At 41.0% G+C, this 144,179-nt stretch overlaps 5 protein-coding genes across 6 annotated transcripts in view; 1 reads left to right on the forward strand and 4 right to left on the reverse strand.

Annotated features, from left to right (window-relative positions):
• The window catches only part of g3bp1 (GTPase activating protein (SH3 domain) binding protein 1), a 10,101-nt gene extending 2,854 nt beyond the window's left edge, over positions 1–7,247 (reverse strand). The window contains exons 1-7 of the mRNA XM_028590050.1: positions 7,094–7,247; positions 3,483–3,599; positions 3,233–3,314; positions 2,037–2,210; positions 1,813–1,903; positions 984–1,077; positions 292–538 (exon numbers count right to left, since the gene is read on the reverse strand). Coding sequence (XP_028445851.1) covers positions 292–538; positions 984–1,077; positions 1,813–1,903; positions 2,037–2,210; positions 3,233–3,314; positions 3,483–3,577 — 783 coding nt within the window. The 5' untranslated portion in view covers positions 3,578–3,599; positions 7,094–7,247. The remainder of the gene's footprint in view (positions 1–291; positions 539–983; positions 1,078–1,812; positions 1,904–2,036; positions 2,211–3,232; positions 3,315–3,482; positions 3,600–7,093) is intronic.
• Positions 7,248–13,930: 6,683 nt separating this feature from the next.
• On the reverse strand, positions 13,931–41,757 carry sparc (secreted protein, acidic, cysteine-rich (osteonectin)). Its single transcript, XM_028588860.1, has 10 exons — positions 41,662–41,757; positions 30,175–30,240; positions 29,731–29,784; positions 27,186–27,291; positions 22,569–22,690; positions 21,871–21,991; positions 18,634–18,767; positions 16,609–16,757; positions 15,655–15,803; positions 13,931–14,371 (listed from the first exon to the last, which is right to left on the reverse strand). Exons 2-10 carry the CDS (start codon positions 30,229–30,231, stop codon positions 14,343–14,345), a joined length of 921 nt encoding a protein of 306 aa, XP_028444661.1. The 5' UTR covers positions 30,232–30,240; positions 41,662–41,757; the 3' UTR covers positions 13,931–14,342.
• Positions 41,758–64,349: 22,592 nt separating this feature from the next.
• atox1 (antioxidant 1 copper chaperone) lies at positions 64,350–71,187 on the reverse strand. The gene is made up of 3 exons (XM_028589432.1): positions 71,058–71,187; positions 68,905–68,980; positions 64,350–66,150 (listed from the first exon to the last, which is right to left on the reverse strand). Exons 1-3 carry the CDS (start codon positions 71,061–71,063, stop codon positions 66,026–66,028), a joined length of 207 nt encoding a protein of 68 aa, XP_028445233.1. The 5' UTR covers positions 71,064–71,187; the 3' UTR covers positions 64,350–66,025.
• Positions 71,188–72,403: 1,216 nt separating this feature from the next.
• Positions 72,404–118,933, forward strand: slc36a1 (solute carrier family 36 member 1). Of its 2 annotated transcripts, none has more exons than XM_028589905.1 (12): positions 72,404–72,571; positions 76,841–76,971; positions 81,127–81,241; positions 82,489–82,579; positions 83,566–83,654; positions 86,622–86,711; positions 87,305–87,389; positions 89,914–90,141; positions 92,059–92,157; positions 93,858–94,024; positions 96,348–96,517; positions 118,262–118,933. In XM_028589905.1, the coding sequence occupies exons 2-12, from the start codon at positions 76,935–76,937 to the stop codon at positions 118,534–118,536; spliced, it is 1,446 nt and encodes a 481-aa protein (XP_028445706.1). In that variant the 5' UTR covers positions 72,404–72,571; positions 76,841–76,934; the 3' UTR covers positions 118,537–118,933. The 2 variants fall into 2 exon arrangements, with proteins under 2 accessions (XP_028445706.1, XP_028445707.1); XM_028589906.1 differs by having other exon boundaries at positions 81,187–81,241.
• Positions 118,934–142,098: 23,165 nt separating this feature from the next.
• The window catches only part of mtnr1al (melatonin receptor type 1A like), a 19,178-nt gene continuing 17,097 nt past the window's right edge, over positions 142,099–144,179 (reverse strand). Inside the window, exon 3 of the mRNA XM_028589344.1 lies at positions 142,099–142,868. Within this exon, the coding sequence (XP_028445145.1) occupies positions 142,099–142,868 (770 nt within the window). The remainder of the gene's footprint in view (positions 142,869–144,179) is intronic.

Below are 144,179 nucleotides of genomic sequence, written 5' to 3' on the forward strand. Positions count from 1 at the left end.
GTAAAGATATTACTTGTGAATAAACAGCGTACTCCGTTGTGCGTATTGAACAAATTCAACTTTGTATTGATTATAAAAAGGCAGCACAAAAATAATTTAAAAATAAAAGAGTCACAGTTAGATTTTAAAGTTCAACTATTTTCTTTCGGCCAACTCCAAAACTCTCTAAGAGTCTCTCTCGATATGTCGCAGCGCGTTTATTGTGCCAGTTGATGTATTGTGCAGTCCTAATTCTTCCCACCTTCTCGCTTTGCTACATTTCTCACTAAAAGGCATCACGCTCAGGCCTACCCGGTTTTCTTCTGGAGCGGCGGGGGTGGGTTCGGCGGGCACGGCGGCAGGCTCTGCGGTGGGCGGGGCCGCGGCGGGGCCTTTGTCCGTCTGGTCGTCGGTTGTGTTTGCGTCGGTCTGCGTCTCCAGCATCGTCTCCTGCTTCAGCTCCACGCACGTGGCCTCGGCCTCCTTCTCCACCTCCGGCTCGGGCTCTGGACTCTCGGCCGCCGCTTCCTCCTCGTCGCCAGGAACCGTCGGCTCCGAACTACAGGGGACGAGCACGGGACGGTTAGGCACAAAACGGCTGCTGGTGCTGTGGAACACTGGACACGTGTTGTGAACGCACTTTGAACAGTCTACATTTTGAAGAGCTTGATGTATCAAGAGTGCATTTTTTTTGCCAGTTCAACAATGGAAATAAATAAAACCATATAAAAGGCAGTTAAAGTGCTCATTATGCTCATTTTCAGGTTCATCATTGTATTTAGGTTATATCAGAATAGGTTTACATGGTTTAATTTTCAAAACAAAAAAATATATATTTTTTGTTGCACTGCACATTGCTGCAGCTCTTTGGACTTTTTCACTTTGTGAACTTATAACATGCGCAAAAAAAGATTTATAAAACACAATAAAGGTAAGGGGAAAAGGCCAAAAAGCATAATATGAGCCCTTTAAAGCATCGGGAAGGTAAGCCTGTGAGTCGTTACCAGGGCGTCGGGTCGTAGAAGGGAGCAGACTCCTCCTGAGCGATGTCAGGGGAGGGAACCCTCTCCTCGATCTCCTCCACCTCATCCTCAGACTCTGAAAACACACAAACAAAAAGCGTGTTCAGGACAACACGTGTCACGTCTGCATCCTGCTGCTCTTAATGGAATGAAAATAGTCCATGTTGTGGATTTTTTTTTTGGGTGCAGATTTTTTTTGAATCAAGGAATTTTCAGGGTATTCAGGATATACTTTCTGCAGAAAATAACTGCCGACCCTTCAGCATTACTTTCGTTTATACATCGGGAGAGTGGCCTTCCATTAGACATCACATCTCAGCCACCAAACATTAAAACCTATTCCTAAAAAAAAAAAAAAAACAATGGGATATTTGTCCCGTGTAGCTACAGACTTAATCTTTGAACACAATCTTTCCTCAGGTTAGATCTTCTCGCTTTGTGTACATTTAACCTAATATTGCCAGACATCACACATTTTGAGGTTCTTCAACTCGTTCGGCAGCTTCAACCGTCATAAATAAAGACAGCAGTTCAAAGAAATATGATTAAAGTACCTAAATTATGATGCTACAGCACTGATACACGTGTAATCTAAAGAATGAATGAGATACTCGTCTCTTTGCCAAATAAAAGCAGGATCAGAAGGATCATATCTAAAGAGAAGATGAGAAGGCAGCTAGAAGAAAAACTGAAATGTGAAACCAGCTAAAGCATTAACACTTTAAAATCACAATAATAATAAAAATAATAATAATAATAATAATAATAATAATAATAATAATAATAAAAAAGAGGTTGGCTGTTATCTAACCTTCTGGGGGCTCAGAATCAGAGTCGCCAAACACCTCGTCTTGGTAACGAAACACGTCGTTGTGAACGTAGAATTTGTTTGCAACGGTACCCTGGAGGAAAAAAAAAGGGAGAAAAAGAAAAAAACAAACACGTTACACACTGTAGAACACAAACGTTATTGATTAAGCTTCACAAAGGCATGCAAAATCTGATTCGACGGTTCGACAGAAGTGAAGGACAAACCTCAGGCGCCAGCACAAAGGTCTGCATGAACTTCCTCATGGGCTGCATGTTGTTGGACAGCTCGCCCATCACCTGCACCACCACGCCCTCGTTCAGGGTGGCGTGGGCGTCCACGTGCCTGATCTTGGTGTGACAGTCGCGGAAACTCAGAGCCATCACCCTCTTATGGATCTCCTGCAGAAAGAATACACACACACACACACATTCTCAACCAGGACACAAGACCCAAAGCTTTCATTCTCACTGGAATAGTTATTCAAAAATCAGTAGACAAAGTTTATTCCCTCTCCTTTTCTTAAATGCTTTTATTGTAAAATGTGTGTTTTTAAAAGTGCTGCATAAATGTTTGACTTATTCAGAGAAATCCAAATAATGCCTGACTGTTAACAAAACTCACTGCTCTGGCTTTTTTTCCACAAGAAGACATTTTGATATTGCTTAAAAACTGAGCAGCAGTCCAGACTTCACTGTATTCTGCACAGCTTTCAAACCAGACTGTATATTAGAGCTGGGTAATATTACCTTAAAAGAATGACATTGCAGGTATTTGTGCACTATGAAATGACTTATTTTAAGCTACTGTGATGAGATTTACCCAACCAGCTTCCCCTATGTGGTTTTTCATCCCACATCCTCCCAACTTATAAGACTTTAGAGGGTGTCTGGGTTCCTCCCCCCCCCCCCGACATTTTGACGAGCTGCTCTGACTAATTTCCAAGTAAATGTACTACTTTGGTCCACTGAGGCTGGGTTTTATAATGTTTTCAATGATAGGACACATCCTTTCTGCATAGATACATGAATGCAGCTGTCGCCTGCTGCAGTTAGAGTTCACATTCCTACTCCGTGAAGCACTTCTTCTTTAAGGTGGAAAATACTTTTATGTTCAGGTGTTGCACCAGAGCAAGACAGACTGAACGAGAAGGACTAAACTCTGCGTTTGAAAGAAACCGCAACAGAAATTAAAAGGAATATTGTGTCCAAGAAATGTATTATCAATTTCTTAAAACTCCCTAATAGCAGAGAGAGAGAACAAAAGACAGAAAAAAACCTAACTGTCCTTTCCCAGGAAACCTTTCAGCTCTGTAGCTCTGTCCCCCCCACCCTCAGTGTTAAAACGTGGGAGTTGAGTGCAGTGCTGCTCTATGGAAATAACATTTTTAAGAGCCGTTTTCTGCTGGATGAAGCCTACTTACAGATTGTCCATAAACAGCCTCTACTGGTTTGCCGTTGCTGTCCAGGCCGCCGTGCACGTAGGAGGAGTTCTTCCCATAAAACCTGAGCACAAAGACAAAAGATTAATAATTAACTGAGGGGGCGCTCATACATGCACAAAATGTCAGACTTCCATTCAGAATACTGCAACCAAATGTTCGCCTTCACTTGGCAGAAATACAACAAGCTGACCGATGATCGCGTGGAAGAAGAACAGGTCGACGCTCTTACCTGTGCAGGTAGTCGGGGGCCTGGTTCAGCAGTGTGTAATACTGTCGGACAAACTCTCGCCCGACCAGCTGGGCACTTGGCTTCTCCATCACCATTTCTTTGGTCAACTGGAAGTCTCTGCAAGAAGGAGGGTTATATAAACTGATGTCCCAGAATGTGAATAATAATAACTGCATTCATACAACTAGTGCTAAATACGATAAATGGCTTAAGGAAGAATACATCGTTTCCATCAACTCAAAAGTGAGGATTTTGATTGTTTTCCGTTTCATATGGCATTTTCACAATTTTCGGACATTTTAAAAGACCGACAAGTGAAAAAAAGTTCTGTGCCTCCCTAATTCTATCCCAAAATACGGAACTAATTGATGTAACCAAATTCACACAGTGAGTACGGTAACTTTGACTTGTTCCAGCAGTACTTTGAAGTGCAAAACTAGCAGTGGATGACAGGATGCTACGACAGGATGCTATGACAGAAGTGTGGTGGTAACCAACGAGCTAAATACAAGTCAGACTTTTGTGTCTTTGTTGCTGTGCACAATAGTTTAAAAAGACACTTTGCCCTCCCTTATATCACACATGCATCAGTTTGCATTTTACAGCAGTCGTAACAAGTCTGAGAATCTACATTTGTGTGATGGTGAATCATCCAGCCGTCCTGATTGGAGAGCGGCCAGATCCCATCCCACGAACGGTGGGTGTAAATCAGGTTAGGTAAACGGGACCTCTTGTGTCACAAAAGCGTACAATATCCGACTATCATCGCGTTACGGGCTCATTTTTTAATTCGCTTTTCTGGACCATGTTGAAATGCCCGTGGCATGAAGTGCATTTGATCTGCAAACTGACTGACTCCGACAAGCATTTACTGCCCCATCTGGGTGCACTGACATGAAAACAGCCCGCCCAGGGCATGGAAAACAAAGCCAGACATTAGACGTTTGTTTTCATAGCGAGTGGATACAAATCGGAAAGTGCACAGTCACTGCACTCAAAGCCACCTTAACAGCGCTGATTCCCCTGCTGCCTTTATCTTCTTCACAAATTAACCTAATGCACAGTTGGAAAACACACACACACAGACACACTATTTGGCTTTCAAATATCTACTGAAATATGCGGGATATGATTTTATTTTGGTGCAGTTTACAGCCATTTTAGGCTCTTGCTCTGTTGGATTTCCATTTGAGGTATATACTATTAATGAAATGGATACACAAAATGTCTGAAGTAGAGCTGCAAAGATTAATCAATTAGTTGTCAACTAGGCTATTTATCACCAAATATTTTGATAATTGATTCATCGGTTTGAGTCTTTTTTTTATGAAAAAAGGTCCAATTCCTCTGATGTCAGCTTCTTAAATATGAATATTTTCTAGTTTCTTCTCTCCTCTGCGACAGTAAACTGAATATCTTTGAGTTGTGGACAAAACAGACATTTGAGGACGTCATCTCGGCCTTTTGGGAAACACAACTAATCCATTAAATGGAGAAAATAAAAATCGACAGATTAATAAACAATGATAATAATCGTTAGTTGCCAGCCTAGTCTTCAGCGGCACATGAATGACAGGATGTACGACCCACGGTAAAAACTAGGACACACTTTCTGACCTGAGCGTGTCTTATAAGTCACTTATCTTAAGGACACTTTGTTGCCTTCACTGATTCGTCCGTTTGGCCTGTGTGTACAATTTTATCAGTTCAATCAGTTTTCAAATTGCCTTGATGACATATCAGGAAGGGTGGTTTATTGTGATTTTCACTTTGATGATGACGATGGTGATAGACATGTTGTTTTTGAAGGCTGAAGCATGCTTCAACAGGCCCACATTCTTCTCCGTTCCCTGTACATTTTTATTTGGGGAATTTGACCCTGTGCTTATGTTGACAGCAATTGAAACTGATGCTTGTCTTAAAAAAAGGTAAGAAAAGTAGAGCAGGGATAAGCCAATGAAAGAACTAAACCGGCAGTATAGTCTTTTGCACACAGCCACGAGCCCACCGGGTCTTACTGAGAATGCAAATCTTTGAACACCACGACACAAATAAGTTTCATTTCCAAAAAGGCTCAGTAATTTCCTGCAACAGTTGGTCACTGTAGTTTGTAGCAAACTCAAGTCAAACAGGAGTACATTTTTTGCATTTCTGGCAGTATGGCATATGTAGGATTGACACAAAATGTACTACAGTGGTTCTGCTCAGTTCAGCTCAATTATGCGTTTCATCGTTTTAAAAACAGAGGTCTATACAGTATAGAATATCACCAGCCTCAACAAACAGTAGTGCCAAGTGCACACGATGAGTGGTATGGAAACTAAAACATTTCAAAACACACTGGTATTGTCTTTCTGCAAACAGAGGAACGAATGCTTTTTAGTGGACTGTCTGCCACACCTGTCCATACAACCTAGGGCCATCGGTTGTTCTGGCACACACTTAGCAACCACCACAGCAGCATTCATTAATGGCTCCATCAAGCCAATCACTCTTATGAGCTGAAGGTGGGCTGGGATCTCAGATCTAATGTTACCTGCTAACATTAGATTATTTGAAGAATGAGTACATATATGGACATGCACTGCAGCAGCCATTTTTTCTTTACACTCTTTATTTTACTCATTGGCTTAACCCTATTTTGGTTCCTTTTTTTAAATTTAGTCTTCTCTCTAACGTTACCTATGTTTTGACTCTTTTGCCTTAGTTTTATTTACCTTAATTATGTCCACTGTTTAGCTCTGTATATCCTACTTTTGACTGCCATTGTCTGTCATAGCACTTTGTAAACTCCGTTTTTTTTTTTTAAATATATAAAAAAGGTGCTATATAAATAAAGTTATTATTAGAAAAAAGCGTTTATAGAAGTGCAAAGCATGACATGCAGACAAAGGCCACGCCGTGGCCGCAGCGGCGGCGCCATTCACGGTATCGACCGGCCTACACACGCTCATCAGCAGTCATGGAGGCTCCGAACGTCGGTGGGACTTTTGGGGCGGATTCCAGATATAACCCGGGCTTAAAAATTGCACACTGCCTGGTCCACAACGGAGCTAAACCGGGCGAGCACACGGCCCCTAAACTAGGACACACACGAGCTTATATAGCTCGGCTTCAGGAGCAGCCCCAACACGTGTCCCGGCCGGTCCCCAGCCACACGTCTCAAGCCTACCGAGCTACGTTAGCCGGGTAGCTAGATCACAACGAGGATAAACCCGTAAAGCAGACATGTGGAGGAAAACTGGATAGCAAGGTGGTTAAAGAACAGAAACGGACTGAATAAGCTTTACACATGGGCGGTGGGTATCTCCTGGAAACCCAAGGTAAAACCAAGCCGTAATGGTGACGGCAATATCCCGACAATTTCAACATAGTAACAGCTGCTTCATGTCCTGCTGGTTATTTCAAATACATTAACACCACAATGGTTGCTTAATTACGCATTATCGCCGTGCTAATGCCACTGAATGCAAACCATGCAACCATGCCCTCACCGGGATGTAGACGGAGCCGCGAAAAGCGACCCGGTTAATCTACCGAATACGATACAGAACACAATTTGCGACTTTTTCACAAAAAATTATTACAGTTTATGGAAAGCAACAACTCACCAGTGGGTCAACTATCAAAAAAAATCGTCGATTCAGAAACAAGTGATTTCTTGGAATCACCTCAGCGGCTTCACAACGTGCTGGAGTGCTAGGTTACCGGTTTCAGCTCCGCAACCGAACATGACATCCCGCCCCTTACGAGACATTTAGCCAATCAAATTAAAGCTTTGTGAATCAACCGCCAATAGTTAGACGGTAACTGCGAGGGCTTCTAAATCACAACCAATCCTGAAGGGCTGTGTCTCTACCTGGGTATCTCAAGTGGGCCAATCATCTTACAGCAATGTTTGAAGGTGCGATGGTTTCACCGGCTGGCGTCTACCGGACATAGATATAAATACGTATCTACCGGTTCTTTTTAAGCTCGCAGCAAGCGGTGCATTTGAGCCTTTCCCCCGCGTTGGGGCGACAAAACGTTATTTGATTATTTTTTTTTTAACAGTCAACAGTGTACACACAAACTGTCCATAGCAGAGATACTTTGAACTGATTTAATTAGAGGGGATGACTCATCATTTTCCTTCAGTTTAACTGGGTTAAAAGTTAAAAGTGGAGAAACCAATATGTAGCCTACCCTAAGAAAACTCTCTTTTTTTGTCACAACTTAAGCCAGATCCTAAACAATGCATCTGTTTTATTCCACATCATTCTGACTCGCATAAACAAAAATCATAAATCAGTTTCTTAAAACATAGATTCAGGGTTTTAATAGCTAGTCTTGTTTTTTAGAATATAGCATTGATGTAATGATGAGGTTTGATTTCATTTCCAAAAATGTAAAAGGATGGTTTATGATTAGAAATTTCAGATTCATGAATATGAGGTTTTGCAAGCCTATTACGATCAAATTGATGAGTAAGTACTGAGTTGCTTTTGTAGCAGAGTAAGAAAAAAAAAAAGTCAAAATATATTTCCATAGGAAAGGGGAAACTCAGAGTCAATATATTGTAAAATAAAGAAACAGATATCTTGCCAAAAAATACCAGACTGGGGACATTTATACAGTGTTTGAACCGATTTAATAAGAGCACATGACTCAAATGATGCATATTTCCCTTCAGGTTAAAGTGTGAAACGATGAAAAATCCATGTCTCCTACGAAAACTCTTTTTGTCACAACTTGAGACTGATCCTAAACACACATTCAGCTGTTTCATGCCACATACTACTGCCTCTCCCTGTCATTGCAGGTCCAGCCGCTGCCCTGCAGTAACCCCTGTCCCACCATTCCCATCACCTGACCATCCCACCTGCTCCCCATTCCCCTGATTAGTCCAGCAGTATATATATTCTGGCCCATTTCTACTTTCTGCTTTGTCAAAATGCTCTAGCTTTCCAACCTTTTTTTCTGCCTTAAAGCTTGTATCATTCCAGTTGACCCCATGATTTAATTTAGTATATTCCAAAACACAGAATAAAATTACCTTAACCTTCTAAAACTTGTACAGACAAAGAAACACCTGGACATATGATAGTTTTATATTTTTGCCAATTCAGAGTTTATTCTTCCAGTCAGGATCAAGTGATATACATCATATGATTAGGGAACCTACTCTTTCTTTCTGGTGCAGTGTAAAGTCCCCATCATGCATTAGCTCTGTGTAAGCATTCCATATTTTACATTAAATCTCCAGTGACAAAAGCTTGACTTTTGTTGAATACGTCCTTAGTCAACCAGCGCATTTTTTTTTCAATGTGAAAAGTTGTGTTTAGGTATTATGGGCTCCATGTCATAGTTTGGCGCAAATAACTTTTTCCTGAGTGAGACAGCCTTATTGGATATTGTCTTGGGCATTTTTTGTTGTAGACAAAGTGAAAATAATACGTGCTGTTGTTGTCTTTATACTTTAGAATCAACCTCTGAGAGTAAATATCAAAATGCTTTATATCATTGGAAAATAGTGGGAAAATGTGGAAGACTGCAGTTGTTTAATTTTTCAAAAAAGGTTTTTTAATTCACACTGCGCACGCACACACACACACACACACACACACACACACACACACACACACACACACAGTTTTAGGGTAACACAGTACACTGTATCATGACTGATATCAATGGGCCTGTTTCACTTGATGCAAAGGTTCGTTTTTTGGGATTAAAATACATTTAAAATATTACCCTAACATCCGTCTTCCTGTGTGCGGAAATTTGTTTATGTAGCTGTGACAACGAAACACGTGCATATTAGTCTACATGTACATGTGTCATTAGTATGAGAAAAAAATTAGATTTTAACTGTGTCGGGCTCGGGCCTGGCTCGGACAGAAAAATGCGGCCCCATCAGCACTCCACACAGCATTCTGGGGTGGGAGAAAAACATGCTCTGGTTTATTGGCATTTCTTTTAACCAATCACAATCGTCTTGGGCGGTGCTAAGCACCAGACGGAGCAACGGCGCCTCTGCAAAATAGTCTCGGGAAGGAACTTGTTTTGGTGGAACGTGTGTACGTTCAAAAGTTGTTTTAGTCGTGCAACAGAAAACTCAGATAGGACAGATAGTCTAGCTAGCTGTCTGGATTTACCCTGCAGAGATCTGAGGAGCAGTTAACCATAGTCCTCACAAATCCACCGGAGGTTAGAACACTAACACAAAGAAAGAGGAAGTTGACGGACATCCGGCGGCACCGGAGCAGTCCCTAAAGTGGAACCTCGTGGATATAGACTATGTCAAACTATCTGAAATATGACTTTAAAGCTGAGATCTTTCCACCATGTTGTCCCCCTCTGCGGCAGTCTGACACGACAACAAGGCGGCTGCTTATTTTAATCAGAAATATGCAAAACTTAGTGGGTTCATGCATAAAATATATAATCGTTGTTATTATTGTTCGCTGTTTAATTTAATTTTTAAATGAACTTCGCGTCACCGTCATCCAGAGCAGGTGTAAGAAGCATGAGCAACATTTCTGTATCAGAGTACAGAGAGTTGAGGATGATTTTTAAACAGTTTGCAGTGACGTCTCCCAGCAGAAAGATACGTTCAAAAGCAAAGGCCTTCTATTTAAAAAAAGCGGTATTAAGTTACAGCATCGAACTTGCCCTCTCTCCCCTCTCTCAGCCAAAGTAACAGAATGAAGCAGCGGTGGAATGTAACTAAGTACATTAACTCAAGTACTCTACTAAAGTACAAATGTTGAGGTACTTGTACTTTACTTGAGTCTTTTCTTTTCATGCCACGTTCTACTTCTACTCCACTACATCTCAGAGAGAAATATTGTACATTTTACTCCACTACATTCTTCTGACAGCTTTAGGACAGCTAAATAAAGATTTTTGCACACAAAACACATGTAGTTTATAAAATCTGATGTTTTATTATAAAGTAAACTACCCAACAATATAACAGCCTACAAGTCCAGCTGAAATGATTAGACCATTAAACACACAAGTGTTTGGATCCTTTCCTGATTCTGAAATGGGAGGATTTTACTGCATTGAGTAAACTTTTACTTTTAATACTTTAAGTACATTTTCCTGATGATACTTACATACTTTTGCATTTTCAATGCAGGACTTTTACTTGTAACAGAGTATTTTGAATAAAGGCTGTGGATACTTCTTCCAGCGCTGGTAAGAAGACAGAGAGTGAAGCGTTGCCCTGCTGTGGCTGAGAGGAGGGACTTGGGGCTTTGTGGACGAGGCTCGGCTGTTGTTCCACATTCTTGACACTGGAGTCTGGATGAACGGGCGGGGATGGTAAACAGGGTGCTCCGTCTCTCCCTCTCAAGTCTCCCAGGGGACCACGAGCGGCTTCGCGCACAGCCAGAAGATTAAACATTACAAGCGTTAACACGGTAACTGAAACCCACACACAGAGGACTTCATTCAACACGTTGAACAGCAAAAGGCAAATACGTGTCAGCCATGTTAGTTATATTGTAAATTCTACTATGTACAGCTTTGTTTTTGAACAAAATGTTCTTGTGGTTTGCTTTCTATTGTTTTATGTATGGCATCTTTTTTAAGGCCATAGTTCATCATGGCTATATATTAATGAAATAAAAAAAACCATACATGACTGTCTAAACATGTGTTTCATGTGGAAGTGTTCTTTTCAGTTTTTCAAGCCATAAAGTAAAATTTCCAAATTTGACTTACACAATCTAAGTACATTTGTGGACAATAAGCTCCATTTAGTTTCAGCATATTTGAGGGCACATTGTGAAGGGGGAAATGCCTCTTTTAACCTTTTACTTTTTCTGTTTTGATGTCCTTGTTTTATTAGGTTATAGCCTTGTTAGGAAGGCCCTACATCATGACAGCACATCCACACAGATGCTTTCACTTACTGCCTGATTAAACTCTTTATTGTGGGGGAAAACACACCAAACGCAAGGCGAGGCCGCCGGCCGCGCCTACTAATTATTTTCAATGAGAGGCGACAAATCTCTGATGAGGAACATGGAAAGATCACAGGCGGCGACAGCTGGCAGGCAGCATGGAGGAAGAAGTTCAAACACTTCAAACACTGAAAGAATATGTAATGGGAGAGGGGTGTTAACCAATCACACCTCCCGTGTGATTGGTTAACACCCCTGATTCTATAGGCCAGGCGAACCGTAGTCTCGATCAACAGAAGTACATTTCCAGGAAAAAGCTTGACATCCGGCGCATGGATCTCCACAGTGCTGTGGAGTCATGTCTGGCTAGAACACAGATGCATTCTGGGATAGGAGAAAGGAAAAACCCTCTGGGTTGTTTGCATTTCTTTAAATCAATCACAATGGTCTTGGGCGGTGCTAAGCTCTAGACGCAGCGACCGTGGCTCTGCTAAATAGTCCCGGGAAGGAACTTGTTTCGGTGGAACATTTGCACCCTGCAATGAAAACATCACATACAATATTAAATTAAGTTAACTATTCACACAATACAGTAGCCTGAGCTATTTAAATTAGCTGGATACATGGTTAAACCTCATTAGCTCTCACCAGTGTATCTCCACGTGGACATCGTCCACAGCAATCCCACCAATCGGCCCCAAAACGTCCCAGTTAGAGAGGAAATGCCCTAAACATATTCTTTGTAAATCTTTACAATCATTCTCTGAAAGAACCAAGCAGGCCTGCCTTGTTGCATGATATAAATTTTCTTCAAAACTTGCCATTTTCAGCGTGTAGCTTTCTAGCTCGAAGGTTGTTGTTTCCCATAGCGAAGGGATTTTGAGAAAAGCAACACACAGAGAGAGCGGAAGGTGAGAGGCAGAGCCTGACATCACGCGCAGGATGTCAGGCTTCTGCTGCGTTCCAGACACAATTTTTAGCTCTTAAGTTTGGCTTCAAGTCACGACTCACGACTTGGTAGCGTTCCGGGGTTCACGTTAGGCTACCTAACGTTTAACGTTAGCTAGCGGCTACCTAACACTGACGTTAGCTAGCACTAGCTGATACTAGCGATTTCTAGTCGGTGACATATTTTAGGCTTCATTTAATAAACATAACCTGTAGTAGTACACAATCATATGTGTATTGTTATGATAACAATGTGCGGAATTACTTTACGTTGCCTATTTATGTCTATTTATTTCTGTTTCTCACCGTTAATCACTGGCGTCTGTACAGCATCAACAGGGGTCGCCATTGTTGTTTATGTGTGTGTGGCTTCAAAAACTGTAACTGGGAGTACAGTGCCGTTCCAGGCCACTTTCACGGGTAGAAGGTTGTAAAAACACGGGTTAAGGGTTGCCTGGAATTGATCCAGACTACCTTATAAGTAACGAGATTTTGTTGGAATTCTGACAAATAAACCCCCAAATGTACCTTCATAAACTGGGAATACCTTTACTTGTTGTAAAAGCAGAATACACTTAAAACATTGATTGTCAACATTATGGAAATACCCAAATCACATTGACTGTGGACTGATGGTTGAGAGAAAAGCATGAGGAAAGAAAACAGTACAAAAGGCATAAGACTTTCTAGAAGTTTGTAAAATGTCTGTTTTTGGATCTCAAATTAGATTTAAAAGCATTTCTGCTGCACAAAGGCAGCGTTCAGAGACACATAATAGAAAAAAAGTGACCACTGAGGAGGAGACGAGAGGGTACGCTTCTTATAAAGAGATTTCGGTAACACTTAACTTGAAAGTATCTACATAAGAGTGACATGACATTGTCATGAACACATGACACTGTCATGACAAGTGAACACTAACCCTAACCCTAACCATGACTTTTCATGACAAAAACCGATTGACACTTAATGACATAAGCGTTACTGTCATGAACGTGTCATAAACATTATAAACAAGTCATAAATGTTTATGACATGTCATGTCACTCTTATGTATATACCTTCAAGTAAAGTGTAACTGAGATTTTGTATATTTCCAACACCCAAAGATAATAAAATGGGACGCTAAGTTCATTTCCGAATATAAAAACATGGTCAAGCCTCGTAAACAACCCGGCCTTCCGTGTGACTCGTGGAGCCGTGCTGATTCTTGTCAGATCATCTCAACAAAAAATTCCTTCAGAGCAGAGGAAGAAAGATATGAAAGCATGCCGAGATTTTTTCCAGATCTTTTTCAGAGTCTTTTATTCATGGTAAAAGAGTTTGCTCGTGCTCTCAGTGTCAGTAGAAACATGTTAATTATGAGAAAAACTCTCAGCCTGCGAGATTTTCCCCCCTCATTAAAAAGGTCTAAACAATATATCCTCTTTATTGTTTCAAATATCAGTACAAGCGTGTCCTCGTCTGGTATGGACGTAAAATAAAAATTAACAACTCTTAAAGCAGTAGTCAAAAGTAAAAAGTAAAATACACAAATTGAGTCCAACACCAAAAGAGTGCAAAAACTAAACCGTTGTTGTGTAGAAAGCAAGCAGAGGGAGCATTTATTTAGAAACTTTATTTTTCCACTTTACAGTTTTGTCTCCTCACAGTAATTGAATTCAAATTGATCTCCGATTTAAAAACCTTGAACAAATCATAAACATATATATAATATTGTCAACAACGTACATTTACACCAGAGGTCTTTAGTTTTCTTTTACTGGGTGTTTTGTTTCGACAAACAAGAGAATTCAAAGTCGCGTGAACGCGTGATGGTTAGTACAGACTGTGCACATTTCTCTTTTATGATCTTTTTTTTTTTTTTTTTTTTTAGTGGTATAGGTAGGAAAAGGTCAGTATTAACAAAACAAAGAATTTGCAAGTAGCACCGTTATTGTGATTTCTTTTTTTTTTAACTTAGGGATCAGCACCTGGACCCGTTCAGGAGCGACTGGGAGCTGCTCAGAGGAGCTTAGATGATGAGGTCGTTGTCCACATCCTCTGCAAACACACAGACACAAAAACATCCATCAGCATATATTCTCATGGAAGAGGATGAGGGTCACATATGAAAAACGTATTTGACTTCTGAGTTTAAAGGACAATTTGGGCACAAAATGAACCTAGGGGTTAATAACACGTGTGTACCGAGTCGACCGTTCTCTGGGATATGTTTTCATGCTAATCGAATGTGTCTCTAGCTTGAAACGAGCTACGATAAACCTCTGATTAGCTTATAACGCTAGTCTTTGGGGCACTGGTAGAGTAAAAATACCGAAGCATTGACAACTTTGTAAGTGGTCATGACTGTTTTCCCAAGATGGCGCCAGCCTGTATACTGAACGGTACTGTCTTTCTAAATTATCTTTTAAATAAACTGTCTGTACACTTACAAAGTTCTCAATGCTTCGGTTTACATGTAGGGACCCTCATTATGCTACAGTGGAAATGTGGTGCTACATTGAGCCTTGTTAGTGGTATAGAAATAGCGATTTATTTTTACTTTACCAGTGCCCCAAAGACTAGCGTTATAAGCTAATCAGCGATTTGTGCTAGCTTGTTTCATGAAGCATGTAGCATGAAAACACATCCCAGAGAACGTTCAACTCGGAACACATGTGTTATTAACCCCTAGGTTCATTTTGCGCAGGAATTGTCCCTTAAAGTCAGAATTCTGAGAAAAAAGTCAGAATTCTGACTTTCTTCATTTTCTTTTCAAGTAAAAATAAATGAAAAGGATTCTCAGAATTCTGACTTAATTCTCAGAACTCAATTCCTCTTCCATATTTCTGACCAATGTGGCAACAAGGATTTAACAAAACATAATAGTGGTCGACAATATTTATGCCTGAATTAAGAAGCACAAAAACAAAAAAATTGCACAAAAAGAAATTGTGTCAGTGTTTGAACATCATATGGCTACATCACATAATATATAATATAGATGACAGGTTTTCTAATTTATATTCCAAATTTCAATTAACAATACATATTTTAACCCTTGTGTTGTTTTCGTGTGAAATTTGACCCATTTTAAAAGTTTTTTTTATATCAGAAATATGGGTTTCTTTCAAACAAATTGTCAAAAAATAACATGGATGCATGGGTGTATGTTCCATCTTGCAGGTAAAATCAATAATTACATTCATTTAATTTTGGATGTTTTTTTTAAGCCTTTAATCTTAACTATTAGTCAAACAACCCATGGTTTGTTAAAATTATGAATATTCAAGGGATTATTTTGTGTATTTGAGTATTTAAGTACGGTGCTGTCTGATACTCACGCTCCTTGATGCCGAAGCACTTGGCCCACTCGTCCAGGGCGATGTATTTGTCGTTGTCGCCATCACACTGCTCAAAGAAGCGGGTGGTGCAATGCTCCATGGGAATGAGAGGGGCGCGCAGGGGGGAGAGCTCTGTGTGGGTCAGGTACCTGGTGGCATACGGACAAGACAAACAAGGAAATGATGATCATAATGGAAAACACTTTCACAATAACAACTATGGTGGATCCGTGTTTCTGTATTTGAGCACAAACTAGCCTAATTCTCCCATGATCATGACAAACCTGCTTTGAGAGTTTGTTGAAAAAATGTTGTCTCATTATCACAGAAGACACTGGTGATCACGTCAAAATAAAATGCAGAATATCACCCTCTTCTATATCCTGTCTTCTTTTACATAAAAACTAATTTTAGATGTCATTGTCCAACCTTTGTCTACGTAAAGGTCCCATATTGAGTGAGATTTCCATGTCTGTTTTTAATTATAAAGCAGGTCGAGGTGATATATAAAAACTGTGAAAGCTTCAAAACGCTCAATCCACAAAGAAATGCACACAGCCTGTATTTAGAAACGTCAGGACATCCTTACGGTTGTGATTTCACTGCTATACATAGGTAGGTAGAAAGAGCCTGTCCAATCTGAGTTTTCTGTCGCACAACTAAAACAACTTTTGAACGTACACATGTTCCACCAAAACAAGTTCCTTCCAGAGGCTATTTTGCAGAGGCACCGTAATTGCGACAGGCACTTATTGCCGCCCAAGACGATTGTGATTGGTTTAAAGAAATGGCAATAAACCAGAGCATGTTTTTATCCTATCCTGTGAGTGCTGTGTTAGACTAGCCAGAACTTCCTCCGCAGTGCTGTGGAGGAAGGTCTGGCAATGCGAGACTAGTCTTGCTATACTAAAGTGATTTTATTTTTTCAACTCGTTCTTGTTCGCCCCTACGTACCCGTCGACGGGGTGCTGGTCGAGCTGTCCGAACTGCCAGTGGACGGGGAAGATGTACATGTTGTAGTTCTTCTCAAAGTCGTGAGCCAGCAGGTCCAGAGAGTGCTCGCCGGCCTGCAGCCTCTTCTCATTCTCGTAGATCTTCTTCACCTGAAACATTGGACGGACACCATCCACATCAGCAAAACATAAACTCTCATAGACCCCTAACGTTGCATGCTTTAGATGTCGATTGTGAGCTTTTTGGAGTCTTTAAGTACAAAATTGGGTTTAATTTTGTGCTGCAAGTTTAATAATCATTGATTAGTTAAATCCAGAAGGATAGTTTTGCAGGACAGCACACACGCGAAACTACTGCTGTTGTCAAATTGTTGTCAAAAGATGCATTTAATCTGCCCGCAAGCTGTTTCTCTTTTGTTTATGAAAGTTGTTTTTTCAACTATTCTTAATGCTCCACAAAAGCTAAATCAACTCTGATGAGTGTAGCGAGAAATGTGGAGTTTAAAAGCTACATTGGTTCCATAACTTCTGTGGTATTTAGGTGTATTTCAGTCACATAAACATTTCCTCAGTCTGAATGAATTACGCTCTTAAACTGTTTGGATTTGGCATTGATCTTTACTATTTCAGGCATAAAACTGTGTGTTTTAAACAAGTGCCATGAAGTAATAGTTATATGTCTCAATATTTGTGACATTAATGTAGGCTATTATTTCTCTTGTAAAGGACTTTTATTTAAATTCTTCTGTGCGCGAAGCGTCTCTGATCCCTATACCTACATAAGGCAGCTTGTGAAAACCTGTAGACTATTGTCCCGCTTTCACAACTTTTTTTAAAGTCTGAGGTCTGAAAGAGCACATGAAATGCTTACTTTTAAAGTTTGTGCTTGTTAACATTGAAATTTAACAGCAGAACATAAGATGAGATAAGATAAGATACGACTTTGTCTGTTCACACAGAAAATGTTCTTGCATCGTCTGCTCCAACAATCAACAGATAACATTAAAAACACAAACATACAAAAACATCTGTATGGTTACCCAACAAACATCTTACACACCTTTCCGTCGTGCACACGCACACACACACACACACACACACACACACACACACACACACACACACACACACACACACACACACACACGTAATGTATATGATTGTATCATCCTAAACGTATGACCACCCTGATTATGTTCCAAAGTACCTACAGCTAAAAAATACATTCACAAAGCAGGTACGGTAAATTTAAATGGCCGTGTCATGAGGACCTAAAACACTTGACAATACCACATTTTCTGCGTTGTGTAGTTCATTCATTTTCTTTGTATCATTAGGGTATATTCTGCTTTTTTAAACCCTTATTTAAAGATAAAATCAAAATTGTTTAATGTTGCTCTACTTCCAGAAGGATTTATACAAGAGATGGTCCGATACCATTTTTCGCTTCCGGATACCAATTCTGATACCTGAACTTCGGCCGATACCGAGTACCGATCCGATACCAGTGTGTCATATGTTTTATTATGTTTTAACAACTGTGTACTACTATCCCTGTACGGATGTGATATGATTTCTATCGTTGTTGTCGGCCTGGCTCAGGTTCAACTTTTTGTGAAACATGAACAAATGCAAACAAGGAACGCCACAGAACTTTATTTTATTATCCAGTTGGACAGTCAGTCATAACGGTAAAAATAACATAAACAAAGTACTTTAAAGTATATTTTCTTCTGGGCTTAATTACGTGGTATCTGATCGGTGCATAAACTCCAGTACTTCCCGATACCGATACCAGCGTTTTAGGCAGCATCGGAGAGTTTCTGTTACTGGAATCGGTATCGGAACATCTCTAATTTCTATAGAAAAAACAGTAGTCCTTTGCATTATTGAAAACAATCAGCGCTATCTTTGACTTGGCTTTGTATTGACTTTTGTGGGAAGCAATGAGACTATCCTAAATCAGTTCCTCCACGTTCTACAGCGGGACCGCCGAAACATGCTGGCAGAGAATCTGCCGACTCACCCTGAGCTTCTGCTTCTCGGTCAGCAGGTTGTTGTCCTCGTCGCGCTCGTACAGAGTCACCAGGACGTTCTTCAGCCAGTCCCTCATACGCAGGGGGAACTCGTTCAGCTCGCTGTCCAGGCAGGGCTCAATGTCTGCGGGGACCAAACTGTCAGCATCAAGGATCAACTATTCATGGTGATAACTCACACATATCAGGTGAGCCATTTACTGATACTTAGAAGACCATTGATCTTTACTGTAGCACTTTATGTTTATATTTTAGTTAGAATCAATAAAGGTATATTAAACTGAAACCTGCTGATATTTGACGTTTATTTAGAAATTAAAAAGATGAAACTGACCTCTTGTCCATTGGGATATAATAAAACATAACTGTTTAGTAAGTATTGTTGTTTTAATTGGTCAGCATATCATCACTGCCGCAGCATTATTCAAGTAAATATCGTCATCCTTAAAATATCACAAATTAACAACCGGCATCCTGTTTTATTCTGGTGTACTGAACACCACCTTGATCTCCACTTGAACCTTTCAGCCCTCAGTCCCCTCAGAGTGTGTGTGTGTGTGTGTGTGTGTGTGTGTGTGTGTGTGTGTGTGTGTGTGTGTGTGTGTGTGTGTGTGTGTGTGTGTGTGTGTGCGTCAAGTGGAAGAAATGTGGCCCGCGTGTCCGGACAGATGCTCCTACTGCTGAGCCCGCCCATCAGTCTCAGTAACGCAAAGAGTCAAGTTAACTTTAGTTGCTTAGCATAAAGATAAGTGAGAACTCAAGATACATCTGATCCCTCAATAGCGATCAAACAGATTAATGCACAGGCGTTATTTACAGGGGCCTCTGCACCCCCCAAAATAAATAAATAAATAAATAAATAAAAACCTATTATAATTTCCTTTACATGAATAAAGACATTTACATCATCAATTGATACAGAAAAACCACAAATTGTTGCAGAATATTTCACCAGACGCTCTTTATTTGCATATTGTTAAGTTGCATTGCTAAGATTTATACATTTAAGAAATACCACAAATCATGTGTGTCCAGTGACTTGGGGTGGCGGTCTGTCTTTTTATTTATTAAGTATTTATTTATTTTTTTTATTACTGAGGTGTTTGCACTTTTGTTGACTCATAGCTGTTTTATTTTTTACTACTCCTTGTTTATATCCTGACTGTTAAAAATACAAACTTCAAATAAAAAGCAGTGGCCTTTCAAATTATGAGATGCATATGTTTCTATATCATTTGATTAATGAGGTATTTTTCCCCACAGCCAACGTTAACATCTGGCCGCTGTGAGACGGGTGTGTCCAGGCAGCAAACTCTCCAAAGAGTCATTTACTCAATGACTCAGCACAGTTTTAATCATTCCTTAAGTACAGTTTAACCTTTTTGAGCTGTTCATCACTTCTAATCACTTTCCAAATCTCAGATGAATCAAATCATTTTAAAGATCACGGTTTAACAGAACTGGATTATAACCCTGTTTAGGAATTTTGGGATACCATCTAAAATAAGTGTCGAGTACGGGCCAGTGGAAACAGAAATTACCGCAGTAACCGCTTCAGGAGTCATTCCAGGAATGATGAACAAAACAGGAAGTAAAGCCTGCTTCACACGGGACGATTTTAAAATTGTCGGCCGATTTTCCAATCCTGAGAGACCCCACACACGGTGATAAAAAATCACGGGTCTAACAGTTTCGGTGGTACAGTGTGTGGTGAGCAGCACACGGCAAAATCAACACATCACACACGAACCGATTTGACTCCCGAAAATTCCCAGGTCAGACGGGAAATCTCGCAAAATCCCTCGAGATCAAACGTGACTTCAGAGTAAACAATCATTGCGGACGAAGAGGATGCAGTGGCGATAGTTTGTTTTTAACCGAAAAAAACGTTATCAAAAGAAAAGGCGATGGTCAAAGAACGCGAGCATGGACTATACTTGCTACATCATGATATGGAGGTGATTAGTTTTTTCTCATAGAAATGTCGTTACATATTACACAGATTAATTACCATTGAAATAAATTCATATATTCGTTTCCATGTACTCTGGTGGACTGCAGTTGTGGATTTATTTATGCCCATCGACTTTATTTATTTTACACAGGCTGCGTGCTCGTTTGTCCCCGGGGGACCCCAACACACGAGGCGAAATCAGGCCAAAAATATCACGGCAGGAATACCTGATCAGATTATTTTACGATAATCGGAGCATCCTTAGGATTGTCGGGAGGGGTGAATCGGGGCTAAAATCGGCCCAATTATCCTGCCGTCTGAACCAGGCTTAAGGTGACGAAGTGTAAAAGCGCCACTTTCCACATAACAAAGGCAGGTAGATGTGTCAAACAAACACAGGACTTTCACTCAGGAGACCGAGGTCTGAGTCCCGCTTAAAAATAAAAGTAAACAGCCAGTTTTTTTGTTTGTTTTTACTTTATGGAACAAATGGAACAATGTCACGTTCCGCGCTACTTGCTTCACCGAATGTTAAAGCTTTAGTGTGTAACTTTTTTTATATTAATGAACTTGCGTTACATTCAAGCCATTTCCAAATGAGTTGATACAAAGCTAATTAATAGTCACAGCTCCACACAACTCTCTCTGTGTTTCTCAATATGACTATGTTCAGAAGATTGTGGCGTCCGGTGACTTTCACGCGCAGAAGCTCGAGTGAAGATAATGACCTCTTCTGAAGAGTCCATTGTGTTATTTTAACGTGTCCTCCTCGGCTACTAGCGACTGTTTGGAGGAGGGGTGGGGGCATGTGCGCGATCACGGAAGACTTGTATCATGTGGATGCGCTGACAGTTTTGTTGTCGTTACTTAGAATTTCTCATGGGGGGGAGACAGAAACTATATGCACTATAGCTTTAAGTAACGTAACGTCTGACTTGAGCCCAAACCACAATGTTTTTCTAAACTTAACTAAGTAGTTTTGGTGCCTTAACTTAACCTAACCAAACTGCAAACGTTTCACAACGTTAACCGTTAAAAAGCTGACCATTACGTTCTCTGGTTTAGATATGAGGACAGAAAACACTTATTTATTATTTCCTGCCACTGCTAGGGGCGGTAATTTATAAAACACTTCTGTGAGTCGTATAAGAGGGTAGGAATAAATGACCTCTATATCATTGTATGGTTTGGAAGACATTAGATTAAACTCTTTGGGAAACTCTTCTATACTAAGAGTTTGGAATGTAACAAGCAGAATAGTGTGGGAGCTCACATTTGCAGGGTCCGATGTAGTCGATGTGCAGCTTGTGGCCCTTCTTGGTTCCCTCCAGGGCGCATTTGGTGGCAAAGAACTGGCAAGAGGAGTCGAAGGTCTTGTTGTCGGTGCCGCAAACCTGAGATGGAAAAACAGATGAGCTGAGCTTCTGTGCAATGAGATTTCACCTGCACGGAAAAATACCAATTCACAGTTTCAAACAGAAATGGTCCGATACCATTTTTTGCTTCCCGATAGCGATTCTGATACCTGAACATGATACCGAGTACCGATCCGATACCAGTGTGTTAAAAAATACAGTACATATACTGTTTTTTATTATGTTTTAACAGCTGTATACCACTATACATGTATGGATGTGAAATGATTGCTATCGTTGTGGTCGGCCTTGCTCAGGTTAAACTTTTTGTGAAACATAAACTAACAATGTATGTCATCGAACTTCCTTTTACAATCCAGTTTGACAGTGAGTCATAACGGAAAAAGATCGTATATAAACTACTTTAAAGTAGACTCTTCAGGGCTAAATTAAGTGGTATCAGATCGATGCATAGACTGCTATACTTTCTGATACCGATACCATCATTTTAAGCGGTATCTGAGACTTTTCCAACACTGGTATTGGTATCGGATCATCTCTAGTTTAAACCTAAGTTTAATAAAGAAACGTTTGGGCTGATTGTTAGCAAACTCACATGCTCGAACTCTCCCTCAGCAGCGGGGCAGGTGGAGGGGTCCTGGCACACACACATGGGGGTGTTGCTTTCATCGACCTCACACACTTTGCCCTTCTTGCAGTGGTGGTTCAGGCAGGCGTCTGTGAAAAGAGTATACAGAGTTACATTCTATTTCACAGAAAACAGCTTCTGGGTCATGATCCAGAAGCTGGATGTTTAGTTTCCTGTTTTATTTTGTAAGGTAGCTTCCCATGTGTCATGTCTTGTTGACTTCCTAGCTTTTTTTACTCTCAGCACTTTATCCACATTAGAATATTTATTATCCACTTAGTGTGAGAGTGGGCAAGTTGTGTTTTTTATGTTATGGTTAGGATGTGCATACAGGAGAGTGTTTGATGGGTGAAATGTATTCTGTGTGTGTGTGTGTGTGTGTGTGTGTGTGTGTGTGTGTGTGTTTGCAATGAATGTGTTGTGAGATGAGTTTTATATATACATGTATGTGTGACAATGATGATGCACCTTACTGGAGTGGCTCTACAATTACATTGTTCTTAAAGGGATACGCCACTGTTTGTTGAAATAGGGCTTATCACGGTCTCCCCTAGCTGTAGATAGGTGGGCCAACGCATTTTTTGTGCATGCATCGTTTTAGTCCGGTGCAACACCGGCAGCGCCGCCGCTAGTTAGCTTAGCGTAGTGAATGGAATCCTATGTTGCCGGTTAGCATGTTGTGAGTAAAAGTGAGCCAACAAAAGACAAAAAAACAACCTTATTACTTGCACTGAGACAAAAAATGCGTTGGCCCACCTAGCCAGAGTAGACCGTGATAAACCCTATTTCAACAAACAGTGGCGTATTCCTTTAAATGCAATGACAATAACGGCAATCAATTCAATACAATTATGTGTTTTTCCGCCTTTGTGGTTGTCGGTCCCGACCCTGATGTGTTTTCACCTGTTCATCAGCCCTCATGCCACCTGTTTCTCATTACAAACCTCACTGCTTTGTGCATTTAGTTCTGTGTGCTCCCTTTGTTTAGTGCCAGTTTGTCATCTCTCCAGCGTCAAAAGTACCAAGCTTCTCCGTAGCGCGTGTTCCTGCTTTTTCTCCTGTTGTTTTAGATTTTCTACTTGTTTTGTTTGTTTCCTGTCTGGTTTTTGGACTCTGTAAGCCTTTTGTTAATGAGTTATTTTACTGCATCATTCCTACGTCTGTGTTGTTCTCCTGCTGCCTGCTCTGCAAACGCGACAACCTGAGAGAAACACTGATTCAAACAGACACAGTGACCCAGTCCATACACAAATAGTTTGAGTCCTTTTACTGCAGGATTTTTTTTCCAAAAGCAAACTCAAATGAAACCATTCATATGTGAGAGGATTAACACCTATAATGACGGAATAACCAACTGAATAAACAAATGACCTTCATCAAGACTTTGTGCCTGACTCCAGCCGCTGTTAGGATAAAAAGAAAATCACAGTCCTGAAAAGGCTGAGTTGTGAAAGACAGAAGTAATGGAAAAATTAAACTGTTAGACAGGAGCGGAGCCGAGCAGAAGTGTAGTTCAGTTTCTGTACTTAAAGGGACACTTTTAGTAAAGAGACTGTGCTTTATATTCTACTAAAATGTGCACAGATGTTTCTGACTGCTAAATCCAAACTGTATTATGCTTTTCTTTATCTTAAGATATAGCTGATACATTTCAGCTATAAAACCACACCTTGCTGTTGAATATGTTTAATGTGATTTTTAATGCTGTTGGCATCTGTCACCTACATTGTGTTGACGTGGAGGGAGCGATCTGAAGAGACAGTTATGTGAAAATATCAACACATTCAACGAAAAATCGGGTAGATTTTGTTTTTGTAATTTGGGTGAACCGATGCTTTAATCTTAAACGCAGGACCTTTGGATTTACTTAAGTAGTTAGTTAGTTAGTTATATTTTATTTCTGTGTCATGCCAAACATCTTGGCCCGTCCCACATGGGATTACAAGACACTACAAATTCACTTATTCAACAAACATCTTCCTGTTGCATATACAAATCCTTCGAACAAATACATGAATACAAATATAGACATACACATACATACATGTATATACACGTACACACATACCACACACAAACAACTAGTTCTCATCTACACTCGATAAAGAACTTTTTTCCTCTTCTCCCAGGCTTTATCTAAATAATTAGCCAATTTATGTATGTTTCATATGTGAACAGCCATCTCAATCTTTGAGCATCATCCATATTTACCAAATCAATCTCTGCTTTTATCCTACAAAACAAAAAATCGATAAAAAGGACAATAGAAAACAAAATGGAACTCATTTTCTACATCATTCAAACAGCACATAGGACAAATATGTTTTTCCTCTTCTACGTTAACATATCGTCCTGTTTCAATAGTCAAAGACAAAACACCAGATCTCACTTGAGCGCATAAGGATCTTTGCCTTTTTGACAAATTATATACAACATAATTCTCAGTGCCATATTCTGGTTTTATCATTACAAAAATACGCAATTTTGGCTTAGCCCATATATCAGTATAAGTAAATGTTTTTATGGTGGTATTTGCTACTTTTAAGACTTTTAAGGAGTTCATCTTTCAACACTAGTTTAGGGTTAGGGTTAACACTGCTCAGCAGAACTAAATATCTGTACACTTTGTCCTGTTGCTGCCTGTGGCTCGGTTTCTGGGCTGAGCTGCTTCTTAAAGCAGACTGGAACATGTAATTACAGCCGTCTCCTCACAGAATGAGGCAGTCTGTTATTATGGGTGTTTGATTCGCCAGTCTGAGGCTTCAGTAAACGTTGGGACCCAGATAAGTAAGATATAGCTGGAGGACAGAGGAGGGAAACATGCTACATCAAACGCTGTCACAATGTGTTTTCAGAGGAGGTCGACAAACAAAACAAACACATGTATACCTGCTGGAGTCACCGAAATGTCTCAGTCTGCAGGATTTATGGAAGTTTGACTTATGATTTACGTTAATGCTGCGTGTGTACTGCACACCCATTTGTCAGAGATTTCTATTTAAGTTTTTTGACAACTTTCACTTCTACAATACTTCACAATACATTGGAAATAAAATTAGATTTTTTTGATGTTTACATCTTTCCTACCGTTAGACAACTTTTGTTACTCGCTTAAAAAATGTACAGATACAAACTTTTAGACACTTTGAATCAAATATTTAATTATTTTTTCATTAAACACAACTGAATTTACATGTGGATGCTTGAGCAGACTTGATGCTCGCTACTTTTACATTTCACTTGTAAATTTTGATTATAGCTGCCTATTTCTTTTTTTAAACACTGCATGTGTGTGTTATTTTGCATAAAGAAGGAATGTAAAATTAAAACTATTGGGAAGAGTTGCATAAAAATGCATTGGTGTGTGTACTTACAGTATTACTGTAATATTGTCCACCAGAGTGAAAAGCTGTCTTTAAAACTTTAGTTCACCAAAACATAAAAGCATCTCAAGAATGTTTTACATAGAGAACAAAAGATAAAATGTATAAATCACAGTACACTAGTTTAAAATACCAGTATAATACCTAAAATGAAGCATAAAACATCAAAACACAAACTTTAATACAATGGAACTAAATGTATGGCTTCGTTTTTTATAAATATCTTCACACAGTCACATTTGGGGGACTTACCACCAAAAAGGGACAAAGTTCTGGTCCCTACAAGGTAAACCATACGATGCTCATGCTATGCTCATTTTCAGGTTCATAATTGTATTTAGAGGTTATACCAGAAAAGGTTTACATGGTTTAATTTTCAAAAAACACCATATTTTTGTTGTACTGCACATTGCTGCAGCTCCTCTTTTCAACCTGTGTGTTGAGCTTTCTGTTTTAGCTACAGAGTGAGACATCGCACTTCTGTTCAATCTTTCTTGGGAGTCGCACATGCTCAGTAGCTAGGTAAGGACTACTAGCCAGTCAGAAGCAGAGTATGAGGGCGTGACCTGACAGTACCTAGGTAAGGACTACTAGCCAGTCAGAAGCAGATTATGATGGCGTGCCATGCTAGCAGCTAGGCGAGCATTATAACGTGTGTTACAAAGTGACTACAATAGAGCTGTTTGGAGCAGTTTGTGAACAGTGTTTTCTGTTGGAGATGGTAAGTCCCTTTGGGGGGGGACTTTGGGCTTTTTCACTTTGTAAACCTATAATGTGCACAAAAATATATAGAACACAATAAAGGAAAGGGAAAAAGCCAAAAAGCATAATATGAGCACTTGAAGACTTTCTTTTTTTGATTAAGTCTAGGGCTAGGGATGGGATGGGATGGTTTTGGTTAATTTAGGTTAAGACTACTGGGAAATGATGTAAGTAAATGCAGTATTATCATAGATATTTATCCCACATCACTCCAGACTTCGCCCTATTCTCCTTACCCACCGCTCCACGCCTACCCACAGCGCTTTTAGTTTTTTAGTATTTGTAAGTATTTATTTATTCTCAGGTATGATTTTTGACAATGTATTGTTGTATGTTGTGTCTGAATGTGAAATGAAGTTCCCTCACAGGACAAATTAAGCACTTTGAATTTTGATTTGATTTGAAAAACAAGTTTATGTGCGTGCGTTTGTGAACTTACTCTCAGTGACAACTTCTTCTTCTTCAACAACCTCAATGGCCTCATCAAAGTCTCCAATCTCAATCTGCACAGGGTTGGCGCCCACCTCGGTCTCCTGGGCAACATCCTGGAGGGGTCAGAGGTCAGACTGTAAGCAGCTTACGCTTTATGAGTCACAAGCAGAGGAATTTAATGTCATCTGGGGTACAAAGTGACCACAGTGAAGAAAGAAAACAACTGTAAAAGAACAAATAAAAAAAAAAACTTTCTCCCTTTGAATTTGGTCTCGCAGATGATTTCTTCCTGCATCAGTCTTCAGGTCTATTTCTGCTCGACGTCCACTTAAAGCAAACCGCTTAAATATCCCTGGTTTTCCTCAGAAAAAGTTTAAACGTCACCACTTAAGAAGGTTCCTCCCTGATGGCCAAACAGAGTCTGGGAGCAGCGAGACCATAATATCCAACAATAACAAGCAGCTGGGTCCACATGTGGTGAAGCCATGAAGAACGTAATGGCTTCCTGACCGGCTAAAATTAACAGCTGTGGGATCTCTGGTCCCGCTGGACCTCTGGAGCAGGAAACTTTCACATGAAGGCTCACTCTGGACGGTTTTGTACCGCTATATTTTGGTAGTTTAGTATCGTTTGCAACAGGCTATTGACGGACATTGTGCCCTGTTTAGAAAAGTAACTGTGAGTCTCTTTTTCAAACCATTTTTTTGTCTCGCCTGAAGAGGCAAAATCGTGGAGTGGGCAGGAAGGATTTCAACTTTTTATCCCTCTCTGTTTGTTGGAAAGATTTGTCAAAAGCCTATGAGGTAACAATTTGGGAGTTAGTGAACAGATTGATTAGATTTTGGTGAATATCCAGATCTAGGATTTCACACATTACATCCTGGTGGAACAGAAAGTCTTACTCTTCTTCTTACAGAAGAGTAAGACAACCTTTCAGATTTATTTTATTTGGAGATCGGGTCCTTAATACTTTATACTTTATACTTTATTAGTCCCATCACTGGGAAATTTGTCTTGGACACCGTGCATAGTCTAGTCATGCAAAGCAACATGATCAAAGTACATAAAACACATGATCAAATACATAAAAACACAATAATAGATCATTCACACAATACAGCATCCATTAAAACAAATAAGATAAAAAAAAAATAAAATATGAGTCTGAAGAAAAATTTGAGATAGAAATACTGAAGACTTTCAACACTAATCAACTAAAACAATCTGAGAAGAATAAAGTAACTCTTATGAGGGTTTACAAGTAGATTTTTTATATAAAATACTTTATTTTAAGGATCCACAAGTCAAAAAGGTATGCCTTCAAACATGGTGGCATAATGTCCCTTGAAATGTAGTCTCGCTTTGCCAGACCTTCCTCCACAGCGTTGCGGAGGAGGGTCTGGCTAGTCCACACACAGCATTCAGGGATGCGAGAAAAACGTGCTCTGGTTTATTGGCATTTCTTTAAACCAATCACAATTGTCGTGGCCGGTGCTAAGCGCCGCACGGAGCCGCTGCAAAATAGTCGTGCGAGAGAAAACTCAGATTGGACAGATAGTCTAGCTAGCTGTCTGGATTTACCCTGCAGAGATCTGAGGAGCAGTTAACCATAGTCCTCACAAATCCACCGGAGTTTAGAACGCCAACACAAAGAAAGAGGAAGGAAGCGGAAATCTCGGAGCAATCCCGGAAGTGGAACGTCGTGGATATAGACTACTTGAAATGTAACTAATCTCTACTGGCCTCCAAGAATACATTGATTTTCAAAGTGCAATAAACACAATTTTTGTTCTTGCACAGTTTAATTTCCACTACTTTAGTTTTCAATGATTCTGTGGCTGAAGTATGGAAACTTCCAAAGCTCCATCACAGATGAGATCTTCTCTCTGAGCAGCTGCGTGGCTCAGGAACACATCACGGATGCCAAATCAAACAGCTTTCCCAAAACAATCAGTGTAGCGACAGCATAAACGACTGAGTGTCTCCAGTTTTATTCCGGTTTATTACAAGTTGGCCATTATTTCTATCAACTATGATAACATTGTACACACCAGAGTAACAGCTGAGTTCTGGGAACACAATGACATCCACAGGGTAAGAAACACAAGCAGGTTGTAAACAAGACAGCGCTTTATCCAGATGATCTACTTTATTTGGAGGTTACATTGAAAGTGAGCTCATCTAAAATGTTGTTGCACAGGAAATCTAAGAAAACCACGTAGGTGAATCTATTGTACCAGAACACTGAAATTGTTCAGATTCTGCTCCTAGAGGCCAACCACAAAATGTTGGACGAGTGACAAAAGAATAAAAAGAAACATCTGGTGAATCTGTAATTAGCTCTATCTATCTAGCACTATCTTTTTGTAAAATATGTTTTTCATATGTGTCAGTCCACCATAACCTGCATCAGAGATCTATGCTCTTGCAATACTTTGACTGAGGTTGATTCAGATATTAATTATATAGCTTTAGTTTGCATAAATCAACTTTGAAGGAGAAAAGAAAACAGGACTGGTGTACTCTCAAACAGGACGAACATCTGGACTGACCTCAACAACTGGCTCCTCGGTAACTAGCTCTTCCACGACGGGCTCCTCCTCAGTCTGGGACACACACACACACACACACACACACACACACACACACACACACACACACACACAGACAGATTAAACATTATAAATCGTGCACATGAACACACACTTCCTTGAGAGAAGGAAGTCAGAAGCAGACAATGATCTCACACACAAATGCACACACAAATGCACATACACACACACAAACACAATACTGCACTTGGATAGGAAAACACAAAGGCATACATGGAAACCTATTCTCACACGTGAATTGATAATCACACAGGAAAGGAGAAAGGAGGAGACACACACTCAGGAAGACACACAAAGAGAGGAACATGCTCATAAAGACAAAAGCAGACCACAAACACACACACACACACACACACACACACACACACACACAGTATAACTTACAGGAGCAGCCATGGCGTGGCCAGCCAGGCACAGGAGGAAGATGATCCACACCCTCATCTTCAAAGTCTGCGGAGACAAACAGAGAGACGAGTAAACCCATTTTTATTTTCTTTAACCTTTTTATAGTCACGTTCACACAACAAAACGCTATTATAAAGCATTGCCTCATAAACTTATATCTAGTTTTATGTTTGCTTTGTATCAAAACGGTTTCCAAATTCATAAGCGATTCTTATGAATCGCCAACAAGGATCACAAAACGCCTTGACAGCCCGAACTACTGAAAATACACACATTTTTAAACTTTTTTCTCTCTCTCTCTATATATATATATATATATATATATATATATATGTATCATGTGGACGCGCCAACAGTTTTGTTTTCATGGGGGGGGCGACAGAAAACTATACGCACTATAGCTTTAAATAAAATGGGAATTAGTGGTTTGATAAGAACCAGGATCAATAAAAAGAATCTGAATCTGAATAAAGTATGAACAATAACCAACCCTATGCTCATGAAGCCCTGCAGTCTAAAAACAACAAAAGCATCTGGACACAACATGTAACACAACTCTCTCTAACAGACTAATGGAAGCTCTCCAGTTTCCCAAACAAAACCCTCAGTGTCTGCTTTGTATACCGGCAGGTCGTGTTGAAATTGCCCCTGGCTGTTTGTGGGTATTTTCTCTCATTCTAGAGCATAAATCCAAGCGAACACAGAAGCTGATTGCACTAAATTAGGCTTCAGAAACACGACTGGAACAGGCTGGGTTAACTTCTCTTCCTGCCGTTGGATGGAAACAGGCTCCTGTCTTTATATGCACTTTCACAGCCTGATGCAACATACTTTAACCCCTCATATTTCCACCAGACTCCTATTTGGAAAAAAAAGACTTTCCATACAGCTTTGCTAAACACATATTTACATTTGTAAACCCATGACGGATATGTAAGAATCTAACCCTGATGTGTGAATTTGGGTAGTTGGAGGAAGGTTCAATTCCCACTGCAGTCATCTGTGATTTGGATGAAAGCCTCTACCCACAAGCTTGAAATATCAGATTTGTCCTGTGCTGCAAAATCACAGCAACAGTAAGAAAAAAAAGCATCTATATGTGAGCAACATATTGTCACTTCAATAACAGTGACTCCACCTCAAACATGTTCTCAGAAAGAGCACACATTTTTCATATCATTGGCGACACAAAGCCTTGTTATTACTACCAAGTAGCCCGACCAGCATTGTATTTTGTAAGGCCGATACCAACATCATAATTTGAGAGTTTAAAAAATCTGAAAACAAGGGCGCCCAGATGGCTCAGTTGGTAGAGCGGGCGCCCATATATAGAGGTTTACTCCTAGACACAGCGGGCCTGGGTTGGACTCCGACCTGTGGCCGTTCCCTGCATGCCATTCCCCCCTCTCTCTCCCCTTTTCTTTTCTTCAGCTGTCCTGTCAATAAAGGCCTAAAAATGCCCCCCCAAAAAATCTGAAGACAATTGGCGTTTTTCCATTACATGGTACCTGCTCGACTCGCCTCGACTCTACTCGACTCGCGTCCATTGCAGATTTTAGTATCGCCTCAGCGTGGCTGGTCGTCATAGCGACTGCCGTGGGCGTGGCTTAGTGGCGTCGCATTTCCCCCGACTCATTTCCTGGTTCTCCTTTTCCGTAAACAACATGATATCAAAGAGATAGTTAACGTTTACTGCTCCAGATTTCCCACCGTGGTCACATATATATGACTCTAGAGTCGCTACTCGCTGCGGAGATAATCGCCGTCATTCTCTCACTTCTCCCTCGCTCACTAGCTCCCCACACACACACATACGGCAAATCGACACGCACACATCACACATGCACACACCAGTGCAGCAGTATAACCATCAGGCCACTTATATGCTACGGAGAAAGCTCTGCGTGGAGCTTCCGGCAGCAAAAAAAACACAGCTGGCTAAACTATTTAAAAATGCCGTCTCTCGCTAGCAATGCAGTGATCAGTGACGCTTCTTTCCGACCAATCAGCAGCCTGCAGGGTTTCACGTCACCTTCTCGGCTCGCCTCAGCTCGCTTGGAACCTCGACTGAGCAGGTACTTAAAATTAGTACCTGTTAGCAGGTACCAGGTACTTTTTTTCGTAATGGAAAACCAAAAAAGGCGAGTAGAGTCGAGGCGAGTAGGTACCATGTAATGGAAAAGCGCCAAATCTGTTCGCTCAACAAATTTTTTTTGATAACAGTCCTAAACATATGGTTGTTAAAGTCGTCTGACCAATATATAGTCTAAACATTTTTTTTTTTGGGGGGGAGGGGGTTGTTATTAAGAATAAGAGCGAGATTTTTGCTTTCTTTTACACAAAAAAATTCTTTCTGTGTAAATCTTTCTCAAGTTTACACACTCTCACAGCCCTTTTTCTATCTAATCCCATGGAAAACATGACTTTTTAATATTAATACATAAGAATTTTATAATTTTCCTGTGAGACGAGCCCCCTATCTGTCTATCATCTCTTGCTCTCCATCTGATTGTCGGAGCATCCACTGTCGGGGACACAGAACCCTTTCTCCATGTCTTGTCTGAAGGACTGAATAAGGGCGTCTTTATTCAGTAATGGAGCGTGACATTGCTTGGTCTTCCTTCCTCTTTTTCTATACGTTATCTCCCTCTCCACCTCCATTAAGTCAGCTGTTTCACCCAGACATCCAGAAACAATCTCTGTCCTCCTAAGATTAAAGGATGTACTGTATGGCATGTAGGGGTACGTTAAAGTGTCTCGGGAGGCCGACTTGGAAAGATCAAAGTTCTTGTTTTGTCTTTTAATTCACCCTGTATCCTCTATGTTGTTTGCATTATCTTTGGCTTGATATAAAAAAGAACTGGAGTTTGCCTCACAACAAAAGACCGTATCTGTTGCTTCCGTTAAGTACTAGGAAATTCCTCATGCAGTGAAATAACACTGAGGTGAGCCGACACAGTTTGTACAATATACTGAACGCTGCAGGAGATCAGCGGGGGATAATACGATTTACATAACAGGGCTGAGAATAGGTGGAATTCCTGCCCCTCGGACAAGAGTGCATCGGGTTTAAACCAACAATAAATCAATAAAACTAAGTCATCCAATCTTCTCGTAGAACATTAAACTTTGGAAAGTTGTTCCCTTTGTTCTTTTTAACACGTGCAGCAATTATCAACTCAGACTCAGGGGGAAGTGGAGATGAACGCCACAGGTCTAAAAACACCGCCTTGAGGGAAAGCGAACGTGACATTTTGGGGTTGGAGAAACACTTTGCTTGGCTGGTTGCCGGGCGTCCTTAGAAAAACGTAGGAGCGCCTCCTGACACGAAGCGTCTGAAGAGGGCAACATGTTTGGACAGATGCAGTGAAAAGGTTCAAGTTTGCATACAGTCAACTAGATGTGATGGGTGTCGACAGGTTTGACAAATCCTCAAGGGACCCGAGAATGTTCGGCCATTTGAATTAAACAAAGACTTGTTGATCGTTCGCCTACAGGCGCATTTTCCTTCTGTTGTCACCCTCAAAGCTGTCAAAGTGCACGTTCAGAAATGACTGATGTGTATTCCAGATGCAGTATTCTCTCTCGACAGCAAGCTTGTACACGTTTTTCAGAGCGTCAAAGGAGAGCCACGTCCTCCAATCATACACTTCATAACTGCGACCACATTGGCCCTTTCTGCCTACATGGTGTTACTGACTTACATGATGGCGTTTGAAGATGTCTCCCAATTTACACAAATCATGCATGTGTCTGACATTAATACAAGTTTTTCTTTTAATCCAGACTTTTAAATTGTATCACTGTTTGGAGAAAAAAAACTTCTCGTGGCTGTAACAAGACCGGTTTTATATTTGTTTCACACAGTTTGGTGATAAAACAAGCTAAATTTGGATTATTTAATTTAATCTTGTGGTTACAAAGCAAGTTTGTTTTAATCTTAACATCTTAAGTGTTTTAATAACTTGTTAAAATCATAAAATATGTCTTCATGCCAAAATCACAAATTGACCATTTTGTGTCATAATGAGAACAGAACAAAATAGCCAATTTTATTATTTTGAAGCGTACAGGTGCCGTTGTTACACTTTCTCTTGAACTTTTAATGTTTTCTGGGATTTTTCTGAGTTATGTTAACAATCTAGACGATAACTCACATCACGGATCTGCACAGCTGTTTTGATGTATGTGGGTGTCGCCACATTAGAAGGTAGAGGATAACACGATTGTGACTAAAAAGGAAGAAGGTTTGATTCCCGGACTGGCAGAAAGGTGACGGGAGGAGAACAAGAGATGCTCCTTAACTGCTACTTCTGAGGGCCGTTTAAGCAAGACAGATGAATATGTCTGCAGAAGAAAACTAAAAAGCAACACGATTATTATTGCATTGTTTTGTTCCACCTGTCAGAGGAAAGTACAAAATCGTTCGGTGCTAAATGCAGAGCCAAGGCAGGACTTTTACAATGGTGACCACTGTTCGTGAAGGTCCACAGATGTCTGCAACACGCCCTCAAATGGCTCGGACTCGGAAAAGTACAGAAATCCTGGCAGAGGACGCAGACAGCAACACCTCCAAATTACCTGCACACAAGGAAACGTCTCTGTACTTTTGAAAAAGCTCATCTTAAAATTAGAAGAAAAAAACAAGGTGTTATGCTGACGGGGAGTTTTGTTAAAAAAAAATAACTTCTGACACACACATAAGTAGCGTGTCTGACTGGTAGCGAGAACTTAATGAGATTGCAAAGAGGGGGATGTTTCAATAAAGGGTGTCATCTGCAAAAAAAAGTGCGGGGGTCAGTATTTGATTTGGAGGGACGTATTTCCACTTTAACATATTCCTGTTTGGTCAGAGAGTCATTGGGCCAGACGGACTGACGTAACAGCAAAACAAATTATTTTATTTGGAAAGCTGCTCTCATAATCAAACAGGGCAGAGGCTAAATGGTAAACTTCAGGCTCATAAAGGGGCCCTTTTTCTCCTCAAATGGATTTAATTTGGGAGTTTAGTTAGGTAAGCAAGTGTAAACTCCCTATAGAGGAAAACAACCTGCCCTGCTTCTAATTCATCTCTCTCACTTTCCCACCAATATCTCCCTCTGCTTCAGATGCTCTTAAAAAGGGAGCAGATTTAGAGGAATTCTTTCTTCTTCTCCTCTGTGACATAACAGGCGGGTTCCGAGGCCTGGAAAAACAACCTGTAGCAGTCCGTCTGCCAGCAAACAGTTCAGACAAACAGCACTGGCATGCAAAGGGACTGTGAAGAGGCAAATATTCAGTGGAGGCTCGGAGGACAAACAGTGATTTCCTCTGTCTGTATTGAGCTCTGTAGTTAATGAAATACCATCCAAAGTTATTACTGTATCCGTTATCTTAAGTAATGCACTGGGATGGAGTTGAACTCACAAGGCCATCGCCATCCATCCTGTGCCAGTAGGGTTGCAGCTTCTTTGTGTCTTTCTGAATGATGTTCATGCATATAGCTATGAAAAGTAATGCACTTTTAAATTGTTTTCCATGTATTTATTGCTGTATGCAACCCATTGACTGCTGTATAAGAAGATCAGCATATGGAGAATGTCCCGGGTGGATGGTATGGTCCTAAAACACAGGGCTTTAAAGAGGGGGACCAAAGTTCATGTTCTGAAAACAGTTAATGGGAAATTACAAGAGTTTCACCCAGGAAACGGGTGTTCGTGTCCTGGGAGTACTACTTAAGGGGGGGCGGTGTTTTAACCCAAACCACAATCTTTTTTTCTAATCTTAACTAGTCGTTTTGGTGTCTGAACTTAAATGTTGGTGCTGCATGACACCTTTTGTCGGCTAAACTAAACTTCAACCCTCACGTTGCACTTAACCTAGTCTATATCCACAACCTTCCACTCCCGGGAATGCCCCGTTCCCGCTGGATATTCCGCTGTATGTTCTTTTTTTTCCGACCAGATTTCCGTTACCTAACAGCTCCTTTGTGTTGTAATTCTAAACTACTGGTGGATTTATGAGGACTATGGTTAACTGCTCCTCAGATCTCTGCAGGGTAAATCCAGACAGCTAGCTAGACTATCTGTCCAATCTGAGTTTTCTGTTGCACGACTAAAACTACTTTTGAACGTACACACGTTCCACCAAAACAAGTTCCTTCCAGAGGCTATTTAGCAGAGGCACTGTGGCTCCGTGCAGCGCTTAGCGTTGCCCATGACGATTTGGATTGGTTTAAAGAAATGCCAATAGACCAGAGCAGGCGGTTGCCGTAATTTCGTAGGATATCGTACAAATTGTTGTGCATAAGTTTTCGTACGATAACATACAATTCGAACACGTTAATGAGAATTTGTTGCTTTCTGTCGTCACTTCTCAGCTTCTATTAAACTTGTTTATTCTTTCAAACTTGACTGTGGTTCAGTGTTTAGACAAAACAATGTGTGTGTCAGTTGGAAAATCCTTAGACGAGGAAGAAGACTCTCCTATTATGGCTTCCACCATTTGGTCTTCACGGTGGACTGATTTTTTTTTGGGACCAAACAGGAATGTAAAAGGGCAAGCAGGTGCTCTGGTTCTGGCAGTAAAGCCTTTCTAATCTATTTCTAAGCTCTTCGTAGTCAGTCAAAAAACACACGGTCAGAAATTATAACCTGTTATAAGTTATAGCACCAGTGACAGATTCTCGTCTTTTCCATAAGTACTTTTCAGAAGTAAAGTCCACAATCTTGGTCAATTAAAAGGTCGATCTTAGCAACCTGCAGCAACTATTTTCTAGCTCAAATATCAAGCCCCGTCTGACCGAGCTACCTCCTAAACTGGCAATGAGATACCTGACAAAGTATGGGGGGGTGGGGGTGGGGGGAACCTCTTTACGTTGCCTGGACAAAGAGCAGTTTCAGAGCGACCACAAAGAGCACAATCAAGAAGAGGAGAGTGGACGAGCGTCCATGGGAAAAGGAGAAGAGAAGTCAGGATATATGTAACCTGACCTGTTGGACCCCCTCCCCTCCCCCGTCCCTTCATCAGGACAGACCTTCTTGTTTCTTGCTCTCCACTGAATTTCACTTGTGAAGATATTTGTTGTCGTCTTCTGCTGTGGTTCAAGGCCAGGATTATTTGTCTTGTCTCTCTTCCAAAATAAAAGCCAAATACATCTTCTCCGCAAACTGTATTTTTGACCAGTTTGAATTTAAATTTGAATCTTAAAACTTTAATTTGGCTTCCATTGCACTTTGCCCTCTTGTCTCTTTCTGGCTTTTTTTTTTTACATTGTTGCTATCACTGTTAACCTTGTAGCACAGCATTTGTACACCTTGATGCTGCTCTCATCGTACCTCCTCGTGCCTCTCTGAAAAGATAAAGTCTAAAATCTTTGCTTTGAGATGCTATTAGTCAAAGTCTCATTGGTGCAAATCTGTGGTTGGAATGACTTGATATCTCCAGCGACCTGTCTCAGTCTTTGTGTTGTATGTACACACTGGCAGATGCCAGATTAGGCATCAATGTTATGTGGCTTCAGAGAAAAAGGAATGAATAATAAACCAAAACTCTGTTACATAAATGTAACTTTTGCTGCACTCAAACATCACTAACATCAGTGATTTTATCAGCTCAAGAATGATTTTCCATTAGCTTCCCTTTGCAGTGCCACACGGGAAGTGATGTCTTTATGTAGATTTGAAATAAATAAAAGAACTGTTTGCATGAGTTGTAATGTCCCTCAGACAAAAACCTGAAGCCACTGAGATTTTTTCCATCTCAACAGGACTAGGAGTACAGGAGTAGTTTTCTCAGGCATCTCACAATTTCTATTATTCTCCTGGCTTTTTAATTCTTATGTCATGTTTCCTCTCTTAGTCTTTCACTCCGTGATCTGGTTCTTTCTTTGTCCCTTTCTTTATTTCTTCCTGTCCTTCTTGCTGACAATAAACTCCAGATCCCTCTTCTCCACGTCGCGCTTAGACAGCTGCACAATCCTTACTTCCTGTCGGGGGGATTAGAGTTTTAGAGACATTTGCCAAGCTGGCCCGGTATTTCCCAGCCTCCTTAGCTCCAACGCCACTACCCACAACCCCCCCTCCCCTTCCTCCTCCTCCTCCTCCTCCTCCCACATTGGTCCAGACCTGCCACCTCAACAATTGAGCAGCCAGAGACGCTCCGTCTCTACCTCACTCATACTAATGCAGACACTTTGTCCTCCGGTCTTCCTCGACAGGTGTGACGAACGCGGAAAACAAGAGCTTCATTTAGAATCAGAAGACGCCAAGAGCATTTGTCTTTTAAACGTGTATTTCGGTGTGAGGGGTGAGGAGAGGAGAGTCTAATGTGCTTTCAGAGCATCTGCTTGGACTCAAACAACTTGCAAGAAGAAAGTCGGAGGCATTACAAATTTACTTCAAATTCTAGTTTTCAAATGCTGAAACATATAGAATATTTTTCACTGGATGTCACTGTACATAAACAAGGTGTCTTGGATTTGAATGGGTCAGCAGCAGATTATTTGCTTTATATGTGTAACACAATGGGGAAAATACCAATTCTAGCTGAACTGCTGGTTTCCACATCACGCTTGTGTTGGCTTTATATTGGACCGTGATTGGCTTCCGAGCTAGCTGTGATGTCATAAAAATCATCTTGTACGCACACGTGTTAAAACTCACATTTAAGGTGAGCACGGAGACATTTTCCTCCTTCAGCAGATGGCTGTGAAAACAGACTTGTGGGACTAGTGTCAAACTTTGCGCGTACGTAATTCTGCACAGTGAAGGTTAAATATCCAAGTGAATCCAGGGTTTTTTTTGTAGTAGAGAAGGACTTTAAGCAGTCTTTATATCACTATTTTAATTGAACACTGAATTGTATTTATTCAACCAGATAAATCAGGTAAGAACCAATTCTCGTTTACAAAGACGACCTGGCCGAGACGTAGCGACAGTGATCAGAAACTATTGCTTGTAATGGTTCAATATCTATCTATCTATCTATCTATCTATCTATCTATCTATCTATCTATCTATCTATCTATCTATCTATCTATCTATCTGTCAAAGGAGGTGCAGACTTTAGGAATGACCATACTCATGAATTAGAGGAAGATTTGGGGGGGATCAACAACCAAAAGCAGGTTTTGAAAATCAGTTTCCAAACACTGGCACACCCAAGCTCTTCTACATTTCTGGTTTCAGGCTTTCTACCATTTGTTTGTACCTCGCTGCGGTGATTTTTCTCCCATTCAGCCACTAGAGCATTAGAGTTCCAACACCGATGTGGGATCAGGTCTGACTCATTCCAGTTCATCCCAAAAATGTTGGATGGGGGTTGCGATGGGTCAAGGCTCTGTGCAGATCAGTCAAGTTCTTTCACAGCCAAACAGGGAAAACCATTTATTTACGGAGCTGGCTTTGTGCACGCCACGGGGACATTGTCATGTTGAAACAGGAAAGGGCCAGACACAAAACTGTTGACACATGTCTACTTCAGGATTTAGATTTCTCTCTAAACTACAGACCCAAGTACAAAGTAGAGATGGTTTGATACCATTTTTTTGCTTTCCGATACCGATTCTGATACCTGATTTTGTGTATCGGCCGATACCGAGAACTCATCCAATACTAGTGTGTCGTATATTTTATCATGTTTTAACAGCTGTACACAACTATCCCTGTATGGATGTGATATGATGGCTATCTTTGTTGTACGGCCTGGCTCAGGTCCAACTTCTTGTGAAACATGAGCAAATGCAAATAATGAATGCCATAGAACTTTATTTTGGTTTCCAGAGTCATAATGGAAAAAAGAACATAAATAAACCACTTTAAAGTAGATTTTCTTCGGGGCTTAATTACGTGGTATCGGATCGCTGCGTAGACTCCAGAAACTTTCCGATACTGATACCAGCATTACAGGCAGTATCAGAGACTTTTCCGATACTGATATCGGTAATGGAACTCCTCTAGTACAAACCATGAAAAAAAATAGCCCCAAAACCAAACGTTTGCTCAAAGTGGGCAAGAATTTCAGCCTCTTTCTGCAAGTCCCTCTCCCTGTGTGTGAGCTTAAGAGACGTCCGCAGACACTTGAAGGCATCTGAACCAACAGAGCGCTTTAAACAGCTGGTAATCGATCGCCATGGCAACCTGCATTCCTTTACATGAGAGTAATTAGGGAGGGGGAGTCACACAGGGATGAAGGGAGGGAGACAGGCAGACAGGGAGGGAGGGAAGGAGAGATATTTGTCGGAAAAAAAGGCTCCTATTGCTCTATCAGGCTTTGTTGGAATCCCATCCACCCCCATTTCTCCTCCTCCTCCTATTTTCTCTCCCTTCTTTCTTTCTTTCTCGATTGATTTCTTTCTTTTTTTTAGGTCACTTTATTTTCACAGGGAGAAACTCAGAATGCATTTACAAAACTGGGAATCTTCAAAAACAAAGAGACCACAGCACTTTCTCCATCTGAACTCAAGTCTGCCGGTGAATGAATCGTTTCACAAAGCGTCCATTGTTTGACAGCAGATAAACAACCCCAACAGCATACGACAAAACCAAAAAAAAGAGTGTAAAAATGTAACATTTCATTTACCATATCAGCCTTTTGTCTGCATCTCCCTCCTCCCCAAAGCTTTAACCCCCCCACCCCACCCCCCAGCCCTCCTCATTCTCTTCCTATTGCCGATGTGGCACACAATACCACCACAGAGAATGAGACCTCATAATCACTGTGTGTTTACCTGCAGGGAGCAGTTTTCCATGCAGCTGTTTTGGCAGTAATGACAGAGCAGATTGTTCACTGAGGTTTTGATGCCACAGTAGCTGCCCCGTAAACCAGATGTCGTTTTAAAGTTAAATTGTGGAAAACTGGGTGGACAATTGAGAAATGACCACACAGCAATGCAGGCAGTTGCTGGACAATCTGTTGCAGGCAATCCAGTGTGTGCATTTTCATATGGATTGGATTTTGAGATCAACTGCGTGTGGTCGACTTTGAGATGAAAATATTGTGCTGCTTGATTCACTTTTGTCCGACTGAATATTTGTCTTAATTTATTGCAACTGACAGAGAAATGTGAATACATTTTTAGGGCAACATATTCTGTGTTAAAAAAGTTTTAATCTCAACGTAAAAGTGTAGTTTTATTGGCAGGTTAATGACCAAAAACCAAGACCTAAATTTGCCAGAAAGTTTCAACTTTGACGCCACCACAAATCTCGCAGCCTGTATTTAAGTTCAACTTAAGAAGAAAACTTCGACCTCAACATACAAGTGTAGTTTTGTTGCAGGTTTATGAGAACTTAAGCCTAAATTTGCCAGGAATTTTCTGCCGACTTTGATAGTTCTCTCCCCCCCTACAAATCTTGCAGACTGAAAGAGTTAAATAATAAGTCTTCTACAGAGCAGTGACACTTTGCTAAAGTCGCCGCAGAGCCTGTGTTCCATGAGAAATGATAAACAGAGTCCGGAGATGCCGTGCACAGTGAGAGCTCTTACCTTTAACTTGGCAGAGCAGGGAGAACAGGAGAGAAGTCAGCTGTGTGCGGAGCCCAGGACAATCTAACAGCTCCACTAGTTCACACACAGAAGACATTTCCAGTGGGACGTCCCAGTTTGGACCCGGACCTCCCTCCCTCCCTTCACTCAAACCTCCCATTACACCCTCTCTCTCTCTCCCTTCCTGACCTGGTAGGTGGGGGTTTAGCATGCTTAATGTTGACTCTCTCAAAACCGAACTGGAATCTGCAAAAAAAAAGAAACTTTTTCCAAGTATTATCTTAACTGACTGTTGGATGTGTAGAACTAAAGATAAGCCTGTCATAGCATACACTTATTTAAATAAAAATGTATTTTTTATTTTTTTTATTTTACTTCAGAACAACACCAACAATACACCAACAATGTTTTATACACACGTGCACTGTTTACTGTATGCTGTTTAAAGGCTGCAGCATGACATAAACACATCTGCAAAATATTCAACATATTTCTTTTTTTCCGCTATATCCACTTGTGCCAACTAAAGCATGATTAAGGTATTTATGGTTATCTTTAAGCAGCCAGACAATTTGGTTAATGTTAGGAAAAGATTGCGGTCTTGGTTAAATACTGAATAAATAAACATTAGTTGGAGGCATAAGACAGCCACTTCCCTGTTCCCCACACCTTTACATTTCTGTGCTATACACAACTTTCTAAATTGGAAAAATAAGATTAAACATAAGATTTAAGAGTGTAAATTGAGTGAATATTAGTTTGGCATTGCCAGACCTATCTCCAGGGGGTACATCAGACAAAACGTTTTGGGAACCACTTTCTAGAAACCAATCTCAACCGTCCTGGGCGACGCTAAGCCCCGGATTCCGTAACTGTGCCCCTTGCAAAATAGATAGCAGAGATAGTGGAATGGAAGGAAGGGGAGGGACGCCCGGCGTGTCTCTCGCGCTTTATCCTAACACTGTACATCCGTTTAGCCAGGCTAGATTAAGATATACTTATACCATGGTCGGGGTGAAGGCTCGATTCTGATTGGCTGCAGGGTGTCCATAAAAAAAGTGATGTAGGACACCTACTAAAGGAGTTCTGGGTTTACCGTTCTAAATGAATGCGCTGCAATAAATCAAAAAGGAAATGTGGATTTATTATTTCCAACTCGTCCCCTGGATGGCGCTAAAACACACAGGCTGCAAGAAGTAAGTTATACTGGCCCTCTGGACTGACTTTGTTCACTGTTCAGGTCGCTGCTTCAGGCTGCGTCGCTGCAGCCGACAGTAACGCTACGCATCAAATTCTTCGTAAAAGTCGTTGTATTGTTTTGTGGACAATGACATGGCTGGATAGCTAGCTTGTCTTGTTGTTCAACGTACTGTCAGGTTATTTTTACTGATTGACAACAATGTGATTGACTTTGATTCTTGCTAACATAACGTTAGCTTTCTGGCTCGTAGCTGAGCGGACTATAAGTATCTGACAAGTGACCATGGTATAAGAGGGTTAATGCCCTTTGAGGTGTCCATTGTCAGGTATTAATGGATTAATGGGTATTAATCGTCCATTAATAGCTGACAATGGACACCTCGTCCTTGTAGGACAGAGCAGTGCACGGGTCTAAGTTAACCCTCGTGTTGTCTTCCCGTAGACCGTGCAACTTTTAGTTTTTCTGGTCAAAATTTAAAGTTAAAACCTCCAGACACTTTTGTTACTTTTCCCGAAGTTCTTTATCGAGTTTTTGGGACATTTTTGTTGTTTTGACCAAGTTCTTTGTTACTTTTTCCAATGTCTTTGTAAATTTTTTTCTGCAGGTTTTCTTTTTACTTTTTTTTCCATCCATCCATCCATCCATCTTCGTCCGCTTATCCGGTGTCGGGTCGCGGGGGGAGCAGCTCCAGCAGGGGACCCCAAACTTCCCTTTCCTGAGCAACATTAACCAGCTCCGACTGGGGGATCCCGAGGCGTTCCCAGGCCAGGTTGGAGATATAATCCCTCCACTAGTCCTGGGTCTTCCCCGAGGCCTCCTCCCAGCTGGACGTGCCTGGAACACCTCCCTAGGGAGGCGCCCAGGGGGCATCCTTACCAGATGCCCGAACCACCTCAACTGGCTCCTTTCGACGCAAAGGAGCAGCGGCTCTACTCCGAGCTCCTCACGGATGACTGAGCTTCTCACCCTATTTCTAAGGGAGACGCCAGCCACCCTCCTGAGGAAACCCATTTCGGCCGCTTGTACCCTGGATCTCGTTCTTTCGGTCATGACCCAGCCTTCATGACCATAGGTGAGGGTAGGAATGAAAACTGACCGGTAGATCGAGAGCTTTGCCTTCTGGCTCAGCTCTCTTTTCGTCCACAACGGTGCGATAGATTGAATGTAATACCGCACCCGCTGCGCCCGATTCTCCGACCAATCTCCCGCTCCATTGTCCCCTCACTCGCGAACAAAACCCCAAGGTACTTGAACTCCTTCACTTGGGGTAAGGACTCATTCCCTACCTGGAGAAGGCATTCCATCGGTTTCCTGCTGAGAACCATGGCCTCCGATTTAGAGGTGCTGATCCTCATCCCAACCGCTTCACACTCGGCTGCGAACCGATCCAGTGAGTGCTGAAGGTCACAGGCCGATGATGCCATCAGGACCACATCATCTGCAAAGAGCAGCAATGAGATCCCCAGCCCACCGAACTGCAACCCCTCCCCACCCCGACTACGCCTCGATATCCTGTCCATAAATATTACAAACAGGATTGGTGACAAAGTGCAGCCCTGGCGGAGGCCAACCTTCACCTGAAACGAGTCCGACTTACTGCCGAGAACTCGGACACAGCTCTCGCTTTGGTCGTACAGAGATTGGATGGCCCTGAGTAGAGACCCCCTCACCCCATACTCCCGCAGCACCTCCCACAGTATCTCCCGGGGGACCCTGTCACACGCCTTCTCCAAATCCACAAAACACATGTAGACCGGTTGGGCATACTCCCAGGCTCCCTCCAGGATCCTTGCGAGAGTGAATAGCTGGTTCCACGAGCAGGACGGAATCCGCATTGTTCCTCCTCAACCCGAGGTTTGACTATCGGCCGAATCCTCCTTTCCAGCACCTTGGAGTAGACTTTACCAGGGAGGCTGAGAAGTGTGATACCCCTGTAATTGGCACACACCCTCTGGTCCCCCTTTTTAAAAAGGGGAACCACCACCCCAGTCTGCCACTCCTTTGGCAATGTTCCAGACTTCCACGCAATGTTGAAGAGTCGTGTCAACCAGGACAGCCCCTCCACACCCAGAGCCTTGAGCATTTCTGAACGGATCTCATCAATCCCAGGGGCTTTGCCACTGTGGAGTTGTTTGACTACATCAGTGACTTCCGCCGGGGAAATCGACGACAATCCCCCGTTATCCTCCAGCTCTGCCTCTACCATAGAGGGCGTATTAGTCGGATTCAGGAGTTCCTCAAAGAGCTCCTTCCACCGCCCTATTACCTCCTCAGTTGAGGTCAACAGTGTCCCATCCTTACTGTACACAGCTTGGATGGTTCCCCGCTTCCCCCTCCTGAGGTGGCGAACAGTTTTCCAGAAGCACTTTGGTGCCGACCGAAAGTCCTTCTCCATGTCTTCTCCAAACTTCTCCCACACCCGCTGCTTTGCCTCTTTCACGGCAGAGGCTGCAGCCCTTCGGGCCCTTCGGTACCCTGCAACTGCCTCCGGAGTCCTCTGGGATAACATATCGGACATATCAGTCGGACGGCTTCCCTGACCACCGGTGTCCACCACGGTGTTCTTGGGTTACCGCCCCTTGAGGCACCTAAGACCCTAAGACCACAGCTCCTCGCCGCAGCTTCAGCAATGGAAACTTTGAACATTGTCCACTCGGGTTCAATGCCCCCAGCCTCCACAGGGATGCACGAAAAGCTCCGCCGGAGGTGTGAGTTGAAAGTCTGTCGGACAGGGGCCTCCTCCAGACGTTCCCAATTTACCCGCACTACACGTTTGGGCTTACCAGGTCTGTCCAGAGTCTTCCCCCACCCCCTGACCCAACTCACCACCAGATGGTGATCGGTTGACAGCTCTGCCCCTCTCTTCACCCGAGTGTCTAAAACATACGGCCTCAGATCAGATGAAACGATTATAAAATCAATCATTGACCTTCGGCCTAGGGTGCTCTGGTACCAGGTACACTTATGAGCATCCCTATGTTCGAACATGGTGTTCGTTATAGACAATCCATGACTAGCACAGAAGTCCAACAACAAACAACCACTCTGGTTTAGATCAGGGAGGCCGTTCCTCCCAATCATTCCTCTCCAGGTGTCTCCATCATTGCCCACGTGTGCGTTGAAGTCCCCCAGCAGAACAATGGAGTCCCCCACTGGCGCCCCATGCAGGACTCCACTCAAGGTCTCCAAGAAGGCCGAATACTCCAAACTCCTATTTGGTGCATATGCACAAACAACAGTCAGAGTTTTCCCCCCCACAACCCGCAGGCGTGGGGAGGCGACCCTCTCGTCCACGGGGTAAACTCCAACGTGGCGGCTCAGCCGGGGCTTGTGAGTATCCCCACACCCGCCCGGCGCCTCACACCCTGGGCAACTCCGGAGAAGAAAAGAGTCCAACCCCTATCCAGGAGTACGGTTCCAGAACCGATACTGTGTGTAGAGGTAAGCCCCACCAGATCTAACCGGTAGCGCTCCACCTCCCGCACCAGTTCCGGCTCCTTCCCCCACAGAGAGGTGACGTTCCACGTCCCCAGAGCCAGCGTCTGCCGCCCGGGTCTGGTCCGTCGAGGCCCCTGACCTTCACTGCCACCCATGTGGCAGCGCACCCGACCCCAGCGGTTCCTCCCACAGGTGGTGGGCCCATGGGCTGGAGATGGGAGCCACGTAGCTTGTTCGGGCTGTGCCCGGCCGGGCTCCGTGGCAAACCCGCCACCAGGCGCTCGCCCGACGAGCCCCCGTCTGGGCCTGGCTCCAGGCGGGGCCCCGGGCTTCCTCCGGGCAGGGTCACTCCATCTCTACCTTGTTTTTCCATAGGGTTTTTGAACCATTCTTTGTCTGGCCCCTCACCTGAGACCACTTTGCCTTGGGAGACCCTACCAGGAGCACAAAGCTCCAGACAACACAGCCCTCAGGTTCACAGAGACACACAAACCTCTCCACCACGATAAGGTGATGGTTCACGGAGAAGTTTACGTTTTTTCATTGTTCTTTAATCAGTTTTTTTCTTTTTCAAATGCTATAAAATTAAATAAAACCCAAATTCAATGATAGTAGTGAACTGATCCATTATTTAACTTGTGAAGAGCGTTACTTTTTTTTACAATTTGGTTGAAGGAAACCCAAATTTCTGATATAGAAACTTTTTGAAAATGGGTCAAATTTGACCCCGAGGACAACAGGAGCGTTAAGAAAACTTAAATTGTCTTCGATGTTCACCTTCTTAACCAAAGACTTGAGGCCAAAGGTCAAGCTGAGCTACAGGACAGCATGGGGCTAGTCAGGTATTCAGTGTCTTGGTCAAGAACAGTTCCTGTAGGAGAGTTAACACATTGAAGGTCCACATATTCACTAGCAATACCTTATGTGTAATCCGGCAGAAAATAGGTTTCCCTCGTAACGTAAGTGAGAATGCAGTTTAGTTGTATGGGAATGTCATTTTTAGGTGTTTTTAGGGGATGCTTTAAAGGCTCCAAGTATACACATATTATATTAGTGGTTATTTGTCTTATGATGACTAGAGTGTGTGCTCCCAAATATAAAGCAATTTGCATGTTTCATATATATATATTTCCTGGGCCTGATACACAAAGTTGCATTTCCATTGCATTACTCATTAACATGTTGACTTCCTGTCAGACTGTAACTCAGCGAAAACATTCAGTCCTCTGGAGAGTCCACAGCAGACGTTCAGCCTGTGGAACGTTTGCCTCATCACAGCCCAGATTCACGATTCAACACCTGCCGTCCTCTGACAGACAGACAGACAGACAGACAGACAGACAGAAGAAATCAAGCTCCGAATCCATTCCTCACGCTCTTTTACGCAGACACTGTCTGTTTTTCTGGCTGGTGGATTGCTCCTGTCTGTTCCCACAGTGCAGAGCAGAGCTGATGTGGTGAACAGCTGGAAACAGGACGGAGGGGAGGAGGAAAAAAAAAGAAAAAAAAAAGCTGCGATGCAACGTGGCGTTTTCCATTCTGCCTGGAAGCCACAGTCCAGCCGATGATGGAGAGAAGAGGAGGAGGAGTGGAAGGAGGGGAGGAGGTGTCATTATACGGCGAGACTCTGTCTTTCCTCCTCCCACATTCATCTTCTCTTTCACCCGTCCTCCCTTTTTTCCTCAGTTTGTCTTCTTTTTCTGTCTTGCTTCGTTGATTTCTCCCCTCTCACACCATTTTCTGTCTTTTTCCCTCACCCCTCTCCCCTCCCCTCCACTTTCTCTCTCTCTCTCTCTCTCTCTCTCTCTCTCTTCTCTCTCCCCTCCCTCTCTCTCTCTCTCTCTCTGCATACGTGGCTGTTTGAGTTAACATGTCTCACAGAGATGATGAAGTGAAGAGCTGCAATTATGTTTTCTCAATTGCTGCTAAATTATCCATCTGCGGCGCTGCAGGTTTAACCACGTTGAGATCTGAAAGACCATAATATCATAATGTAATATTACTTATGTGACACCACAGGCCAACATCATGAAATACTATGAAACCAATGGAGTCAGACACACTTCTCTGCCAGATGCCAGTAGGTGTTGCCGGGTCATCACTTATTGGAGACACCTGGGCTTGGTACCCACGTGTTCCACTTTCGGCGAGAGAGGCAAGGCAGCTTTATTTATTTGTATAGATGGGGAGAGGGGGGAAACACTGCTCCACGCTACATGCTGACACCACTGACTCACTGACTCTCTGACTGCCACACTTCACAGCATTATTGACCATGACAACCTGGGGGGTGTCATCCAGATCCTGTCATACTGTACTCATCCTGTCCAGCAGTTGTTGTCCCAAGCTCCAATCCTCCTCCTCCTCCTCCTTTTTTCCTTTTCTCCCTCCCTGCTCTCCAGGCTGACCTGTATGTAAAAAGAGCAGTAAAGCGTAGCCCTCACAATGTGTGTGTGTGTGTGTGTTACAGTGTAAATGAGAGAGAGAGGTGGAGGTATGGAGGGAGAAGATGAAGGCAGCAGAGGACTCCGATTATTCAAACCCATAACAAACATCAAAGCTATTAACTGCTATTTCCTCTATAAAGCCACACTGGCTCTTAAAAATGATTACTACTGTACGCCGAGGGGCAGGGAGGGAGCCTGTTCACTTTGATAGGTGTTTTGCCTTCAGTCAAACTGGGCCTCCTCCTCCTCGCCACATAACAGCAGAAGCACAAAGCAACCAGAAGAAACGTGTCTTTTTTAAAGGTGATTTTTAAATATGAACATACTTTAAAGGTGTAAATGACATGTTTGTTGTGCAGCGCCTCCCATGTCCAGACAAACCAGACAAAATAGAAATAAAAAAACTAAATTAGACACCAAGATGATTGTGCAATAACCTTTAAAAAAATAACTTTCACCAAACACAGTACGGGTTCGAGGAAAGACGACCATAATTAGCCCATGTGACCGAAGGTTGAAACTACCGATAGTTTTAGGCGTCAGTAAAGATCACGAGAATAGAGAAGTTTGGTTGTAATACTACTGATCCAGGAATTGAATCTGACTATCCTGCCATACACTTTGTTATTCAGTCTGGATTCATCGTGCAGCTGACAGAGCAAAGTGTTTGTGCGTTTGAGGGAAGTCTGTGATTTTGCCGTTCCTCAAAAGACTGAGCCGCCACACAGAGACTAAACCCTGATGGAGGGTTACAGGCTGTAATTACACCGACACACAGGACAGCAGATGAGCTCACTGCCTGACCACTGGGATTTCAGTCCAGGTTTGTAGGGATTTGTAAAGGACAAGCTGTCGCCCACAGTAGGTGTCCGAAATCAGCCACAGTGAGCGCAAACATAATTATCCGGGGGGGGATGTGAAGACAGCAAAAATAAGCGGTTGGACAAAATCTGTACGGGTGATGATACAACATGTGGTTTGATTGTGTTGTTCAGATGCAATCAGATGACGGCACAGATGGATTACTAGATAGTAGTCTTGCATTGCCAGACCTTCCTCCACAGCGCTGCGGAGGAGGGTCTGGCTGGTCCACACAGCATTCTGGGATGTGAGAAAAATGCTCTTGTTTATTGGCATTTCGTTAAACCAATCACAATCGACTTGGGAAGCGCAACGGTGCCTCTGCAAAAGAGCAACAGAAAACTCAGATTGGACAGATAGTCTAGGCCCGGACAAAATGACTTGCCTCTGCAAAATAGTCTTGGGAAGGAACTTGTTTTGGTGAAACTTATCTAAAAATATAGAAAAAATTGTCGAACAAAAACTCAGAAAAGGTGACAAATGTTGGAAAAAGCGCCAAAAACTTGGGGAAAAACTTCAAAAAAAGCAACAAAAACATTGAAAAAGCGACAAAAACTTTAGGAAGGAACAAAAACTTTGAAACAAGCCCAGTTTTGATTATTGGGTGGGTCAGAACCAGTACCCAGATCCTTTACTTAACTAAAAGAACTAATACCACGCTGCAAAAAAACTCTGTTACAAGTAAAAGCCCTGCATCGAAAATGTTACTTAGGTAAAAGTATGGAAGTATCATCAGGAAAATGGACTTAAAGTATTAAAAGTAAAAGCACTCCCATTTCAGAAACTGGAAACAATCCAAACAGTTGTGTGTTTAATTGTCTAATTATTTCAGCTGCCGTTATATTGTTGGGTAGTTTAATTTATAATAAAATGTCTCTTAGTTTGTAAAGTAACTAAAGCTGTCAGAAGAATGTAGTGGAGTAAAAAGTTCAATATTTCTCTGAAATGTAGCGGAGTAAAAGTAGAAAGTGGCATGAAGAGAAAAGACTTAAGTAAAGTACAAGTACCACACATTTGAACTTAAGTACAGTACTTAAGTAAATGCACTTTGTTACATTCCACAACTGGTTGTAACCCCCCCCCCATCCTGCCCATAAATTACACCTATGGAGCCTATGGCCCACTGATGAAAGCCTTTTGCAGTATTACCAACTGGGTGTTTGTGGCAACATTCCCGGCCATCGGGGTTTTTATATTTCACTCAGTGTGAACGTCATACAGGTTCAGTGAAGAGCTGGAAGAAAGCGATGGAAGAAGATATGGTATGGTACTGTCAGACAGTGTGGGTCTGGGTTGGAAGAGAGGAGAAGTCAAAGCAGCAGAGGTCAGCAGCTGCAGACAGTCTGGTGACGTGTAAACTGCAGCTCGGACACAGTGTACTGACATCAGACACACACACACATAAACACACACAAATCCCTGCAGCATATTAGCATATTAACGTGCTAAAAGTCTCTCGCTCACAAACACGCACACGCGCACACTCACACTCACACACAAGCGCACACACAAATCCCTGCAGCATATTAGCATATTAACGTGCTAAAAATTTCTCTCTCACAAACACGCACACACACACACACACGTGCATACGCACTCTCTCTCACAAACACACGCACGTGCACACTCACACACACACACACACACACAAGCACACACACACACAAATCCCTGCAGCATATTAGCGTATTAACATACTAAAAATCTCACAAACACGCACACACACACACACACACACACACACACACACACACACACAACACACACACACAAATCCCTGCAGCATATTAGCGTATTAACATACTAAAAATCTCACAAACATGCACATGCACACAAACACACACACACACACACACACACACACACAAGCACACACACACAAATCCCTGCAGCATATTAGTGTATTAACATACTAAAAATCTCTCACGCACACGCACACACACACATGCACATGCACACTCTCTCTCACAAACACACACACGCACGCGCACACACACACACACACACACACACCTGCCTGAACACAGCAGAGGCCTGGGCCTAGACAGGCAAAGCAGTAAAACGTTAAAGTGCTTTCAGCTCTCAGCACATAAAACATCAAACTTATTTTTACTCCCAAGTGTGGATTGATGGAGGGCAGATCTTCATTTCTGCTGGGTCTCATTACACTGAACACATTCACTTCCTGCAGAACAGAAAGTACTTTTAGAAGAACTGAGGAAGCTGGTAGAAGCAACCGTATTTATTAGGAAACAGAACCCCTTCATTTACTATTAAATGACATTAAAACTACTAAACAAAGTGAACCACTAAATGCTTTTCAGTCTGCTCTTTCAGAAATACTTACCATAAGGTTTAGGTGGGGTAAATGGCATTTCTTGCAGAAATAAAGGAAAATTGAGACATTAAACTTTGAGACTTAAGGGACCCTGAGTTTATAATCAGCAATATGTGCAAATTATTGCATTATTCAGGTATTTTTTAGCCAATTATTACATTCAGGGTTATCAAAAGTTCAACTAGTTTGGTACTTTTTCATGCACATTAAATACCAAAAAACACATCTTTGGAGGAATGAAAAATGAAATGGACAGCTTTGCCATCAGTGACGCAAAAAATACAAAGTTTGTCCTAAAGGTGGCGTTTTCACTGTCACATGATAAACTCACAGGTGCTGCTAATGCTGCTAATGCTGCTAATGGGTATCGTAGCTTCCCGGCCCCGACAAGTTTGAAGAAGGAAACATGGAGGACCACATGTATTCAAAATCCACATTTCAGGAACAGGAGTCTTCTTCTTCACCCAGAAAAAGACAAAGGATACTGAAAAGAGCAAGAGACCGGCATCAGAAAAAAGCGTGAAGGCTACCGTAGCTGTAATACATACTTTGAACTGCGTGGCGCGAGAGAGTTGATTGCGATATATGATCTCAACGCTAGATGGGAGAAATTCCTCCACGTTGGACCTGTAAGAGTTTACGTTGGTTTGGCCTGGAAGTACTAAAACACACCTGAAATAAAACGGGTGAGTGACCATAAAAACATTATCTGAGACATTACAGAGAGTGTTACAGAGAATTATACTTTGGGTTCTGTACGAATCAAGCAAACAAGCCATAAGGTGTTAATTAGTCCGCTTTAGAGCTGCTGATGGGCGAATATTTTACCTTCAGACAGAGCAAGGCTAGCTGTGTTCAGTCTTTATGCTAAGCTAGGCTAACCGTTTTCTGGCCTCACTTAATGTTTGGCGCACAGCACAGACATGAGAGTGGTATCAATCTCGGGCTTTTGCAAGGGTGGTTATTCCGCTCACAGGCGCTATAGGGGGAAGTGAGACAGCCACCATTCAACCCGAAAAAAAGTCATAAAACCATTCCAATGTCTCCGAAGTTGTTCAGTTATGATAAATTAAGGTTAAAAAAAAAACTGCATAGTTCCCCTTTAAGTTTGGAAATTGTAAGAAATTCTAAAATTGTAACTGCAAATATCATCTGATTATGACCTCAGACAGTTGAGATTAGTTTGAGGGATTTTTGGCAGTAGCTCAGTCCCTAGGGAGTTGGTTTGGCAACCAGAGGGTCGCCGGTTCAAGTCCCCGTACGGACCAAAGTACAGACTGTGGACTGGTAGATTGAGATGTGTACTGAACCCCCAACTCCTCAGGCCTGTGTGTAGTGTGTTCTAAAAATTGTAGTTTCCCCACTGGGAATCAATAAAAAGTAGAAAAAAAAATAACAGATCATAAAAACGTTTGATTTTAAAACGCTTCTGTACAACCCTTAGAAATTCCTGCCTTCACTCGTGTTCTTTGCAGGTACACACATGCTTCTCTGCTTGTTCAGCAAAAACACTCAATAACTATGTGAGCTTTTAATCTCAGAAAGACGTAGGCACAATAGGAGACTCCTGCTAGCTTGCTGGACTGCTGCTAAATGCCAACAGGATGTTAAAAGTCACAATTTTTGAGTCCAGGGTGCCGAGAGCAGAAATGAACTTCCAACAAAAGGGAGTCACATGTAGACCTTTTAGCAGGCTTCGGAGTCGCTGACTCTCTAAGTATTCATCAATCGTGACGGTGCAGTATCAGCCCGAAGCGAAACCTGACATTAAAAGCTCTGCTTATTAGTGTAATTAATCTTTCCTTGGGGTATCTTTGGCTCTTACAGACTTGTTACAATGTCATCTTGGCTGCTGCAACGGAGTCTGCCAACACGACCGCCACTCTTACTTCAGATAAAACCAGATGCATACGTGTATATGTTGCACGTGCATGTATGTGCGTGTTTATTCATGGGTTTCTGAGGGTCTGTTTTCGTCTGCTTTTATCAATTTTTCACGCTTGATGTGTCTCCTTCCTGTGCTGTTTTAGTGTGTGCATTACATAGGCCTATATCTCTTTTCCAGGTAACGAATGAGGACAAGATCGTATTGATAGCGGGAATTGTAGATAATCCATATCGCATTCCAATCTGATTTGTTCTCGTGCTCTTTTATTCTGAAGTGGATCAGATTCAGACACTCTTTCAAATTTGGAATGCAAATCACAACTGGAATCGTCTTTGTACTCGCCATAACAGTTGGCAGCTGAACACGGGGCAACAATAAATACCACGTCTTAGACGCGTCCCAGCGGCGCCTATTGCCAGGTGTTACGGAGGGAAGAGTAGCAGTGCCCTCAAGTCCCTGCACAGCCGCGGTACACCTAGTACTACTGATTTACGCCGCATTCACACTGGCACTTGAAATCAGCTCCGTAATACGCAATGCGCCCCCAGTGGACGTGGTACTAGACCGTTGAAAGCATCAGAAGCGAGTCGTAAAAAAATGGCGGAGAGACTAGAACGACTCATTCTGTCAGTGTCCGAATGTCCAATTCTCTATGACGTCTCATCTGAGGGCTATAGAGATATAAAGAGAAAGGCTGCTGCGCTGCGTGGAGAAAAGTTGCCCACCATGTTGATATGTCAGCACTGTTAAATGTGATATAGCGCTATAATACATTTTAATTGTATTAACTGCCCTAATAAGGTTAGGAAATCATGAAAATTAAAAAATTGCATGACAACATATCGTATATAATATATATCAACTAACCCCATGACAACATATCGTATATAATATAATATATATCAACTAACCCCATGACAGCATATCATATATAATATAATACAGTGTTTCCTTTAGGTTTTTTTTTAACAGTGGGGGCAGGTCCGAACCCCCCACTATTAATTACATTATCTTAATGCAGTGTAACTACTTCAGCATGTAAATAATGCACCTAAAATAAAAACGTTCTCCGACATGCACTCTAACAATGCAGCCCTATTTCTGATACCGTGGGGGGCAGAAATGTTGCCGTGGGGGGCCGCCACGGTCAAATCAACATAGAGGAAACACTGTAATATATATCCCCATGACAACATATCATATATAATATAATATATATCAACTAACCCCATGACAACATATCGTTATTAAATTATTTATTTTATTAAAAGGTAAGAATTCAGATTTGTTTATCAGTACCATAGCCACGCTAACTAGGAACCGTCCGTTGCCTGGCGTACGAGTTCAACTTTTTTAACGCATCCGGATGACTAAGGAGCCGATTTTTTTCACACCGCACTCGTTGGCATCAGTTTGGACCCATTTGCATGCGGCCTGCGAATCTCCATACACAGCGAATGACTTCCGGTCATTTCACAGCCGCTATCTACTGTGCCAATGTGAAGGTGGCGTTAGCCTGATTTGCCTTATCAAGGGCTTGTGTGAGCCTGTTGTTTATTTGACATCTCCTCCACTGTTTGTTAGTTTTGTTACAGCAGTTATGACGGGATTTTTTAAGGCCCTGACACACCAAGCCGATAATCGGCCGTTGGACAGTCTGGCGAGGTCGGTGACTCGAGTCTGTTCGGTGTGTTCCGTGCCGTCGTCAGTCTGAGGGGCCGTCGGCCTTCATTTGGGCCGATTTGACATGTTGAATCGGAAGGCGGGCAGTCGGACTCAATGGCCAATCTGATTGGTGGAGCGCTAACCCGGAAATGACTAGCGGAATCAGCGTGACTAACGCCTCTGACGAAAATCTTTCAAACTGACCTTTGGCGATCTGAAATTAAGACAGATTCATCAACTGCATGGCTTAAAATGTTTTCAGAAACACGTTTTGGTGAACTATCTTCGTAAAATATGAGATCGTATTCCAAACGAGCCGCCATTATGCTTGGTTATAAAATCCGGGAGCAGCCAGACCCACGTGACGCGTTCGTCCAATCAGCTGCCGGTTTTAATTTTTTGGGCAAGATTATAGATTAGCGCCGCCTGCTGTTATGGAGACGTATTACGTCTCGTCGCTTCGAGGCACTTTTTGGACCAACTCGGCGAGGCAGTCAGTCCGACTGCCTTTTCTGCCGAAGGTCGGCCGTCGAGTTGGTGTGTCAGAGCCTTACACTCATCGTTCATATCAGGACATGGAGTTTGGGGACCTCAGCTCTGATGTGTGAGGCGATTTTTATTTAGCTAAATTGTCTTTCCATTTCTCATCCAACAAAATTGTTTTCTGGTTTCAAATAAGCATCACAGCTTGACGACAAGTATTTTTTTTAGAAGGTAAAAAAATCAAGTCGCAAAAGATTATTTCAGTTTTTTATTAATGTGACGGGTTTTTCTGGTATGTAGCATAACAAAGGGCTGTTAGCATGGCTATCACATTTGACATCTTATGATCCCTTTAAATTGTCTTGTTTATCAAACACAGACCTTGTAAATTTAAGATAAGATAAAACTCTCTTCATCCCGAGGGACATTGCTGTGCAGCATTGGGGGAAAGTGAAAATATAAAAAGGGCCAAGGTAACAAAGAAATACAATATATACAATGCCAAAATCAGGTTAACAGTATCGATCATACAAAATAAAATCAGGTTAACGGCAGGGATCAGTCTAAGAAGGTTGCATATAGATATGTATGTGCAGTATCAGATCTCAAGCATAAGTATTGTAGGAGTTGATGGTTATTATCGAACGGTCTGATTATGTCCATGATATTACTTCCACTACTTTCAGCACTTTAAGTGCAAATAAAGTAAACCCATTGATTCCTTTTCCTCCACACTGTTACAGAACAGGAGGATGTAATTCCATTGACAGTGTGTATTTACGTGATAACATCTCCTGTGCTGTGAATTATGGGCATATAAGACATGGATTTCCACCCAGAGCAGGAGGATAAAGTCCCACCAAACAGAGAGGAAATCTACGGCCGAGACTCCCAGAGAGACAGGAAGCCGCAGGGTCCTCTGACTATTTGCACTCGTCAGTCAAACTGCACATTTCCCTGACTGGCTGTAACCTCCTGGTGATGGGTGTGTTTGCATTGGCGCCCTGGACAGGATCTGACAGGCCTGACTACACCCCACCCTCACCCTCACCCATGGGACACACACACACACACACACACACATACCTGTTACTGGTCAGCTGAGGACACTGTGTGTGTGTGTGTGTGTGTGTGTGTGTGTGTGTCCATGCGTGCGCATGCATGTGCGTGTGTGTGCGTGAGAGAGTTTTTAGCATGTTAATGCGCTAATGTGCTGCAGGGATTTGTGTGTGTGTGTGCTTTTGTGTGTGTTTGTGTGTGTGTGTGTGTGTGTGTGCATATGCGTGTGTGTGTGTGTGTCTGTGTACATGTGCATGTGTGTTTGTCTGAGAGATTTTTAGCATGTTAATACACTAATATGCTGCAGGGATTTGTGTGTGTGTGTGTGTGTGTGCGTGTGTGTGAGAGAGAGAGATGATTTTTAGCATGTTAATACACTAATATGCTGCAGGTATTTGTGTGTGTGTGTGTGTTTGCGTGTGTGTGCATATGCGTGTGTGTGTGTGTGTGTGAGAGAGAGAGAGAGAGATTTTTAGCATGTTAATACACTAATATGCTGCAGGTATTTGTGTGTGTGTGTGTGTTTGCGTGTGTGTGCATATGCGTGTGTGTGTGTGTGTGTGTGTGTGTGTGTGTGTGAGAGAGAGAGATTTTTTAGCATCCTAATACGCTAATATGCTGCAGGGATTTGCTCCCATTCAGACAGCATTAGTAAGGTCCAACGAGACTGATGATGGATGACCAGGTCCGGCTCACAGTCAGTGTTCCAGTTAATCCCAAAGGTGTTGGATGGCGTTGAGGTCAGAGCTGTGTGCAGGCCTGTCAGGTTCTCCACAAGAAAACTGGGAAAACCGTTTCTTTATGGGCCAGGTTTTGTTGTTGTTGTTTGTCATTTCGATTCAGGAAAGGGTCTTTCTCCAAAATGGTGCCACAAACAAAAATACCATAATGCTGTAGCATTATGATTTTCCTTCCCTGGAACTACGGGTGTGGTCATGTTAGGTACAATTGATTCGTACCGTGCCAGAGTACGATCTGATACAAGCTCAGGTATCATTTGCACTGCTTTATTCCTGTTATCGTACCTGTCTTATTCTATTTAAGCTGGTCTTATATTTTCTTTAACAGATGTTTTTTTCAACTGCTCTTTAATGTTTTTTGTAAAGCACTTTAAATTTATCGCACCATTGTGACGAAAAGAGAGCTTAGCCAGAAGGCAAAGCTCTCGATCTACCGGTCAGTTTTCGTTCCTACCCTCACCTATGGTCATGAAGGCTGGGTCATGACCGAAAGAACGAGATCCAGGGTACAAGCGGCTGAAATGGGTTTCCTCAGGAGGGTGGCTGGCGTCTCCCTTAGAGATAGGGTGAGAAGCTCAGTCATCCGTGAGGAGCTCGGAGTAGAGCCGCTGCTCCTTCGCGTCGAAAGGAGCCAGTTGAGGTGGTTCGGGCATCTGGTAAGGATGCCCCCTGGGCGCCTCCCTAGGGAGGTGTTCCAGGCACGTCCAGCTGGGAGGAGGCCTCGGGGAAGACCCAGGACTAGGTGGAGGGATTATATCTCCAACCTGGCCTGGGAACGCCTCGGGATCCCCCAGTCGGAGCTGGTTAATGTCGCTCGGGAAAGGGAAGTTTGGGGTCCCCTGCTGGAGCTGCTCCCCCCGCGACCCGACACCGGATAAGCGGACGAAGATGGATGGATGGATGGATGGATGGATGGACTTTAAATTTAACCTGACTCCGCCAGATGGATTGCTTTGCGTTTGCTCGGCATATCCATCTGGGAACTTTCCGTTGAAGAACTTTTGGGAAGGGGCGAAAATACTGGTTAGCTGATTGGATAAACCATGTGTCTATCACCACCTATAGTTGGTGATAGATGGGCCAAATCAACCAATCAGATCAAACTCTTGTCGAAACATCTTTTCCTCCGAGAAAAGCCACCAGTGCCGTTTTTTTTGCTCTTCTTTCAATGACGGAATGCTTTCTAATTCGGATAAAACTTGTGCGTTAGCTACGCTCATCTCATCCGTTGAAGCCGCCTCGTTGTTTAGACTGAACAGTCGCTTCTCGTTGCGTCACACCTAAATCCGCCTCAAAACCAATGCTGATTGGTCGGTCGTTTGGCAAACGGCTCCAAATTTGATGCCAGACTGATCTGTGAGTGGGAAACTGGAGCTCGCGAGATCAGGACGGTCTCACAAGGCTACTTTAAATTGCCTTGTTGTTAAAATGGGCTATATAGAAATAAAGCTGCCTTGCCTTGCCTTGGCTTACTGCGCTTTAAGTCAATGGAAAGTTCAAGCCTGCTGTCGCCACATTCAAAAGGACATTACGTGAAGCGTTCAACATATATAACACAGTGTGTCACTGAGATTAAACGTGGGAGCCCCCTAGTCAACAATAGCTTTACAATAGAAGCAAACAGGCTGTATTTACTTCTTCTTACTACTTACTACTTCTTACTACTTTGTCAGGGGAAGTATACACTGTATACACGTAGTTTCCAGTTGCGTGTGTGTGTCAGCAGGAGGAATAAACGAATAAACCAAATGTTTGTTTTCTTTTCGGCTTCACCTTGCTCCCCACAGAGATAGACACGGTCATGCACACCTGTGAGACTTACAACAGCTGTTTGGGTGCCTAGCTCTAAAACTCTTTGCCTGTGGATGCTGATACTTTCCCAGTGTTGTTTCGACCAATTTATGCATTCAAACTAAAAAGAAAACTCGACTGCAGCTTCTTCCAGCAGAAGAACGACCGGCCGTTATCCATGAGTTGCGCTGAAGAGAGACAGTGTTTGTGTGTGTGGGAGGGTAATATGAGGAATCCAGTGACTGTACTGACAACCCTGTTATCTGTGGAGTTTGTTGCTGTACACAATGAGTCTCTGTTCGCGTCAGTGGCTGGTTCAGACTGAGGGGGGCCAGCGAGGGACTCTTTGCCCTCTGCAGCGCCTACAAGGGCTTCTCCAGCCTGGCTCGGTGAGCATCCATTATCCTGGACATAGGCTACGTTCACACTGCAGGCTGAAATTGGCCTAAATCAGATTTTCCTGGGGTCAAGTCACCAGGTCAGACTTCTTCAGAAGTAGTGTGAGCACTCAAATCTTGCCCAGATCTGATTTTTTTTATAAATCAGATTCAGACCACTTCCATATGTGGTCCTGAATCAGACCCAGATCTGATTTTTTTTATAAATCAGATTTGGACCACTTCCATATATGGTCCTTTTTACCGCTGTGTGAACAACCAAGGCAGATCTGATGCGACTTTTACGTCAATCTACATCGACATTTGTCACAATTATGCGCCGGCGGGAGTTAGCCCTAGACAGTAAAATTAGAAACTTGACTAGGCCTACAAAATGGAGAACAGTGATGGAGCAAGTCAATGGAAGGAGAGGGAGGTGTTAGACCTCATTAGTGTTATACTCATTAATGTTACGGCTGCCATTACACAAACATTTTGAAATAAAAGCGAAAATGCTGACTTCCTCCACAACCTCCCTAACTTTATTGCAGCGCTGCGCAGTGCTGCGTCTGATGTCATTGGTATTGTTCTTTTGCGCATGCGGGTCAGTTCGAAACCGCAAACAGTTCACACTGGAATCTGATATAGGCCACATTTTAGAAGGTCATGTGAACAGCCCAACAAAAAAATTGGGATCTGAGCAAAAAATCCGAATTAAGCATTAAGACTTGCGGTGTGAACGTGGCCTCATTAAACAACTGCAAAATAGCAGCGGCACCGTTGCTCAGCGCAGCCCAAGACGATTTCGATTGGTTTAAAGGAATGCCAATAAACCAGAGCACGTTTTTCTCCTATCCCGTATCGTTGTGTGGACTAGCCAGACCTTCCTCCGCAGCGCTGTGGAGATAGGTCGGGCAATACAAGACTAGTGATTATATAACTTAAAACATTCAAACACCCACTTTAGGAAATATCCAGCCACGTGTTACACATTATAAGCTGGCACAGAATGTGATACACCTGCCCTTCATAATGAGCCCTCAGTGATGTTCAGTTCAGTTATTTGCAATTCATAAGTGAATCCTAACAGCTGATGACGTGTCTGACGTGATGATCCTGGTCTCTGTGTTTGAAACATTAGACTCATGTAGGAGTGTTCTCCACGTCTCGCTCCCTCCCATCGGAATATCACCAAACTTCATTTTCTCCTGACAGAAATGTGTCTCTGATTCACAACACACTTTGGATTTATGAGGCTCGCCAGTATGAACAACTGCACTAATAAATATTTCGTTTTTTGGGGGATCCTTACCGACTGTATGGGAAAGTAAACTGCAATCTTTTTTTTCCCCTTCATCACAACCTATCCCTCTTCAGGGAAGTAACATTCTAAAATAGGCCAACTCTGCCTTTTGTTTAAAACTATTAAAAGCTCTCCAGAAAGTGGGCACATCTTGATCACACAGCGCCTCCTGGTGGTTAAAGCATCTAGTTAATCTGCAACCTCAACATTTTCACAGCAGAGAGTGAGCAGGGAGAGGTTCAGCGACTCATGTTTTTTTTTTTTTTTTTCATTTACACTGACATTTGTAATGTACTTGTTCGCGGGAAGTTTTCTTTTGCAGCAGGAGAGGATTTGGGAAAATTTAAAGAGTGAAACAAATAAAGACAGTTGAGAATTAAACCAAGTTTGGTTTTTGTCATTTTTTTTTTTAAACCATGTATTTATTGAAAGTTTTCAAAAAACAGTACAAGGCACATAACATGAAACAGAAAAATGACCAAGGATCAAATGTAGTAGCTGTAGTATCCACAGTCATAAGTCCGTACATCCATAGGTGTATGCTTACATGAAAAACATACCGTTGTTTATCTCAACACCGTACAGTACAGATAGCACACTACAGGCATTAAGAGAATGTTATATTATTTATAAAAAAAAATAAAATAAATAAAAATAAAAAACCTGCTTGGTCCAGCTAGTTATCACTACGACCATCCACATCCATACTGTTATTCTCAAGAAAATTGAAGAAAACGCTCCAGATTTTCCAAAAGTTGTCAAGCTTATTTTTTGTTGTGTAACTTATCTTTTCTAGAGCTAAGTCAAAAGTCATTCCCCTCAACCATTGCGATGTGCCACAAGGCGTGTCTGATTTTCAAGAGCAAGCGATGCATGATTTGGCTTCTAAAAAACAAATATTCAGTAGAGACCTAACTTTGTTAGAGGCTATAAAGCTGTCTGTGTAGAGATTTTGTAAGCATAATTTAGGGCTAAGGGGCACCTCCTCACCAGTGATCTGGCTCGCCAGGTCCGGTTTTTGTCATTTATTTATATTTGCAAAATGTAGGAGTCAACAATTTCACAAAAGGCACGATAGCTCCTGTGTGGAAAAAGTCTCTTCCTCGAACGAGGAGAGGCACACAGTTTATATGCATCTACAGAGGGATAGAAAGAAAGCCCCCTGCCTAAACATGACTCGGCATTCCTGACAATAAGAAACACAGCAGACAATCTAAAACACAGAGACATCCTGGAGCCTAATCCCCTTTACGACATTTATATCCCATTTATCTCAACTGCCCTATGAGGACCGAACCTGTCAAAGGGGATGTTTTAGGGTGACCCTGTACCTTATGTGGTTAGGGTGCACATTACGTTCCCAGACGTTGGGGCTCCCACTTAGTTTAGTGAGAATCAGAATCAACATGTGAGAATGACATAAACTCACTTTCAGCATTGTGAGAGAAACTAAAACAGAAATAAGACAAGAATATAAAGAATCATGTTTAAATGTCATTTTGCCATTACAACTGTACCTATGGATGGATGTTTCTTTACCCCTACAAGAGTTTTGAACGTTTTCTTGTTCAGAGAGGTTCAGCAGCGTGTTGTGTTATAAGATCTCGAGCAGGGAAGAGCACATCAATTGGGCTTTTATACACCTTCAGGGAGGAAAAGATAGCACAGGGTGCTGGAGAGAGCGACATACTGACACAATATCAGAAAACACAAGGCACCTGTCGAACGTCTACCTGGTTGTTTGTTTAGAAAAGGATATTGTAATCTCAATTGACCTGGTTAAATAAAAAGGTCAAGAAAGAAATATTAGGATGCATCTTTGTGGAATAATATCCCAAGTAACATTCGTTTTTTTTTATCACAGGAAAGGTACATTTTAAAAAGAAAGTCAAATCTTACCTTCACTTTAAATTATTTATCATGAGGTTTCTTATTGTGTGGTTAAAAATAGTTAATTTTCTTCTTTGTCTATGTGAGCTACCTTAATGGTAGCCATGTAATATACTGTAATATATAACTTAGATTTCTGTATTTGCTTGGTTTGTTATTGTTTTTATTTAATTAAATTTTTTTGGGAGTCTTTTTAGTTCTATAAGCAGATATTGCTGTATTGTTTTCCTGTATATGTCATGAAATGTTTAAATATTGTCTGATTAAATATTGTTTTGGAGCCCAGGAAGACTAGCTGGTCGTCTAGGCGTCAGCGAATGGGGATCCTTATAATATATATATATATATATATATATATAAAATACAAATACAAAATACACTGAAACTAATCTGGCAATTCCCCAGTGAGTATCAGTGATGGTGTATATTCAATGTTGGCACTCCATTAACACGAACAGCAGGGTACTTTGTTTAAAAGATTATCATCATCATCATCATCATCATCACTGAGCGCCTCCACTTGACACAATTTATGTATTATGACTTGATCATGTGGAAGAAGAGAATGTTCGCAAACTCGCATATCTGTTGCAATGGTGTCTCACATTACAAATTTGCATACAGATCTGGCTGTGACTTTTTCATGTCTAGATATGATACAGAGTCATTCTGTCTTCATTTTATAAATAAAAGATAAACATGCAGGTGTTCCAGCGGGACACAAATGACCAACTAAACTGTCTCTGTGCTTCTCTTTAACAGGAGTTTGCTCTTTTTTCATTACATAAATTGGTTTAGTAAAATGCAAAAAAAAAGAAGAAAAAAAAAGAAAATCATGTTTATTATCAACACCATTGAAATAAGTATTACTATTAAAGCTATAGAAAAGGAAATAACTAAGTGGGGGCCTAGAGGTTAAAGAAGCGAGCTTGTGACCGGGAGGTTGTCAGTTCAATCCCCAGACCGACAGGATCAAATCTGGGTGGGGAAAGTGAAAGTCCCTCCCTCGTTACCACCACTGATGTGCCCTTGAGCAAGGCCCTTAACCTCCAACCGCTCCAGTGGAGCTGCTCAGTGGCCAGCAGGTCAGACTGTGGTTGTACTGGGCAGCTTCCAGGTAAGAATGTGGAACTGTGTGAATGTGACAGGTCGTTGTTGCAAATGAGATCGACTTACCTGGATAAATAAAAGGTTAAATAAATAAAAATAGTGAGGCAGAGATGATTTTATTTCCCCTGTGCGTACACAACATTTCAAGACAATTACAAAAGTCCAGCAAAGGGACGATTTCTTTTATCCCAAAGTGACAAAAGACAGAGTGAATTACAACAAGGGCTTCACATTGTTAATAGAAAACAAAGACATACTGTACGTTAGTATCAATTTAACATGGTTAATAGGACCTGTGCTATTAATGGACTGCCGTAGTGTAAAGTGTAATGCAGCTACAAGGAATCAGTTGTACAAGTTTGCAGATGGTCCCTGAAGGGAAGAGAGACACGCCGAGTTCCCCCCCCTTGGTGAAGATCTACAAACATCTCCATAAATGAAACTATGAAGGATGACTTTTCATTTATGTCAGATCCAACCAAATGCAAAAATACTGAATGTCAACTTCCGGGCAGAAATGGACAATACTTTGAAGTATATTTTACAATCCAGGGAATGTACTTTAATTGCGTTAAAGGAAAGGTTGCTCGTGTTTGTTTTGCATCTTTTTACACAAACAGGAAAGACTGAAAATGGCAGCGATGCTTGAAATGTGCAGTTTCATGTCCTGGGTGCACGTTCAACGTCCGAACGGTGTGCACCCATTCGCTACGATTTCCGGATTGAACGACACGTTTCCTCGGAACGGTGTGAAACGGTTCGCGAGCAAGCTTTGAGGTATGTCTTCTCTTGTTTGGTGGGTGTGTCAGAGACGTTACCCAATCAGCAGCGATGTCTGTTTAACCCTTGTGTTTGTCTTCCATTCGACCATGCATCGTCCTCCCGGTCAAAACTTCTTGAAAATCAACACTTTTTCTGACGTTTTTGCCGCTTTTTTTGACGTTTAACGCTTCTTTTCACTACCATGTATAAATACCACCAACACCAACTCATAACTAGTTTTACACTTATTAGTTATTTCTGGAATTCATGGTCAATACAAAACCTCATTTATAGGAAATTATACCTAATTCTTGAGCTCAAAAAGCAGAAAGTATGAATTATTTAGACTAATATTAAAGTAAGGACAATCACAGAAGGGTCAACGTTCAGTCGGGATACCGTTTCAAAACGTTACAAAAATTTGACAAAACACCCAAGATTCAATGAAAGTAGAGACCCGATCTTTTGTTGTACTTGCGTAGCGCGTTGTATGGAATCATCTGTGTTATTTTTTGGGTAATCCAAATTAGGTAGTTAAAAAGAAACCCATGTTTCTGATATCAACATTTAGACAACGGGTCAAATTCCAATTACCAGACCTTTCAGGACAGGTAAAGAACTTGAATTCCAGCATAAATCTTCACTTTGCATCAGCAGAAATGGTTTCCCACAAAATATACACACACATACAGATGGAGGAAGTAAGCTGATTTTTAAATTCCTGACAGTTCAACTGCTAATGAAAATGACTTGCAGGACTAATATGTTCAATCTGAATTCACTGTTGCAGAGAAAGATTAATAACGTGTTTTATTCTATTTTTATCGTCGTCTGATTCAAGCAAAACTTTTTACAGACAAAATATATTCAATCAAAGTAATAAGAACTAACACTTCTTTGTTTCTGGCAGTCACAAAAAAAAAGTTTTACGGAGATCATAAACATGAATTCATATGGAGTTAAAACACTTTATCCCCATCGTGGCACCTGTTCTACGGGAAGCAGATTCCTTCATTTGGTGCCGTTGTACTTGACCTCCTTCCCGCATTTCTTCAGCGTCTCCGTGAGAACTTCCACGTCCTTGTCGGACTCGATCCAAACCAGTTTCTTCGGCAGGTCGATCTCAAACTTCACATCTGAGAACACAGACGTTTGCACTTTGTTTAATTCCGAGAAGCAACAGCACCGGAGACACTCGCAATGCACTGGATTTTATAAGGACAAGAGTCGCCATAAAACGCTCTAATTCTAATGTCGGTCAAATGTAGGGATGCACCAAATCCAGATGTTTGGGGTTCGGCCGAATACAGAATCCACTGGTTAAGATTCTGCCCAATCCGAAACCAAATACTGAATCCTCCTCCCATCCTCGGTCCATTAACACAGTAAACACATTATTGAAGTAAACAACGTCCACAGCTGTGTATTTTTCATTTTATTTACCTGAAGATGCTGCATTCTGGCTGCTGTCTGTAGACTCCTTCATGCACAACTCGTATTCTTTCGGATGTTTCATACGCAAATTTTTTAACAGCGGCCATGTTTGTATTGTTTAGGGTCCTCGCCACCACGAGACAAATCGGTATTGCAAAATGAACATGTAGCTGAACTTGAATGGCCTTTTTTTGACTGAAAGTACTGCCAAACTAACCTGACTCCGCCAGATGGATTGCTTCGCATGTGCTCGGCATATCAATCTGGGAACTTTCCGTTGGAGAACTTTTGGGAAGGGGCGGAATACTGGTTATTTGATTGGATGAACCATCTGTCTATCACCTATGTTGGTGATAGACGGGCCAAATCAACCAATCAGATCCACGAAGCGTATGAAAATACAACCACAAGCCCGCCCCTGCTGCTGCAGGCAAAGCATAGCTCGTAAGCTCAGCATGCAAGCAACATGTCGGTAAAGGATATTTGCCGTTTGTGTAACGAGAATTTAGGAATAAAAGGAACCATTTCAGGTTCCCGGACCATATTCCAAAAGAAGGATCCAAGAGAAAAAAAGCATTAGCGAGCGGCTAACAGAATTAGGGCTACCACTGGCTGATAATACTGGTTAGCTGATTGGATAAACCATCTGTCTATCACCACCTAACCCACCTCAAAACCAACGCTGATTGGCCCGGTTGTTTGGCTAACGGCTCCAAATTTTCTCTGCCTCAAGATGCCAGACTGATCTGCGAGTGGAAAACTGGAGCTCGCGAGATCAGGACGGTCTCACGAGGCTACTGCCAAACAAGACTTTTTCTGCTCACCAGTTCCATTTTCACTTTCTCCCGGGCTGCATTGAACGCTCCACCTACGGAAACACCTTCCTGTAATCAACGGCGGCGTCATTACGTCGACCAGCGTAGCGCGCTTAGTGCAAGCGAAGGGTTCAGTTCGGTAGAAACCGAACCCCGTCAAAAAGCCCAATATTCGGCCGAATCCGAAGCCGAATCCTGGATTCGGTGCAACCCTGGTCAAATGTAATTTTTCCAGCTCCAGTCCCCCATCAAAGTTAAATCTTATTTACCACCACGAATTGATGAGATTTGAGAGAAGAGGATCTGAAGGAAGAAATGTGTTGGAACAAAACAAGTTCCTTGCTGTTATGTAAGAGCCCAGACTGGGAGGCTGATATGAGCTAGAATAACACAAGTGTCCCTCCGGCACTTGACATTTTAATGACTAAGCCAAATAAAAGCCACTGCATCAGGTGACATGTGGTCTGAGTCAACATTCAAAGACAAAGAAGTCATGAGCTGGGTGTGACACGGGCGGCATTCAAAAGCTTTCAAACCGCACGGGTGCCGATTCAATTTGTGTTGCGATTTTCACTGAGTGAGATTCTAGAAGTATTGCGATTCGATAGTGTTGAGCACTGCGATTTTCTTTTCCTTCTTCAACAAAGACAAAAGTTGAATAATTCACTTCTGGAGACGATACGTCACGAGACATTTCTAAAAACTAAATTGTTTTCTAAGAAGAATGCACATCACGTGTCAGTCAGTCTGATGTTTATTTAATTTGTTTTTCTGGAAACAGATATGATGTATTGATGTATGATATTTTGATCCCCCCCCACTCAAACTGCACTGCTGGGTTCTCTGTGAGAGGACACAGGAGACAGCTAGTAGGTTGTTCTTCCTGCTTCCACTTAATTCATTAAACATCAAACATTGTTTATCAAAGGCACGAGTGATATTACAGTATATTATATATATTGATATTATATTATAGGCCAGGATCTTTCTGAAATTGGTTTTAAGGAGGGGAGCAAATGATACACACTAGTGTTAAATGTTTTGATAATGGGAGGACTGTAAAAACAACCAAAAATCCCATTATATGTGTATCTGTATGCATTTCACAAGACAACATTTTGACAAATGATTGTGAAAAGCTAGTAAAGAACGTTAAGGTTTTTAAGGTCAACGCCAATATTTTGGACCGAAGCATGTGGCTAGCCGATCGTTTGTGCAAATACTCAGAAGGAAAGTTCACTGTCTAAAAGGCAGTTATTCTTGTCGGTGCACAAATATATTAATACATAATTTTAGGGCTGTGCTCGATTGAAGAAATTCTTAGTCGACTAACACTCATTCAATTGTATCGACTAATCGATTAGTTGATTTAATCGACAGATCTGTAAATCTGAGTTTCTCCGCAAAGAGTTGTGCAAAAGCACCACTTTAATTCTTGTGTTTACCAGAGATGTGCTCGTACGTTTCCTGGAAATAAGTCATTCAGCATGAAAAAAGCATCAAACATGACTAATCGACTAAAGAAATCTAAGTTGACTAAGACCAAAATGAGCGATTAGTCGACTAATTGACTAAGAGGGAGCAGCCCTAGTATTTTCTCTTCTTACAGCACCCAGAGAAGAATAAGATTGTCGGTCTCACCTCCCAGCTTGTTGAGGACTCTGGTAACAGCTCCTGAACATCCCTCACACGTCATCGCCACCTCAAACTCGTGCTTCTGTAAATAGAAACATGGATACATAGATGATATAATGGGCTGCTTTTCTACGGAGTCATTTACGCTGTGTTTTGTGGTGATAAAACTCTTTTATTTATCATATTATTCAATTAATTACATCAAGGCCTACGTTTCAAGTCCAACTTTAGAAATATTTTATGAAGTACATTTAAACTAGGGCTGCGCAATGTAGCTTTTGTTATCTTCATCGTGACATCAACGGGTGCAATAAACACATTGCGAAAGGCTGCGACATATCGTGAAAGGCTGCAACATATCGTGAAAGGCTGCGACTTATCGCGAAAGGCTGCAACATATCGTGAAAGGCTGCGACATATCGTGAAAGGCTGGGACTTATCGTGAAAGGCTGCAACATATCGTGAAAGGCTGCAACTTATCGCGAAAGGCTGCAACATATCCTGAAAGGCTGGGACTTATCGCAAAAGACACTCGTTCAATTCAGTGTTCAATTTGTTCAATAAAACAATGTTGGAAATGATTTCCTTTCAGAATACTAAAAGTGGCAGAAATGTAGAACTGAGTACACTTTAGTAGTTTATTTATCGCAAGTAATACCATTATTGCATGTTTTCCTCATATCGTGCAGCCCTATTTTTTTTACCTTTTGTTTGATTTCTTCTCTTCCCTTCCGGGAGGGTAAGAAAAATAATGGGTTTAAATTTCCTTTTGTTCCATGTAAGTACAATACAAGCACTTTACAGTGAACCTTGGCTGCACTACACAGCAGCAGCACGTTATCATGGCTTCCATTTGAATGGTTTGGTACTTTTAACGAACGGACACACCTTTTTTTTATTATTTGGTTGTTTTCTGTAAACTGTAATACATTTCCCATGTTCTCTTGCATGTTGTGTTTGTGGTTTTGCCCTTTACTTGCAAATCAAATGTTTCCTTGAGGGACAAATAAGGTCTGAACAAGTTGTAGCATATACAAAAACATATCTAAAGATAAGATACACCTTTATTGATCCTCAGAGGGGAAATGTCCATGTTGCATAAATACAGGACAGAAATGAGTACAGCTAGAGAAGTACAAAATAATAACAAATTAAATAAATTAAAAAGGTATACATACACAACTAGTAAAAGTAAAGGAACTATACAAGATCAATCAAAGACAAGTTAGAAGGTAAGTGATAGGTTAAAGTGACAGTTATGAGGGAAAGTGCCATGGTATGGTATAATTAATAGCAGTGAGTCTAGAATAAAAAGAAATATAATGCAGTATATTTGATGTGGTAAGACAGTATAACATATTCACATACTGGTAGTGTAAAATGTAGGGCTGTGCTCGACTGAAGAAATTCTTAGTCGACTAACACTCATTCAATTGTATCGACTAATCGATTAGTTGATTTAATCGACAGATCTGTAAATCTGAGTTTCTCCGCAAAGAGTCATGCAATAGCACCACTTTAATTCTTGTGTTTACCAGAGATGTGCTCGTACGTTTCTTGGAAATAAGTCATTCAGCATGAAAAACGCATTAAACATGACTAATCGACTAAAGAAATCAAAGTTGACTAAGACCAAAACGATCGATTAGTCGACTAATCAACTAAGAGGTAGCAGCCCTAATAAAATGAGATAAAATATATAGTATAGGTGCAATGCAATAGTAATATAGTAGGCTACTACTACTATAATAACATAATAGTATAGAAAGAAAGAAAGGATGGAAAAAGGAAGGAAAGAAAGAAAGATAAGTAGTTTAATGGAGAGAAACAACGTCATGTGAATACCAGCATAATACCACCTGATCTTATTGTGACGTTGGAACTGTTAGTTATCAACATTACGTCATTGCTGTTAACTTTATGTGCTGCTCAATTCACGCTATTGCTCATTGCTCAATCATACCAATGAACAAAATCGATATTGCTGTTACACGGCCTCTAACCGTGGCCACAATGGAAGCGAATGTAAACTTACTGTATCAGCCAACTAAAGCAAGTTTGATAGCGAGCTTGAATGCTACTTAGCAATGCGGAGTGCGAATTCGAACTTATCTTCGCGCTTAAGCTAAATTAAAGCTACAATTACAATCGTTACTCACGGTCATGTTTGCGGCGCGACCCGGTTGTCTGACCAGCAGTGGACTTTTGCCTCCGAATGACTTGCAAATGTTGCAAGTGCTCTAAACAGCTCAAGAAATTGACTCTAACGTTTGCTGTGTGAAGCTAGCTTTGATCAACAGAACAGGATTTCCGGTATGAAAAAAACAAATTATAACACAATTATAATAATATTTTGTATTATTATATGGACATATTTTTACGTTGCAATGTTTTTGGATCAATGAAAAATTAGAAAATAATTTAAAAAAACCTTATAGTTGTATAGATGATGTAGCGTGTAATAAATACAAACTAAAAAGATGACCTAAAGAATCTGTGCTGTTTTATTATGAAGGTAAACCCGTTTCACTTCTGCTATTATTTTTGCTAACTTGACGCACAGCAAGCTATCACCCGGACATGTAACACGAATATCTTTTTTTTTAATGCACATTCAAAAACCCCTTTGTGTAAATTTTTGTATTTCCATTTAGTTGCTTGAACAAATTATACTAAAAGAAGAGAGAATAAACGAAACACGAACTGCGTAGATAACATCTAAACCGTAGCCTCAATCAAAGATCCTCTGTACCTCTAGTCTGGCCGCCCCGGAGCACAAATCAAGCGCTTCCAAAACGTACATGTTTTCCAAAATAAAAGCCCCATCAGAACTGACGCCGACTTTTCTTACGGAATTTAAATGTAACCATAATTATCTAATCGTACATTTTATCTACAGGTTTAAAGTAGTCGAAATAAAAACAAATGTATCAGTCATTTCTTTTCCAGAACTATCTATATCTGACATATGTAGATAAGCTTTAGCCCAGATGGTTGACCCATGAGCATCCAGCTCGTCAGACAGAGAAATCTCCCATCTGGCCGCAGGTTCGGCTCCATCAGCACCAGGACCACCAGGCACTTGAAAAGATTTTACCCTGAAGTCGTCGCTCTCCTCATCAACCCATCCTAGTTCTCCTCCCTCATCACCCAACCGCCCGCCAAGCATATCACTCACAACACATCGCACATATGCCATGACTGCGCAATACAATGTAGCAATTTCAGCCGTAACGTAACGTAACGCACCTTATTTCTGTTTATTTTGAGAGCAGTTAAGGGGGTCAAATTACCTGTATGTGTTCACACTCACTTCAACTATGTCTTCAAGCTGATTCTGTTTTTCTATTTGTGTATATGTACATACTTATTGTATTTCTTGTTGTCTAATTCCGATATACAACGACATTTTAAACAACACAGTAACAGTGACTAATCCGTGTCTATGGCAACAGCACGTCGAACGGCCGGGTCACGTGACTGCGCCGCTGGCTCGCGGACACGACATATAGCACAGCAGAGCCGACTCCTGTTTTGCCCTCAATCGGTGCAGTGTTGCCGCGCTGAATTCATCCAGCCATGACTACGATAGGAATATAAGAGGTCTGCGGAGAGGTTTGCACTCTGGTGAAGGCAGCCCGAGACCAGAGAAAACACACGGTTTCCCCCCGAGGTAGGTTGTTGTTCGTTAAGAGCCGTGTTGTTGATGTGTTTACGGACGCTATGATGACATCGTAAGATACAGCTAGCTAACGTTGGCTAACCTAGGTTTATGACACATATAACGTTAGCTAAGCTGCCTCATCGAGCCGAAGCAAAACAAACTGCAATGTGTTTATGCTAATGACAGCTTATTAGCAGTGGAAAGCTATCGTCTTGTCAACATATGTATCCTAACGCTAGTAATTCCCATTTTGTCCCACGTCTTTCTCTCTTTCTTGCTAATTCAGTCTCTCTCTCTCTCTCTCTCTCTCTCTGTGTGTGTGTGTGTGTGTGTGTGTGTGTGTGTGTGTGTGTGTGTGTGTGTGTGTGTGTGTGTGTGTGTGTGTGTGTGTGTGTGTGTGTGTGTGTGTGTGTCTGTGTGTGTGTGGTAAATGTGCACAGCCCTATTTTACTGATTTTATATTATATTTGATGGTGGTTCCTGGCCTGATTCCATCGCTGATGGCTGTCCCTGTTTTCCTGCTTTATGACTCCGTCCATTGAAGTGACCGACACTAACTCGTCTCCTGGTCAAAGATTAGTTTAAATGGATTGTCAGTTTGTCCAGTCTGTCTGCTTTGTGTCTGTCTGTGTTGTGTGCGTGCTGTCATGAAGGGACAACTACTAATTTTCAAAACATTAAGGAACAAAATGAAGACTGATTTTAGTTTGGCCGTTCCCTGCACAAACGCAGAATGTGTTGTATGTGAGCTTATCACCGGTAAACACTGAAAGCTGCTTCCTATATCTGTTTTATTACTGACATTTAGACCTTTGATTTGAATGCTCACTATTTGCACCTTATTACGTCTTTGTTGCTTGAGCTGAAATTACTGTACATGTCTGTTTTCACTACAGAATAAAGGAAACGTTTATGAACTGTTGCAGAGAGAACACTAGAAAGCATACTTTCCCCAAACTCTGTTTTATTTTTATTTATCTTTTGGCACAAAACGTATGACAATTTCTATAATAAATGGGTACATAAGCTCTAAAGCCTCTGAACACCCACGCAGGTGTTTTCAGATACTCTGGCTGATTAGACTCTGTTCAGGTTGAAGGTGTGCTGGAGCTTGGATGGGAACTTATCAGGTCACAAATTCTTTCTACCAATAAGAATTATACAGCCGTCATTTGTCCCGCCCTAACAGGTGCAACAGCGCTAGGCTCGTTGGAGATGAGCCAGATCTGCGCAGAATCGATCACCGGCGATCGACGCCCGATGCGTGCCGGTTAGATTTGTGTCCGACTTGCTCTGACGTCATGCACACGTGGGCAACGATAACCTCGCGAGATCAAGGCGGCCGCAGGTTTGAGAGGCAGGCAGCGCAGTTGCTTTTCACCGACTGCAAGACCCAGGCGGACCCAGGGCATGCTGGGAAACGCCGGCCTCTCAGCTGATCTAACAGCTGATTGGTTCAGAACTGACTCAACGTGATGACGTTTTATATAAACTTTTTATTGATTTTGAATTGGAGGGATTTTAACTGCTATTCAGTCAGTCCAGAAAAATGCGATTATGATTCATGTAGAGCATTTTGACAGTTTCTCTGTCATAATAAAAACAACCGGAGACTGGGTACAAGCTGATATATGGGTCTGATGACATTTTATTAAATCGGAATCAGACCTATCAGGATGTGAGCGTTTCTATGACTTCCTCTTCAGCCTGAAGGCCTGAAACGGCTGGAAACTGTCCGATTTTTCTCACCGCCCCCTGCTGCTGCCGCCTGCTCTCGTGCTCTTTACAGGCGAGGCGCAGCTCATCTCGAATGAGCCTACTAACCAGCGACTCAGGAAGATGCCACTCAATCAGTCTACGGACACCCACACAGGGTAGAGGCCCAATCAGCCCCATTAACTGAAAACATCTGTATTGTTGTTCAGGGCCTTTTAAAAGTGAAAGGGAATAATCATTTAGTCATTAGTCAGTCCACAGAAAGTGAATCTACAACTTTTTAAATATTGATTTATTGTAATCTACAAGCAAACATGCCAATCGTGTGCTGGTTCCAGATGCTCAGACTCTCACTTTATAGTTTCCGACATTTAGAAAACGATTAGTTTAATCTTAAAAAAATAAAAAAAAGTGACGAATTAGTCGATCATAAATAATAATAATAATGATAGTTATCGCTGCAGCCCCGATGAACTGAAAATACTCAACATCTTAATGGCTTTTTTGTATCCGTTTAAAGTGCTGGTGCCAGAAATTGCACACCATGCTATTTGCATTTCCATGGTGCTTAGTTTAGGCCTCTCATGTCACGGCACATTGGGAAAAATTGCTGAGTGGCTCATAATTTAGACACTTTGCCCTGCTTATACAGTTACATTGTAGTCACACAGCCATTCTGCATGCTCACTGAACCACTGCTAAACAACAACTCCTCCCCGAGAGGAACTGCCAGGAAAAATAAATTTTCACACATGAGAGAAAACCCTGTAGGTTTTCTTTTAAATATCCCTATTTAAAAACAGTAGCTTACGTAGGGGTGGGAATCACCAGAGGCCTCACGGTACGATATCATCACGATACTTACGGCACGATACGATATGATTACGATTTTAAACCTATCGCCCAAAAGGCAACTTTGTCAACATCTGTTTTATCTCAAAAGATACATTTCTCTGTTTGTTCATCTCACTTCACTTTTATTGCTGCAAAATGGGATTGTCAAGCAGACAAACTGATTAACACACATATAATAAAAGATCCATACTTGGCGTCTGTGTATCGATACAGTATTGCCATGGAAAATATTGCGGTACTATGCTGTATCGATTTCTTCCCCTTACCCCTATAGTTTAAATAGCTAATGTAAGGTATAGGCAGGATAAATGCCTGAAGGGGATTTATCCTGAATATAACACTTTGTTTAAAAAGCTTATATTCTTTTTAGGGCTGTCCTCGACTAAAGAAATTCTTAGTTGACTAACACTTATACGATTTTGTCGACTAATCGATTAGTTGATTTAATTGACAGAGCTGTGCGCTTTGAGAGGTGGTTAAGACTAGAAAAGCACAATATAAATGTAGTTAATTAAACATCTGTAAAACTGAGTTTCTCCGCAATTAATCCTGCAAAAGCACCACTTTAAATCTTGTGTTTACCATAAATGTGCTCATAGGTTTCTTGGAAGTAAGTAATTAAGCATGAATAAGCATAAAAAATGACTAATCGACTAAAGAAATCTTAGTCGACTAAGACCAAAACGACCGATTAGTTGACTAATCGACTAAGAGGTGGCAGCCCTATTTCTTTTAGCTGGAGGTCTCAAGTCCATGTTGTCACTTTTCTTGTAAATTCTATTTTGTTTTTACAAGTTCTGAACTCATTATACACGCTAAACAGCGATGCTGTGACAAGAAGATTAGGGAAGTGGGGTGGTCACCAGACGTGAAGTTATGGGCAATGCAGACAATTTTGGTTCCTACAAATTGCGGCATAGTCGGAACTTTTGGCTTCCTTGCAATGAATCAGCAGGCGGACAGCCTTGTGTGATAAGACAGAATCAGCAACAGCACGCAGGTTAATGAAGATGTTCTCACACCCCCTTGTTTGAACTAGGGTGGGGTCCTTATGCCGCTCTTATGAAACAACATTGCCAAGTGCCCTGGGGGTTAAGTGCTTTCCCAAAGACCATGCAACACGTTGTGAAATTTACATTAGAGCTGCAAATATTAACGATAAGTTGTCCACTATTAAATTAATCGCAAACTATTTTGATAATTGTTTTGAGTCCTTTTTTTTTTTTTTTTTTTTTTTTTTTTTTTATGAGAAAAAAGTAAATGTTTTCTTTTTTTAGCTTCTTAAATGTGAATGTTGTTCTAGTTTCTTCTCTCCTCTATGACATTAAACTGAATACCTTTTGAGTTGTGAACAAGACCTTTTTAAAGACGTCATCTTGGGCTTTTGGGAAACGCTTATCAACATTTTTCACCACTTTCTGACATTTTAGAGATCAATCGACAAAGCGATGAATCTCAAAAAAATTATTGACAATGAAAATGATCGTTAGTTGCAGCTCTATATTACAGATATGGCAAACTCCAACCCACCATGAATTTTGAATGTATTAACGTTAATTGAGGATGATTAAAATGGGCTTTGTTATTTACATAGCGTGATCTTTCACGGTAACTTCCTTTCACTGTCAAGTTCATGATCTCACAATGGATCAATTGGTGATCACAAGTCTTGCATTGAACTTCCTTCTCTGTTTTGGTAATGTGTAGCTGTCAATGCTGGACTCCCTGATCTCCCGGCATTAAGATCTGCGAGGCTGGGAGAGACGACACCCAGCCGTCCATCAAACTACCCCGAGCCAACATGATGGCCTCCAGCGACGTAGACAACCGAGCTGAAGGTATTCAAATCAAGTGCACTGCTTTAACATTGTAATATCTCTTCTTGGATCACAAACAGGAGTGTACTCTGGGTAGTAGGGCTGCAAAAATATATTGCTTTTATTGTTATCACAGTTATCAGCTGGCGCAATAAACACATTGCGAAAGACTGCAACGTATCGCAAAAGACATTTAGAGATCTTTTGAGTTAGTTGAAAGTGAGTATCAGTAGAAAAAACTGCACTTTAAAATCGTCATTCTTTTATATTCAATTCAATGTTCATTTAAATAATGTTGGAAAACGTTTTTTAAAGTGCTCCTAGTATGCTCATTTTCAGGTTAATTTACAAAAAGTACAAATTGTACCAGGATAGGGTTACGTGGTTTAATTTTAGTTGTACTGCACATTGCTGCAGCTCCTCTTTTCACCCTGTGTGTTGAGCTCTCTGTTTTAGCTACAGAGTGAGGCATCTCACTTCTGTTCCATCTTTGTTGGGAGTCGCACATGCGCAGTAGCTAGGTAAGGACTACTAGCCAGTCAGAAGCAGAGTATGAGGGCGTGCCCTGACAGTAGCTAGGTAAGGACTACTAGCCAGTCAGAAGCAGAGTACGACGGAGTGCCCTGACAGTACCTAGGTAAGGACTACTAGCCAGTCAGAAGCAGAGTATGAGGGAGTGCCCTGACAGTACCTAGGTAAGGACTACTAGCCAGTCAGAAGCAGAGTATGAGGGAGTGCCCTGACAGTACCTAGGTAAGGACTACTAGCCAGTCAGAAGCAGAGTATGAGGGAGTGCCACGCTAACAGCTAGGCGAGCATTATAACGTGTGTGACGTGTGTTTTTTTTTTTTGGCTAAGCTGTTTCATAAAAACACAATACCTATGATTTATTTACTCCAGATCATTTGTCCTTAGAGCAATGATAAGAGCAAATTCTTGACACATTTTTTGTAATGATTTGTATCCAATTTCTTTTCTAATTCATTCAAATTCTTTTCAAACACCAGCTCTACTGAGCTAAATTGAACCCCAATGTGTGAAAGAACTTAACGTTGTCAGTATTTGTTGCGTAGTAGTCGGATTCAAGGCTATAATCGTGCAAAGATGAGTCCAGCTGAGACGTTTCGGTTTCGAGTTTTGAAGACGGGCCTCAGTTTCACTTCAGCTGCAGCTTTTACACTGAGTCGGCATTCTGCTTGCTGCTGACACAACAAGGAATGGTCTTCTCTTTATCCCTCCTACACTGACGATCGGAGTCACAAGACAAAACGCAGTCCGTTTGGTAAAGCAGTGAAGTGTTTCAGATCATTACACACATCTACCAACAAGCAGGTAGCAGCGGCTGAGTAGCACTGCAGGGCTTCTTGTTTTCTGTGCAATCCAAAAGGTTTTTAGTTACATTTTAAAATGATGAGCGACCAACAATTGTTGTCGGGTATATTACAGTAATCTGGTTTACAGGAGAGATTTATGCAGGAATCTCTCTGTCAAATTAGGTCACTGTGACTTTAAAAGTCAATAGATTCTTTTTTTTAATGGTGCATCTTTTACCTTTTTTATTTTGTCCACAGAGGGCAATTGGTCCTAGAGCAAGACATACAACACATTATAAAACATAGGCATACAGTACAGAAGGAGATGGGGGAGGTGTCCTGAATACCAGTGGGCCAGAAGTCCAACAATAGTCACTAGTGTCCGACTTTCACATTTTCCAGAGTACAAAGCACAGCAAGTGCACATCAAGTACCCAGCAAAATACCAAAGTGAAGAGCCAGTGAATATATTCAGACTAAACTACCATTACTGGACATGAAGTGATTTTATTGCACTAAAAATCTGTGTTCATTTTGGCATGGGATTTTGATGTAGTTGGAGTTCAAATCTTTTGACAACAATATACATTAGTTTTGGTCACATTTTTGTCATTTTATTATTGTTTTAGTCTGTACATTCCTCACTAAAATGTTAGTCTACAACAAGACAAGTGACCTCTTTAGACTTGTTTCCTTACTCCATGCACCTTTTTAAAGTTGAGGAGGTTGAAATCTATACGGTGCCGTCTCTGATTTTTACAGTTTACAGTCCTTCTCTTTTGCGAGGTTAGCGAACAAAGTATCATTTAACGACCTGCGTGCATCTGCTGTGAGCAGTGTGCTTCTTTATGCCCATGTTGCTCTGCAGTGATACAATACACCTAAGCTACGCTTTCCGTTGGATCTTTTATAGATCTTGAATGGGCTCTTGGCCAGACGGACTTGCAGAGCAAATCTCAAATTTGCCGGAAGTTTGTCAGGGTTTTTTCCAGGCTAGCATTTGTCCACTCATCTGCTTTTCACATTATTGTGTGAAATTGTGATACATTTTGTTATACTTTTCATTTTATTTGATTTACTTTTTTTTTGGTTTTAGTTAGATTAGATAATACTTTATTTATCCCACAATGGGGAAATTCACTTATTACAGCAGCAGTTTTTCCTCAATAAAAACAAACAAACAAACAAACAAACAACAGGCAAACAACAGACAATGTGCAAAAAAAGTCTTAGTCTTGTTTGTGCTGTGGAAAAAAGTTGTTTTGGTCATCGTTTTTGTTGATGAAATTGACACCCACAAAAATCTCCCAATATCGATTTCTGGACATAAAATCTCAAGACATTGGGCCTCATTCACCAATATCTTCCTAAGTTGTCTCTTAAGAAGGTTCCTAAGAAAAGTCTACGTCGGATTAATGACGTGTTCTTAAACAGCAGATTTGTTTGCATCTGTGTTCTTAGGATTGATGAATCCCACGTCTTCGTAACTGAAAGCGCGTGCCAGTTGTTCCCAATTAGCATAAAAAAACGCCCCGCAAATTCCCATATAAGGACATGACACTTCCTGTGCACCTCCTGGGAGACAGGTTTTCGGAGATTGTCGGAGCCGCGGTGGAGGAAGTACTGAATCTCAGTACTTAAATAAAAGTACAAATAACAAGAGACATATTTACTTTAGTAAAAGTATAAGGTGTCCACTACCAAGAACAAAGCCTGGCTTTTAAAATAAGTTCCTATCCTAACCAGCATAAAACGGAAATGTGTTGTTAGAATCGGAATGCGGTTGGGATGAGGATCAGCACCTCTAAATCTGAGGCCATGGTTCTCAGCAGGAAACCGATGGAGTGCCTACTCCAGGTAGGGAATGAGTCCTTACCCCAAGTGAAGGAGTTCAAGTACCTTGGGGTTTTGTTCGCGAGTGAGGGGACAATGGAGCGGGAGATTGGTCGGAGAATCGGCGCAGCGGGTGCGGTATTACATTCAATCTATCGCACCGTGGTGACGAAAAGAGAGCTGAGCCAGAAGGCAAAGCTCTCGATCTACCGGTCAGTTTTCGTTCCTACCCTCACCTATAGTCATGAAGGCTGGGTCATGACCGAAAGAACGAGATCCAGGGTACAAGCGGCCGAAATGGGTTTCCTCAGGAGGGTGGCTGGCGTCTCCCTTAGAGATAGGGTGAGAAGCTCAGTCATCCGTGAGGAGCTCGGAGTAGAGCCGCTGCTCCTTTGCGTCGAAAGGAGCCAGTTGAGGTGGTTCGGGCATCTGGTAAGGATGCCCCCTGGGCGCCTCCCTAGGGAGGTGTTCCAGGCACGTCCAGCTGGGAGGAGGCCTCGGGGAAGACCCAGGACTAGGTGGAGGGATTAGATCTCCAACCTGGCCTGGGAACGCCTCGGGATCCCCCAGTTGGAGCTGGTTAATGTGGCTCGGGAAAGGGAAGTTTGGGGTCCCCTGCTGGAGCTGCTCCCCCCGCGACCCGACACCGGATAAGCGGACGAAGATGGATGGATGGATGGATGGATGGATGGCAGTAAGCAATCATTTGGAGCAAATTGTCATCACTCAAATGTGCGTAAGAGTGCTTTTCAGTGTTCGTAGATTTTGTTCTTAGCTAAGAACAAATCCAAGTTCAGAAAACCTTAGTGAATGCCAGAAACGTCGTAAAAAGTTCGTAAGAAGGGTTTAAGAACACATTTCTTCGTAAGAACGGTTGGTGAATGAGGCCCATTGTGTTTATCCCATGTGGAATGTTTTCAGAAAGTAGTTGTAAGATGATTCTTCATGAGATCATTTTAGTGACATGCGACAAAGGGCCTCACATATTCTCGTCTTTGCCCTCTCTTCTCCCTTCTCTCCTTCGCCTCAGCTTCTTTATTCTCGGACCCAATTCCCTCAGAAATGGATGCACTTTGTCCCTCTCCTCCAGGACCTAACAGACCCCAACGTGACTATGAGAGGATTGGAGGACGCACGGGAACCTCGTAAGTATTCTAAAATCTAATATGCACTCTCCCTTTCTTATTCAGCCATGTACCTGTGCACTTCTCTCTGACTGCTGTCTGTGTTGTATTTTAAAATGTATTTGATGTCATTTTGAACGTATGTCTAATGTATTTTATTTCCTAGCCCTCCTTCCCTTCCCCTAAGTGGCTTTGTCACTTGTAAATAAGACTGCCGTTGTAAATAAGACTGCCGTTCTTAATCACTTTCGGCCCTATCTCGCACCCGGGACACAACGCAAGTGTCTTTGCTAGTTTAAGACCGATTCAGCTGTCAGTTTCCCGTCCAGCAGGTCTTACAGGGTGGTGTGTTCAGGGGAATTCTTGGCGTATTGCTATCTTGAGGCAGTTGAAAGTGAACGTGCCATTGACCAACAAAAACCTGGTCTAAAGTCAATAACGCAGCATTTCATTGTTATTTTAACAATGCATTAGTAAAATGCCCCTAGGCTTGTGCACAGCGCACGCACACTATGCTTGTTACACACACAGGGACGCACAGCAGCACACACACATGCAAAAGATTAAAATGAATAGTATTATTGTGTATATATCTATATATTTAATATTACATGCTATTATGGTTACTTGTGCTTTCACTTCACACATGAGCAGATAATTTTCTTCTCCTGAAAATCTCTCTTAGCAAATCCGCCATCATAATGGCAATGCGCCAAGGTCCAAACGCGCCTGGCTTTTAAAGGGAATGGGAGATGACCCTCTGATTGGTTTATTGCATGTTACGCCCAAAACACACCTATGAATTAATGAAGACACTAAGTACAACCCTTTTGAACCATGTGCCTGGCACGCAGACCCTCTTTTCCCCTGTTAAACTAGCCAAAGTGGATTCGGACACGTTCCAAACGCACCTGCGCCAGGCGCTTCACGCCGTGCGCTTAGATCGTTAAAATAGGGCCCTTTATGTTCTCCTGCTCCTTTAGCTCGTTAGGTTAAAGGGAAGCAACATAGAACCAGGTGTTAACGTAAGGGTTAAAAAAAAAAGGGATTTACAGAATAGGTACACAAACTATAAAGGAAAGAAAGGGCCTGTGGATGCTGTTTGAAACAATGAAACAAATATAACCAAAAGGTTGTCTTTTTGGAAAACTAAAGGTTATATAAAAACATCAGTCAGTAACAACACTGTCCGTCTAAATAGTTGTAATGAAAATGTCCTGTAGATGGCCTGTTTCTAATGCAGAAATCACTTTTATTTCCCCCTCCAGTTTTTGTCAGACTCTTATTCACCTTCTGAAGGGTAACATCGGCACCGGGCTGCTGGGTCTGCCTCTGGCTGTCAAGAACGCAGGCCTCGTGGTAAGTACACACAAGAGTTTTTTATCTGATCACACGACGGGTCACATGACGGGTCTGGTGACACAAAATTAGATTCTGCTCCCATTCCAGTCTGATTTTCATGGCCGTATCCAGATGTAGTCAGGCTAGTGTTGTACAGTGAGCATCTTTTTGAGCTTTCTTTGTTTTGTGGAAAATATATTGTGGTTGTCCGGTATAGCAGGGTTTTCCCTACCGCTATAAGTCTTTGGTGCAGCACCTAAGCCCGATGAATGTGAAATTTGATTTCTTCACTGGTATTTCTGATGTTCTAGGTGCATTTCTTCTCCCAAAGCTGTGACCCTTTTGTTCACAGGATTGGGCAGAGAGCTGTGGTTTGCGGTGTGAAAACATTTACATGTTGCACCAAATGGAAATATCGTGGCGGTTGTGTGATAGGCGCGGCGTTTTTATCCTTTTATGAGCGGTTATCTGCACAGACAGAGTCCAGAATGGTCATGCGTCATTAAGTCATACAGATGAAGTAAAGGCTCAGCTAGAAAAAGAAGTTACGAATTGAAAATCTTTGTAAGATTATAAATGCACTTGACTTTGTGTTGATTTTTCCAAAAAAGAATGGTGGCCAAAAAGTGAAGTTGTTATGTAAACCTCTTTGGTACAGGAGGTGGAGGCTCAAGTCAGATATCATCCCCCTTTTCTTCATGCCTTATTTTTCTCTCCTTAGCCCTGAAGGAATCTCCTCCATAATGTTAAGCACCTTTGTTTTACTAAACATGCACATTGGCGCAACTGCTGATATGAAAGAAAATGGGACCAAATATTATGTTGTAACTTAGCATGAAATGTCATTTATTTTCAAATTTTAATATTGTGCTTGAACAGTAATTCAAAGATTAAATAACTTAATCACATGACTCTACTTCCCTCGTCTGTCTGTCTGTCTGTCTGTCTGTCTGTCTGTCTGTCTGTCTGTCTGTCTGTCTGTCTGTCTGTCTGTCTCTCTCCAGCTCGGCCCTATCAGCCTGCTGTGTATGGGTGTCGTAGCGATCAACTGTATGCAGGTGCTTGTGAAATGTTCCCACCACCTAAGTGTAAAGTAAGTAACAACACCTTGAAAGTCCTTTTAATAGACCACAATGCAATGCAGCCACAGTCTTGACTTTTGCTTTGTCTCAACATGCTCTCTTTCTCTCACAATAATGCCAGTGCTCTGTCCAGCTAGACATATAACCCACTTACAAGGGTTTCAGATCCTGAAATAAATTGCATTATCTCGAAATTCAAATGAGGAACATTTTATAGATAAAGTACGCGTGCGTGCGTCAAATCCTGTAAATCCAATATTGCTGTAGTGCAGTCTAGCTCATTAAGTTCTCTCTTCTCAAGTGGTAGCACTTTTCCTTTTTTGGGGGGAAATCTAGAAAACGTTTTACTAAACTGGACAAAAAAAACGCAGGTTGAAATAAAGTGGGATTTTACATAATTTAGTTTTTTCCCTGTAGCTGCAATTGTTTCTTTCCAAAATGCAGCCTGAAGATATTTTTTTTTTTTTTTTTTTTTTTTTGTCTCTACCTTTATTCCCCCCCCTCCCATAGCAGGGCCACTGTGGCTTGTTCCTGCCAAATAATCGTAACGCGGTATGCGCTGTAGAACCACAGCTTTTGCTCTGCTTTCGTTGTCATTTGTTTACTTAGCCTAAGCACTGTGCCAACAGTGACTTGTTTGTTGTGGCTGGTTGATAGAGTACACTCTATTTGGCGTGTGTCTCTCCACCCTTTTCTGCTGTGTAATTTAACAGCATATGGGCTCCGAGTTTTGTAGCCACACACACAGACGTAATGTAACCGGGACGAGGTCCACCAATCAGAGGTGGTGCTGTAAATCTTGTCACCACTCCAATTTGAAACCCTCAGATTATCTAACCGATCCACTGAGGCTATAAACCCCTGAGTAGGGATGTAACGATACTCCTTCCCCATTCGATACGATTCAGATCTTAAGTTCACGATGCAATTTTCTGTTTTAACAGAATGAGAATGTGTCCTCTTATCAAAAGTGCAACTGAAACTGTATTTGATCTAATTAAAAATTAGATTTTTTTTTTTTTTATCTCACATCAAAATAACTAAATAACTAGAAATAAATCTCTTCAAATAAATAAATTAAGAAGTCTAAATTAAAAAGTAGATTTATTTTTTTTATCTCAACCGGTTGTAATCTTTACACATTTATATTGATTTTATACAATCACCTAGTAGGATGCATTATCCGCTATTATTATCAGCTGTTAGTGTGTTTGCACTTTAACACATTATCAGATTTCCATTAGTGTGTGTTGCAGTTGCTGCCAATTCAACCTGCCCTTCTGCCCCGTTCATGGAGGGACATAGACTCGTCCCGCCCTGTCGCGCCAAAGAGGATTAAGCCAATAGAGAGCATGAATGAAGAGCTTTCACAACAAGCCTCAGACACCGCTTCTACAAAACCATTTACATACAGTATCCAGGGGTTTCCCCCCACAAAAGTTGTTTAGCCTGGTGGTGTTTGGACGCTGCAGGGGCCAGTTACAGACTGATGGCAGCATAATTGTAGAGCCCAATAGTTTCTGTGATAACAGAATCGTGGACGGAATCGCAAAATTGAGAATTTAAAAAAGCTATAAGACAGATTTCATATGGCCCTACATTGTATGTGCTAAAAGCTAACTGGACATTTGAAAATATTAAATAAGTTTTTCCAACCAAGCCGTAAAAAAAACCCTGTAAACATTTTAAAATGCATAAACAAAAATAATTCTCAGTGGCTTAGGCCTGGTGGGGGGCATCTTAGGCCCGGTGGGCCACCAGGCTGGCAATACACTGGGGGAAAAACACTAAAATCAAAATATAGTGAAAAGACACTTATGGGAAAAATGCTGCTCTTCCTGTTTCTTAGGTTTCTTTATTGCAGAGTCCGAGTCATCACTTCCTCTTGTTCCCTCATAGATATGCAGGAGCCACATGTTGCATTTACTAAGCCTATAATTATGTAGTTATCAATCCACATATGGATGGGAAAAGATTTGGTTTCCACCTCCACCCGTTATTAGCTGTTTTACTTTCTTCCCCAACCTGTCTGTTTTTTTTCTTTTCTGAGCAGCTATAATGAGGCTTTTTTATTTTACTTTAACGGCAGTTTCACAATGTCATGCCTATCTGATCTTACTTCACTGCAAGGAGTTTTCAAATAAACTTTCATTTCCATTTTAGGCTTTTAATGGTTTTACTAGGCTGCCTCCGATGTGTGTGAATGCCTGTAAAAACAAATTTGGCAGCCCCCCCTCTTCGAATAAATAGAGATTGGAAAAAATGCACGATATCTAAATAGTAATGCAGAAGGAGATCTGTGTTCAGAGAAGGGGTGGGGGAGGACCATACAGCATAGGATCGCGATATTTTCCGTGGCAATACTGTATCGATACACGGACACCAAGTATTGATCTTTTATCAGATAAATTGCCCATGAGAAATTAAAGCTATAGTGCGTAGTTTCTGTCGCCCCTGTGAGGAATTCTAAGTTTGAATGTAATGGACGTTCATTGATAACAAAAAGTTACACACTAAAGCTTTAACTTGTTGGTACTAGAATAATCAAAGAAATAATAAAATTGAAGTAGGATGAACAACCAGAGACATTTATTTATTTATTTATTTATTTATTGACAAAGTTGTATTATGTCAAAAAATTGTAACCTCTGGTGATTTATAAAAGTAATTGTGTGCACATCCCACCTTCTGGCAGGTGCAAGGACAAATGAAAGTACTATAAACAAAAAAAATTTAACCGCAACACTGCTTTAAATTCCCATATTTAATATCAAAACATGCAAAGTTTCGATCCTACTGGGTCTTCTTCAGGCAAATATCTTGCCTGAAGAAGACCCAGTAAGGTCAAAACCTCTGGTGATTCCCACACCTACTTCAGCGGTTGTCTCAGTTGCATTGTCTTTTCCCCAAAGAGAGAATTTGATCCAAACAGACGAATGTAATGTCAGTTATTACAGTACATTTATTTCCCCGTCCAGGATGAACAGGCCATCTCTGACCTACGGAGAGGTGGTGCAGTATGGGATGGAAAACGTGTCCTGGCTGAGGAGACACTCACAGTGGGGAAAGTAAGACAAATGTTTCACTTACTGAGTTTAGAGATTACTGTTGGAAAACGGATTAGTTTTATTGATGTCATCAGCATACAGTTGTATCATAGGGTCCATTTGTAATTTTTTCTTTTTTTTTTACACCGTATTATGAAAATGTATTCAGTAATAACATATTTTAGCAATCTTATTTTGAAGGCCTAATGTAGCAGTTCAGTTAAGACTTTTTCATAAGGGTAAATATAGTGTTTCAGACACTCTCCCACCATGAAATATAATTATGGTGCGAACATTGAACTCTCAATTGTATAAAGTAAAGTCGGTAATGTGCTCTTTTATAGGTCCTTATATATCTTATCTTGCTATAATTTGATATTGATTGTCAGTAAAATTGAGACAGTGTTTAGTGCCGAAAATGCACAATAAGGGTTATTGATGTGAAGACAAAAGCGTTTCCTGTCTATTATATGAGTACATACTTATTCAGGCTCAATATTTACTCTGTAAGCATTCTTACCTTTTGTCCAACCCTCTCTCTCTCTCTCTCTCTCTCTCTCTCTCTCTCTCTCTCTCTCTCTCTCTCTCTCTCTCTTTCTCTCTGTCTCACTCAGACAGACGGTGAACGTGTTTCTAATTATCACCCAGCTGGGCTTCTGCTGCGTCTACTTTGTCTTCCTTAGTGACAATATCAAGCAGGTCCTGAACACACACACACACACACACACACACACACATACACATAATTAATGTGTATGTGTGTAATGAGTAATGAGTAATTGTCACTCTTAAGTAGAGCTGGTTGCAGCGTGGAGTCGAACCTGCGGCCGCTGTGTCAAGGAGTAAAGCTACCCAGGTGCCCAAACATCCAAACCAAAATTAACAGGAATTTCAACTCAAGTGTAAACCTTTTAAACGCAGCAACAAATTGGTCAAAACTTAAACGGGAATTAAAATTCCACTGTATAATGAAGATAGTACGTAAACATAGAACTGAATAGATCGTCCCCATTGTCAATGTCACTGACACCTGATCCAGCTTTTTGAGTAGCTATCGGCCCGATATCTGTATCGGATCATTGCATCCCTATGCAATAGTTGTCTACTGCTTGTCAAACCATATCGTGAGATAGTTTGCGGTCTCTGCATAACGTACAGGCTGCTCTGTGTCTCCTGACCTTTTGACCTGCACAGCTCTAAACATCCGAATAAATCTATGGTGGTTACACGGCCCTATAAATGAGCACAAATCTAAAGTTGTGAAGCCGTTAACTCTTAATGTGGATTCATGGAATTGCCTCCGTGTGGATGGCCACAGTAATGCATGTTCATGTACTCACAGAGAGAGGGTGAGAAGGTTTCAGTGTTTACACATACCAATAAACAGGTCACTAGTCACTAGCAGTAGAAGGATAAAGGAGAGCAGGGAGAGAGGATTTACATGCACCACACACAAACTAATCTCAAAAAACCTCTAACAATTGTTAAACATGTAACAGCATGCACTGGTAATGCTACACATACATTTCTACTGCATGGGTGAAATAGGGGGGAAATAGAAACAAAACCAAATACAGCTTTTAGAGGATTTGGAGGAACTTAATTCCAATTACTTTGATACAAATCTCTTTCAATACAAAAACATTTCTGCTTCTTCTACCCAAACATTTCTCTATATAGCTGTTGTTTTGTCTATGATTGTCGTTACGTTTGACCGCTGACATTATTGCCACCAATTGAGTCCATATGAAATGCTTGAATCATCTGACCTGTGATTGAAGACTAGTGGATGTAAGTGTGGTCCTGGATAGACTTTATTTGTATAGTACACTTTCTTACCACTAGATGGAGGTGTCTGTCTACGATGGAGGGCTCCTTTCCTCAGCTTCTACATCAGCCTCACCAGGCAGAATGCACCACTGATTATTGTTAGAGAAACTTAGTCGATGACCATTTTGATAATCTGTTCATCATGTAAGACATTTCTCCAGGACCACTTGCAGAGTTTAGTTTATATCATTGCAAGTTCCAGAAAATACTTTTGTTGTTTGACTTTCTGTCAAAACAAAAAGGCACAGTAAAGATATCACTTGAAATATAATTAATATTAATAATACACTTTATTTGTATAGTACCTTTTTTTTGATACAAGAAATGCAGCACAAAGTGCTTTACAATAACGGGAAAATAGACCTAATATGAACATAGAAACTGGGATGTGTGCCATAATAATGTAAAATAAGATGCAATGTAAAATAAAACCCAGTGAATCATAAAAATATTAAAATCAGTGGCCATATTTGCGACATCGGTGGTGGAGATTTGGGTTTTGAAGCCGAACACTAAGAAAGTATTTCACCTTTTTATTGTTCTATTGTGTCACTACTATATGTTATTGCTTATTTTAGATTGTGTTCAGCACTTTGGTCAACTATGTTGTTTTTAAAGTGCTTTATAAATAAAGGTGGATTGGATTGGATTGGATTGGAAGTGCATTTTCTACCAATCGGCGACTAGGTCTCTGAGGCTATAAATAAACATAACCCATCGTCTTCCCTGTAGATTATCTTTATAAGCGTTTTATTTGCCTGATAACCGATAAAGTTAATGAATTATAAAGTGTGCTACCATGGCTCGGCTACAACTCTGTGTCTGTCCCTCTGCTCCGGTTTGACTCCCCACTGAGTCTGACTTAATGTCCCGCCCCCCAACACTATCCGACTATCTCTTACTGGGTATTATGCTGAAAGTTTCTAATTTATTAAATAATTGCTTAAAGCATATTAGCATATTAAAGTGTTGCAACATTCCAAAATCTTATTTATTTTTTATATTTTTGGGCATTTCGGTCTTTATTAGAGAGGAAAGCTGAGATATGAAAGGGGAGAGAGAGGGGGGAAGACATGCAGGGAAACCATCACAGGTCGGGATATGAACCCTGGACCTTCTAAGTCGAGGAACAAACCTCTGCACGTGTGCGCCCGCTCTACCAGCTGAGCTAACCTGCCACCCAAAATCTTAATTTTGACTTAAATGTAAAGGCACATTGGTTCCAAATATCGGTTATCGGTTTTATTAACTACTAATAATCGGTATCGGCCCTGAAAAACCAGCATCGGTCGATCCTTAGAAGAGTTCCTCATAAAAATATCTTCAGGCGCCAATTCTTTTAGCAGAAACCTACTCATTTCTCTCTGCTCCCCTCCACCCTCGTCTTCACTAGGTGGTAGAGGCAGCCAACGCCACCACCTTCAACTGCCACATGAACCACACCAACCAGACCCAGGTCATGGTGCCGAGCTTCGACTCCCGCCTCTACATGCTCTGCTTCCTGCCTGCCCTCATCCTGCTGGTGTTCACCCCCGACCTCAGGTACCTGGCTCCTCTCTCTCTAGTGGCCAACCTGGTCATGAGCACCAGCTTGATCCTCATCTACTTCTACTCCCTCACGGTAAGACACCAGCTTCATCTCATCTCTCTTTCCAATCGATTTTAAGAGATGTTCCGACTTCATTAAAGAAAACTATTGCAGAGGTTTCCCTACCATTATAAAGCTTAGGTGCAGCACCCAGGCCATTTTGGGCAATTATTGTAAAATCAATGTGAGCAGCAACACTAACTGAATGGCTTTTCTCAGATCTAATGATTGTAGTTGGTCACCAGTGGATTTCTTTAGCAAGTTTTGTCTTTAAGTTTTTTGAGTGTTATCTGCTTTAATTTTTTAAGCGTTTTAGACACAGACATTAGGGGTGTGCAAAAAATAGATTAATATTCGAATCGTGATTCAAAATCGATTCCACAAAAAAGTTTATTTATAATTTATTTTTTTTTTTTATTGTATGTCTACTGTAATCACATGGGAAAAGTAACTACATTTACATACTATGAATTTTTTTTGAATCAAATTTTGAGCCTAAAAATCGATATCGAATCATTACATTTTCTGAATCGTGCACCCCTAGCAGATATGGTAGTAATAATAATGGTCGAAAATGATGTCAAATTGCATGTTTTTGTATTGAATAAATACGGGAGGACCCCTAAACCCACCTGCCAAACACGTGCAACGAAGTCTTCCACAAACTTAGGGAAAACACTGTACTTGTGAACACTGTAACTAATACAGATCTATACATTTTGAAACTAGAGGAAGCCAAGACTGACCTCCCAACAGGCCGATACAAGTACAGAACATTTGTAACGATCGGTTTCTACAAACAATAAAAGTGTACTTTGGGACAGACACCCAAGTAATCACTACATACCATACAATTCAATACATTCTGTGGTATATTGGGTAGAGATTGTCGACAGGACTGAAATCTGTGAATAGCGGAAGTTTTTTATTGACTGCATGTCAAGCAATAATCTAATGTGATCTTTTCTTCATCTAGGTTAACAACCATCCCCCCTCCACCCCACACACATGTTATAATCTGTCTCTCTGTTTCTACTTCATTGGCTTCTGAGGTTGTTGTGAACAACTCACCACTGTCCATGACAACTCGAAGCGTCTGAGTCTCCAGATTATCTGTTTTCCTGTTTTTTGCCTGGCGGTTGTGTTCCCTGAGAAACGACCTTGCCTTTAAAAAAATCAATTTCTTGCATCAGAAATCTCAGAAAGATTAAGCCCAAAGAGATATATATCTGGCCCGTAAGGTGTCTATGTGGCTGATAAATCACCAGAGCAAGAAATGTGGGGGAAATCTAGAGCATGAAGGCTACAAGCACCACAAAAAACAGTCTGCAATCTCTTTCTTTTTGTTGCTCGGTTTGATTCGGTGTCCTTTCGGTGTTTCAGCTCTGCCCTTGAACCACAGAATGTATACACATCTTAATGTGGTTCTTACAGCCTTGCTCCAATTTAATTTGTAACGACTCCACATCATGGTTTTAAGGCTCATCCTGGTAGCCTTCATTTTTAGTGTATAATATAAAGTGTGATGTAAAAAGGTTTCCCCATAACAGCAAAGCCAGTGTCAGCAGCTGCAGTGTGCAAAACATTACATTTCCTCTTATTCTCCCACCTAGATGTATTTTGCAGTAATGACCGTTCCCTTTATAATATCCGGCTTATTTCACAGCTACTTATCAAAGACCCTAATCACATTCAATTATTTTATCACAAGCAAATGTAATTTATAAGCTTTGGCCAATAAACAAGTCTAACGGGACGAAGGAGTCATGTCCTCTCGGCACAAGGCGTTGTTAATTAATTTGATTACAAATGATCCAAATGGACTGCAAATATGATATGATCAGATGTGGAAACCGTAGTCTGGTATTCAGAAATAACTAATCAGACCGTCTGGGATGAGAATGTAGAGTTAATCTTCATGTTTTTTTTCTTTCTCTTTCTATCCTGCAGAACATCAGATACCCCATCAATCTGCCATACGTGGGCAGGGCTAAAGACTACCCTCTCTTCTTTGGGACGGCCATCTTTGCCTTCGAAGGGATCGGAGTGGTACGTGACGGACTGATGATTACTAAAGATAAAGCAAGGGACAAACATATTAACATCTGAACAGTTACAGCCCATTTACATCTGTAATTAACCTGAAACGTGTATCTGGATACATTATCTGGATTAGAGCCCGACCGATAAAGGATTTTATAGGCCGATATCGATACAAATATTTGGCGATTTAAAAATCGTATGTATTTATGTATGTATGTTTGTATGTTATCCAGAAACGTGTAACAAAACAAACCGATTTCCCTAACATTATTCATTTGTAGTTATTTATGAGTCCTCACTAAAATAATATGATAATGCAGTTTAAAAATGAACTTGTTTGTTTTATCGTCAGAACAGAACAGAGGAACATCAACATATATTAAAGTTCTGATAAATAAAATGTATAAAAATACAAAATTAAGATCTGAAACTTAAAGTCCTTTTGACCAAAAACACAATAACAAAAAATAAAATCAAAGTGTTGCCAACAGGGACGTTGTAGAGCGCCCTCTGGTGGTCAAACTATGCAACGCCAACACTCATAACGTGGTATTTAATTTTTTAAATATTCATTTATCAGAATCATTTATTTGTCATTCTATATATATTCGTTATCTCGATCCTGTCCACATTAGGATCGGATTTCAATATGCGAATGAGGTGGGCAGAGTTGGCCTATTTGTTGCTGAGCAGCTTAAACATGATTTAACATGATGTCTCACGGTTTCTTTCACATCCGAAGCAGCCTTGTCACCCATCATGTTGTTTAAGCATTATTATTATTATTATTATTATTATTATTATTATTATTGTTGCAAGAAAGATTTTTGCATGACCACTGACCGTTGGATACAAATAAATTAGCATGCACCACCGTTCTCAAGCCTCACACCAATTACATTTTGAAGCATACGTTTTGCTTTTGCTGGGAGAAGGCCCCGGGGAAGACCCAAGACTAGGTAGAGAGATTACAGTATATCTCTACCCTGGCCTGGAAATGCCTCAGGATCCCCCAGTCAGAGCTGGCTTTGGAGTCCCGTGTTGGAGCTGCTGCCCCCCCCGTGACCCGACCACGGATAAGCGGATGACGATGGATGGCGTTGCTTTTGTTTCAGTTGGCAGCGAGCTGGTTTATAGCCAGCAGTTGTTGGACATTTATCGGCTTGTTTTGTCCAGGTATGATTTGGAAAAATGGAAGAGAAGCTTATGTTACTCTGTTATTGTTTCTGAACTGCTCAACAATACATTGTGAACAATAATGAAGGCACCGTATCAACAGAACTGATTTTTTTTTTTTTTTTTTTAGTGCTTTGAAGTGCACTGCTCAGATAGTTCTGCAGAAGAGAATTCTTCATTGGTATTCAATTAACAGCACCCAGCCCGCCGAGAGAACATTACAAGTTACAGTTTTCAATATATTGCGTGCCAGTTTGCTGAAATGTCAACCTAATTTTAGCTTTCATTATAACTTCCATAAACAAACCAAGAGACATCACAGCATGAGAGAAAGTGGCATTTAAAAAAATGAAAAACTCAGGAACATGAAGATATTTCCTTTTTTTATTTTTTAAATGTCTGGACTTAAAACGTTGGACTCTAACATTGTTCGAATGTTAAAGGAGGGGATGACCCATGAATCGTACATTTATTTTGGTCTGTTGTCCTACTGACGGGCTGGTTGTGTCTTTGTCTCTTCGGGTCGGCAGGTTCTTCCCCTGGAGAACAAGATGCAGAGGCCTCAGAGTTTCATCCCGGTTCTGTATTTGGGGATGGGCATCGTCACCTTCCTTTACATCAGCCTGGGTACCATAGGATATTTGTGCTTTGGAGAGCACATAGGAGGGAGCATCACTCTCAACCTGCCAAACTGCTGGTAAGATAGCATCAACACTCCCTGGATTACAAATAGATGGCAATCTTAAATAAAAAAAGGTACAGATATAGATAAAAAATGCACCTGCTTCATATTTACAACAACAAACTTTATTCTTTCTCGTCACGTAGGGCTGCACGATTATGGCCAAAATAAGATAATCACAATTATTTTGATCAATATTGAGATCACGATTAATTATCACGTTTATTTGTTGATTTTAACCAACAAAAAAAAAACGTTCACCGCGCATGTTAAAAATATTATCACCGGTGCCCAGTATCTACCGGACGGAATGGCAACGAGGATTTCGGTGCCTCATTACGGTGCCACTTTAATGTAATGTTTAATGCGTAGCGCTCTGATGCTCCGAAACGGACGTTAGAGGCAACCGAAACATCGCTGCATGTCACGCTAGTAAACACTAATAAAACGTTACACAGCAGGTAACATTAGCCTACCATCAGCTACAGTAGTAACTGGATTAAACACTGCTAAAATGCTGACAGCTAAACGGTGTAGTGTGACTGTATTTCACTGTAGACTGTGTAGAGGATTCCAACAGTGGGACGTACAACAGTCTGCCACTAAAGCTATGAGCTAAAAGACTCAAACTAGCACTGGTCACTGCTGTTGTCTGAAAAACAACACAGACGGGACAACATGTTGCATTTACCGGTAAACTGGTAAACCTCGGGACAACTTATGACCATAGACAGTTAAAGAAAAGAAAAGCTTATGACCGACTAATATCTGTTGTGGAATTTTCCTCACGTTACTCTGTCCTCTATGACTGTCTACATCTAAACTAAGCTGTGCGGTGCAGGGAACAACTCTGATTGGCTCATGGAGGCACGTGATCGGACAGTGGTTTACGGAGCTTTGAGAAAAAAAAAAACTTTGATACGGAGCGTTCTATGAACGGAATGACGCATTTTAAATATCGCTCGATCACGAGAATTTGATCGTGGGAAGCCAAAATCGTGATTAAAATTCGATTAATTGTGCAGCCCTATCGTCACGTACACACAGAACAATTTAGTGAAATTCTATTTCTGCATTTTAACCCATGCTAAGTATTAGTAAGTAGTGGACAGCTAAAAGCATCCAGCGAGCAATTTGGGGTTCAGTGTCTTGCTCAGGGACACTTTGCATGTGGCTGGAGAAGCCTCGGATTGAACCGCCAACCTTGTGGTTCTCAAGCCACTACATCGGGGTCTGCATACACGGACACTGCATGTCACGTTTGTAGGCACTTACATACCGTGTGCACAGTCCACACAGTCAGATACTTTGCACAAATGGGGAATTAACAAGGGCACAGCAGCTCCATTTTGTCCATGGGCTCTTGTCTAGCAGGTTAATGGATAACATTTTTCTTTGTGTGTCTAGCCATGGTGGCTGTCACTACCGACGCTAACTCCTCAGTTCTCAGCATTTTGGCTTTGCTGCTTTCATAAATGTAAAAAAAATAAAATAAAACTTTCAGGAAAGAGCTCCCCAGTCCCAGGTTTTCCAAACATTAAATATAACGAGACAAGGTGTTAGCAATATTGAGACTAGTATATCATAGTATAATTGCTGTCCAAACACCTCGGATTATGGTCCTCTGTCAGTTGGTAGTGTGCTTCCGGCAGATCTCAGCACATACAGACAGGGGGCTTATCATTCCTTTCCACACATTACAAACAAAATAGGTCAGAAAAATAATTTTTTATGGAGAAAACTACGTTTCTGACAAATCTCTCTGCTGGTCTGGTTCAAAGAGGGCCTTTATTTGCACCATTCATCTTCCTCCCTCTGAGTTAAAAGCTCAGCCATGATGTGTACTCATTTTATTCCTTCTGTGAGCTCATTTCTTTAGGGATAAAGTAAAACCTAATATCCTGATTGGATTTGTTTTGTCATTATCTTGTTACTATCTCCACTGCGATTAGTGATAGACGTCTTTTGAAATGCTTTTGTTATTGGACCGACGCTGCTAATTAATGAAATAGATTTGATTTTTAATGAGGTTGAAAACTCCAAGGCTTTAATTACCAGCATCTCTTTTTTTAAAGTGTGCGGAAGAAGATTGTTAGGCTGCTGTATGTTTTACAAGAACTACTAATTGACTCCTCTTCATCTTGTAATATGTTTTTTGATGGCTCTTATTCATGCAATTTGAGGCCTTGTGTTGATGCTTGTTGTGTGTTTTATGAAGGGTTTTTGATTAGCTGCATTTCAGAGCACTTTCAAAATGTATTTTATGGCTGTATCTGTGCCACACAACCCTTTTCATTTAGTCTGTTTGGGTCACATTTCTCTCCATCCCTTTTTCCAGGATGTACCAGGCGGTGAAGCTGCTGTACTCTTTTGGTATTTTCATCACCTTCGCCCTGCAGTTCTATGTGCCAGCCGAGATTCTCATACCACCAGTACTGGCTCGCGTGTCACAGAGGTGGGAGAAAGCCGTCGACCTACTGCTCCGCACCGTCCTGGTCATCTTCACATGTAAGTAACAACCGGTCAATGAAATAATGCAGCGTTCCATTCACCCTACTGTAAACACTACATTGGATTCAGTATAAGATGAAATAATTACTTTGCAGAAATGCTACATATGTACTTGCCATTGAAATATTCAGTAATCTTTAGTAATTTCAAGTGTAAAAAGGATCTTTGACAAATTCAGAACTGTATCCTGATGATGACCTTGAAGTTGCATGATAGCACGAAAGCAAAAGATAGAAATCATGCCTAAATTCCAACATAACTGGTAAAGCTGTTGTAGCTGCTGGTTGTAGTGGTTGCGAATCCCAATCTGGAGTCAGCCATGAAATAATGCAAAATGAATATGGCACTTACAGTTGGAATCATCACAACATGTAGACGAATGCAACTTATGACAATTGGTTGCTAGTAGATATTTCTAAATTTTAAGTGGTCACAATCCAAAAAAGGCTTGGAACCAATGTGTTAGACCAGTAACTACATACATTATGGAGGTATATCCACTCTCTTTGTTATTTGAAAAATGTGTCTATAATATATTGCATCTAATTACTGGCTCATAATGTAGTCCTCTGATTGGTAGAAGTGACTTTAATCAGAATTATAACACTTTTTTTTGAACCACTCAGGGAAATGATTTAGTTGCAGTTGTTCCCAGTCAAATTCCAGGTAAAATAAGAGTAAGAATAGAGCACGTCAATAAGTGTAAAGTAACATAGCTACAATAATAAATAAATAAATAAAAATGTTAAGTAGAATCAAGTGAGATTAGGTTCCAAGTAAGATTAGGTTAATAATGTTTCAAATGGATTGTACAAATTCTATTGTAGTGCAGTGTCAACATAAATACCGTACAAACATAAATAGGTACAGTGGGAATATAAGTTGGAGCTGTGAATAAATAACACCTTTTGTTCATGTAGCTGATAACTATTGCAGGAATTATTGTACATCATTGTCCTAGAATATTGAGATGCGATGTGGGGATGCGTGCTGTGAGACCAGTTCTGACACTAACAGTGTATCACCCAGAGGGAGGAGTTATATAGTTTGACGGCCACAGGCAGGAACGACCTCCCGTGGCGCTCTGTGGTGCATCGTGGGTGTCTGAGTCTGTCGCTGAAGGTGCTCCTCAGACTGACCGGTGTATTGTGGAGTGGGTGGGGGGAGTTGTTGTGAGTTTATTTTGGACAGCATCCTCCCAAAACTAAATAATAAACTATCCCACAATAAAATGGTGTACAAACAGAGGAAGCAAAGACCTTCTTGCGGCACTTTAACTTCCTTCTTAACATTCCTCGAAGTGAAAGTTACCCTCAGTATAGTTATTGTTCATGAATGCAGGATGCGCTGCGATCAGCCTTGCGTGATAGGCAGCGTTCCCTGGTCCCCCGGCTTCAAACCAGCATACTGATTTCCATCTTTTTTTTTCCTTTCTCTTTTTATATTCCGATGCAGTCCCATACCGCCTTTAGTTCAGTCCTGAGCAGAAACAAGAGATTGCTGTCTGTTTTGTGCTTCCTTCTTGGCTGCTTTAAAGCTTTTGAAATTACTTCTGCAGTACGCCTAGTTTCTTTTTATTGTATTTTTTTATTGGGTTCATTTATTAAATAAATTGAGCAGTGGCAGTCAGCATGCCAGCTGGCACATCAAAACGGGTCCCAGCCAACAAATTAATGTAGTTTTTTTTTTTTTTTTTTTTTTTTTTTTTTTTGGAGTCACAAAATGATAAACAGACAGAGAAAACTGAGTTAATCCTTTAGGAATTGAAGTAAATAGCGGCTGCGCTTAACAACAGGAAAACTATATCAAAACGTCCGTTTACAAACTCATTCAGAACTTGCGCAGTATATTTCAGGTCTTATTAATCCAGTCATATGCTCTGTACTTTCCAACATGTATTTCTCGCTAAAATCGCACACTTCCGTTGCTGGGTATGAGTAGCATACGTTCTTCGTTCACCATGGAGGCTTGAGAGAAAAACAAAGTTTTCGTCAAAGGGTTGAAAGGGTTGAAAGGGTTATTCATATACAAATAGTAATTTTAAAGGTGAGGAAGTCTTTTAACAGTTGAGCCTGTGTGGCTTGAGGAGTGTGTTTCTGTACTAGGTCTCCCATGAATGGTAATGAAACCCAGTAATTTAACAAACACGTGTCCTCTTAACACACACTCACAGACACACTCGCATTCCCCCATCCGTTCTCCTTCCTCCCCCAGTTTTAGGCAGCAGCAAACCGTTCCCTATCATAGCTCTGCCAGGGTCTTTTACAGCAGCAATAGTCCTCCCATTGCTATTGATTCCCATTCAGCCATGACTGCCGATCCCTTAACTCTATTATCATCTCCTGCCTCTTTGGTCAGATCGCTGTGATTCAGTGTGGAGGTGCTGTGGCAGACTTTCACCCTTTTTAAAGATCATTAGGCAGGCTTTTTCCCTGGCTCAGAATGGGCCTTTTTGAGGGACACATATTAAGCATTGGGTCCGGGGTTCGTCCCAGGACATTTTGAACGTCAAATACATAATTTCTTGCATTTTGATACATTTTTAAACACCATTTTTTTTGTGAAAACTGCTTTATATATGTGAAGGAAAACACAAAATTCCAACTGTGAAATGAAAAGGCACCAAAACACGGAAGTGGACAATTATTTATCGGGACAATGAGGGGTTCTGAAACTGTCTCAATTTATTACTGATGCAATATATAGAGTATATCACAGAGAGGGGAGGGGAGTTGACTGCTGGCAGTCAAACGTTTTGGTGCTTGTGCTTTTCGTAAAGCAAAGGTGTTGATGTCTCCTTTACATACCTGCAAACTAGTTGCTTTTTGGCAAAAATTGCCGTTTCGAATGGGAAAATGTCATCCACGTGTTCCGAGACCCAGTGCTAATACGCACGGGACGCTAGTTACGGTAACACTACATTCGACTGCAGGTAACGTTAGACTACTGTTAGCTAGCAGCTGGAGTAAACACGGTTAAAATGCTGACCGCTAAACGGTGTAAAAGTGTGTCTGTCTGTATTTCACTGGAGAGGATTCTAACACCAGACTGCAGCTGCCGTTGTCTGAAAAACACAGACTCCAGTGTTTCCCATAAATTAGGAAGCAACTTGTGGCGGTGGGTGGGTGTCGCACTTGGATGCTGTCCTCCTCTTCTACTTCAGTGCCTAACAAATCTATCTCTTTCTCTCCCCTGTCTTTCACTGGTTGAAGCCTGAAAATATTGTAAAACAAATTAATAACATAACTAATTCCACTGGTCGGACTGTTGAGCTCTGTTTCAGACTGATACCTCCGGTTCAGGCTAGTCCTCATCCTCAGTATGTGCCTTTTTCAGTTGTGGAAAAAACTTTTCAATACTCATCTGGATTGAAGCAGCAAACATTTAGTGTAAGATTAAAAAATCATATAACATTATTTATAATACGTTTACAGCTGCTACATATAGTGTTTTGACCTCAACAACGAACTGCATTTTACCGCAAACTTGCGACTAGTTAACTTTCTAAAGCGGGCGCAATCGCTTGTTTGCTAAGAGTCAGGTCGGTGATTGTGAATGTGTGATTGTGTAAAGGTGTTCACGAGATAGATACCAACCTTTCGTGAACTTGTGAATTTCGCCAGCCATCTTCTCTCCTTGATGGAGACAGACGCTGAGTGTACAGTGGGATCAATGGTGTTTTAAGCCTCCAACGTCGCCTTAGAGGCACTAACCCTCACCGTGACCTTAAACTTAACCATTGCCGCGGTGCCTGGAAGGTGATGTTGGGGGCTTAAAAAAAAACAACACCGCACGGTGGGAGGAGCTGTGTGTGTATGTGAGCGAGACACAAGTGACAGAGAGACGGAGTTTCTTAAAAAAGAAAAATTATTAAATAAACGCAATGTGCGGTGGCTGGTGTTGATAGTGTGACGCACCGCCACACAATAGTCTATGTGTGGGAAACACTGGACTCAGCCTCGCCTCGCCAGCCTCGTGGTGCATTCAAAGTAATTGTAAAATACCCTTTTCCCATCCAGTGGTTGTTTTTGTCGTTAACAGGAATTTACTGGTGAAATAAGTTATTACATTTAAAAAAAAATCATTTAATTTTGACCCTTTGCAATTCTTTAAAGTCACCGTTTTGTGCTCCTTTTTTTTTTTTTTTTTTTAGCTCGACTTTTTGTTTTATATTTTTGAGCAGACGAATACAATTGAACAAGGTGCTCCTTTTTATTTCTATCTATCTATCTATCTATCTATCTTTCAGTTTAGTCACCGTTTTAAAAGTATCGTTTTAGCACGGAGGGGTGTCACCTTTTTCATACCTTCTGAGTTTGCAGTTATGCCTTTAACCTCCTTTAAACTCAAAAGTATCCACCACTAGTTGCAGCTTTTAAATGCACAGAAATGTATCTCAACTTCAAGCAGAAATTCCAAAGTTTCCAAGTATACCAAATTTGTGAAACTTAATTAAAGGTGGTCTTGTGAGTAAGGGTAGGATGGCACATTAGCTCAACAAACTGATTGATGCAGAGTGCACTGTACAGCACTGCTGTGATGAAAACAGCTGTGCCTAAATGAAAAGCTCTCAAATGACCACTTTATTTACATTCCATCCCACACAAACCCTTGATAAGCTCTAGGTAGCGACCAAAAGGAGGAGGTAAGCCACAGAGGGGAGTTTCCCTGTTCCCTGGGCTCCCCCTTAGTGACATGGATAATGAACTCCAACATCTGCAAGAAGAAGAACTGCGGGTCCATCACACTGAAAAGTGGTCAGTTAAGGTGGTTCACAAGCTTTTTTCTGGAGGTATTCTGGACATTACAAGATGGGGGAGATCCCAGGGTAGAACCAAAACCCACTAGGGGTGTTAGCCATCCCACCTTGCCTTGGAAAACCCATCAGGATCCCCCAGAAAGAGCTGGAGGCCAAGGCTGAGGAGAAAGACATTTGGGCTACTTTTTTTACCCAGTCCTGGAAAAGTGGCACAGGATAAATGGATGGATGCTATTACAAGGTGCTTCTAATGAAAGCAGCTACTAAATGGATTCATCCAGTCAGCCTGCTCAACATGGTTTTTAAAACCAATTAATTCTAACGATGAGTCTGGATTTAGCTTTAATTGCACTCAGTGGTAAAATGTGTTTGATGGTACAAATAGATGGATTGTGAATGGCGAACTGACATCATTCTCATTCTATTGTTGTTGTTGTTGAAAGAAAGAAGTTATTGAGTTTTTTTTTTTATACTGAAACCAACTGCTAGTATACAAGGAATGCGGAGGATGGAAGCTCTGCCCACAGTTTTAGGTATTCTTTCGTCTTCAATTGAGTCTATTTTTACACCCGTCTAATTTTACACCCTCTGACTTGTGTATGGGTCCTACGTAGCCTCATGGGTATATTGCAATATACTTGGCGATGCTAAGTGCTTCACATAAAAACCTCCATTAAATGAGGGATGTTAAAACCACATATTAAATCACATCAGTCTGTAAGGAGGTAAAAAAAAGTTTTATACTATATCAGATAAATGTGGTAATCTCAAATTGAGATTGACACATATGCTAGTTTTCTCAGCACCAGTGAGCGCTTAAGGTCTTTATATTATGTATGCTTGTATATAGGGAACAGGGAAGATGCAGTATGTTAGGGAAACCGAGCATCGGCAGATATACCGTTTATCTTTTGCAGTTTATTTAACTGAATTACATAGACGTCAATGATGGTAATCGTAGCTTCGTGGCCGTACAGTTATGTAATCGAATACATACTTTGATCAACAGTTACAGTATATAACAGGAAATTTGATTCCCTGCTCACCGCACTTCACATGGAATGAAACCTCAAGTCACGTAAGACTTATTTCATTATGGAAATCACAACGCTTATTAGCCTTGGGATCTTCATGTCCTTTGTTATCTGTGATTGGAGCCCGTAGAGAATTATGCAGATTCCATGCTGTACAGGTTTCTGCACATGCATGTTGATAAGCTAGTAAGAAGGAAATAAATGCATACATGAGCCACTTCATGTCCATGGGTCATCTTCAAAGCAGCTCGTGGTTCCGGTTGGCGCTGAGCAGAGTGTGTTGTGAATGTGGAGTAGGTGCAGCAATAAAAAAAGGCTTGCTTCCAAAGGGATCCCACTTATGCGTGCTTGAATGAAGGAGTTGAGGAACAGGGGGCTTTTTGAATCGGAATACAAGATGAGAATGAAGCAGTGCATCGTTGTCTGCATATGTTTGGAGCAAATCATGAGACTGCCTCCGAGAGTCTCTGTCTTTGTATCGGGAGCAGATGTTAGTTCTTGGCTGTCCAGAGGGAGAAGCTTTTGTCTTCATTCCACTCCTGCTGCCGTATTTTAGTAATGGGAGTCTGCTTCTCGGAGTTTGCAGCAAAAGAGAAAGCTGACCGTGTACAAAAAAAACAACCAGCCTTACGCAGAGCAAGAGCGTCCCTCTTCTTCTAAATGTTGCGGTGATGAAAAACATTAAAATTTAAAAACTCCTTGCTAGAATCACATAGCCATAACCAGAGAGACTTATGTGAGTGTTTTAGAATAGTAGTAAAGCCTGAAGGTTATTTCATCTTAAAACTTGCCTTCCCAATACAGAATAACATATTCAGCGTGACTTAGAACATATTTGTTTTCTTGGTGTGTTGTTTAACATTTTTCAAATGTCTCCGCTCAATGTGAGATCCCAAATGCGTCCCAAATGTATTCTGTTCTCTTGATTTAACTTGGAAGTGCTTTCAAGTGGTAGAACTGTCAAATGAACACTGATGTTACTCTGTGTTTACCAGTTGCTACAACAACACAGCTTCATCTTTCACCGTCATTGGTTTCAGTTTGATGCCAAACAGTCCGATAAGAGTTTAAAGAGAGGACGGCCCTGGGCAAACTCTCGCTCTGTGCTGAGCTGTGCTTTGAAGCTTTCAAGCACCTTCTTGAAATGTCAGGACATTTCAATGCAGAGATTTCTTTTGAAGGGATCACTCTATTCTAATTTACCAGAGACAGGCTGAGGAGTCGAGGAGCTTAATTTTGCTGTTACTCTAGTTTTGCATCAGAGAGTCTCTGAGTGGCAGCTATTGGAATGCTATATGGCGTCACCTTTTTCTTGCAGTTGTATGTGCCATGATACCTTTATGTTACAGGGTTTGACAATAATTGCCCAAAGGCATGGTACTTGGATTATTGTTTGATCAGGCAAAAATTGTGTTGTGATTGATAGCATGATAGCATGCACTTGCAAAATGTCACTCAGTCTTTAAATCTGGATGAATCTGTTATTTGGCCACCTCAGGGCAGACCCCCAAAACAAGCTTAATAATAATAATAATAATAACTTATAATATTATCACTTCATAAAGTTGATAGGGCTAACAATTTAGCAAGCAGGTACCTGTTTACACATCCATCAGACATGGAGCGACATTAGCATTCATGTACTGTAAGTCCAATGTTCACGCTCCGTATGGTTTTCATATCTAACACCTCCTAACCTGTAGGTCAATAAGGAGTTGACTTATTGCTCGCAGGTAAATGCAACCCCAAGAAAAATACAACTTCAACTTAAGTTCTCTCCCATCCCAGAATGTTGTGTGGACTAGCCAGATCCTCCTCCGCAGCACTGTGAAGGAAGGTCTGGCAAAGCGTGAATAGTGTTCTAGCAACACTTTCACATTACAGAGAATCATTAGATTTATTGTGAAAACATTCGTGTGACATTTGAACACATCAGGCTTTGATAACTCCATCAAAAAAGACAATTCCGCAGAAAGCAATTCACGGCAATATTAAAACAAACTAAAAACTAATGGCATCAGGATAATTTTAAACCTCCACATAATACCATCACTAATGGCAAATCCAACCCAATCCTAGACTATTCTTGCTTTCCATAATATCCCCTTTTAATGGAGCTTTATATACACAACTCATATTCACCCGTGCACATGCTTGCCGAGAAGCAAGCCATGAAACAAAACTTTTTTTTTTTTTTTTTTTTCGCCTGTACCGCAACTATAGCGGCTGCACTGGTTATTAGATTTTTGCTTTGAAAGTGTTTCCTTTGTCTGAGTCACTTTGCCACAGGCCTGGGCTGAACAGCTAGCGTGTGTTGAGTTGTTGATGGGAACAAGAGAGGACATAAGGATATAGCGTGAGCCTCCGCCTCTCCTTTTTTCTTCTCTACATCATCCTGAAGCACTGTGGCACAAAGGACCAAAGGTACAAAGTGCCACTGGGAGTGCATGTTGCAGATGACATTTTTTTAAGTTTTATTTTTTATTTTTTGAAACATGTGTGCAGTGCACACATCACCGTGCACATAGTTGGAAAGAGACTGAATAAGTAATAGATATAAAAAAGAAGTAACCACCGACACATTTCCGCTGGCCTCCATGCTGCTTTCTACTGGTGTGTGTGTCCGTGTGTGTGTCCGTGTGTGTGTGTGTGTGTGTGTGTGTGTGTGTGTGTGTGTGTGTGTGTGTGTGTGTGTGTGTGTGTGTGTGTGTGTGTGTGTGTGTGTGTGCATAACAACGCCCCTGCAGGCTGACAGGAACAAAGTGTTTTCTCTTTGTTGAGATTTTACGACCAAATTAGTGTGCTCGGAGCGTTCCCCCTTCAGCCCTTTTGATTCTGCCTAACGATCCACGTTCTTCCTCGCTCTCAGGGGACAGCAGCCCGCCTTTTAGCTACAGCCCTGTGAAATTATTTGCTATTAAGGCTCAGGGCGATCTCAAGTTATGCCCGACGACTCTTCAAATGTAGCTTCAAAGCTTCAAATGTAGTTTGAAGAGCACCCTTCACCGGCGAGGGCCTTTTCTTGGAAGTGACCAGTTTACTCCCCGCGAGCGTGTGGCAGCGAGGTGCTTTCGCCGTACTTGTCGCATGAAAGCTCGACTTTGCCGTCGCCCCATAGGTCAATTTGACACACTTTGTGAACGCGAAGGAGTCCTTCATCAACCGCTGGTAATGGGTGTCAGACCTACAGAGAAAACAAGAACACCCAACTTGTCCTAACTGCAAACACAGTGTGTGTGTGTGTCTGTACTAATTTTGGTGGGAAAAAATTGTATTAATGCCTGGTTCACCACAGGGGTGGAACACTGTGACTCAATACTGCTGTGGCGTAAACATTGAGACAACTTTTCTTCAGCCCTTCATTATCTCAGCACCAACTGTAAGGTAAAATATTCTTGAATGTAGGAGTCTCTCTTCAACATATGAAGAACAATCAGCTCTAAAGGTCCCATCTAAGAAACCAATCGTAACACGTATTCTGAATGTGCAAGTCTTGTTTTTAAAGTAGCTTTATCTTTAAATGCCAACGTCTGTCCACAAACAACCAAACCATCGCTCACTTAGTGTGTCAGCCGAGCTAAAAGCCTGAGGATTTCTGTCTTTAGCATGGACCTCCTGCTGGGTGGGGAAGGTCAGCCTCGCCCTCCAACTCTATCTTCCCTCACTTCCACTCCTCCTCTTGCCTTCTCTATGGTGTCTACTTTTTCTCACTCATAGTTCTGTCGTTATGTTTTCTCACTCGCAGTGACTAAATGAGGGTTGCACAAGGCAGCATTCGACAAAACGCACCCATTTTATTGGCCTACATTACAAAGCGGATACGTTATACTGAAAAGTATCTGAAACCCTCTAATTTAGAAACTACATATTTTATTCATTTGACAACATTTATTTGGGTGTCACTGTGGTCGCTGGTGCCAAATCTTCTCTGAACACAGTAATCAAGAAATTGAGGCATCTTATCTTATTTCCCTACATCAGAAAGAAAGTCTTCTGTCCAGAGAAAGAAAACTTAAGCCACCAACATGTGATTCTTGCCTCTCTCATCCTCTTGGTATCTTCTGGTATAAAGCATCACAGACTGGCTAAGTTTGGAAATATGAGCATGCTATGTGTAGCTTAATATCCTGTTAGCCTGATCCTACCAGACTCTGGTCCATTTAATTTGTACAGAGAGTCTGGCCCCTCTCCATTGACAAGTGTTAACTTCCTTGAAGGCGGGTACTCTGTTGAAGTTTAAAACTATTGGATCTACCCAGAGCCACTCTGAATCTGCTGTAACCAATCGCTAACGTTTGGTCGTGACGTCGGCTTAGCATCGCTAGTGTTAACATTAGCCACTCCTTCACTACTAAAGGAGCGAGCTGGAAAATCAAACTGTTCCCGACCCCTGTGGGGAGGAGGGCCACGACATCATGGCCACCAACAAAACTCAGCAAAGATTGGTCTTGCTCAGGCTTTAACTTCTGGATATTCGGCAGCGTTGCCACAACGGACTGAATGGCTTCGCTCGCATCTTTCTCTGCCGCCATTACGGAACTACAACTCTAGCACACGGCCTCAACGTCATCGTTTTCAGCCGCTCCCTCTGTTTGCTGATTGGACCGCCAAAAATTTTACTGGAGAAAACCCAAGACTATACCGCAAAGCCAGACGTAGTACTGAAGGGAAATTAAAATTGAGCGGAAGTGCGTAGGAGGGCAGAGCCAGACTACTGACATGATAGGACCAAGGGGGTAAGCTTCGCTTCAGAACGCGAACCTCCGATGGCGCCATTTTGTTGCTACAAAGCGATCACCTCTTGTTAGCATTACACTGACCGCCATTTTTTTTTTACGTCACTTGACTGCGAATAACTTTACATCTGAAGCGTTTAAAGACTATTTGTCCATTGTTTATTTCTAAAGAAACACGATAATGTATAAAAGGCTCCATTACCTTGTACCTCACGTTATAGCTCCGTAGCAGACGTTTTTGTAAAAATAAGCTAACGATCGTGTCATAACCAAGTGACTTACTGTCGCACAGTAGAGGAATTACCGTATAGTACAGGAGAAGCTCGCAGGCAGTTTCGACTTACATTGGCTGTTTAGGTTTAATTACTAATGTTAACTAGCATGTTAGTTAGCAATAATTAGCCTGTGCTTATGTTATCTCCTTACATATACCTACGCTCTCCGTCTCTGTAAGATTGGAAATGATTGAGATTTCTCTCGGCACAGCTACCAGAAGACTTTCAGACCGTTGCTCACGTCACATTTACGTTGTCTCTGTCAGTTGGAGCCTGCGCAGTAAAGCAAGATATCACCGGAAAAGTGCTTCTAATAGCCTTCACTGGTCTCCGTCCAGAGCAACGGGGTCTATTGGTCCATTATATACTGTCTATGGATAGGACTTTTGAATGTTGTGGGAGTTTGCACATTTGCAGCAGGAGGTACAGTAACTACTTAGTGACTGCAGTACAGCTTTATAGACAAAAACTTTCATGCAGCAGAATGTAGGGCTGCACGATATGAGTACAACATCTAATTGTGATTATTTTGACTGATATTGCGATCACGATATGGGAGGGAATGATCATTTTTGAAGCATTTCTTTTTTTTTTTTTTTTTTTTTTGTCCTGTAGGATTCAATTTGTAGGCCGGGACAATACTTAATTCAGACTGGTTTGACACCTATTTTGCTTTTAATAAATATTGCGCCCCCGCTTCCAATGCAATTTGGATATTGCACTAGTCCATATTGTGATTTTGATAAAATTGTGAATAATTGTGCAGCCCTAGCAGAATGTCAAACATAATGACCGTATTACTGTAACTCTAACTGATTTTCTTCATCCTCCTTAAGGGATGAAAACTAGGACTTCAGTGTCAGTTTCAAACTTTTTGCCGCCAGTTTGTCCCAAGTGACTTTTTGGCACATGAAAGGACAAAAAGTTTTGTTCCAAGAGCAGGACATACAGGTCGACACTCTGTAAAAGTGCTGTTGGCATCAAAGCTTTTCTTGCACTTTCAGATCCCTCAAAAACCTGGAGTAGCACCCACGGGCTCTTAAATATAGAGAGGTCAGTGTGATGTCAAGCCAAGAAAGGACCAAAGTCTCTCTCTGATCCACATCGCTTGTTATAGTCTCCTCAGCCTTGTTTGGTGAGGAGATAAACTTAAGTGTCTACTCTACTGGGAGCTTCTTTGCCTGCAGTGCTGAGGTCTCTTTGTCATTATTTTTATTGTAGTATTCTCAGAGGTGCTTACAGCTTAATATGGTTATTGTTGAAAGAAACAAGCTTTTAACTTTTATTACTTTAGCTTACTCTTACTTTTTCCTCTTAACTTCTTAAAGTGGAAGGAACATTAAAGGCCATTTGACATTGTGTCCACTAGAGCTGCAACAATTAGTTGATTAGTCGATCGATAGAAAGATTATCGCAAACTTTTTTGATAATTATGAAATTGTTAAAGTATTTTTTTTAATGCAAAAATGCCGTTTTCAGCCTCTTAAATATGGAGGTATCCTTCTTTAATATATCTTTGAGTTTGGGACAACACAAGAAATGTAAAGGCATCACCTTGGACTTTGAGAAACTGGGATGGACATTTTCTGGCATTTTATGGACCAAACGATTAATTGAGAAAATAATCGGCATATTAATCAAAATGAAAATAATCATAAGTTGCCGGATGAAATAATGTTGACCCGATCAAAAATATGATTAGTAGATTACCTTTTTAAAATGCGTCTTATTTCACAGAGGATGAACCATTTTTATTTTGGTAGAGGCAAAAATTAAGTTGACTTTGCACACAAGATACTAGTTTGCGTATTAACATGCTTAGAACGTTCCTGCATCGCAGGGGATAAACCTTTTCTATTTTAATGACCTCATCGGTTTTTGTCGTCTTTGTTCAGTCAAACACTTTCAAATGTAAGGAAGGAGTGATGGACATTGCAGCCTCTATTCACTGTATAACATTGCCTTTTGTGGTTGCTTGTTTCATTTTTTTTGGCATCTTGCAGGTATCGCACAATAAAATGTAAATGTTCAAGCAAATGACATGTCAGGCTAGAAAGGTTTCTAAATAACATTTTGTCGTCGTACAATGCACCTCAAAGAGAGAGTGGCAGCTCATCACGGTGTGGTACCACAATAGTTTGAGAGGTTTTTTTTGTGTATCAAAATTGGTTTTGTCCTAACCTTTGTTGAATCACTGTATGTGATTTTTTTCCCTTGACGTATTTGACTGTCGTCTTTTCGACCGTAACTTCCATTTATCGTCCGTCATTCAAGCCAGCACAAGTACTTTCTATGACGTGTGAGGTATTCTTTTTGTTTTTGTGCGATTTTGAGCCCCATTTGTTTTCATCACCACTTTGCAAAGCATTGCTGGTTCAATGATGGCACCTGTAGGTTAGCTGTTGATTGACAGAAGAATGTCATAATTGCCTTACCTTGCTCAGATGTGCTGTTTCCAGATTTAAAACAGAGATTTCCATTTTCTTACTGGTCTCCAACTTTTAAGACACAACTGCCCGCTCATGAATGTGGCCAGTTTGTCCTCTTAATCTGAACTTGGCCATCTTATCCAGGAAAAACAATTGCTCTGTAGCCCACTTTTCATTTTTGATCAAGATGCAGGTCACTTATTTCAAAATCATAGTTTCAGAAGATATTGATATGGATTTATTCATTAAACCAGGCCCTTAACAAGCAGCAAACATCCTTCTGCATCATACTTTCTCACAGGCGTACAGTTTAGAGCAATCATTTTTAAATGGTTGTCATCTTTGCTGCAGGTAAACAGTCGTCTGTATTCGTTGTAGTTTGGCCCTGAAGAAACGCTGTCCATTTAAACAACACACTGCACTCTCTCTGTTGGTGCTTATTACCCTGTTCACACATAAAATCCAAGTTCAAGGTCTTATCCCTCTTTTTTTTATGTTCAACACTGCGAGATGTGTTTTTATACGCCTGGGTACTTCAAAGTCTGTTAAAATTCTCTAATAAAGTAGCGTGGCTTTGTTTTTATTTGACATTTACTTCAAGCTTTACAGTAACTTCAATGAGTGCAGCAGTAAAATAACATGTACAGTACAGGCCAAAAGTTTGGACACACCTCATTCAATGTGTTTCTTTATTTTCATGACTATTTACATTGTTGATTCTCACTGAAGGCATCACAACTATGAATGAACACATATGGAATTATGTACTTAACAAAAAAGTGTGAAATAACTGAAAACATGTCTTATATTTTAGATTCTTCAAAGTAGCCACCCTTTGCTTTTTTTGATAACTCTGCAAACCCTTGGTGTTCTCTCAATGAGCTTCATGAGGTAGTCACCTGAAATGGTTTTACCTTCACAGGTGTGCTTTGTCAGGGTTAATTAGTGGAATTTGTTCCCTTATTAATAAAAAAGCAAAGGGTGGCTACTTTGAAGAATCTAAAATATAAGACATGTTTTCAGTTATTTCACACTTTTTTGTTAAGTATATAATTCTATATGTGTTCATTCATAGTTTTGATGCCTTCAGTGAGAAACTACAATGTAAATAGTCATGAAAATAAAAACGAAACGCATTGAATGAGAAGGTGTGTCCAAACTTTTGGCCTTTACTGTATTTAAATAGCGTGTGCTTTGCATGGTTTGGTTAAACTCTGGATGCTTTAATGCTGTAGGGTATTGTTACCATGGGGTTGTTGTGCAGCTGTTTCCATGCACTTAAAGTCAGTGGGACTCTTTAGCAAAGCACTCTGCTGCTCATCTGTGTGATTCTTTTATGAGCTGTAACCAGTTGAGTCCAGAACGCCCGTGAGAACCATTTAGTTTTTTCTGTCAACCTTTCCATGTCGTTAGGCCCACTTTAAAGCCACATAAAGGACATAGACACCCACAGTTGTTCTTTGGTTTGGTGAAAACCATGCGATTTGATCTAAAAGGGCATGAAATCAAAAAATGTTGCCCGGAGAAGCCTGAAAATTGATACTGGAAACAAGAAGTTACCTAAAAAAAAAAACAGAGAAAAGGCAAGACTTGGAGATCTTAGCATAAAACTGATTTAAACAATTTCATATTGCATTCTGGGCAGATGTGCATGTTAATCATTTCGCTAAGATGTTCATTGCCTATTGAAGAACAGAATGCAGACAAATCCGTTTTCCTTGGCTATAAATATAGGGACAGTGATCATGTTTATTTCAGAGGCGTAAGTTTAAAGAAAGGTTTGAAATCCCTGAAATGGGTTGGTGATTTGACTTTGGTCAGATAAGGACAATCCAGGAATGTGACTGTCAGACATTAACAGGAAGGACTTATGCCCAGATGTCCTTTGCAAGTCATGTAGAGTTTGAAGTTGGGGATACTTCCTCTGAGTTGTTCCTGTGTCATGACCATTCAAGGACAGCCAAGTCCGGTAAAGTCATCTTTATTGATTTAGCACATTGAAAACAACAGCAGTTGACCCAAAATGCTTGCAAAAAGGTGTTGTTTACCTTGATAACATGTTGGAGCTGTCGACATCCAACAGCTCACTGTGGCTGTTTCTTCTTGTAATATTCCTCCTACTGAACAAAGAGTGCCAAATATGTCCGTATCTTGTTATGTTAACCAATTATTATTGAAGAAAAGCACCACTTGCATCTTTCTGCAGCAAAAATACATTGTATTTTCCATCTTTGCATTACAAAAAAGACCTCCAGCTAGGTCCTCGGGGAAGGCTTTTAATGTGAAGGAGAACTGCAGCAGAAGGTGAGTTGATTAGTAATTAACAACGTGCTAATATGGCTCCAATATGGCTGGAAAGCAATCAGTAAACAGTGTGAACAGGAACGTAGGAGTGAAGCTAAACCCATTGTTTGTAACTCTGTGTTGTTACTGCCTAAAAGTAACAAAGTAAATTGGGTCCTGCCCTCAATGAGGTTGAACGAATGAAAGAGATTTTTGATTTAATTGAGGCTTATGGTTAAATATGGTAAATAGATTGCAGTTATATAGCACTTTTTTAGTCTTAGCGACCACTTAAAACGCTTTGCAACACAAGCCTGCTTTAACCCATTCACACACACATACAGTACATACACTGGTGGCCATAATTCAGATCATCTATGTAAATTAAAGTACTAATCCCACACTGTAAAACTATTCCTTTTAAGGTCATTGGTAGTGATTTGGGGTTCAGTATCCAGCCCAAAGACACTAAATGTAGACTGCAGGGGACAGGGATCAAACCACCAACCTTCTGATTAAAGGAAGGCTGCTCTACATCCTGAACGGTTAAGTTAAAATTTAAAAAAATTCATCTACAACAGTCCAAATTGATTACATTCCTACCAGCAGACTGTCGCCTCCTGATTAAATGAATCCTCACACGCGCTCACAGGGAAGAGTTGTAGTGATAGTTTCCGCTGCCTTGTATTTTTGTAATTTTAAACAACAATGAGCCATGATGAATCAAATTGGTTACCGTGATGAGTGTACATCCTTTTGGCCAAAGGGCTGAAGTGATCTATTTATTTCCCTTAAGAAATTCAAGCCATTTGTAGAGAATCTACAGTAGAAGCAATAGTTTAGCGAGGACAGTCCTCCCCTCCAACAAAAGTTTGTAATTGCAGCAGAAGGACATATTTGTACTTTTCTACAAGCCCCCGCTAGATGTACCTCCTCGTCAAGCCCACATTACTTTTTCTTTGTGAAGTAAAAATTACTTCTCTTTTGTGCTGGAGCCATGATGACTCATACTGGCTCGAGGTGTATACAAAGGACAGCTCTGAAAATTAAGGTACACTCCACAAAACTTCACTCTCCTCTGCAACAGGAAAGTATAAAGAAAATGTTGTCAATCTGGCCAAGACATCCTCATCCCTAAACAAAAACATACTTGTGAATATAAAAAAAAAAGGTTTTAATTCCAGCTTGTATTGTTTTAAAATGTTTCCCTTGCATTAGAAGCATGCAGATTATCTACATCCATACAGTAATATACACAGTAACCAATTAAAATAGTTTAGATTTGTATACATTGTTTCTGTTAATAATGTATTGTATTAAGTGTCCATTTCATTATAATATTCAGATTTATCATAAATAATTGAACATGCACATGTATTTTAAGTTCCGTTAAAGAGGGGTGGAGGTGGGGTCACATTTGAGCATTTAAAAATGTACTTGAATATAATGCAATAGTTACTTTCTGAAGTAACTAGTTACTTTCATAATTTGTAACTGAGTAACTAATTTAGTTACTTTTTGGAAGAGGGTAACTAGTAACTGTAACTAATTACTTTGCCCAACACTGCTGACAACTAACCATAATTTCCACTCTCGATTAATCTGTCAAATGTTTACAATTAACTTTGTAAAATGGCGGCCGCACACTTTGAGGTTCATTTTGACTCTTCAGCAACCGGGCAATTCAAAGTGCTTTACATAAAACATTAAAGAGCAGTTAGAAAATAATTAAAAAAACAATAATAAACAACTTAAAAACATTAAAAGACAAGAATAAAATTGATAGTGCAGTATAAGAATAAAAGTTACAGTGCAGTATAAGAAATTAAAGTTAATAAAATAGATTATTTAAAGAAAAGCAACATCAAAAAGATAGGTCTTTAGCTTAGATTTAAAAGAACTGAGAGTTGCAGCGGACCTACAGGTTTCTGGGAGTTTGTTCCAGATATGTGGAGCATAAAAACTGAACGCTGCTTCCCCCTGTTTAGTTCTGACTCTGGGGACAACAAGTAGACCTGTCCCAGACGACCTGAGAGGTCTGGGTGGGTCATAGTGTAGTAACAGATCAGAAATGTATTTTGGCCCTAAACCGTTTAGTGTTTTAAAAACCAGTAAAAGTATTTTGAAATCAATTCTTTGAGGCACTGGAAGCCAGTGTAGAGACTTCAGTACTGGAGTGATGTGACATGATCCACTTTTCGCGATAAATGTCCATCATAATTTCCCAGAACCCATGGGGATAAATGTCTTGTTTTGACCAGGCAATAATCAAAACCTAAAGATGATCTATCTATCTAGTTATAAAAAAGCAGCAAATTCTCACATTCCACACGCTGTAACCAGAGAATGTTTGATAAAAGACTGAAATGATTGAGTCGTCTTTTAATTTCCCATCAGTCAACTAAACGAACATAGTATAATTTGCTGTGTTAGTCTCCCTGGTATAACCATTAAACCAGCTCTTCTAGTCCGTCGGATATTCCTTGTAGTCCCTCAGACTTGCAGCTTCACCATTTCCGTCTTTTCTTGCAGCAGAAAAACAGTTCAGTACATCGGAAACATGGGTGCTTCGAGCAACAGTGCAGAGTGATTCATCCAGAGCACTGCCCGTTGGTTTGGAGAAGAGTTTTTGTCGGCTCATCAGGGCAAAGGAAAGAAAGCTGATGCTGACTCATCATGGTGATGTAGCAGCGGGGGAGAGAGGGAGGTGAGCCAGGGGTTATGTTGACCGCAAAAAGGAGGGAACAAGAGAGAGAGGGGAAGTATTCAGACAGAAGGGCAGAGGAGGTGTGTTTGATGCCAAGTTATTGATTGTTAGGGGTTATGAGGTATCAAATGATGTACTCTGTTGGTGAGACTGCATCAGAAAAATTGTAAATCAGCACATTTTTATCACTTTGTCTTGCTCTTTTGAACATTATGGTTTATAGATTTGTCATTGACAAGGTGGACTAATCAACTGTCCTGTGGTTGGAACAATATATGCTCCAGGGTTTTCCTATGTTTGCGCCTTGCGTCCACAAAACTACGCCGTTTCCGATCCCTTAAAACTGAGACATTTGGAAACACTGCTGCCCCCTGTTTTTGGTTTGAAAACTCCAGGGTTGTTTTGTACTCTAGACGGACGCAAACTGTGACCTTTGGAAATGGCGATGCACGTCAGTTGGTCTAATCAGTTACGTAGGTAGGCTTACGTGCCTTCCATTAACAGTTCCACCTTGTTGTTGGTCCAAGCAAATCCGTTCCTGGCAGGACGTTCCCTACCATTATAAGGCTTGGGTGCAGCACTCAAGCCGTTTGAACCCAAGCACTCAACCCAAGCTGAATTAATGTAAAATCAATGTGAGCATCAAAACTAACTAAATGACTTTTCTCAGATTTAATGATTGTAGTTAGTCCCCAGTGCACTTCTTTAAAAAGTTTTTGTCTTTTAAGCTTTTTAAGTGTTATTCATGTATTATCTGCTCTAGCTTTTCCAACTTTTAGATCCATGGTAATAATGTTCCCAACTGATGTGAAAAATATAACATTTTCTCAATGGAGGACCCCTAAACCCTCCACCAAATACGTGCACCTAAGTCTTCCACAAACCTAAGGAAAACGCAAGCTATTATGATTATCGGGAAAGATGGTGTCCATGAGTGTTGCCAATTACCCCATTGTCTAACTACAAACAACAACATGTCACCATCCACTCTGTAGAGTAATTATCTTAAGGCAAAGTCCTTCTGCTATAGAGCATGATATGTAGGGCCGCCTTGCTTGAAATGAACACCACCTCTGTTGATAGTGTTTAAAAAACTAATACACTTTTGTGAAATAATGCATTTACCTTCAGGAAATAGGAACAGTGGTGCCACTGAACACATCAAATGAATATACATTTATTAAGTCTGGCTATTTTTTTTAAATTTACTAACTAAATTCGTCACAAGATGAGATGCATAGCGACACGTGTAGCCTCTTCTTTATATCCTCAGGAAAACTCTGAAATTGCTGATGTTTGTTGAGGCATTTAGGCTCAAGGAAATTTTCCAATGTCGTTTGAGTGCTTGCTCATATTTGATTTGGGCATTGACAGAAAAGGGGACAGATCTTGCAATAGGTTGTTTGGTTTTATTAACATGATACAACCTTTTTTTATTTCTCTGGCTGCTGTTTTTCGGCATTTTTTTTCTCTAGTGTCAGCAGAGTTTGATGTAGCTGCTGCTGCTGGCTCCATGCTGAGTAGATCCACTCCTGGCTAATTAAGATTAGCATACGCAGACCTTGAATGTTCACTTGCTGTTGGTCTCGGTGAAAACAGCCTGGGAGTCTTTTGGGAGACCGAGCTCCCCTCCATCTTAAATGAGCTACAGTCCGTGCGTGCCTGCCTGCCTTCCTGCCTGCGTGCGTGCGTGCGTGCGTGCGTACGTGTGTGTCTCTGTTCAGGTGTCTCCATGCGTGTGATAACTGACCGTTTGCAGCCAATTCAGGGTTTGAGCTCCGCTGTGGAGTGTGTCAGCGGGAACGGAAATGCATACCTCAGTCGTGACAATGCAGCGCCGCGCCAGAGCGGGCGTTTGATTTGTCCGAGCACGGCTGCGCGTCTCTCTTTATGCCCGTCTCCACCGCGACGGGGTATAGATGCCTCTTCAGTCGTTCTGTCAAGGTCTTCAGTGACCGTGGCAGAATTGTGACTGCTCCTGCCGACGTGTGAAAAACAATCCACACAATCACAGCTCTCTTTTCTCCCAGCAGCATCTCTGCCCTCTCCATCTCAATTTGTCATTTTCTCACCCCACTTTTCCATGTCTTTTACTCCTCTTCCCTCCTCCTCCTCCCCCCTTTATTCCCTGATGCAGTTCATCTCATTTCTCATGCATCCCTCTTTTCTTCTTGATCTCTCAGATCTCTGCAGGGTAAATCACAGCTAGCTAGACTATCTGTCCAATCTGAGTTTTCTATTGCACGACTAAAACAACCTTTTTAAAAGTACACACGTTCCACCAAAACAAGTTCCTTCTCAAGGCTATTTTGCAGAGGCACCGCTTGGCGCTGCCCAAGACGATTGTGATTGGTTTAAAGAAATGCCAATAAACCAGAGCACGTTTTTCTCCCATTCTGGAATGCTGTGTGGACTAGAGTGCTGATCGGGCCGCATTTTTCTGTCCGAGCCCGGCCCGCGTCCGACAGAGCGGTAACCGAGCCCAACAGTTAAAATCGTATTTTTTTTTCTCATACTAAGGACACATGTGTTTGTTTGTGTGGAAAGCCCGCTCTTATTAAGCAACTGTAAGAAGGCATTTGGAAATGTCAACAGATGAACTCATCAGCACACACGGGGCAACAAGCGCACGTTAACACAGGCACGCAACTACATAGGCTAATAAGCTTTTTTAAATTTAAAATGTTCAATGCCTTATCGCGCTGATGTGATCGAACCCAAACATCAATTAACATTATTTCTAATAATCAAAATCTTTATGGAGAAAATTAATGGAATTTTTACTTTCGGAACCTCACTGTTGAGCTTTCTAGATGGATACATCAGAAGAGACCGTAGAGAGATGGTATTTAGTTCTCCACAGAGGCTAAAGGTCACAGTCTTAATGCGTTTTTTTATCCCAGTGTTTTCCCTCTGTTAGTGGGAGACTTAGGTGCACGTATTTTTGGCAGGGGGATTTAGGCGTCCTTGCTCCAGAAAATGTTGCGTTTTTCACTATAAAAAAGAAGAAGAAAAGCAATTTTCCCCAAACACTTTATGTCTTTTCCGGGGTTTTGTGTCTCTTTGTATTTGTGTTGTCCTTTTTTTGGTCATTTTTGTTTTCTTTGGGGTTATTTGGGGCTCTGTTCTTTTTTGGTGTCCCTTTTTGAAGTCGCTCTGTGTCCCTTTTGTGGTAGTTTTGCGACTCTTTTTTTTCATCATACATCTTTTTGGACCATTATCACCATATATGTGTCTGAAACGTTGAAAAAGCTGGCGTGGATCATAAATAAATAACACTCAAAAAGCTTAGAGACAAAACTTAATTTCATTCACAATCATTAGATCTGAGAAAAGTCTTTTAGTTCCATTCATTCTTAGGGCCTAAACGGCTCGGGTGCTGCACCTAAACCTTATAAAGGCAGGGAAAACCCTGAAGCCATTGCTCAAAAAGCTGAGATAAGAGAAAAAGAACCAGTTCTAAACAGGAAAGAAGTCTATTAACCAACATGAATGTCTCTCTGCTTGTCCTCCTCCAGGTGCTCTCGCCATCCTGATACCGGAGCTGGACCTGGTCATCTCATTGGTCGGCTCGGTCAGCAGCAGTTTCCTGGCGCTAATCTTCCCTCCCATCCTCCAGATTCTAACTTTTCACACGGAGGGCCTGTCGCCGCTGGTGACCGTCAGGAACATCATCATCAGCGTGATCGGCTTCATCGGCTTCCTCACAGGAACCTACATCGCCATCTCCGAGATCGTCGCCCGTAACGGACTCAAGCGCGAAGAGACGTTCTCCTCCTACATGGTCCAGTGATGAGGTGAAGGGACTGTTGGCAGGTGGATGAAAAACAAACACACCCAGGCCATTTAGAAACCATTTTAGGGAACATTTTTTTTTATTTTATTTCTTATTTGGTTTGCTGCTGTTGGATATGGCGCCCATTTAAGTATTATCTATCTCAAGTTTAGGCTGTTAGAACCTGAAAGGATTTTTGACGCTGAAGCGTGATTTATGCTTCTGCGTTAAATCCACGCCATGACCATGTATCTAGGTGCGTGGAGATACGGACCCTAAACGCCATAGCCTGACGTGCACCTCTCGAAAAATTTAACTAAACGTCGCGGCAACTTCTCCATACACATGAAATCAAGGAGAGGGTTAATTTTTCTTGCTACAGATTCCCCACCGTGGTCAGAAAGAACAAGGGAGACACTTGACTATGACTCTAGAGTCGGCACTTGCTCTACCACACACTCCCCACACACACACACACACGCCGGCCCTGCTCTTCTGTTAAAGAGATGGACGCATACACCAACCCACAAGTATAAGCTTCAGGCCACTTACGTAGGCTACGGCGAAAGCTCTGCGTGGTTCCTCTGCAGAACCATAATTCACGCTTAGCTGTTGGTTTTCATTATGTCACTGCTGTACAGTGTCCTGTCTTGTCTGACATACATGACAACCTCCAGTTACTCCCATTTCATCAGGTCTAGGAATTTAGTGCAATCTAAGGATAACATAATTATGATAAAGGCTAAATAATAAGACTTTAAGACGGAGGGTTTTCTAGAGGTAAGTTATCATTTTGACAACCTGAATATATTAATATTTAATCAAACTACCTCACAAAATGGTATCAATTTGGTCTTTCAAAACTTCTCAACTTCCAGATTAGACGCTGTTGCTGAAATAATGTGGATTTGTTACCCAAACAGCTTCTCATTTAGAGCTTTTAGAGTTTGACCACCCATCCAAAAAAATGTTTGCACTTTGATTTATGCCTTATTCAGTGAAACAACAGCGCACTACTTTGACAACGTGTCACGCAAACTTTAAATCATGTAACCGTATCTACAAATGACAGCAGTTCTTTTTTTTTTTTTTTTTTTTTTTTTTAACCAAACCTACAACAAAGAAAGGGTTGAGTATTGAAATGGTTCTGAGTTGGAACCAGTTAAATAAGAACTATGGATTCTTTAGGAATTGTGCTTTTCGATTTTGCTTATCGAATCCTGAGAGCGAGGTTACACAGGTCCGAACATGTGCATAGTGTTTACATTAGTGCTTAGATGTACGGAAGTAAAATACATTCACCAAAGGAACAAATAGGAGTCTGTATCTCTTAATTTAGAGATATTAAAGGGATAGTTGAAGCTGTTTTTGCCATCTATTGTTTCTTCAAAGCCTCCTTTGACAAAAAACAGTCACTTTACCTTGAAGAACACAGGAGTTCCCGGTGTACCGCTGCCTCCATCATAAGTGGGCATTCACGCAAAAAAATAGAGATCCGGCAATTTGCCGCAGGGTGGTGTGGCAGGGGGGGGGGGTTGTCAATGAAAGGGCCCATTTGTGTGACATCCTGTTGTGTTCTTAAACCGCCCAACAGAGCACAAGTAGACTTCATATTTCACAATTACTGTTTTCCCGCTAGATTGTTTATAGATCTCAACGTTTTCAACCGCATCTAAAGGCAGCTTTATTTCACAGAAAAGAGAGAGAATAGAGACAAGCGAGACATGGCGAGTGCTTTGTTGTTGCAGGAAACATTCAGCTGTTACACAAACTCGCGGGCAGTTCAGTGCTTGTGTTTCATTTTTTGACCCTCAAAGTGTTTTATAACTTTCTTGTGGCAGCGATAGAAGCAGTGATGTTTCCTGTTTCCTGTACGGGACTCTCACACCGCCATAAACCACAGCTCAAAACACTGCGACAAGAAGGGCTGGGCAATATTATCGATATCGTGATATGAGACTAGATATCGTCTTAGATTTTGGATATCGTCATATCGTGATATGACATAAGTGTTGGTTTTAAAGGCTGCATTACAGTAAAGTGATGTCATTTTCTGAACTTACCTGACTGTTCTAGCTGTTCTATTATTTGCCTTTACCCACTTAGACATTATATCCAAATTACTGATGATTATTTATCTAAAATCTAAGTGTGAAGCTATTTTGTTAAAGCACCAATTGTCAACCCTAGAATATTGCCTCAATATCGAGGAATTTGTTCAAGAATATGGTGATATCTGATATTTTCTCCCTATCACCCAGCCCTTGCAACAAGTCTGATTTGCCACCGCAGCGTGACGTAGGGTTGCGTTTCTCCAAAAGTTGAGTCAGTCTTAACGTTTCGCCGCATGCCCGCTGTGTTTTTTTGAGTGCCCCCCCTCCCCCCGCGGCAACCCCCGCCGCAGCCTAAACGCACCACCCCCATTCAAAATAAATGGAAAGGTCTGCGTTTTTGTCTTGGACCGACGCAGGCAGTGTGAACGCAGCCTAACTTAATTTAAGCCCAACTATGAGCTATCATGAGATAAATAAAGCTATAGTGCGTATAGCCCCTACCCCTCCTCCAAATAAAACATTCCAATCAAAGGGAAAATGGACAACTTGAAGAATATCTATATTTATGTGTGTGTGTGTGTGTGTGTGTGTGTGTGTGTGTGTGTGTGTGTGTGTGTGTGTGTGTGTGTGTGTGTGTGTGTGTGTGTGTGTGTGTGTGTGTGTGTGTGTGTGTGTGTGTGTGTGTGTGTGTGTGTGTGTGTGTGTGTGTGTGTGTGTGTGTGTGTGTGTGTGTGTGTGTGTGTGTTCAATTTTTAAAAGCTTTACATAACTTTGTTGCTATTCATCTCCAAAAAACAAGAAACCAGGATTTGATAAGAATTCTGATTGATAAGCACAATGATCCTCAACCCAAAACAATATTTTTTTTTTAACAAAACATTAAATCAAAAATATATCAGACTTGGGAAACTTAGTTGTATTGTGTTTTATGCAGGAGCTCTTATGTGTACGACCTTTTTTGTTCTTGTCCTTAAAACGTTTATCTTATATTTTTTTAAATGTGTTTCTATGTGTTAATGTATTGACTAAAAAACGTACACCTAACCCTGAACATGTTCTTTTGGTGTGATTACGGAGAGGGTCTGAGTGTAAAATAATGTAATATGTATGTAATATAAAACGCATTGCTGTAGCTATTGATGAAATAAACCCTATCCATCTGCTTTAGTAAGCAGACAGGCCAACTCAAACTGTAAGATCGTTCTGAAGCTTCTGTACTCTTGTACGTAGGGCTGGATTCAAATAATCAATTTACATAAAACCAATCTTTGTTTGAGTGATCTGATGTCGAGTGGTAAAAATCTCTATCAATCTTTTAAGATATGCCTTTTCACCATGTATGTGGTATATTGATGTAAACATTAACCTGGCACAAACATATTTTAAGGGTTGTTTCTTACTTGTACAATTTACAGCAGAAGTTCTCTGAGAACTAGGGATTGACCGATACTGGTTTTTCAAGGCCGATAGACGTACCTATTATAAGTAGTTAAAGCTATAGTGCATAGTTTCTGTCGCCCCCATGAGGAATACTAATTAATGACAACAAAACTGTCGGCGCGTCCACATGATACATGCCTTCCGTGATCGCGCCCACGACCCCTCCTCCACGCAGATGCTAGTAGCCAAGGAGGACACGGAGGATTAAAAAAAATGATGGACTCTTCAGAAGAGGGAATTATCTTCACTCGAGTTTCTGTACGCAAAAGTCGCCGGACACGACAATCTTCTGAACATAGTCCTACTGAGAAATCCAGAGAGAGTTGTGTGGAGCTGATAGTCTTAATTAGCTTTGCAGCTACTCGTTTGGCAATGGCTAGAATGTAACGGACGTTCATTAATATCAAAAAGTTACGTACTAAAGCTTTAATGAAACCGATAACCGATATTTGGAACAGATATGCATTTACAGTGAAAATGAAAAATCCAACACAAGACTTTGTTTAGATGCTTTAAGCAATTATTTAATACATTTGAAACTTTCAACATAATACACAGTAAAAAATCGGTTATCAGGCAAATAAAACGCTGATACCAATAATCTGCAAACTGACAAAAAAAATTGAGCCAGGGCCAATAATCGGTCTATCCCTAAACTTTTCAAATCTCACCTGCTCTCACTGCTGTTCTGAGTACAGGTATGCAGGCTCCAAAATGAACTTTTTTGTCCACCAACCAAATGGCTAGTGAATGTTCACATTTTACCAGCCACTCAATAGATTTAATTTTTTTGCGGGGGCATGTGAGTGAAACCACTTGCATATTTTACAAGCGTTTGGCTAGTAGATGGTGCTAATTTTTGGACCCTGCAGGTATGTCAGTGGGATTGTCAAGTATTCTTTTGCCCCACCAAAAACCCTCTGACATTCTCCACGCTCAACGGTTCTTGGTTTATTTCCTTATCCAGTAATAAATTCAGATAATCACTTTCCACAGAGTCTATCTATAGAGTCTGTCACAGGTTACACCCGAGGGCAGTGTTACGATTATTTATTGCCTCAGAGACCTAGGCCGCGATTGGTAGAAAGTGCACTTGAGGTGAAATACGTTCTTAGCTTTCAGTTATCGGACAAATAAAACGCCAATACAGATAATCTGCAAACTGTCAAAAAACAGCCCGATAATCAAGTCTATCCCTACTGAGAATGTCCATTATATCCAAGCAAAGTTGGTATTGTAACAAATTCCCTAAACTCATTGATACCGAATCGGAAATGTAATCCAATCGGGACCTTGTGAATCGGAATCTTATCGATTCGGGAAGTCATTGGCGACACGCAGCCCTGGTTGTATGTCTTCAGTGTCTCTGTGGCAGTATAAAGAGGACGTGGTGGTTTTAAACCGCAGAGCTATGAGTCTTATGTGTAAAGGATTTGTAACAGCTGTGGGTTTAAATCACAGTTGAAGTTGTTTTTGTGTATAGAGCATATCCATTTGTGGCACATGTAAATGTAAAACACAGACACACACACAACTGTTTAATGTTATTTGGAATACCCATTTTTTTTGTATTCTCTTATGGATGGAACTTATGTGCTAAAAAATATTTTGAATAAGATTTTCTCCACATTTCCCACTAGACACTTTAAGATGATGATGATGATGTTGTGAAGCTAGTCAAAGAAGACTAATTTCACTTGGCTCACTTTCATTCAGGGCTGTATCTTATTATGATTTTAACTGTCAGTTAATGGATTCATTATTTGTCAATTAATCAGTCGTTTACAACAACATCACCCCCCACCCCCCCCACCCCCATTTTTTTAAGTTCTTGGAGCCCAACACGTCATCGTCCAGCTAGACTGTTTAAAAACATCGTCCAGCTAGACTGTTTATTTTGAGATTTGTTTTGATTAACTAATTAAAACCCATAACCCATTTTCATTTCCCTGTATGAATAAATAACATTCAAAGTGATGTCATGGGCTTTACTGTCTTTTTTTTGTTTGTTTGTTAAATAGCTGCCAAAACTTGTTTTGTTAAATATTGGTTCTTCTGGGGCGCCTGGATAACTCACCTGGTGGAGCGTGCGCCCCATGCACAGAGACTCAGTCCTTACCGCAGCGGCTGTGCGTTCAACTCCGACCTCCGGCCCCATTCCCCTTGTCTCTCCCCTTTCACATCTTCAGCTGTCCTATATAATGAAGTGCCCAAAAAATAATCAAAATTTTTTTTTTCTTTTGAGGGTTAACGTGAAATGCAAGAAACATTCACTTCGATGTTTGACCCTGGTTGGGAAAAAATGAAATGTAGTCTTGTCTAAAACCAGCTGAAAGTAATTGTTTTCAACACAAAGTTTGCTGGAAACACCTTATTTGTCCTATTGCAGCAGGATAAATGCATTAGGACACCTCTACACTGTACATCTGTGGCCGAACAATAATCCCAGGGTCAACAGACTGGAGGAAGGCCACTGTTAAACGGTTTCTCCGTTTACATGTTGTTGACGTTTTTCCAATTATTTTAAAGTGTCATTTTGTGCTTTTTGGCGTTTGCCCTTTCCTTTATTGTGTTGTATATCTTTTTTCTGCATGTTATAGGCTTCCGAAGTGAAAAAGTCCCCCCCAAAGGGACTTATCATCTCCAACAGAAAACACTGTTCACAAACTGCTCCAAACAGCTCTATTTTAGTCCAGCCTTTACTTCAGAGACAGACGTGGTCACTTTGGAACACACGTTAAAATGCTCTCCTAGCTGCTAGCATGGCACGCCCTCATACTCTGCTTCTGACTGGTTAGTAGTCCTTACCTAGCTACTGTCAGGGCACGTCCTCATACTCTGCTTCTGACTGGCTAATAGTCCTTACCCAGCTACTGAGCATGTGCGACTCCCAACAAACATGGAACAGAAGTGCGATGCCTCACTCTGTAGCTAAAACAGAGAGCTCAACACACAGGGCAAAAAGAGGAGCTGGAGCAATCTGTAGTACAACAAAAATTATGAACCTGAAAATGAGCATTATATGAGCACTTTAAGCAGTCACAGACTTGTAATTGATTTTCCCTCAGAAAATGTTTTCCCGGCTCCTCCTGTACACATGTTCAAGTGTCCTTGAGCATGACGCAGAACCCCGAGATGCTCCTGATTGGTAGGCCAGCGCCTTGCATGGCTGCTCCGCCCCCATCGGTGTATGAATGTGTGTGTGAATGTAAAGCAAATTGTAAAGCTCTTTGTAGGGTAGAAAGTAAGGATCGACCGATAATTAGTAGTTAATGTAACCGATATTTGGACTATTTGTCCAATATGAGTTTTCTGTTGGACGACTAAAACTACTTTTGAACGTACACGTGCCACCAAAACAAGTCCCTCCCCGAGGCTATTTTGCAGCGGCTTCGTGCGGAGCTTAGCGCCGCCCAAGATAATTGTGTTTGGTTTAAAGAAATGCCAATAAACCAGAGCATGTTTTATCTCCCATCCCGGAATGCTGTGTGGACTAGCCAGACCCTCCTCTGCAGTGTGTGGAGGAAGGTCTGGCAAAGCGAGACTATCAGACAAAACGCAGATACAGACAATCTGCAAACTGCCAAAAAACGGGCCGATAATTGGTCTATCCCTACTAGAAAGGTGCCATTTAAATGGAGACCATTTACCATAAAAGAGCAAACTATTATCATCTCTTGCTGACGGTTTTTGAGCCTTAACGTCTGCAGAATGTAAATCCAAGCCAAATAAAATACCTTGGAGCTCTGAGGCTTGGTTGGTATTCTTCTTCTCCGTGTCCCTTAAGTTCAAACATTTTTTAAACATTCGCTGCACTAGCTGTCCGAGTAATCCTGTTTGCTGCCTTATTGATAAAAGTGAGAAAGAGGCCAATTTGATTGGGAAGGAGAGAAAAAAAATGTCTCTTGAGCTTAATTTTCCTCCATAAAGCTCCACGCTTAACAAACTTTCAAAGATGGAATTTCATTAACACGAGTGGGAGCAGGGGAGTCTCTAATGTAGCTCCGTGTATTCCGACAACAGCACCATGCACTTTTAAAACGAGCTGGTGTTTTATCGACTGTGTGCACGCCTACATTTAGCTATTCTTTACGGAAAATGTCCCTTAGGTTGTTGGGAGTGAATAGAAGTTGTTTAATTGCTCTCTCAGTATCAGTGTACAAACAACAAACAAACTGTCAAATCAGACAAATTGAGGGTGAATTTAATGGCTTTAAATTCATGACGGTAATGGAATCTTTTCAAATCATACGTTATCTCGATTTAATTTGAAGAAAAGCTAAACACTCTTTTCCTAAAAATATAGCTCAGAAGTATACACATCAGAAGTATACACATCACAAAATAAAAGGTTTGTCAAAATCTATGAGAGTAGACGTTTTTTATATATATATATATATATATATATATATATATATATATATATATATATATATATATATATATATATATATATATATATATATATATATATATATATTTATAAGGAGAATTATTTATAGAATAAATCTGGAATACAAGTTCATTGATTTCAAACAGGATAAAATTGCATTAAAAGGTTTTTTTATTATGATTTTGACATGTAGTCTACATATAATTGACCATGTTTGAAATGTAGCTGGTCCTCACTCATGTTAAGTCAAAAACGCAAATTTGAAGAAATTCACTTTTCAACCAACTTTAGCCCAGTTTTGTTACTTATTTATATATAGAAATATATGTTGAGGACTGTTTGCATATAAAATATCACACCGTAACACTGAAATGTCCAACTACAATCCCCAAGCTTTTTGTAGAGTGCTTGTGTAAATGGCTGAGTGTGGCCCCTGCTGTGTTACCTTGAGACAGTTGTAATGGATGAAGCCGAAACATTTCAAATTTGGAGAGCTCTTGGCACTGTTTCTGAAGGTGGCCAGCTGCTGGAGTCCATTTAAGGGCAGCAGCTGTCAGGAATATATAGCTGCACTAACCTTTCACTGAGAACAGACCGATAAGGTGAACATCCCTGTGGACTCTTCACTTAAATTATTCTTATTCCTTTTTTTCTCATCTTTGGAGAGCCATTTTCCATTTTCAAAACCTCGGAGAGAGCCGACCTGAGTGGAGAATAAAGTACATTCTCTGAGGACGATGGCTTCTTTAGAAACAGTCGTTGGCTCGCCAAACAGCCAACCACTCGCTAATTGAAAAGCTGCAGCAACGCATGGATGACTTCAGGGTTGTTGTAAGATGATTAATGTGAAAAAAGCATTTATATTATATACAGTAGTAGTGAGTGATGTAGCCTATTTCCTCTTTTTATTAGTGCTTGTTACTGCTTTACATGGTGGAACAGTGCAAGATGTTCTATGTTGATTGGCTGTGTTTTGATGCTTGCATGGCTTCTTATACTGAATGGGGATACTGTTGATGTGTAACTGTGCTAATGTCTTGCTGCTTCCTGTAGCTCTGCATGGCTTACTGAGAAAGCTTATTTATGGATCTAGCTGTGTGTATGGTGTCTTGTTGACTTCTGTCTGTATAGTTTAATATGTACTAATGTCTTGCTGTTTCCTGTTGCTCTGGTGTAATATCATCTGGCCAAAGGACTATGTTGTTGAAAATTACCCGGCTGGCTAACACTAGCAAATTTACAGAAACGTTAATTAATGTGTGTTGTCCTTTATAAAATAAAGAATGTGACGGTGACTCGTCTGTAAAATGAACATTTGCAGCTTCAGGACTGTGAGAGTGCTGTAATAGAGAAAAATATGCAAAAGTATGCACAGGCTCTGCAGCGTTATTAAAGTTCTGGGGAATAGAAAAGTTCTCTAGGGGGCTTGGTTTTGGCTTGACTTCATAGGCTGCAGCATGATGTTCATTTTGTAACTTATGGTCCCATTTATTTTTAAAAAGATTATAAAGCAGAGGATGCTTTAGGGGCGTGGCTACATTAAGGTGACCATATTTCTTATTTTCAGCTCAGAAGTGTAAATACCTCCAAAACAGGTAATGTTTTTATCTTCGTAAAACTTAAAACGTGGACACTGCCCCAGGAGCATTACTAGACCTAGAGCTGCACTGGGGCACAAGCCCCCTTAGGGGGGTCCATGGGCATGCTCCCCTGTAAGAAAATGTCTATTGTAATGTTTAAATGCATCAATCTGGTGCACTTTGAAAAGAAATTCAGAGGTTAGACTTGATTATTTTTATCTATGGATGGAAATATTTGTGCTGTAGCCTGAACTATTTTGTACTTCAAATTTTTAACCATGCACACACACAGGTGGAATAGTTTTTTCTTCATAGTTTTGCATTAATGTCACCAGGAAGCATACCAGTAGAACTATATATTCATATTTGGGACAAGTGGGATATAAGTAAGTGGGATTGTCTGGAATCTGACAATATAATCACCATTATGGTGGGATCCACTGGCTAAGTAATTTACAAAAATGTCTGTGCTGACATAAATAGTTTACATGAGAATACATTATAATTTTGGCCCAAAGTTGGAGACCATGTAGAAATGTTGTTGTACCAATGCATGTATTGGGTGAAGAGTTTGTGAGATATTTCACAGAGAGTAATGGGTGTGCAGAGATGTATGCAGAAGGCAAATATGATAACATTTCATGTTAATTTTCTCGCAAACCATTTGTCACAGCAACTAGCGCTAATATCACTGGAAAGCTTAGGTTCTGGTTGAGGTGGTTGTGCCAGACTCCCTCCTTTGGCTGAGCCTCTATCTGTCAGAGGGAGAGCAGGAGACGGTTGTGAAGAAGTTGGTAATTTAATGGCGCAGATTAACAATTTTGCATGCACTATATCCGTGTCACATTCTCATTAGGGGCTGAGCCCCCCTAAAAGTCTGATCCTAGAATCGCACCTGCTGCTACTTCACTACATTTATCTGACAGCTTTTGCTTTATTGCTTCACGCTGGGCTTGTTTATGACAGCTCATTGAGTATCGGATACAATAAAAACTACTGAGGAAATATTTTCCTTTGACATTGGTCCAGTATTAAACGAGATCGCTGCAGTCAACAGCGTCAAAACCAGCTACAATGTAAGTTAATAGGACAATTGTCCAGCTTGTATTTACGTACATAAAAGTGCTCATTTTGCCACTGACAGGCTGAGATTAATATTCTAAGTGTCTGACAACATTATGGAAAGGATTTCTAAGGAGGTCGACCTTTCTGTTAAAGAGTAAAATCCTTTTTTTAAACATAAGAAAGTCCGCGAAATTGCGTTCACTAAACCCACCAGACTCATCTCTCAGTCATTTTAGCATCGGAAAATATGGGCATTCTAGAATATCTCAGTCTGAGCTCTGAGCAGCGTGTTTGGTCAATGTTTTCTTTCTTTCAGTCCAATTTCGGGTCTGTCAGTCACAGTGAAAACCAGGGACAGGTCACCGAAACCGGGGACGTCTGGTCACCCTAGGCTACATCCCAACCTGTCAATCAGGACAGAGGCTTAGCAATGCTAACCATGGCACTGTGGACATTAAAACAGCCGTGTTTGGGTGTTTTAATCTTCAACTTCAACCCTCTCACTGTGTGTTGTACCCTTCTATCTGTGTTCTTTTTTGTTCCTGGAGCACGTTCAATCTTAAAACGGTGTGCACAGTTTAGCTACTTATTCCTGGTTTCCTTGAAACGGTGTAAAACCATGTGTAACGGGCTTTGAGTTTTCTTAGTGTATGTAACTGGTGGTATTAATCCTTGTGCTGTCTTCCCATTGACCACGCAACCTTTTGTTTTTCTGGGTCAAAATTTTAAATTGAAACTTTTTAAAACTTTTTGGTTGTCTTTTCCGACACTTTTGTCACTTTCCCTCACGTTTTTGAAGCTTTTTTCCAAAGTTTTTGTCACTTCTTTCAACGTTCTTTTATCATTTTTTTCGTCAAATGCTATACCATTGAATAAAATATCCAACTGCAATGAAAGTAGTGAACTAATCATTTATTTTACTTGTGAAGAGCGTTGTATGGAACAATCCACGCTAGTTTTTTTTTTTTTTTTTTTGTGACAGTTTTGGTTGGAAAAAAACCAAAATTTCTGACATAGAAACTTTTTGAAAATGGATCAAATTTGACCCGAGGACAACGGGAGGGTTAAAAAGGCATCGCGCTTGCGCACAGAGCTGCGCGTTCAACGCACCCCCGTTTCAGTTTAAATAAACGTTTTGCTACGTTTTGTCGGAGCTGAACGTGCCCCTGATGTGATTGTGGTGCAGGGGGTGTGGCACTTGAACATTGGCTAAGGCAACACCTACCTTTGCATCCACTATCCAATAGATTTAAAATCCTGTTCAACCAATTATCCAATGAGAATGACTTACCTGTTCTAGGTTGACTAGATGTGTTTGCCTTGTGTTCATTTTGTCTTGATAATGACACAGTAGTGTTGACACATTTGCACTATTCAAGGCTGCAAATCAACCAAAGTATTGTTAATGACTGAACTGCAGATAGAAAGGCTCTGACAAACTGTTTTGATGTTAAGATTGCTGTAAACTTCAGGCACACCTCACCCAGAACAAAAAAGTGTGGACCTCTCTGACCTCCTTTTCAGGTCCTCAGGGTTTATGTGGGTCAGTTCTGCCCAATTACTTTTTGACATTTTCATCCGTTTCTTTTGGATTTCACCGTCAACATGTGGAGCAGAGTTTTCTCCGATTTTACCAGGTGAGCTTCTGACTCTGAACTATGACCAAGGCTGTTGTCAAACTTCTATACACAAGAAACAAGAACATTTCTTCAGTTATTTCAGTGTGCAGGTCATCATCTGACAAATCTCTCTGCACCACTTCAATCATAGGCATCACTGTTCATAAACTTGGAGAAGAATATTCTTTTTGTTATTTTTGGTCATTCTGTTTGTTTAACTTCTGTGTTTTTCATATTTTCTTTTAAATTTGACTTAATTTGATTAATTAATCAATCTGATTGATCAGACTCTCAAGTAGTTATAGTCTGATGATCAGACTATAACTACTTGAGAGTCTGCTCTTGAGACTTTGCTCTAATTTTCGGAACAATTAGGGCAGGATTTGGGATTCAGGACAACTGCTTGGATTTCGGGACTGTCCCGAATTTTTCAGGGCGTCTGGTCACCCTGATTTACTGTACTCCTACAAGCAAACCTCACGAGATACACTAATGTTCTTGCTCGAGGTCCAGTGTCTTGAAAGATTAAGATAAGTTAGTTGACATTTCCCAAATAAGGTTAGTTGGCCTGTGGCCATACATGACATCTAATGCCCTTCAAATAATGAGGAGTCACTAATCCAGGCCAGCTGTCAAGCTTTTTGCTGAAGTAAAACTCAATGAAACTGAAACCCTGGCCACTTTACACACAAGCTCAGTTGTGATTCGCTGTGACTCGATATGTGAGGGTCCTTTAACTCCCGTCATGGAGGGTTCCCCAGCTGCATGTTGTCGGGGACAATCAATGGGGAGACCCGTGTGTCCAATTATTGGACCCATTTGTCCAGTAATCATCTGACCTGAACAGCGCTTTCTGCATCTGGGGGGGTCAACTCTCTGCTAATGATTGGCTTTGACTGAATTGAAGTGTTTGCTCACAGCTAGTCTATTTATCAACGACTGTTCATTTACTGGATAGTTCCGGTGCTATCGGAGGCCCCTTATTTATAGCCAGATGTCCCTCACCTTTTTTGTCCCTCACCTTTCCGCTTTTTTTGTGTTGGCATTCTAAACTCTGGTCGATTCAGGAACATCCTCTGAGCTACAACCGACAATCAGAGCTGAACTCATGCACGTTCCACCAAAACAAGTTCCTTCCCGAGGCTATTTTGCAGAGGCTCCGTCCTGGGCATAGCGCCGCCCATAACGATTGGGATTGGTTGCCAATAAGCCAGAGCACGTTTTTCTCCCATCCCAGAATGCTGTGTGGACTAGCCAGACCCTCCTCCACAGTGCCGTGGAAGGGGAAGGTCTGGCATTGCGAGACTAGCTCACAGCTGAAAACAAAATCATAGTTCAAGAGCTGAATGTTACCTGAACGATGCAACATGCAGTGAGGGTGTTTTCATTTCATTGCCGTTAAAAAAAAAAAAAAAGATGTAATCTTCGATCATACAGGCAAATCATGTATGACGTTCCCCGAACGCAAACCATCTTCGGTGAAAGTGCCTTTAAAGTTTTTGCACCCTCATCCTGGTATAAATTGCAGAATCCTCTTAAATTAGACTACCTAAGCAAGAATTACACAGTTTAAAATTAGGATAAAGGACAATTTGAGTACTAAATGTGATGTTACTGAGCACTGCTGGTGATTATGTTGAGATGATGTTAAATTGTTTGTTTTTCACTGTATTATATTTTAATATGAAACTATGGTACTGCTGTCTTGGCCAGGACTCCATTTTCCAGATTCTGAATCTCAATGGGGTTATTTCTATTTCCTGGTAAAATAAATGTTAATAAATAATAAAAAATTAATTAAAACACTTGCTCTGTATAAAACAGTGGTTGGCATATTTTCTAGACATAGTTATGCTTGAGCTCTCTACAGCAAGGATTAACAAAGCCAAATCATCATCTGTAGACCTATGGAAAGGTGCAGCAGCACAAGTATCAGTCCTAATGACCTCAGCATCACAGGAGAGCGACTGGACAAGGTGTGATCTCTCTTTTTGTTTGTTTTTGTCTTTTCTATTCCTCGAGACCACGGAGGGTGGGGGGCGGAGTGTGTGGCTGTTCTTGTTCAAGTGTGTTTGTCTGTGCTGTATGTTTTTAAAATGGAAAAATAATAAAGAATTGATCTAAAAAAAAAAAAAAAAAAAAAAGAGATGGTAGTGGGAGGGAAATCCCTGGAGATGACGCAGGAATAAATAAATACATTTCTACTTTTTGTTAGCGCCAGTGAGTTTGTCCATCCATCCTGAGATTCCATGGCCCCTCACCTCCTGTCATCTCCTCCACTCAGGTTACCTACTCTTATGCTTTTCCTACCTTGTTGTTTTATCTATTCTTTCCTGCTCCACTTGTCTCACCTCCTTTTTTTATTACAATCTCTCCTCTCCATTCCTGGCTGTCACCTCCTTTCCCATTTCTTCCCTCCTGTCCTCTTTTTTTTTTTTTTTTTTTTTTTTTTTTTTTTAATATTTATTCTTTTATAAACAAAAACCTTCTTCTGCATTTTTTCTTTATTCCGCTCTTCTGTTCACATTGCGAACAAATCTTCTCTGCTGAAAGTTTCTCGGTATTTATCGGATCTGTAGCTCTGCTTCCAAGAAATACCCACAGCCTCACGGTCTGTGTCAGACGTTGACTAAAGCTCTCTGATTCTCCTGCCTCCTGTGCTTTTATATATTACCAAACTAGTGTGGTGTATGTCGTATCGATGGTGTAATGCTGTATGGAGAGGAATCCGCTGTCTTGATTATAAAAGTTTATTTACATTAAAGAATTCAGCATCAATTTACAAGCTTCTGCAGAGCTCGGAGAGGACCTAAACTTTGTGTAACATAAGGTGGGGGGTTGGAAGTAATAATTGACCAATGGCTATCATCGCATCCCTATTTCTAGGTGCCCCACTAATAACGCTTTCCAGATGTTTCCGGAGAAGTGTTCTATGAAAGTAGGATAAAGTTCATTTGAGGTCTCCTTTATACCCAAAACCTTAACACAATGTTTATTAAAAGTCCATTAGAAGTCCAGATACTACACTAGCTGCCAGTGATTGAAATGGAAGCACTAGAGCAACGTCGCAGAATCAGACGGAAGTGCCCTGTGGAGATGGGGGAGAGTCCTTGCTTGTTTGGTTGTTAGTAAAACTATATGTAGTACGTCTTAATCCATGTTCTCGAAGTTGTAATTCACACTCTCAATTTAATATTGTTTTGTCGCTACTCAGGCACTTCAAGCTCTCTCAAGTCTCTCGCCGTCCACACAAAGATTTGATGAAATATTTACAGTAGCTGTGTAGGTTAACCGCAGCCTCCACACACAGGACAACATCTGAACGTACGGCACTTCTCAGTGCTCCTTTCCATTACCATTTCATAATCCTCTCCGCTCACAAACTTTTTTCTCCTACCCCTCATATTTTTTATTTATTTACTTAACCTTTATTGAACCAAGTAAGCCGATTGAGAACAACTTCTCATTTGCTACGACGACCTGGCACGTTCACGTAGTTGCACATTCATTTGCAGATTTATCTTGTCGGTCTGGGGAGCGAACCAACGACCGTCCGGTTACAAGCTCGCTTCTCTAGCCTTTAGGCCACCACTGTTATCCATTCGTCATTGCGTTCACCTTTTCCTCACCCAGCTTCATGTCTCCTCCTCTCCTCTTCATGCCTGTTTAAGTCGACCCTTTCTCCTCCACCCCATCTCCTCATCACTCCTGCAGTCTCCTCTCCCATTTCCATTTCAGTCACTAGCTGCATTCCTCTGATCTCTTCTCATCCCCCCCCCCCCTCCCTACTGCAATCTCTGCAGTTTGTTTCATGTCCCACTACCAGCTACAGCGCTGATCTGTGCACAAGCATCTCATCAAATGTTGCTGGAGAGCCTGCGAGGACTTATGTTGTCCCGCAGTGTGACTCTGCACAGGGCTGGAGATGTGATTGTCGCTGCATTCTTCCACTCTTCTAAAGGTTGAAAAGAGAAACTCTTACTTACATTTCTTAATTAAACAATCTTTGCAATGGGCTTTTTTTGTCAAACTGTGGCTGTGAACAGATCAGAAGCTTTTTGGAGCTTTAAAGAAATTCTCTGAATTTGTTGTCAGAATAAAAAATTAGTGACAGGTCTTACAGCTTAGATTGAGACTTTTGATCTGCAAAATGCTACTTCTGAATTGCTTTTTTTGATGACATTCCACAGTATTTTACTGTAAATAGACATATAGTTTCTTACCGTATTTGAATTTACAGTAATATACTGGCTGCTTTCCTTAGGATTTTATTTTCCCAAGATGCATTGACATTAACAGTAAATACCTGTAATGTGTAACATTTGCAGATAGTGCTGTGATATTATTTATTCCCAGAATGCATTGCCATTTACAGTATGACCATGTACAACATTAAAACAGTAAGATACTGTGAGATTGTAGCTGTACATTTACATCAAAGGTTTAAAGTGTGTGTGATGCTTCTAGTAACATCCAGCAACTTTTCCAGCAGCCTTTAGATACTTTACATTAAAAATAGTAGCAACACTGGTGTGCAGTCAGTCATGAGACAGGACTTGATGCTAAAAATACTTTGCCAGTTAGTTTGCCAGCTACAGATAATAATAATAATAATAATAATAATAATAATAATAATACATTTTATTTATAATGCACTTTTCATCAAAAGATCTCAAAGTGCTAGAAACAAAAAAACAAACATCTAAACCAAAGAAATGTCTTAAGACCTTTTTTAAAACAGTTCTGCAACTGACCCATAAACAGTATATATATTTATATATACATACGGTGGCCGACAGGGGCAAACACACTGCAACTTAATGAAAAACACACAAATAGACAAAACACTAGTAAATTAAGAAAACCTCTTCATTAATTTGACAACATATGCGCCAAATACACCAAATACACAAACGTGCTGCAAATACAGAAATGATGCAAAAAGAAAAGCACATAATCCCCGAAAATTAAGGCAAAAAAAAAAAAAATGCTGCATCCATATTACACAACAGACATTCTCAGGTCCCAGTTGATATTTAATCAGAGACGAGTCTGTAAACTCGTGGTAATAAAACGGCAGAGCGATTTCTCCCCGTGGGGTAGAAAATCAAGCTGTTCCACTTAGCGCTCCCCTAGAGCCCTGGAGAACTTCCGTTGTGCAATATGAGTTTGTTTGCTTTTCTTTTTGCATCATTTGTGTATTTGCAGTGCATTTGTGTATTTGGTTAGTTGTGTGTATTTGCAACGCGTTTGCTAAATGCTGCGCATGTGTTGTCCTATTAATGAAGATGTTTTCTTAATTTGCTTGTGTTTCCTCTATTTGCGTGTGTTTCATTAAGTTGCAGTGCATTTGCCCCTGTTGGCCACCGTACATATAACTATATATGTCACAATTTGGGTAAATGACTTGACCCTGTAATAGTTAGCAGGGTGACCAATAAGGCTGGGTAACACCAATGATTTCCCATTTCCTTTCCAATTCACAAGGTCCCAGTTTATTTTCTTTTTTGAATCGATACCATTTAGGTTAGGGATATTTCAATATACCCATTTTGCTCGTTGACGGAAATAAAGCTTCACGCACCCATGTGAAAATCAGCCCCCAAGGAAGTGTGCCAGGCTTTGAAGCAAATTGAACAAAGTGGCCAAACAGTGGAATTCCAACTCCTGGCCCATCATGTGATGATCATCAAGCTATGAATTATAATTCTGTTAATGATGGTGCTGCAGCCTCAGAATGGAATTAGTAGGACTAGGACTTTTTTGCTCGCAGGATTGCACCTAAATGAAATAGATTATAGGTTCAATACCTTTTCACCAGTAATATTATACTTTGATTAATTATGATATTAATACACTATATTGGAATTTATACATTTACGGTAGCAGCAATTTCCGCCCACGCAAATTTTCTCTCTTTTGCAGCAGCTGCTGTGTTGCTTTTTTAACGAAATACATGTTCAATCTCGCAGTCATGAGTATTTCCACCGACCAGTTTGTTTGTGGTTGTTACCATGGTGAATCGTAGTATCGTGGCTCCATTCATGCTGCCTTTTTATCGTGGTGGTGCACGCGCTTAATTCTGAGTGAACCTACTCTGAGTTGATTGAACCAACTCAAATCAGCTATTCTGGAACCGAAAACTCAGAGTTTCCCATCTCAGGTTAAATCAACTCAGCGATCAGAGTTAGACTCAGAGTTTGTTAAACCTCCTTCCTGAAACGGACCACTGATGTTGGATTGAAGGGATTTGGGGAGAAGTATTAGTTTCTATTCTATTTTCAAGATAAAATATCAAAAGATAGAATAATGTTTTAACACGCTGTGTCTCTAAACAGAGTTGGAAACAAATGAGTGACAGACAGCGGCGGCTCACAGTGAACGTTCTTTTATTAAGACTTTATGTTTTCCAGGGCTTGGTTGGTTGTTGTTTCAACATTACAGACATTCAGAGGAAACATTCTCCACGGAGATGTGCAAAACAGAGTATTGAACGAAAACTCGTACATTCTCATTTACTTCCAACATTCCAATATTTTTTACTAAGACACCAACAACAACAAGCTCAGTTCATTGCATTGATTTTTAGCGCTGAAAAAAAGAAGACAAAAACAAACTAGCAATTTAAGCCACAACTACAGTTAAAAGGCCAACATTTTTTAAACCCTCAGTGGGCCAATTATATTTATGACTGTCCTCTCCAGGTTGTTCTAACAAGCACACACCTTAGGGGGGATTTATTAATCAAGCTCCTGTGGATCACATCCAACTTATTATGTCTTATCTGCCTTTTTAAGTTGCAAAAGAAGGCAAACTGATCAGAAAAACTTGATCTTCTTTTTTTTTTTAAGTGAGTCTTACCTCCTCACATTTTCCACTAAACCAACTATTTTCTTTTGAGAAGTAAAGGTCCCATGGCATGAACATTTCACTTTATGAGGTTTTTTAACATTAATATGAGTTCCCCCAGCCTGCCTATGGTCCCCCAGTGGCTAGAAATGGTGATAGGTGTAAACCGAGCCCTGGGTATCCTGCTCTGCCTTTGAGAAAATGAAAGCTCAGATGGGACAATCAGGAGCCTTCTCCTTATGATGTCATAAGGAGCAAGGTTACCTCCCCTTTCTCTGATTTGCCCGCCCAGAGAATTTGGCCCGCCCATGAGAGAGAGAGACATCATGGCTTTCAAATAAGCAAAGTGTCAGTTGGTCAAGGCCACACCCCCACCCTCCACCTCCCCCCCCTCTCTCCTCTTCAATAGCTACAGACACAGAAATGGCACATCCTAAGGAAAGCTCATTGTGGGACTGGCTCTGGTGGCTGTAATTCTGCACCAAGGCTGAATTTCGGGAACTTTAGATACAGTATTAGGGGACCACTAAGGTCTATATAAAAGAGACTTCAGATACAGTATTAGGGGACCACTAAGGTCTATATAAAAGAGACTTCAGATACAGTATTAGGGGACCACTAAGGTCTATATAAAAGAGACTTCAGATACAGTATTAGGGGACCACTAAGGTCTATATAAAAGAGACTTCAGATACAGTATTAGGGGACCACTAAGGTCTATATCAAAGCATCCACCATGTCATGGGACCTTTTAAGGGAATCACACCATCATTACCCAAGTCATTTACAGGTGAGAAGATTCTTGCTTCTAGATCAAAACTAGGCAATGTCAGTGGTTGTTGTTTTGTTTTAATTAACATTCTACATTTGAGTTAGAATATGTTATATATAAATATAGTCATGTATGCAGTTGCATTAAATGGGTTTCTGTTTTTGTTTTGTTTAATATTCTGTAAATCTTTTAATTTGGGAAACATTTTGTGCTTAAGCTTTAAAAGTACAATTATAAATATAAAATACAATTATTATTACCATAAAAGACAAAACCGAAAGCTTAGCTTAGCATAAAGACTGAAAGCATGGGGAAACAGCCTTGCTCTGTCCAAAGGTAAGAGAATCCCCCAACCAGCACGTCTAAAGCCCACTAAATTCGGTGTATATCTCTGTTTTTTTTTACTGCTGGCAACCTGCAAATCACCCAGTTATTTCCTTTTCAGTACTTTAAATTTCCCCTTAAAGACCCTCCCGAAGTTTGGAACAGGCAACATTTTGGCACAGAATTGAAATGGAGACATATACATTCCCTGCTACACCTGGCCCTGGTGGACCTTTAAATATAATAATAATAATAATAATAATAATAATAATAATAATAATATAATTTATACTTTATTCATCCCGCAAGGGGAAATTACAATGTAAATTGGAGAATAACAGCCTCACACACACACACAGACACACACACACACACACACACACACACACACACACACACACACAGCTCATTAAAATGAAGCACAGGCAGATGATCACAACAGCAACACCCTGCTTATTTATACATATATGCAACATTCATCTTTTATATGCAACATTCATCACATTTCAGTAGTGTGAAACAGTGATGTGGTCAGAATTCTTAATTTCTCATTTTCACGCTTCTTTTTTTATCATTCTCATGTTTAATATTCCAATGTAAAGTGTAAATTAAATCTACTTACTGCTTCAGGGTGTGTGATGTGTAACTGAGCCGAGTGTGTGAACACTAAATTGATTTTGTGTGATTTGTGGAACTGAAATGAAAAGTGAGTGCGAGTTAAAAATGAAAGTGCACACAGTATGGTAAATTAAAAACGCAGAATATGGCAGAGGTGGAGAGTCCATCCCACCTGTGTTGTTTCTGTCCCAGGTAGAAGAGGCCACTGATGAAGAGTCCCAGAGGACAAAAAAAACTAAAACGCCTTAGCAGCTCTCATCAGAGAGGGAAAACTCCAGAGGTGGGATAAAGTCTTTGCTTTGCAAGTCTCAGTCCCAAATGTTTGTACTAAATTGAGTGTCAAGTCCTTAAAGGACAAATCTGGTGCAAAATGAACCTAGGGGGTTAATAACACGTGTGTACCGAGCAGAGGGTTCTCTGGGATTTGTTTTCATGCTAATCGAATGTGACCAGTTTTAGCGCAAAACGCTAATTAGCTTATAGCGCTAGTCGTCAGGGCACAGGTAAAGTAAAAAGAAATCAATATTTCTATACCACTAACAAGGCTCAAAATAGCACCACACTTCCACGGTAGTATAATGAGGGTCCCTACAACTGAAGCATTGAGAACTTTATAAGTGTACAGACAGTTCATTAAAAAGATAGTTTAGAAGGACAGTACCGTTCAGTATACAGGCAGGCGCCATCTTGGGAAAACAGTCACGATCAGTCGAACGACGAATGCCGTGCTTTAGCTAGGTTACTGGTTGCACAGCGTTTGTCGTTCGACTGGTCATGACTGTTTTCCCAAGATGGCGCCTGCCTGTATACGTGAATGGTACTAGCATTATGAGCTAATTAGCAACTGGTCACATTCGATTAGCATGAAAACATATCCCAGAGAATGGTCAAACTCGGTACACGTGTTATTAACCCTTAGGTTCATTTTGCACCATTTTGTACTTTAACAAATTGTTATTATTTTAGACAGTCTTGATGATTGCGAGGTAAACACTACTCCATTCATGTTACAAGATCATTTACTGGGAGTGTACATTGTTACGGCCGTGGCCGTGCCCCAAGAAGATTCCCTAGGGTTTTTTTTTGTGTTTCCCCTTTGCTGTGTTCCCATCTCTCTCAGTCTGCTTGTGTGTTGGCGTAGTCTCCCTTCCTCAGAGCTTTCCCAATTCCAATTCTGTGCGTCCCTGATTCCTCTCCTTGCCTTCCTCGCGTCTTAGTCCCGCCCACAGCAGATTTGAGCGGAGTCGTGAAAGAGAGGGGAGAAGCCGTGGTGGTACAAACTCGGGAATTGGGGAGAAGCCCCAGGTACTACCGGCTCTGCTCATCATGCACATGTCTGCAATTGGCTCATCACCTCTCCCCATCTGCTTCCCCGCCTCCCATCAGTTCACCAGCTTGCAGTATATGTATCATCGGCTCTTCAACCATTCTTCGCCAGATTGTTATTTCAACCCCAGTAGTGGTTACACTTTAAGGCAAACTTAGTTCATCTCTCTAGTGATTCATTATCTTTGTGTTTCGGGTGCCTAATCTGTCTCACCTTGTGTCTCCCCCCCCCCCCCGAATCATCACCCGCCTGCCTGTCCTCCTGCTCGCCTCCCGCCGGCTGTAGCTCGTAGCCACCAAGCTACACTGCTGCCTGCCACGCTTCCCCTCATTCCACGCTCACGCCAGCCCCGACCTTTATTTTCTCCATTCTTTTGCGCATCTGATTTGCCAATACAGAGCATTCATGATGAATGATGTTGAATTGCATTGTAATTTCTGAACTCAGCCACGAGATGGGTGTGTAATGGATCTGGCTGCATCGTGTTTTACTTAAATTCCCCACTACTGTGTAGCCCAGGGGTCAGCAACCTTAGGCACGCGGTAGATAAACCAATGGCACACTAGCTTTAAGTTTTTAAGAGTTGTTTTGAAATGTTCCAATCTGCACAGCCATTGGCAGGAGCACAGCTTGTTAGTTATGGTAGTTTCATTGACTTTTTCTCCATCTACTTTCCATTCGCGGGCTTGGTAACTATCAGGCATAATGCTGATATGGCACACTGATTAACAAGAACATTTTCAAATGGTATTTCATATTAAAAAAGTTGCCGGTCCCTGGTGTAGCCTATAGCTTAGCTACAGTGGCTATGGCCTCTGAAACTATGCCATAAATCTAGCCTTTTGCTGCCAAATATTGGATACTTTCTGACATTGATTACATGTTTAATACTTTACAGAGTAATAGAGAAACTTAACACCCTCGAACTAGACCTCCAGTTGCTGCAGTGACATACAGGTGGACTTTGTGACATAACTGTTGGGTGTGGTTACAATTACGTTCCTGTCTTTAAATACACCTCTGACGTCCACTGTCCTATAAAAAAAAAAATCGCAGTATACCGTCTTGAAACTAGTTATTAGATTTTATGCATCAAATGAAAAATAAAAAAGGGGAGATGATCACAATGTTTGAATATCCCGACATTTTGAAGTATGAAATTGATAAAAACACAGTTATTTAATTCAAACAGTAATTCATGACTTCATTACCCAAGAAAGTCATGATGAAACACATTACTAAGTTAAGAGTTACTCTAGTCTCTGCCTCCCTTTCTTTATTTTGTAAAGTCTCTCAATTTCCCTGAAGGCATCATGGATAACTTACAGTGTGGCATCATTTATTTCACTTTGTCTCTTCTCCTCCTCTTCACCTCCAGCTATTAAAGTTCTTCTTTTCTCTCTCATACACAGTGTTTTTCTTTCTTCTTCACACAGTACCTTTATTTGTTTTCCTCTTTGTCAAATAGTTTTTTTTCAATGTCCATTTCTTGTCACAAAAGTTAACCCCCGACCCCCACTGTCCCCTCAGCGTATCGTCTCAGCAGTGAAACTTAAAGATTATCAGGACAATCCTCTTGTACTCCTTCCGGAAGTTGTGGTTCAGGGCGCCGTAGACGACGGCGTTGAGGCAGCTGTTGAAGTACGCCATAAAGTAGCTGGCCGTGAACAGCCACCCCGGGATCGCCTGGCTCAGCCTGGGGTCCAGCGCCACCGCCAGGCCGATCAGGTTCAGCGGCGCCCAGCAGACGGCGAAGAGCACAAACACCACGAACATGGTTAGGAAGTTGCGCAGGTCGTGCGGATTGATCTTTGGCCGCGTGTCTGGCTTGACCCTCCGCCTCACCTGGATGACCAGGATCCAGATGCGAAGGTAACAGTAGCTGACGATGCCGATCGGCAGGATAAAGTGCACCACCACTACCGTGATGGTGTACAGCGAGCTGACCGACTGGGCGAAGGTGCAGGAGTACACCCGTGGGTCGTACTGCAGCGACTCCACGAACCAGTTGGGCACGATGGCGAGGATGGTGAGTGCCCAGACGAGCACCACGTAGCACATGGTGTTGCTGTTGGAGAAGAGCTTGTCGTACTTGAGGCTGTGGCAGATGTAGCAGTAGCGGTTGATGGCGATGCCAGTGATGTTGAAGATGGAGCCGATGACGCTGAGGCCCATGAGGAAGCCGCTGATCTGACAGTGGATGTACCCGGCAATCCAGCCGTCGTGGAAGATGGCGGTCAGCACCAGCGGATAGGGGTAGATGGCGACTACTAGGTCAGCAAAAGCCAGGCTCACCACGAAGGCGTTTCCTGCAGACGGGGGGCGGGGGGACAGACATCATCAGCAGGTAGGATACCAACAGAACAGACTGTAAAAGGTGAGTAAGCTCCAATTATTCTTGTTTGTCTTGGAAATATAATCAGAATAGAGCTGCACAGATTCATTGATTGGTTGTCAACTATTAAATTAACAGCAAACTATTTTAATAATTGATTATTTGGTTTAAGTCCTTTTTTTTATGTTAATAAAAGTCTAAATTCTCTGATTCCAGCGTCTTATATATGAATAGTTTCTTCTCTGTTCTGTGACAGTTAACTGAATATCTTTGAGTTGTGGACAAAACAAAACATCTGAGGACGTCATCTCGGACTTTGGGAAACACTGATCCACATTTTTCACCATTTTCTGACATTTTATAGACCAAACGACTAATTAATTAATCGCACAAATAATGGGCAGATAATGTGACAATGAAAATTATCATTAGTTGCAGCCCTAGCTTGAATTATTCGTTTTTGCCTCAGAACTATTTTAAGAATCATGTGTTTGAGTAAGTTGATGTAGATATTGCTTCTACCCTTGGCCATAGGCATCTTTAGTCAGCCTAACTATAGGATCATACCAATGTATAAAACCAATTTGCATCCATTACACAGTACTGACAAATTATGATTCTTCTACAAACTTTCCAGGCAGCCTTTATATTCTACTCAAATCAACTTTTCAAGACCTGAAACTTGATTAATGATCATGATGAACATCGTTTCAGATTTGTTATTAAATGATAATCCATGACACATTTCAGCCATTTATGTAACGTCAGTTTCAGTTTCTCAAATGTGACGATTTTGCTGCTTTTGCAGTTTTATATCATTGTAAAATGAATATCTTCGAGTTTTCTCCTCTTGATAAAACAAGACTTCAAAGACATAAACTCGGGCTTTTGTACTTATGATGGACATTTTTCACAATCTTTCTTTATTCACTATCAAATAATGAATCATTTGGTCGTGAAAAAAATCAACAGATTAATTAATGAGGAAAATTATCATTAGTTGCAAACTTAATGTAAAGTACTGGTATACACATTTCTTCAAAGTAACTACTGGATGTAAATATGTAAAACGTTTTACATATAAGATGAAAATTTCAATAGTTAAAATCATGAAAATAAAACAGTACAGGTTTAGAGTACAATTGTTTCTGGCATTTTGTAAGAGTTGGGGTGAGACGGAAGATATTGGAAACAAATTTTTTTTTTTAAAACAACTCGACAACAAAGAAGCGAGTTCTGACAGAAGAACAGCAGAACGAGGCACAACACAAACAAAAGCAAAATA

This window comes from Perca flavescens, chromosome 10 (assembly GCF_004354835.1).
Source record: "Perca flavescens isolate YP-PL-M2 chromosome 10, PFLA_1.0, whole genome shotgun sequence".
NCBI classification, from domain to species: Eukaryota; Metazoa; Chordata; class Actinopteri; order Perciformes; family Percidae; genus Perca; species Perca flavescens.

Bases quoted from the DNA above. Each gene is read 5' to 3' on its own strand.
- sparc (XM_028588860.1), bottom strand. From the start codon at position 30,231: ATGAGGGTGTGGATCATCTTCCTCCTGTGCCTGGCTGGCCACGCCATG. The intron at 27,292-29,730 runs GTCAGTCCAGAT...TGACCCCTCCAG, and splicing joins CCGAGGAGCCAGTTGTTGAG to GATGTTGCCCAGGAGACCGA. The intron at 18,768-21,870 runs GTGAGCTCCCAC...TGGTCCCCGCAG, and splicing joins CTACATCGGACCCTGCAAAT to ACATTGAGCCCTGCCTGGAC.
- atox1 (XM_028589432.1), bottom strand. The intron at 66,151-68,904 runs GTGAGACCGACA...CTGTGTTCTCAG, and splicing joins AGTCCTCAACAAGCTGGGAG to ATGTGAAGTTTGAGATCGAC.
- slc36a1 (XM_028589905.1), top strand. From the start codon at position 76,935: ATGATGGCCTCCAGCGACGTAGACAACCGAGCTGAAG. The intron at 83,655-86,621 runs GTAAGTAACAAC...TTCCCCGTCCAG, and splicing joins TCCCACCACCTAAGTGTAAA to GATGAACAGGCCATCTCTGA. The intron at 86,712-87,304 runs GTAAGACAAATG...TGTCTCACTCAG, and splicing joins AGACACTCACAGTGGGGAAA to ACAGACGGTGAACGTGTTTC.